The 138239-nt window shown below is 49.1% G+C and overlaps 2 protein-coding genes and 1 pseudogene across 7 annotated transcripts; 2 read left to right on the forward strand and 1 right to left on the reverse strand.

Moving 5' to 3' along the window:
* The first annotated feature begins 13866 nt into the window (after positions 1-13866).
* On the forward strand, positions 13867-86582 carry Tbc1d2b (TBC1 domain family member 2B). 5 transcript variants are annotated; one of them, XM_074061791.1, is made up of 13 exons: positions 13867-14258; positions 33210-33363; positions 42038-42212; positions 55139-55299; positions 60339-60571; positions 61824-62207; positions 66461-66571; positions 67463-67656; positions 69381-69875; positions 72952-73069; positions 78348-78533; positions 80207-80328; positions 83307-86582. In XM_074061791.1, the coding sequence occupies exons 1-13, from the start codon at positions 13881-13883 to the stop codon at positions 83500-83502; spliced, it is 2907 nt and encodes a 968-aa protein (XP_073917892.1). In that variant the 5' UTR covers positions 13867-13880; the 3' UTR covers positions 83503-86582. The 5 variants fall into 5 exon arrangements, 4 of the variants coding, with proteins under 4 accessions (XP_073917892.1, XP_073917893.1, XP_073917894.1 ...); XM_074061794.1 differs by lacking the exon at positions 13867-14258 and adding an exon at positions 16316-17162; XR_012444021.1 differs by lacking the exon at positions 83307-86582 and having other exon boundaries at positions 78348-78637.
* On the forward strand, positions 55918-60311 carry LOC109686823 (proliferating cell nuclear antigen pseudogene; annotated as a pseudogene).
* Positions 86583-88317: 1735 nt separating the features above from the next.
* Positions 88318-129975, reverse strand: Adamts7 (ADAM metallopeptidase with thrombospondin type 1 motif 7). 2 transcript variants are annotated; one of them, XM_074061599.1, is made up of 24 exons: positions 129661-129975; positions 120515-120870; positions 118785-118941; positions 117273-117469; positions 112602-112685; positions 112181-112305; positions 111814-111963; positions 110601-110744; positions 102910-103054; positions 102256-102348; positions 101710-101855; positions 100217-100386; positions 99756-99889; positions 98708-98828; positions 97291-97535; positions 96891-97032; positions 96308-96434; positions 95881-96094; positions 94262-95647; positions 93178-93330; positions 92672-92845; positions 92445-92591; positions 91329-91491; positions 88318-88706 (listed from the first exon to the last, which is right to left on the reverse strand). In XM_074061599.1, the coding sequence occupies exons 1-24, from the start codon at positions 129758-129760 to the stop codon at positions 88549-88551; spliced, it is 5031 nt and encodes a 1676-aa protein (XP_073917700.1). In that variant the 5' UTR covers positions 129761-129975; the 3' UTR covers positions 88318-88548. The 2 variants fall into 2 exon arrangements, with proteins under 2 accessions (XP_073917700.1, XP_073917701.1); XM_074061600.1 differs by lacking the exon at positions 102256-102348.
* Between the last annotated feature and the right edge of the window lie 8264 nt (positions 129976-138239).

A 138239-nucleotide genomic window follows, 5' to 3' on the forward strand; every position in this document is an offset into this window, starting at 1 on the left:
ATATCCTTCCTTTCTGGGGGCTGTTTGTGATCCAGTGGGGGAAGTTCTGCATTCATTATTTCCTTCTACTCCAGATTTACTGAGTGCCATGCAAATCGGGGCCCTGGGGATAGAGAAGAAAATGAACAAAAATGATCCAAACATTGTATGCACATATAAATAAAAGAAAAAGGAAAATGAACAAAACAGCATTTTGCACCCACAGCCCACCTGTCCTAGTGGAGGGAGACAGACAATAAAGACGTACGTGTGAGTATAGAATCCAGTGTCAACTGTAACAAACACTCCAGGAAAGAGGAAGAGGAAGAAGACAGAGGACGTAGGCTGTATTATTTAGACAGTGGGTCATGGCTTGGAGTCAGTTTTGCCAAGGGTGACGGTGGAGTCTTGAAGGAGGAAGCCAAGGAGGAAACTGGAGGAAGATGCTGTTACCAGACGAGGGAAAAGCAAGTGCGAAAATAGTGAGGCTGGAGATTCGAGAAATATCAGAAGCTCATGTGGTTGGTTGCTACCCAGATCCTAGAAGGGTGAGGTTAGGCCCCTAATAGGAGGTTTGGAGCAGGTTAAGGCAATAGGATCCTTTGGTCACACGAATATCCTCTATCCCTGATGTGTCCTAAGGTTCATAGCAGACATCCCGATGGGTGGACACAGAGGCAGCAGATGTCATGGTCAGCCCTAATTTAGAATCTGGCTTCCATCCCATGCTGACAGGGGGCTCAGGGAGTTAGTAAATTTTTGCAGATACCTCAGTTTTCTCATCTGTAAAATGGGAATGGTAGGCTAACTTCCAAGACTGCAGAATCATTATATAAAACTAGGCAAGAGGACAAAATGGTAAAGGATGAAGGAATGTTTACGTAAATGCAAAACCAAGCAGAACTAATCAATGGGGATAGAAGTTAGGACAGAAGTGACCTTGGGGAGGTAATGACTAGGAAGGGATGAGGAGCTGCTGAAGCCTCCATTTTCTGATATGGGTGCTCACTATGTGAAAGTTCATGGGGCTCTGAACTCATAATTTATGTCTCCCCTTCCACCCCCTCCCCCCCGTTTTTGGCAGTACTGGGATTTGAACTCAGGGCCTTGCACTTGATAGGCAAATTCTCTACCACTTGAGCCATGCCCCCAGCCCTTTTGCTTTTTGTTAGTTTATTTTTGAGATAGGGGCTTACACTTTTGCCTGGGGCTGGCCTTGGACCAAGATTCTCCTACCTCTACCTCCTGAATGGCTAGGATTACAGGCATGAGCCACTGGTGCCCAGCTCAATAGAATAATGTACTTAAAAAGAAGAAGGTGCCACTAGCATTCATCTTGACTCGTGAGCCTTCATCACATGGCTTCATTATACCCACTAAATTAATCTCTTCCTAGGGCAGCACCCCCCACACCCTGCCTCCAATGGCCTAGCCACCTCCCACTAGGCTCCACCCCTTAAAGGTTCCATGACCTCCCCCATTGCCACACTGAGGACCAAGATTCCGACACATGAACCCTTGGGGAAACAAACCACATCCAACCCATAGCAGCCTGATGTTAGGAGGATGATTTAAGTCCTTAGAACAGTGTTTGGAATAACATAAGCAAAACGATTAACCATTGCTTTGATGATGATGATAATATAAAGACTTTAAAATTCAGAGTACTCCCCTGTTGGTAACTATTATTATCGTTGTTATTGTTATTACAACTTCATTATGGGTCATTTCAAATCAAGATAAAAATGTGTTTGGAGGTGTGTGTGTGTGCGTGTGTGCGCGCGTGTGCGTGTGCGTGTGTGCGTGTGTGTGTGTGTGTAATGCATGTAAGCACATAAGGCAAGCCTTGACCCTCAGCCCAGCTCATTTGCACCACTGAGCCGCGTCTTCCGTATCAGTACTAAGGGGAACAATCCTTGCCTCACATGGGCACAGTGGGGGGAAAACCCCATAGGTAATGTTCTCAGCACAATTCTACAATTAATTCTATAAATAATTAATTTCTAGTGCTGGAGGAGTGGCTCAAGCAGTAACAGCGTTTGCCTAGCAAGCATGAAGCCTTGAGTTCAAACCTCAGTGCTGACAAAAAAAAAAAAATTATTTCCAGCCTTGACAATGGAAGAGTCACTGGTACTGGGCATGGGGAGGGTTACCCTCATCCATTGCTCATTGATTTTCTCTGCCTCAGTCAAGCCAGAGGCATCACGGGATCAGAACAGAAACCTCAGGCCCAACCTGGCCAGAACTGGAATTGTCTAAAACACAGAATAGATGGGGAAGAGGGAGATTACATTTTTATTTTCCATAACTGCTTTTCTTTTTGATAGAGTCTCACTATGTAGCCCAGGTATGGCCTCAAACTTAGGATCCTTTTGCCTCAGCTACCCGAGTGCAGAATTACAGGCCTGTGTCACCATGCCTGGCTACTTTTTCCTAACTTCTAACTGAAACTCACCATTTCCTTCCCTGGTGGATACAGGGAACAAGTCCCATTTGTGTCAGCAGCACTAACAGAAACCACAGATATTTTCATATTATAGTTGTTACAGATATCTTGAGGTATCATTTTAGCTCGTCATTATCTCAGAGTTTTAATAATTTGACCCAATGCTAGATCTTGTTCTTTGTTGGCTTTTCTTTTTTGGTGCAGGGGATTGAACCCAGGGCTTCCCACAGGCTAGACAACTGCTCTACCAAGGAGAGACAGCCCAACCTTGATCTTGTTTTTTTAACACACCAATAAAAAAGCACATCATGTAACTTACCACAAATATCTTGATAAACCTTTTTTCCATGTAGCTTATTTCACTGACCTATTTCTGGATTTTATCTTGGTATTTAGAAACCTATTCTGAGAAGTTCATAGGCTTTACTAAATTCTGCATAAAAGGCTGAGGATGCTGAGGTCCAAGCCAACTTGAGCTGGCCTGCTGCCAACTTGAGGTCCTGGAACTATTCAAATACAAAGAAATATATTGCTATAACTTTCCATGAACCACTCTCTCCCCACCTGCCTTTTAGGCTGGATACTTTCATGGGCAGAACCTGGTCATTTTCATAAGAAGACAAAGGCCTTGTGTACAAAAGGGGACAGAAGCAAGGGTAGTTATGGACCAGGGGTGAGGATTCTGAGGTTAGGCAAATAAGGGGAAATCTATTATTTATACTCAAAGAAAATGTGGGGCTGAGGACAGGCAAGGCCAAGGCTTTGGGGGGAATTGGGTGAGCTCTATAAAGGACTGGAGGATAGGAAAAGATTGTCCTGGACAGCAGTCTGCATTTTATTGTTCAGTTCATTACATGTGGTCACCTACTGGGTGCTGGGCTCTGGGCAGAGACAGGACGCTCCTTGTCTATCCTGAGGCCCAGAGGAAAGGGATGAAGGGGCTCCAGTTTCTGGGATCCTAATTGGTTTAGGACCCCAGCTCCCCCATTTGCTGGCTCTGCAATCTCATTCCTTTTAGTTTTCCCGTCTACAAACGTGGAGAGGATGGGAAGAATCATACCTGCTAGGATCTGAAAGTCCATGATGTAATCCGTGGTGCCCTGGCTGGGGGACATGGCACCACGTGCTACATCATGACTCACACCCCAGCTCCAAGTCATCCCCCAGCTCGGAAGTCCCCGGAATCTGATGTCCTTCTCCCTGACGATACCTTCCTGCCCTGGCTTCTGTCTTTAGGTCCTGCTTTTCCTATGGGACAAATAGATGGCAATAGGTTATCCATCAAGTGACTCTTGATGTGTCCACCCTGCTGGCTCCCTGAGGAGGCAGGGCTGCGGTGTCAGGGAAGACACTCAGCAGGAGTGTGTCTCCAGCCCAGAGTGGCCAAAGCCAACACTCCGTCTCGCTTCTCCTTTCTTGGGTCCGTGCAGTGGCGGCCATGGGCACTGGGTGATGCTGCTGGGTGGAATGCCAAAGGGACTTTTCAGTAAGCACTAGTCATGTGCTTATCTAAGTTGCACATACCACGTTCTCACAGCCCTCAGCTACTCTGTTAGTTTCATGAACTTGCTCCATGAACTTGGGGAGTGGAGAAAGAATGATTCAATTCCTTTTATTTCAAATGGCTGGCCTCATTCTCCACTGTACTGTGCCTTAACACAGGGAGATGTTCAGTAGGTATAGTTTAAATTATGATTCAAATAGACAATACATCTATATGCTTTTAAAAATACAAAATAAAAAAGATATCGTTAGCTGGGCATAGTGATGGATGTCTTAACACTTAAGAGGCTGAGGCAGGGAGATGTCAAGTTCCTGAGCTACCTAGCAAGACTCTGTCTCAAAAAAAAAAAAAGGTTATCAGTGAAAATATCTTCCCAGCTCCTGACTCCATCTGGTTCCAACAGGTAACCACAGTTACTCATTTCTTGAATGTCCTTTGTACATATTCAAATAAAAATTTGGGAGCGGGGCAGGCATGCTACCATTGGAGCCACTCTGCCGACCCTTTCTCCCTTTTTTTTTTTGGAATAAGGTCTTGCTGTATTCCCCCAGGCAGGCCTGGAGCATGATCAGCCTACCTGTGCTATGTAGTTGGGATGACAGGCACAAACCTCCCCGCCCAGTCATTGGTTGAGATGGAATCACAAAAACCTTTTTGCCTGGACTGGCCTGGAACTGTGATCCTCCTGATCTCCATCTCCCAAGTAGCTAGGATTACAGGTGGGAGCCACTGCACCTGATTCAAGCTGTTTTTTTATTCACAGGACAAGGCCAGGTACAGGGAACTTTCCAAGAGCTTCTATAAAGGTCTGAAACCTTGAAGAAAATGAGCCCAAAATCTAAAAGGAGAAAACAGCAAAGTGACAATGAGCAAGTGGATAAGGAAACCATACAGTGTAATATTGTGTGTGTTTCATTTGGCATTCGCAGCGGTTCCCTCACATGTGAAAACAGTTTGGAGACCAGATTACTTTATAAAAATCCTCAAATGTGGGGGAAGACTGCCAAAAAATCGTTACCAATTGTAAGTGAAATGAGTTCTTTTAAGCCAAATCATTTCAAAAGCAAAATCATAAAAAGAATCCTCTCAAAAAAAAAGTTTAAAGCAAAAAAAAAAATTTTTTTTTTTTTGGTGAGATTGGGGTTTAGAACTCAGGGATTCACATTTGCAAAGTAGGCACCACACTTCCAGTCCATTTTGCTCTTTCTCTCTCTGTCTCAGTGCTGGGGCACTTAGTACTCAGAGCCTCACACTTGCTAGGCAGGCGCTCTATCACTTGAGCTACTCCATCAGCCTTTTTTTTTTTTTTTTTGAGTATTTTTGAGATAGGGTCTTGTTGTCATTTTGCCTGGGGTTGACCTCAGACTGTGATTCCCCTGATCTCTGCCTTCGGAGTATCTAGGATTACAGGTGTCAGCCACTGTCACCCAACTGAAAAACGTATTTTTAATGTAAAATATAGCCATGGCTTTTGAACATATATATAGAGAGAGTCTTCTGTATCAGATGTATCCAAACTGGTGGATCCATCCACCATGGATTGAAAATACTAGGAAAAATATTACATCTGAGCTGAATACGTGCAGACATTCTTTTCTCGTCATTATTTCCTAAACAATATAGTATAGCAGCTATTTGGATCGTATTAAGTATTGTTTGTAATGTAGAGATGATTTGAAGTATGTAGGGTATGTGCAGATTACATGCAAATACAAATACCATTTTATATGAGGGAGTTGAGCATCCAAGCATTCTGGAGCCCTTGTGGGAGACTGAGGGGGTCGTGGCTGGAATCAATGCCCTGCAGATGCTGAGGAATGACATGCAGTGTGACAAGAAAGAACTCTGAAGGTAAGAAGGGCCTGCCTTGGACCTACCATAGTCTTAAAGGCATTGTCGGGCCCCTTGTGACCACAAAGCTTCCATCTTGGGTGCTCTGGGCTTGTGATCATCTGAGAATCCAGGTGGGGGGAGCCACCCTCAGGTCAGAAAGGCTCTTCCCCCAGGTCAGGGTGCCTCTCAGCTTAGCATGACAATCCAGGTAGGGGACCACCCTCAGGTCAGAAAGCCTCCTCCCCCAGGTCAGGGTGCCTCTCAGCTTAGCAGCAAGATCACAAATTACTTTATCAAAGAGAAGCCAATGTCACTAAGTCACGTAAAAATTCAGGGATTGGCCTGCTGGGACAATCCACCTTGAGAAACCTGTTCTACAGCCTCTTGGAGGCCAGATGGCAGATGGCTGCTATGGGGCCCAGCAGGGTAGGACTGGTGCCCCAGGCAGTTTAGACAGCTGAGCCCCTGGGGTTGCCTCTCCCCTAGGGTAGACCTGTCCCTATCTCTTCTCCCCTCACTTTACAGCTGGGAAAATGGAGGCCTGAAGTAAATCCCTAATGAGACTTGTGAGCTTGTTTGTTAGAGGTGACCGGTGGGTCTCGCTGTGTTGCCCAGGTTGGCCTTGAACTTGCAATCCTCTTTCCTGAGCCGCCTAAGGAGCTGGGATGACAAGTCTAATGAGTTTTGAGCCCCTTACATGTGCCAAGCATGTCAAACACAGACACAGGATTCCCTTTCATCTTTATAACAGGCACACAAGGTAGTATTACTGTCTCCATAGTTCCCATTGTAAAGACAGGGAAACTGAGGCTTAGGCTCTGTACTGCACTGCCTCCCATGCCTTTACTCCTGCCGCTTTCCCTGCTACCTAGATCCTGGCAGTGTGTTAAAAATGCATTGAGCTGGGTGCCAGTGGCTCACACCTGTAATCCTAGCTGCTCAGGAGGCAGAGATCCGGAGGATCACGGGTCAAAGCCAGCCTGGGGAAATAATTCACAAGACCCTATCTCAAAAAAACTCATCACCATAAAGGACTGGTGGAGTAGATCAAAGTATAGGCTGTGAGTTCAAACCCCAGTACCGTGAGTGAACTTCAACACAAAAAAACAAATTTAAAAACACCTAGTATGATTAAAAACACTCTAGTATTTGCTTTGAGATTCTTCCCAACCCATATTCATCACATCCTGACTGCCTTCTGGGGTCTTGACCCCACATCACTTTTCTTGGGTGCAGAGGTTGGAAAGGGGAATGGTGGAGGCAGAGGGGACTGTGGTGTCCTGGTCATGGAGCCAGGCTGTGAGGACAGGACTGTGAACAGGAAGAACATAAGGCCTCTGCCACTGCAGCCTGTCCTGAGGTCCAGGTCTCACCTGCTACATGGACAGTGTTGGCTCCCTCTTTCTCCTGTGTGGTCCTTGCCTGCCTGGCATTGAACTCCTGACCTTCCTCTACCCTCATCAGCTCCCAGGGACACCCAGATCTCTGCCTGCCCAAACCCTGGTCCCCCAGCCCCCAGGACAGGGAGCTTGGCCAGCATCTCATATGCTTTCCTTTGTGGAAAAAGATCATGGGGTATATAGATTTGCCTGCCGATTTGGTAGGGAAATGAGGCCCGTTGGACACCAAATGGGATTGGCAATTCCAGGTGCTCTGAGCCCTGAAGTTGCTCAGCTGCCTGGAGCTTCCTACAATAGGGCCAGTCCCAGAGCTGGCATGAGAGGCCCAACCCAAGCCAGATGTACAGAGCTGAGAAGTTGTGTGGGGATTTAACTTCAACCACATGTCAGGGAGGGACCTGCCAGGGCCTCGTGACAGCTCTGGGAGGTTGATACTGCTATGCCCCATTGTACAGATGAGGAGGCTGAGAGCCAGGGAGGTGCCCCTGCTGTGTTTTGGCACCACCTCCATCCAGAACCCTTCCAAGGACCCTCACAGATTTCCCTTTTGGACAGCAGGCATAGGCACCATTGAGGAACACAGAAAGTCTTCTCCCTGCTCAGGTCAGAGTCCCTGTGGGAGCTGCTCCCTCTGGCCAAAGTGCCTCTGTTCTGAGGACTGCCTGGCTCCTCCGTCCTCTAGGGCTCCAGGGCTCACAGCAACGTCAGTGCCCATTGGGCAGCTTCCTTTCCCCGTGCTCTGGGCTTGGCAAGGCCCTACTGGGGTTGAACTGTACCCCCAAGTACCTGAGCTACCTCTACCTCTCTCGGCCCAGGGACATAGGGCTCCATTTGTGCCTCAGTGGGGCCCGGGAAGATGTCAATGAGTTACCATAGGGTAGCCAAGCTTGTACTAACTACAGGGCCAGCCAAGTCCACAGAAGGGAGTGGAACATTGAAGAGAAGGGACAGTGAGCAATGATGGCAGGGAAAACCAAGAGGGCTTTCAGCAGAAGACATGAAAGAGCATAGCCTCTGCTGGCCTAGGGAGTTGCAGGAGGAATTGAAACTGGAGTTTTGGACCCAAGGTCCAAACTCTTGGGATGACACATGCCAGGTCCAGCGACTTGCCCCTATACGCCAAATAAAGAGACATGGTGAAGGCAGAGAAAAGAGTTTTATTACACAGCTCAGAACATTTCGTGGGAAGAGGCAGAGAAAGCACTCAGCCCATCTTCAGCCTTCTTTGGGGTACAGACAAGAGCTATAGGTTTAAGTAGACGAAGAACTGGGGGTAGGGGACAAAGGAATACACAGTTAAATAGTCCTAGTCACAGGTGTGTTCTGGTTGACCATTATCTCAGTCCTTGTTCTTAGAGAAGTTATCGCTGTCATCACTTGAGGGGAGCAACCTGGTTCCCAAGACATGATTGCTCCTGCTCCAGGGTGCAGCCTCATCATTACAGGTAATTGTCCTCATTTGGAGGGATAGTCTGTCCTGCAAGACTCTGCTGTTCCTTGGGGGTAGCTTTAGACTCTTGTCAAAAAGATGTTATCAGTCATTCTCTTCCTTCCTTGATTCCAAGGTGGCTGCAGGAGAGAATGGCTCAGAGCAAAGGACAACAGACACAAAATGGAGACCGAGATGCAAGATTTTCTCCTGCCTTTAGCTAATTTTTGGGTCCAAGTAAGGAGTCAGTGCTTTTCAGCAAAAGCAGTTTAAGTACCTCTTACAGAATAACCACAGCTCCCCACAGCTGGGCCTCGTGCCACTGTTAGGTTTCAAAGCACACGCTGGAAAGGCCTTCGAGATCACTTGGCTTTCCATGGTTTGTTATACAATGGGAAACTGGGGCCCAGAGAGGACAAGGATGCAGCCAGGGTCTCACAGCATTCAGGTAGCAAGGCTGTTTTCCTCTCTGGGCTTCCCACAGGACTGTGAGCTCCTTTTGTGGCAGATCAGCATCTTGGCCAGCTCTATCTCCCTGGGGTCTGACAGATGCAAAGGCAGTGGACAACTGGGTACTTCCTTCTTGAGATCCTCCTGACACACCCACCCTCTCTGGAAAGCTGACCCAGAATGAGTCACTAGCTCTGTGTTCTCTGGGGTTTGCCCAGGGGCTGGCCATGGGGGAGCAAGTTCACTGTCCAAATTTCCCCTTTTCAGTAAACAGTGGCTACTTCCTCCTGGGCTGGCCACTTCCTCCCGGTCACTGCGTTGTTCCTGGGAGGCTGGAACAGGCAGGAGCTTACATGACACCCAGGACAGGCCCTCTGACACCAAGCATGTCCATTCTAGACACAGGAGAGGCACACAGGCTGGGTAAAGCTGGTTCCTGACCACAGGACCTTGTTCTTTCTTGAATCTAAGAGCCCTTAGAGACTGTAATCCCAAGTCATTTGTTGTCATCTGGGTGTTTGCCTCCTCCAAAACTCATGTTGAAACTTAATCTCCAAGGTCATATGTTAATGGTGCTTGGAGGTGGCGCCTTGGGGATGAATGAGGCCATAACAGTGGGCTCCTAAGCCAATGGGGCTGCAGCTTAATAAGAAAGAGAGACCTAAGTCTCTCTGATGATGCTCCGAGCTACCCTGAGACTCTACAGCATCTCCCACCAGCAAGAGCAACCTCACCAGATGTAGCAACCTGATCTCGAACTTCCTGGCCTTCAGAACTGTGAGCCAAATAAACCTGTTTTTTTTTTATAAATCACACAGCCTGTGGTGTTCTGTTATGGCAGCAGAAAAGATACTAAGACATCACTTCAGAAGGGATCCAAGGGATGAGGAGCCACTAGAGACAGCTGTAAAATGTCTATGTAAAGGATCCTGGGGTTGGGGATCTGGTTTGAAATGGGGGAAACTGAAACTCTTTGTTTAGTTTAGCACTTTTTTTTTTTTTTGTGATACTGAGGTTTGAACTGAGGGCCTACACCTTGAGCCACTCGACCAGCCATTTTTTTGTGATGAGTGTTTTTGAGATAGGGTCTTGTGAACTGTTTGCCCAACCTGGCTTCGACCTGTGATCCTCCTGATCTCTGCCTCCTGAGTAGCTAGGATTACAGGCATGAGCCACCGGCACTTGCCTTCATTTAGCACTTTACATCAACTATAAATAGTGTCCAAATTGAAGATGGGAAGAAGTACTAAGAGAGATGAGATAAATCTGGGTCCCTCAGCTCATGAACCCAGAAATGAGGGCTGAGACATGAAGGGACTTTAGACAATGGAGGGAGGAGGGACTGGGGGAAGCCTGGGGAATCAAGAGGGTGTGGGGTTGATTTTGAAGGCCTGAGTCCTTTTCATGACTCAGTGGGCTCAGAACCTCCAGGCCTCTGCTGGGATGTTGGTGCTGGCTTTGGGGGGCTCCGTATTTTACACTGTCATTTCGATTTCTGGCCTGTGGCTACATTGTCCTTAGGTGATGCTGAGTCTGGCCAGAGCCAGGCAAAGGCTAAATCAGTTTATCCCTTACGTACTGTAGCCTAGTGTCCAGGCCTGTTGATTTTTGTGGTGTAAAGGGGGCTGTGAAATGTCTGTGATATAAGAAAAATATATTGGCTCCAGAATCCATAGAAGCAAAATAAAAATTAATAGATACTTAATTAAATGTCTGTCTATAGCCAGGTGCCCGTGTGGCTCACGCCTATAATCTTAGCTACTTGGGAGGCAGAGATCAGGAGGATCTCAGATGAAGGCCAGCCTGAGCAAAAAATGAGACCCTATCTCAAAAATTTCCAACACTAAAAAGGACTGGTGGAGTGGCTCCAGTGGTAGAGTGACTGCCTAGCAAGTATGAGGCCCTGAGTTCAAATCCCTCAAAAAATACCTGTCTACAAAGTATAACATTATGTCTACTTCCTAGTAATCATAAAAATGTTATTATCCTCAGAAATAATTTGCGGATTTTTTTTTCACTTGACCAGAATTTCCAAGAATTCTGTAGACATGATAATTCCCAAGAAATTAATTTAAAACTTTTTTTTTTTGCAGTATTGGGGTTTGAACTCAGCGCCTCATGCTTACTAGGCAGGTGCTGTATGGCTTGAGCCACTCTGTCAGCCCTAATTCCCAAGAAATTATAGCCAATCATAAACTAAAATGAATAACTCAAAGACATATAGTATTAAGAGCACAATTACAGACATTGCTTCAAACTTTTCATTTATTTTTTTTGCAGTAATGGGGTTTGAACTCAGGGCTTCTCTACCACTTGGATCACAGGCTCCCCTCCCCTCTTCTGAGACAGTCTCACTATGTCGCTCAGACTGGCTTTGAACTGAGACCCTTCTGCCTCAGTCTCCTGAGTGGGCTAGGATTGCAGGATGGGCCACTACTTTTGACTGCTTTTAACATCTTCATAGCAAAAATTCTGTATATGTTTACTCTGGGATGTGGGAATGTTTTAGTACATTTATTGTAATGTGATATGTGTACTCCAGAAGGAAGAAAGCGGAGGCCTGCAATCACTGAACTATGGCCCCAGCTCCTCTGCTGTGAGTGCCTGGGGAAGGAGTGGAGGTGGAGGAAAGTCAAGTTGGTGTCAAGTTGCCCAATGAGAAGCACAGACACTATCCCAGGAGGAATTGTAGGGGTCCCTTGTCCAGGATCATCTGTCAAGCCCTAATCAGCCAGCCCAGGCTCTTCCCCCACAGAGGGGGCTTACTGCCTCTGCCCATGAAGGGTGCTTTTCTCATGGCTGGCAGGCATGTGCCTCCACACGACACCCCTCCCAGGATCTGGTCCTGTCCTCTGGGACTACAGGTCGTGCCAGCTGTGCTTTCTTACAACTCCCTGACGGAACTGAGATGGGGCGTACTCTGTTTCCCCATGGCCTCCCAGCACTCAGCTACACAGATCAGCACTCCAGGCTGTTCCTTCCTATAGTGTTTCAAAGTCATACCCCACAAGCTAATTAGTCACAGTTTCTTTAGCTTGGTCCCCCTACTCCTGAGGGCAGCCCATGCTACATGCAGTGTCATAGTCTCTGGCCTTCTGTGCATGGGTGTGTGTGATGGCTAAATCCACCCTCAGAATCTGCTGGTGGAGGGGGACATCAATGTTAGCAGCACAGAATAACAGTAGTAATAATGATAGCTGATTATCTGGAGGATGTGTGAGAAGCTGTGCTAAGCACATATGCATGCATTTCTTGTGCAACCCTTACAATTACAATTGGATGAGATACCTACTTGGGCAATTCCCATTTTATAAATGAAGAGATTGAGGCACAGGGAGAGCAAACAACTTGACCTAGGCTCCAAACAGGCAGTCTAATTTGGTGTCCTTGTCTATTTCAGAAACTTCCGATTTCCACCTGGCTTTTTGTATATCTATGTAAAATATGCAAAACTATGAAGGTGAGATAGTTGTTTGATTTGGCCCTCTTACAAATGTAGCTATACACTTCCTTTTCTCTTTGGATAAGGTGAACTTTTGTGTAGTCATCGTTCTCTTTACCTGGAATGCTGGGCCCCTATCTCTGCTTGCCTTTCTCTCTCACATCATGCTGGTCTCTGCTAAGTGTCAGGTCACATCCTCAGATCTTCCTCCCCTGAGCAACCTATGATAGCTGCTCCTGTCATCCTTCACAAACTCCATCCCTTATTTTGCTTAATTATGAAGCAATAGTATTTGCCTTTTGAGATTGTTGTGAGAGTTCAAATGAGTTAACACAGAAAACACTGTTAAGCCAGTCATGGTAGTGCACACTTGTAATTCCAGCATTTTGGAGGTGGAGGCTGGAGGACTGAGAGTTCAAGGCCAGCTACTTAGCAAATCCTGACCTCCCCCCAAAAAAGGCACTAGTAAATGTTAAGTGCTATTTTAAGTGCCAATCATTTAAGTGTCGCCAGCATTTATGCAACATAGCACTTTTTTATCTGCTTTTTTTTTTAACCTTACTGGGGATTGAATTTAAATTTAGGGCCTCTCTACCACTTGGGCCACACCCCCAGTCCTTTTGCTTTTAAGATAGTTTGTTTTCAGATAGTTTCTTGGCTGGGGGCCTGCCTCTAACCCTGACCTTCCTACCTCCCTCTCCCAAGCAGATTGGGATCACAGGCGTGTGCCACCACTTGGGCTGCTTATCTGCTTTTGTGTGTGCACATTTCCTCCCTTCTGTTGGTAGAATACGATCTCCATGAGGGCTGGGTGGTGACTGTCACTGCTGTGTGTACCAGTGCTTACCTGGCACACAGAAGGCCCTCAATAAATATTTGTTTAACCCAATGAATGAATGAACCGGGGTGTGGAAAGGCGAGAAATGCTTTGGCTTTCATTCATGAAGTCTACAAACATTTACTGCGCACCCACCCAGTACCAGGGAACAGGCCGGCTCACCAAGGTGAGTCACAGATCACCATGGGACTCTGGCTGCGAGATTTACCAAGCAAGGTTTACGCTCACATGGAGTCAGTGGACACTCGGCGTGCTTTGAGAAACGCATGTTGGGCTCGATCCTACGCTCCAGGGAAGGGGGACTTGGAGCCCTGTGAGGCGTGAAGGCAGCTCAGGAGCTGGGGTGGGGTGGGGGTGGGGGTGGGGGTGAGGGGCGCCTCCGCGTGCCGCGGGGGCGGGGCGGGGGCGGGACTACAAGTCCCAGGATGCACCGCGCGCCACGGCTGTGCGGAGGGAGCGGCACGGGGAGGCGGGGGAGGCGGGGGAGGTGGAGGTGGCGACGGTAGCGGGGCGGCGCGGGAGGCACGGGGCCCGGGTGCTGGGAGGCGGCGGACGCGGGATGCCTGGGACCGGAGCCCGGGCGGAGGAGGGCGGTGGTGGTGGTGGTGGTGGTGGTGGCGGCGGCGAGGGCGCGGCGCCGGTGGCGGCGGAGGCCGGGGCGGGTCCGGCGCGGGAGCCCGCGCGGCTGTGCGGCTACCTGCAGAAGCTGTCGGGCAAGGGCCCGTTGCGCGGCTACCGCAGCCGCTGGTTCGTGTTCGACGCACGCCGCTGCTACCTCTACTACTTCAAGAGCCCCCAGGACGCGCTGCCTCTCGGCCACCTGGACATCGCCGACGCCTGCTTCAGCTACCAGGGCCCCGACGAGGCGGCGGAGCCCGGCGCAGAGCCGCCCGCGCACTTCGAGGTGCACAGCGCGGGCGCCGTCACTGTGCTCAAGGTGGGACCGCTGCCGACCCCCGTCCACCTCCTTCCCCAGGCCTCCTCCCATCCTGCCCTAGTCTGCCCTCCTCTCCCCTTCTCGCCCCCAAATTCCTTCCTCATTCCTCTCTCTTGCCCTTTACCTGGGCTTAGGCCAGTGGGCCGGGGGGCCGCCCAGTCCCGTTCCCTCCCCCAGACACTTTGACCCGTTGTCTCTGCGCCTTCCCTCGGACCCCTCTTGTGTTCCCCCAGCATCCCATGGATGTTCTGTTCTAGGCAACTCTCCCACGACTATAACCTTCCCCCTCCCCACTTTATCATTACTGTGCTTCGACCCCTCTGTGTTTCTGTCACCTTCTCCATAACGTGGGGATTGCAGTAGTATCTGCCTTGTACAGGGCGTTGGGCTGAAATGACCCACACTCTAAGGCGCTCAATAAATGTTGGTGCATTGATCGAAGGGCACGTGGTTATAAAGCGGGCAGGGATGCTCCAGCCGAGGTCACACAGACTGAATGAAGCGGCACATTTGTTTTCTTGCTCCTTGTTTTAGCTGGGAGAGGTGGGAGGGAGTTTGCCCTGCTCTTTGGTCTTCCAGAAGAGAGGCTGAGTGTAAAGGTGTGGCAGTAAAGCAAGAGTCCTGGTGCAGGTCAGCCTTCCTTGTCCTTGGGAGTTCCTAAGGGTCTGGACTCTTGTCCCCTTCTAGGGACTTTACTGCTTAGAGCCCCTGGGGTCTGGGTCCTGGCCTAGAGTCCAGCTGCCTCTCCCAGGGCCTTACTCTCTGCCTGATTCCTTCCAGTCTCCACCCTCACTCCTCTTGTTGGCTTCTCTTCCGTATTGCAAGCTGGGCTTTCTCCAGAGCAGCAGGGCTGGGCCCTCTTAGAGCAGCTCTCTCAAAGCCCGCCAAGTGGAGAGCAAAGTGGGCAAGCGCCAGTGGCCTTGTGAGCACAGGACTGTTTACTTAGACCTCCAGAGCCAGCTGCAGCTGGAGCCACTCCCTGAAGTCATTCCTAGAGCTGGTCCACTGGCTTGCGCTGATTCCAGCAGAGTCTGATTCCGGTGGTCTTTTGGGCTCCTTGCTCTTGTCTCTTAAGTGAGTGCCTTACAGCTTCCTTCTCCAAAGGAAGCCAAGCAGGTTACTTAGAGAGTGTACAAACTTGGGAATGACCCCAGTGAGGTCATAGGAACATTTATCAAAGGCAGAGGCTTGCCTGCAGTGTCCACGTGGACCATCCCTCTGTCAGATGAATTTCCGGTGGAATTGTTTGTTAAAAAAGAAAACAGAGCTTCCTGTTTCAGATTTCTCAGATGACTTTAGAGCCTTCTCTCTATCAATTTTAAGAAACCTAAAAAATTGCAGTATGTATATGTACATAAGTGGGGATACAAAGCTTAATGTCAGGACTGTGGATTCAGGCTTGAATGGACTTGAACTTGCATCCTAAGTCCACCACTCACATGTGTTAGACAAACTTGACTACCTCTCTGCCTCAGTTTCTGCTTTGCTCTAGTGGGAATCTTACCTTCTTGATTGGGTTGTTGGGAGGATTGTGGAAAATGCCATGGAAAATGGATGATCTACACCACGTACTACCTGGAAGCCATATGAAGCACCAGGCCATGTCTTTGGTCAGATCTGTGGCATAGTCCTAATTGTCGTGTAACACAACATTATGGGTAGTGAGCATAGAGGAACTAGAATTGCATGTGTCACTGTGGAGGACTGTCACAAAATTGAGCAAGATAAAAAGCTGCTGAAGGATAGCGTTTGTGTGAAAATTAAGATGTGCACTGCTTTACAGTACAAGGATATAAACTGTAGGAGAGGGCGAGCTGTGAGGGGGTGGCAAACCTGGACTCAGGGTGTTGGTGGTTTGATGGAAAGAGAGGGATGTGGTTGGGGATGGGTGTCCCTGGGCTTCCACTGTTACTTTGCAGTGTTTTACTTCATGGACTGGATCATGGATATAACAGGGTTTCTTATATTATTCTACCCATCTATTTATATGTGCAGACTACTTAAAACAAAATAAAACAAAGGAGATACACTTTTATGTGGGTTATGGACCACTTGAAATTCATTCATGAAATTCACCTGCTTCAGGAATATTCATGCAGGAGTATTTTCTATGTAAAATTACTCAGAGAATAAGACAGAATATCTGAGGCTAAGTGTCAGTTTGGTAAAAATGATGGAAATGCAAATAGGCAAAAAGAAAGGAGCATTTGAGATGGAGGGCTATAGAATCAGGGTGTGTTTTTTTAAAAAGGTGAACTTCAGTGGATAGCAAAGCCTTTGGAGATGTAGGAGTTAGAATTTTATGGTGATAAAGTGGAAAATAACAGTTTATCTTCCTTTGCATATGAACTGTTCCAAGAACTGATTCCTGTAGATATCAGTGCTTCACGTTAAGTCTGCTCAGTCATAGGGGAGGCCCCGATTTCCATGGAGCACTGTTATTAAGAGAGAATTTAGCCCTGCTGGAACCGCAGCAGGTCTTGTGTAATTGTACAGGTTCCATCTCATCTTACAAATGAGTTAAAAAGAGAAGAAAAATGGGCGATTTGCTTATTGTAGTGTCAGATGTTTCTTATTTTACAGCATCTTTCAGCCTTCTCTGGAGGAGTTATGGCTTTGTTGTGCTTTTCCAAAATGTTTTATTGCTGAATTCTTAATGAAAGCTGTTTTCGGAATTTCTTGGTAAACTCCTTTATTCCTAAACCTAGGGGTCTGGTCCAGTGCCATATTTTGCAGATCTGGGAAAGGAGGCAAGAGGCGACGTGATATGCCTGAAGCTGAGCTGAGACCCTGTGGAAGTGAGGCTCCGAGAACAGGGAGTACTCCAAACGTGGTGTCTAATTGTGTTATCTGTTCTGACACGTCTCCCCCTTGTGACTTTGGACGTCATTTGTTTTGGATTAGGTAAGGTGCAGTGGTTTTTTTTCCTTGTTCTGTGTTTTATGGCTCTCTTTTTCACATAGGAAGTTAGCACTAGGAACATTTTCCTGCCTGATTCTTTACCAGGGTGCGCAGTACCTTTTAGTGGACTTTTGGAAACTGCTGCAAAGCCCCTCAGAAGCCGATGCTGTGTGTGTGTGTGTGTGTGTGTGTGTGTGTGTGTACACACCAGTAGTATTGGAGGCTTCTCCTGAGTTTTTGACAGCTGGGGACAGGAGAGCATGAGTGAGGGGAAGCCTTGGACAATCCTGTCCTATTAGATCGCTGTTGTCTTTGGAGTAAGGAGCATGTCAGACTGTTAGCAAACGAATTCATCTCCCTCTGTTCCTTTCTTGTAGCTCTTGGTGCTCACGTGGATATGTGTGTTGGTTTTTGAGTCACATGTAACTGACCAGCTATGTATCCCTATTCTTACCCACATTTGTGGGAAGCATGCATATTCTCTGGTGTTGAAACTGCTCTGAGCTTAATGGCAAACATTTGTTAGCCTGGGTAATCACAGTGTGTACAGTACAAAACAGATGTGGTAAACCAGCCTTTCTTGCTAAATGGTTCTGCTAAGCTGTTCTGCTGTAAGCTGGAGCATGGATCTGCCCAGGAGTCTCAAAGCTTATTTTTATCTTTTGGTTGTGGGGACTTAACTTTTTATGGGTTGGTCATGACTTCCCAGTTAAGCTCTGTAAAAGTAAATACAGGATCAGGTTCCTGCTATCTCAGTGACTCTCCATCTGCCATTACCCCTCACAACAGTCCTCATTATGGGGGAGGGGTGTCTCCACCCTATTTCCTGCCCACCGGTGGGTAAGATCCCTGAGGACTGCTTTTTGTATTATCAGTTCCCAGAACAGTACTGGACACTTAGTAGTTGTGCTATGGAATGAATAGTGTATCTTCCTCAAAATCCATACGTTCAAGCCCTAACTCAGAATGTGATGGTGGAGCCTGTGGGAAATGATTAGGTAATGAGGATTAACACAGCAGAAAGTACCCTTCTATAAACCAGGAAGAAGGCCCTCACCAGGAACTGAATTAACCAGCATCTTGATCTTGGATGGCTTAGCCTTCAGAAATGTGAAGAATAAATTTCTGTTTAAGTTACCCTGTCTATGGTATTTTTGTTGTAGTACCTGAACTAAGACAAGGAGCCCAGATAGGCCTTTGAAGAATGAAAGAATAGAAAGTCATCACCCAGTGGTTTTGGTGTGAGCTCTAACCCTTTAGAATTGCTCAGAACGCCCAAATGTACGGATGCCTTAAATAATATTCTTTCCTTATCATGGTGGCTGACTTTTAGTAAAAGCCCACTGAATATAACAGGCATCAGGAGTCCAAAAAAATCGTAAGATTCATCCTTCCTTAGAGGAGAGTTTAGCATCAATCTGTGTTTTCAGGTATCTTGCATTTCATTCCCACAGTCTGGACTCTGGGAACTGTTACGTTTGCCCCAGGGGCAAATGTTTTATGGAAAGATCCAGATAGTAAATATTTTAGGTTTTGCAGGCCATTCCATTACTGTCACTACTCTACCCTGTTGTTGTAGCACAGAAATAAACGCTTAATGGAGATAGCTGTGTTCCAGTTTTTATTTATGGTCACCAAATTTTCAATTTCATGTAATATTCATATGTCACAAAAGATTCTTTCAATTTTATTTCATCCATTTAAAAATGTTCCTGTCCTTGTATATTTGGAGAAGTTTGAAAGAGATGCAATCCATGTATAATAGGAGGTCTTGATCTAGTTTGGGGCTGACAAGGCTAGGAAAGACTTCCCCAAGGAAGTGACTTTTGAGTATAAGCAGAGGCCCTTGAGGGGCTGGCTCTGTGTTGTACTCAGGCAGTGCCGGCTCACAGATGGGGTAAAGGGGACATAGCCTTTGGAAAAGGCAGGACTGGCCTCTCTATATTGGCCTTGGGGCTACAGCAGGATTTGGCCTTTGTCCTGAGATCTGTAGGAATCAGTGAAGAATGTTAAATAGGGATTGATGAGTAGTTATCTTCCTTCTTCCTTTCCCAAACTGATTGTTCTAGTCCTTTTGAGATGCTGTAACAAAGTTCCATAGACTGGGTAGCTTATAGACAGCAGAAACTTACTGCTCACCGTTCTAGAAGCCAGGGGAGTCCAAGTTTAAGGTACCAGCAGATTTGTGGCTGCTTTACAGATGATGCCTTCTGGTTGTGTCCTTATATGGCAGAAGGGACAAACAGACTTCCTTTGGTCTCTTGTGAGAGAACTAATCTCCCAGAAGGCCCCATCTTTTGTGTTTTGTGTGTGTGTGTGTGCACGCACTTGGGATAAAATCCAAGACTTTGTGTGTGCTAAGCATGCACTTTAACCACTAAGCTATCTCCACCCCCCCCCCCCTTCATATCTTAATACTATCACTTTGGAGCTTCAACATAGAAATTTTGAGGCAGCACAAACATTGAGACCACAGCACTGATGGTTTGGTCATGCCCAGAAGTTTTACTTAACAGTGTCAAAGGATTGTCTTGTCTGTGTGTTAAGGGCTAAAGTATCTATTACTCCCAGGCAAGCAGGTTTAAAGTAAATAAATGCATAGTTGGAAGTCGCTCCAGCAGTTGCTTCTGAAGCACCTTTGCTTCTGAGTGGGGTGCTGAGGTCTGTGAAGCTGTCTTAGGAGGGCTTGTGTGGCCTGGGCCTGCACATCCTGTTGGACTTCCTTCCTGAGGCATTCCTGATGGCATCTTCAATGACTTCTTTGGTGTTTTACTTGCTTTGCTTTTAAGCACATTACCAGTTGCCTCAGAAACACAGGGGACATCAAATACATTTGTACAAACTCCTACCTTGCTGAGGTTTCTAATGGGGACAGGTCTCCTTGGTCTGACACCTTTATCCATCAGCCACTGAGTGGTAACCTTCCCATCTCCAGTCAGAAGGGCAAACAATCAGCTTTCTCCTCTCAAAAGAAGAACCTTGCCATTGTAGAAATGACTCTCTTTGCGGGGGAGGGAAAGGAATTTTTGGTTTCAATCGAGAGACATTTTGGTGGGGTATTTTCCTAAAGTCTTGCAGACCAGGCCTCAGCTGCCTTTTGTTTGCTTTCACAGAGTGAATGCAATATGGAAATGGTGAGTTGGGGAGTGGCCGTGTTTCTAACTACCTAGGGCATCCAGTTCCTCAGACACAACGGGCACTTGTGTGTGAAGCCTTCTGAGGGCAAGAAACTGAGGGGGCCCCTGGGGAGACTAATGTTCATGATCGCCCAGTATGCACTCGTTCACCATGCAGCACAGGAAACCCGGGTCCACTGGAGAATCAGGGAGGTTTTACCCCCTGCTGTGGTCTAATCACATCTAGTCTCAGTGTGGTGTGGTGTGTTGTGTCCTTCTAGAGAGAAACTCCATCAAGGCAGAGTTTTCTCTCTGTAGTTTACCACTGCGTCTTTAATGGTTGGAGGGATGTCAGGCCCCTATTGGGTGCACAGGATCTGTTTGTTGGCTAAATGAGCGCCTTAAAGCCTTAAGTCCTCTTGAAGATAGTAGGTGTGAGTGTGGGTGGCATGCCCTCATTTCATGGTCAAAGGGAGGTTTGCAGCATCCATTCATTTAGCAGAAGTTTTAAGCATCTGCCGTGTTCTAAAGCCTTATTGATCTTGCTGCAGATACAGCAGTGAGAATTTTCCATTGATTTAAAAAACTATAGTGTTAAGACTTTAAAAATATCTTAACACCTGATATAATCAAAGAATTACAAGAGCTTCAGAAAAATCTTTGAAGTGAGACCATGTTTGTCTATATTTTTCAGCACTGGGAGGTAAATATCAAATGTCTGCAAATTTTTTGGTTCTGGGAAAGTTCTGGCATCTCTCCATAGTACACCAGGGAAGGGAGCATCCTTTACATAAAATACTAATTTGGATGTGACTTAGGGCCGGAAATCTGTGATTTACATAGTAATTCCTGTGAGCATTGCTGAATTAGAGATATTTGTGTGATTGATTTTTTTCATGAAAAACTCCCTGGAGAAGATGGGGCAGGGGAGTGGTGATTTTGGCTTAATTGTGGGGACTTAGTTCCTTTTAGGTCAGCAAGATATGTTCCCAGTAAGATGTGAGTCAGCATCTTTTAATGAGTTTGCAGGCTGCATTTGCTTAGCTTTTGCAGAATGATTGTGTGGAAGAACTGGAACCCTCTGGGAGAAGGGGGTTCAGGAGCTGGGTCCTTTCCTGGGCCAGTCCATGGGCAGAGCAGGTCTTCCTTGAGCAGTCTGTCCCAGGGAGACCTAGTTAGGCTGGGCTAAGTATCGCATGGCTGGAGGTGGGCAGGCCAGTGTTATCAGGGATGTTGATCTTGGATTATAGGAATTATTTCTAGGCAGCAAGCCCAGTTTTCATTTCCCTTTCCAGCTTTCTGATGTTCAGAGGAGACTGCTTGCAGAGAAGATGGCCAGCTTCTTTTTTTCTTTTTTTTCTTTTTCTGTGCTGGGATCGAACCCACTGCCCAGGGCTTCATGCATGCTAGGCAAGCGCTGTACCACCGAGCTACATCCCAGCCCTGGCCAGCTTCTTAAGCACGATGCAGCCACTTGCTCTACAGGCTCTGTAGAGCAAGGCCCTGATGGGCATCAGCAAGAGTCAAGCGTGTTTCTGGCCTCAGGGAGCTTGTTCTGTGAATGTTCTGGTGTGTGACTAGGGCATTGCCGTTCAGTGACTCTGAGCTGGAGGAAATCCAAGCATTATTACCCCATAGTCAGAACTGGAGAGGCATTGCCCTGACTCCCATGATACATGAGGAAACTGAGTTCCACAGCTAGTCAGTGCCACCCTTGCACTCAAACCTTCTCTAGATGTGAACCCAGCAGTTTGATGAGACTTGCTTCATGTATGCATCTTAGTCCTTAACAGGAAATCAGGCTTATTCCTTTTTGGTTGTTGTATACAGATAGTCAGATTGTCCATGTAACTGTTTTGTATTGGAGTGTAAATCTAAGAAGTTTAGTTCCATGAAGGTTGGCAATGAGTCAGGTATGGTGGTACATGCCTGTAATCCCAGTACTTAAGAGGCTGAGGCAGGAGGATTGTGAGTTTGAAGCCATCCTAGGCTACTTAGCAAGACCTTGTTTCAAAAAACCCCCCAAACCCAAAATTGGATATGAACAGCATGCACAGGTTGTAAACTTCCAGTGGGAACTGAGTGAACAGGAAGCATTAATGATGCCTCTCTCTCCCTGGTGTGTGCCCCTTAGAGACCTTGCTGGGGTGAAGATGTTAACTGGAGGAGCCCAGCCCTTGACGGTTGGAGCTTGCCAGCGAAACCTGCCTTAGAAGGGAGCAGGTTGTCAAACTTCTCAGTTTGCCCAGCTCTCATGCATTTTGTCCCAGAGGGAATGGGCTAGTAAGGACTTTTCATTTCTGTGCCTCAGAGCTGTGGTACTCCAAGGCAGTTGGGAAGGAAGTCCCTGGGCTGTTAAAATGCAGATTGTGAAGTCTTACCCTGCTCTGGTGGGTAGGCCAGGGCGGGGGGCCTGCATTTGAACCCAGCATCGGGCCCTTCTGCCATGGAACTTTGTGCCCTCTGGGTCATGAGTGGCTGTTTTCTTAGGCCCTGTCTGACTTTCTAGAAGTAACTGAACTGCGTGGGTGGAGACCAGTGAACTGTGAGCACCTTAGGTTGACACTCTGGTTTGTGGCTTGTGAATCTTCTTTGCATTCAGTTTCTATGCTCCAGAGCTGTGGTTTGGGGCTGGTTTTCTGTTGGCCCTAGGTTCCTCATAGGGTCCCTCCTTCTAGAGGGAAACAGTGTTTGCCTGGTATCTTCAGGTGTTTCTGAAAGGAGTTCTAATGAGTGCCACCACCAAACAGCTGGAAAGTACTTTTGTGGCCTCCAGCTTTTCACTCAGAGGGACAGTGGTCAAATGATGTAGGAGAGAGAACCAACCAATACTCCCCCAAGACACCAGATGGTTAGAAATCTTTTAGGTGAACTGACAGGGGAGTGCCCCTCCTTCCCCCCCATATCTCAGTCCACCAAGAAGCCAGGCAGGTTTCCTGCCTCCAAAGGCTCTGATGGGTGGAGGTTGGGAATCTCCTCCTCCCAGCCCTACTTCCTAAACTGTCATATTAAGTCAGTCATTCTTGGGTCCTACTTTAAGTTAAAAATCATGAAGCCAGAACAGCAAAGTGTTGAATGGTGTGTGGAAACCACTGAGGCATTGGTGGGGAAGGGCTGTCCAGTAGGCCTCTGGCTGTGGCCCCAGGAGTTTTTATTTATCCTGAGCTCATAAACCCCTGGCCCTCTGGTATTGTGCAATGGCAGAATTGATAAGGAGCCACAGGAATGGAGCCCTGTGCTCCCTTTCTCTGAAACTGAAAGCGTTTTGACAGGCTTCCACATTTCCTGTAGGGATGAGCAGGCCTGGAGAGCGGCCTTGGCCTTGCCCTATCCTGATGAAATCCAGGTCATTGTTTCAATAAGACATGTGAAAATACTGATTTTGAGATAGTAGTTAAAATATTAAAAAATGAGAATTTACTGTGTTTACTGGAGGAATGGAAGTTTGTGAAGTTACATCCCACCTTCCAGGCCAGGAGATAGTGGATTATTTTGCTTTCTTGCTTTCTGCCTCTGGGCAGAAACAGATTTCAGATTTGTTTCTGAAAAAGAGTTGCCCCCCCCCCCCCCCCCCCCCGTTGTGACTGAGTCAGATCCCTTGAGATTGTTCTCAGGCTCGTGATTTCAAAACAAGCAAAAGAAAAATTGGAACCTAAAGTTCCAGGTCTACTGGCTCTCATCAAGCTCTCAAGACATGCCCCTGACATTCTCCTGCTACCCCAGGCCTAACTGCACTTGCTGTCCTCAGTGTCCCCTCTCCAAACCCTCCTCTGACACCTAGCCAATGAAGTCATATGCATCACTGCTTAAAACCATCTGATAGTGCTGGGATGGGGATGTAGCTCAGTGGTACAGCTCTTGCGTAGCATGGGCAAGGACCTGGGTTCAATCTTCAGCCCTGCAAAAAAATGAAATTAAAACACCCACTCTAATGCTTTCAAATGCTAAGCAGTCTGGTGTGGTAATCAGGAGCAGACTGCCTAGCACTCCACAGGGCCAGGACCTTTCTCCTACACAAGGGCACACAAGCCAGCTCTGCTTCCACAACCCTGCTGTGCCAACTCCCACCTAACTCCTACTTGGCCCTCGAGATCCAGTTCAGACATCCCATCTAGGAGGCCTTCCAGTATCCCTTTTGGAGTCAATCATTCATTCCTCCAACAATATATGAGGACACACCACCGCAGTCACTCACTCAGGAGGAAGGGTCTCCAGTGTTGATAAGACAGAACAGGGGAAGCGATGGTCCCTCCAGTGAGCCCACTCTACTGGAGACTGCTCTGCTCTCTGTATTTGCGTCTGTGTGGCCTGCTTATTGCTTCATTGCTGCAGTCTTATTTCTAAGCAGTGGCTAAGAGCATCCAGTGGAAGTGCCTTGGGGATTGCTGGCCTTGCACTCAGACTCAGTGATACCATGCTGACCCTTAGATCTGACGTTCAGAGGACCCTCTACTGATAGGGGCACAGCCTCCGGTGAGGGAGTTAGGGGATTTTAACTTGAATTTTGCTGTTGCTTGAGGTCATCAGTACTTCAGTATGTGAGAAAATCATAGAGGAACTTCTGATTCCTGCTGAAATGGTGAGCATGGCTTTTGTCTTGGGCACACTCTCATCCTTCTCCTTGCAGTGATTCCTGCAGACTCAGGTTTGATTTACTGTGCAGCTGGAGCAATAAGACAGTTGATCCTTAATGAGTACTTACTGTGTGCCAAGCACTTTTGTGAGTTTAACAACTCTCAGCCGCTTAATCCTCATAACACCACCATGGAGGAGGGTCCTGTTATTATCTCCATTTTACCAGTGAGGAATCTGAGGCTTGGACAGTTAAGTACTTGCCCTCAACAATCAACAAGTGGCAGAACTGGGATTTGAAATCAGGTGGGTTAGGCTCCAGTGTCCATGGGCAGGTAGATGACACAGTTTTAGGAGATTATGAGGAGGATTAAGTGACTATAGGGTGAAAGCATAGTGTCTGATATAGAGCAAGTGTTTAATTGATGGAGTCTAATAATAATAATATGCAAATACAGATTATGGAAGAGACTATAACTTTATTCCAGTTCTATAAAGAAAATTGGTGTATATATATATATTTATTGGATAGAAAAATGCTTGGAAGGATATAACCCAAAATTTTGGTAGAGGTTATTTCTGGTGGTACAGTTATATTCACTTTATTTTTGTCTTTGTTTTTCAAATTCTTCATAGCAAATGTGAGTTGTTATTAGCTGAAATAAAAGTCTGTTTTTCTTTTTTAATTGAAGATGAATAAGACATTTATCAGGCAAACAGGACTTCCCTTGGTCTGGACAGAGAGAGGGGTCCTGTAAAGCTATGGCAATGTGAGACTTCACACCTCACACAGAGACTTGGAAGCTGTTGGATCTTTTTCTCAGTTTGTCATTGTCTTTTAATTTTATTTCTGATGTTTTTTGACATACAGACCTTTTCTTTGCTTGCTGTTTTGCAGGTTTAGAAAGGCTTTTCCATTCCAAGAGAATAGGTATGTGAGGACGGCAATTTCTTGTGTTGCTGGGAGAAGAATCAACCCTGTGAAAGCTAGCTGCTCAGCCTGTAGCCAGCGTGGGAGAAGCAGCTGGTGGCTCCCAGTTTGAAGTGTCTGTCCTTCTAGCTTTTGATTTTGGGCACAGTCCTACAAGAGTGGTTTGCTTTTCTCCTCCACCATGTCGTGGGGCACATGGCATTCATCTTCTGAGCGGGAGTGTCGTGGCTGCGAATTGTACCTTAGCTTTAGCGCTTCTGGATCTGTGCTAAAACCTTTACGAGTGAATTTCTGCTCTGCCACATGGCTGGATTTTAAGTGGCCCCTCCCTCCGTCTCTTTAAACTGTGGTGGGAATCTAAGCAACTCGTGTTTCAAGAGGCAGAGAGACATAGAAACAAGCTTAATTATGTAGCCATTTTCTTTGTGTAATTTGGTGGCTTTTATTCTTTTCATTAGTTTATTAAATTCATTCATCTAATGGTTTTTATTCAGTTCATCAATTTGTTAAATCTCGAATCAAGTTTAATTTTCTATTATGACAAGTTTTTCAAGTAGGTCATAATTCATGGTAATATTATTTCTTTCCAGATGTTTGACCAGTTGTCCTGATGCTGTTGTTAATACTCTCCCCACTGATTTGATTTGAAATACTATTTAAATACTCTCACACATACTCAGTCCTGTATTTTGGTTTGTTGACGATACACTGCTGGCAATACACATTGTGGCTTTATGATATGCTTAACTATTTGGTAGGAGGGCAGAGCACCCATCATCCCTCATTTATTTTTTTCAGACTTCTCCAAGATTAAACTTCAAACAAATTTTATAATCTCTTTGTCATGCTTTGAAGAACTCCTTTTGGAATTTTGACTAGACTTTTTTTTATTTTGTTGGCTTTTTTTTTTTTTTTTTGGTGGTACTAGGGTTCAAACTTAAGGCCTTGCAATTGCTAGGCAGGTGCTGTACCACTCGGCCATGCTCCCAGGCCCTGTTTTGCTCCAGTTTTTTAGTTTTTGCCTGGGCTGGCCTTACACCAAGATCCCCCTACCTATGGTTGAGATGACAGGCTTGTGCCACCATGCTAGCTTTGTTGGTTGAGATGGCAGTATGGGGGTTTTCACTCAGTTTTTGCCTGGAGTTGGCCTAGAACCGTGGTCTTCCTGATTTTTGCTTCCTGAGTAGTAAGATTACAGATTTGAGCAACCGTGTTCAGCCAAGACTAGATTTTTTTTTAAAGTTTATATCATGAATAAGGATTATTTTATGAATATTATATTATGAATAAGGATTAATTAAATTAATTTTATTTTTTGCTGAATTAAGGATACTAGGCAAGCAAGCCACTGAGCTACATCTCCAGACTTCAGATGTTTTCCTCTCTCCTACCCCTTTCCCCTTTTATTTCTCATGCTGGGGGTTGAATGCTATCCCTTTATCTCCAGCACTGGATTTTAATTTTTTAAATTAAAAATGAACAAATGTTTTATGTACATGATTTTATCCCTTTTCTTTATTTTCTTTTGGTTTTTTTCTTTTGGTACTGCTGGGGAGTGAACCCAGGGCCTTGCACATGCTAAGCTAGCACTGTATCACTGAGCTGCACTCCCAGCCCTCTCTTGTGAACTGTTCACCTGGGCTGTCCTTGAACTTCAATCCTCCCAATCTCAGCCTCCCAAGTAGCTAGGATTATAGGAGTAAGCCACCGGCACCTGGCTCCAGCCTTGGATTTCTTATTTGTACATTTGGGCATTTTATATTGATTGTATTTGTGAATGTGAATTCATTATTTGCTACTGGGTAGAAGAAAACATTCGCCCACTGGGAGTGTCTGGGTGGCAGGAACTGACTGGATTTCCATGGATTCTGTGTCACTAGTGGTAACTGCTGGGCCTGGGCCAAATTAGTCTCTATAAACATTTGTCAAGTGAATGAACAAATATTTTATGTACATGATATTATCCTATTATCCCTTTGTTTTATTTTGTTTTTTGGTAGTGCTGGGGAGTGAACCTAGGGTCTCACACATGCTAAAAAAGCACTGTAATGTCAAGCTGCAACCCTGGCTCATTCTCTTCCTGTGTTTTTTTTTTTTTTTTGGATTGTTTTAGATAGATTACTAGGAATGGGATTGTGAGTCAAAGAAGATGAGTATTATTATAGCTCATAAAATATATTGTTTTGATAGTTGGAGGTTCTTTACCAAAGGGTTGGGGATCCAGGAATGATCAGGTGGTTGTTGGTGCAGAATGTGGCTAGAAGGTGAAGCCCCCTGTGTTTGCTGCTGGATCACCACTCTAGCCCACTCTCCCTAGCAGTGTGCCTCCAACTGAGAGTGGGCCCTTAATAAATGTATGTTGGAACCAATAAATTTATGATCAGATGACTTTATTATGTAATTTTTTTTCTGTGCCCTGAGTTGAGTGCTTGCAGGGGTTGGGGTTGGGGAGTCCCTAGGATCCAGAGAAGGGACAGGTGGCCGGGGCCTGACTCACTTGGGTTTGGGGCTGCTAGAGGCTTAAAGGGACGGGCTTGTGGGAGCAGATGAGGGGTCACATGGTACTTCTCAGGCAGCTGACAAGGATAATGTTCCTACATCAAGCCAAATGAGGGATGGCCTAATTTCATTCTCTGAACTGGCACCTCATTTCCAGGCACTCAAAGGCAGTAGTGGTGCCCTGACAGAATTGTACTCACCCAGCCCTTGTCTGCTCCCTTTGGCCCCCAGGACATTCATGCACCCATGTAGGAGACAACCAGGATGGCTTTCCAAGATGTTGGTTGGTCTCTTATATTGGGATTGGTGTCGTGTGTAAACTGGTACTTTAGTATTGAGCTGTAACAATACTGAACCTAAGAATGAATCAGGTATTGAGTGCCCATCTGTATTCAAGGCACTAAGCTGGGCAGCTTGGGTCCTGTAATACTGACAAGTCTGGCTTGTGTCTTCAAGGAGCTTAGGTTAGTGAGGAGCACACAGGGAGTATTCCTGTCCCCAGGGGAAGGTTGCCTGGGCTACCTGGTGCCATAAATTCCTCATTCAGAAGATGGAGAGGAAATGCACACTCAGCTCAGGGAAAGCTCTTCTGAAGAGGTGGCATTTGCATTGGGCCTTGAAGTTGCTTGGGAGTTCTGTAGGCTGGAGACAGGATTTGGCCTAGTAAACTGTCCTATAGTAGACAACCTCCTTCTGGAGTCTTACCTGGAATCTCTGCTAAGCTATGAAACTTTGCCTTTTCTCTGCTCCTTCTGGTATGATTGGAATGTTTGGGGGGTTTGAACTCAGGGCCTAGGGCTTGCTAGGCAAGGTTTCTATCACTTGAGCCATGCTCCTGCCCTCAAGATGCTGTCATGAAGCCTTCAGGGTCCTATCTGTCCTGCTGTGGTTGGGGCAGTAAAGACAACCAAGATAGCCATCAGTAAGACCATTGGTAAGCATGGAGTGGTTGGAGATAAGAAGGTCCCTATTGAAAGAAGAGGAGTTCTTGAGTCTGAAAGTGCCAGAGAAGAGAAGAGTGCTGGCCTCCTCCTATCCATAAACCCCGTGCCCTTGGCCTGTGGGCTAATCCTCTAGCACCGTCCCCACCACTCTGGATCTCCCACACTCCTGGGCTCTCAAATGCCACTGTGACGGAGGCCAGCACTGTTCAATAAAAATACAGTGTGAATCATATATATGCTTTTAAATTTTCAAATAGGCACACTGAACAGGTGAAGTTAATTTTTAATATATTTTATTTAATCCAGTGTATCCAAAATATGTCATTATGTGGCCTTGATTCAGTGGTCAAGTGTGGCTGTGGCTGAGTTAGACAAGTTAGATCTAGACTAATTCTGTGCAGCGACTAGTTTGTGATTATGCATCTCACTAGGACTAAGTGAGGCCAAGTTGCATTCAGTCCTCTGGTAAAAAGACACCAAATGGAAAATGTATGCATTTCTGCTGACTTAGCTGTGTTTCATTTCCCATCATGCCTTGTCTTAGAACCTGTGTGGGTTTGTGTTTGTGTTTCAGCTCCCTGAGGGAAGGCACTTTTAGGGTTCTGCCTTCCAAGCAAGAGCCTCAGAGCCATGGCAGACAGCCCCCAGCAGCCTTTAAGTAGCTGCTTGGGGACTGAAGTCAGGATTTCTAGGCTTGACAGGCAGCAAACCCCAGTTAATCACATTTTCCAGGTGGTTTTTGCCTGCTCTGTGGACCAGATTTCTGCAACAATGTCAGACATTGAAGGCGTGTGATCTGAAAGATCTTTTGGCCCCCAGAATTCAACAAGAGATGATGAGAGGTTACTCATTGTTCCCAGTTAGATTTAACAGCAGAGTTTTTTTTTTTTTTCCATGATGCCTATATCACAGGAGATGCCAGAGGGGTCACAGAGAGATCTCACCCAGTGGGTGTATGCCAGGTTTTCTGAGCAGCCTGTGTACACAAGTACAAGTACACTGAGCACAAGTAGAAAGGTGCACAGCTAGAGGAGAGGAAGCTGAGAGAGTGCCTGGCACCTCCTTGGCTCAAGTAGAAGGCCACCACCATCTTGGTCTTTTCCTCAGGATTGTCATGGAGGGACTGGGCAAGTGGGGACCTAGGGAGGACCAAGACACCCCCACCCCAAACATGGCTGCCTCGAAGCTAGGGTAGGCAGATGGGGTCTCATGGTTGACTTCATCAAACTCACTGTGTGACTTGGACAAGTTACTTCCCTTCTTGGGCCTGTAAAAAAGGGAGGAGGACTGGGCGGGGCTTTAGGCTCTCAGTTTGGCTGCGGTTGTGTCTTCTAGTCCCCAGCTTGTCCTGTGGTCCGTTCTGCCTACTGTGGGATGGATACTTGTGCTCTCTTTGCCTTCCACAGGGCCAGGTCCAGCCCCTGCCATCCATCCTGCAACCAGCTTGCTGCTCAGACTCCTGGTGCCCTTCTTGGGTACCCCAAGTGGGCTCTTGGATTTTGGGCTGAGCTGACTACCTTCTCTTTCCCAAGCCTGATCCCTCATCAGTTTTCACCCTTGGTGGCACTGACTCAACTTGCCATTGCTCTGCTCAATTTCTGAATGTGGAGGAGATGACTGGTCTGTCTGCACTGCCTCCCCTTGCTTTTGCTATCTTGCCTGGGGGGCTTCTGCAGTCACTCCTCCCCCTGCCTGGAGTCACTTCTTTCCCCCTTTGCTTCTGGCTGCTGCCTGCTTCTCCTTTAAGACGAAGCTCCAATGTCACCTCCTGATATATTGTTCATTTATTCCTTCACTTATTAAATCAATAAATGTCTTAATACTTGTCTGGCAGTAAGCTAGTTGCTACAAAAATGAAAACATCTTGGGAGTTTGTGTTTCTTGGGGAAGGTAGACATTAAGGCAGTACTTTGAAGTTTTTGAACCTGCAGGTGACTGGTCCTTGCCCCCTACCTCCCACCATGGGTGGCTCCAGTCCTGTCCTTCTGTGGTGGTCTCCAGGCACAGCAGCCCCACATCATCCCTCCTCCCTCTCTCATAGCACTCAGCATGCCATGGAAACAACTGGTTGGTTTTCTTTCTCATGGACTGAGCCCCGGCCCCTGTTCCAGGTACCTGATAGGCACTCAGTTAATGTTGGCTGAATGAGCGGGTGAAGGGAGAGCTTGGATGGTAGCTGGAAGAATTTCCCTCAGATTCTGTAGTGGATGCTTTTCTTTACCTGGGGCCAGGTTGCAGATGTTACTAAAAATACCTCAGGCTGTAGCTGCAGCACCTGGAGGTTGTCCTTTGCTTCTAGATAGCAGCAGTTTGGCTTGTCACCTGCTGTCAGGCCTGCAGAGTGAGTTTCTATGTCTGATCTGGAAACCACTAATGTCTGATGTGGACATACCTCATTGGATGCCAGTGCTGATGCGATTCCCACAGTCATACCAGGGTGTCCTTCCCTCCTGGGAATCCTTTTCAGGGGTCAGCCTGGACACTTATGACCCACACCTGCATCTAGTTTGTTTTCTTACAGCTGGGTTCATGGTTTTGGGTTCTCCTGTATCGTGGTTGATTTTTAAAATAAATTTTTATTAGGATATGTTCATTATACAGGAGGGATTCATAGGGCCAATTCCTATTAGACTTACACTGTACATTATTTATATCGTCCCCATCATCTCTCCCTCAGCCCCCTCCCTGCCCCACTTAAAGCATTTGCAAGAGGTTTCTTAAGTTTTGTTTCATACAGGTGTATGAAGCCGTCTTCCGTGTATCGTCACCTTAATCTCCTTCCTTCACCCTCCCTCCTCCCACTAATACCCCCCTCCACCACTGTACCTATTTTACAGTCCTGGTTTTTGTTATTAATATTTAAGTTGATGTTCACAGGGTATTTTTTTTTTAATGTACTCATGTTGCAGAGTGAAATTCACTTCTCATGTCTACAGTTGTATGGCATTAGGATTAGTTCAGTGCATAGAATCATGACTCTGTTACCACAGTCCTGAGATGGGACAGTTGCATCCACCCAGATTCTCTGCTGCTGCCCCTTTTGTAATCAGGGACTTACTCCAAGCCTTGCAAACCCCAGATTTGTTTCTGTCCTTGTAATTTACCTTTTCCTGTTCTTACATAAATGAAATCATGCAGTATTTGGCCTTTGGAGTCTGGTTTCTTTCACTTAGTAATATGCATTTAATATTCATACACATTGTATGAATCTATAGTTTGCTCCTTTTCATTACTGAGTAGTATTCCATTGTGTGGCTAACCATAGGCTGTCTGTTCACCAGATGAAATATATTGTTGCAATATTTGGTGATTGTGAATAAAGTCTCTATAAACACTCACATGCAGACTTTTGTGTGAATCTGTTTTTGTTCCTTTGGGTGTATACAGGAATGGGACTGCAGGGTCACTTGATCTTTAACTTTTACCAGGACCCACCAAACTGTTTCCTAAAGTAGCTACCCCGTTTTGGATGCCCATCCACATTTATGAAAGTTTTGTAGTTGCTCTATACCCTTGTCAGCACTTGCTATTGCCTTTTAGAAACATTAACTATTCTAACTCATGTGCCATTTAGTTTTTGATTTGCAATTTTCTTATACCCTCTCAGATGCTGGCAGAGTTTAAGTGTCATTTTTTGATGTAATTTGGCAAGGACATCATCCATACCTATGTAAGACTTGACTCCCTGAGCTGGAGCTTACAGGATCTCAGAGTGAAAGAGCAACAGGGTTGTCAGTCCTTCCTAAGACTCACACTGCATCATTTTCTAAGCTTAAAATATAAAAATATTTCTTACTGATTGGGTTATTTTTATGTTAAAACTGCTATAATAGCTTGATCACTCATGTGAGCCAGAGCTTCTATTGCTGTAGAAATTTCCTTGCTCTGTTCTTATTGCGGCCTTTCACATGATACTCAGACATAATTTTTGTAAAGGTCTTCATTGTATTGGTGGTCATAATGCCTTTCCCTCTATTTCTCTTTCTAGGCTCCTAATCGCCAGCTCATGACTTACTGGTTACAGGAGCTTCAGCAGAAAAGATGGGAGTACTGCAATAACCTCGACATGGTGAAGTGGGACAGCAGGACTTCCCCAACTCCTGGAGATCTTCCTAAGGGTCTTGTAGCCAGAGATAACTCAGGTAAGGCACACACGGAGGGGCCTGTGTCTGCTCTTGGTGTACAAACCCTTGACGTATGTCAGGTTAGCAGTGTATGAAAATAATGAGGATCCATTATTCATGGTAGCATTCCACAGTTTCTCAGTGCCTCCGAATACATGCAGGGCCAGTGGCAAGCGTATCGGAGATGATGAGGCCCATGGGTGTATATAGCTGAAGTTACAACACTGCAATGTAAACCTTTAGTTCTGACTCCAGAGCCGGCCTTATTTTACTGCTATGCTTGGGAATGAGGAACGTATCCCTGAGGGTTCATGCCTGGTAGGCGTCCTGGGCTGCTTGGTTTGTATGCGTAAGGAAGGTAGTCTCAAAGCCTCTGCCTGTAATTCTCTAGTATTTTCTCAGGAAAACTTAACCCTCAAACACTGATTTTATTTTGTTCTAGATTCACGGCATTTTCACAGCTTAATACTGTGCTTTTATATTAAATATCAAAAATTAAACCCCATGATCTTCTCATGGCTGGTTGTATCGAGCCCTCTAGAAAGAATGGGACATTTATTTGCTAATCATTTCACATGTGCCTCTCTCCCCATCCACCACAAAGGCTGTGGGGTGGGACTGTTTTTGTGACCCCTCTCGTCACATATGGAGAACAGATCCATAGAAAAAAATGGGCTCCTGAGCTGTGAAGTGAGGCCATTGTACTAGCAATGTGAAGGCCACAAAGGCGTACACATCAAAATGAAGCCAGTAGGGCTTTCCTAGTGCTTTCATGAAGACGTGCAGTTTATAAAGCCAGGGCTTAGAAGAACACTGGGCCATATCTGAGTTTCTGTCACACCAAGGACGGTGTAGCACATGTACAGCTATTTTGTCCCAGAATCAAATACCTCCTTAGACTTTTTCTTCTCCAGATTTGCCAGCCTTACTTTTACTAGTCACAGCACTTTTCAGCAGGCTGACTGTGAGGAATTACACATATGTTTTGTACCTGTGGATGTGTTATCCTGGGAGTTCTCAGCCATTTCATGGAGGTCTTAGTATTCAGCTGTATCAGGAGCTGAAGTGATGCCCCTCTCTGTGAAGTCCAAGAATCCTCTCACTGTTGGAGGGGTTAAAAGGCTTTCCATGAAAAGAAGCTGAATAACTCAGTTTCCAAGTCTCTTGGGATGCTGGAAACCCTGCAGGGGAACTGGCATTGGTGATGGTGGCTTGTGCCTTTGGCACAGAAGACATTTGAGTCGCCTCTGTCCCTTTAGCGATACAAAGTGCTTTTCCCTAGCAGACGTAGATACTCAACTAAAAGGAGGGCAGAGAACAGCACTTGGTCTCATAATCTGTTTGTAACTCTGTCCTGCCTCCTTTCAAACCAAACACTGAAAACGTCTGAGGCCCAAATCTGACTCCCTTTCCCTCATTTGGGTACTCTAGGTGTGGGAATTTAGAGTTTGTGCTGTATGACATTTGTTCATCCAGCAAAGCAGACACCTGTGATGGTTCTGGACCCTCCCCTCATGGAATTTCTAGTCATCAGGGTGGTCGTGAGAAGAAAAGTGAATTGAGTGTAAGGGAAGGGGCCCATTCATGGACTGAGCATAGCTTCGGGTTCTTAGGGGCCTCTCTCGGTGTGTTGACCAGGAGTGGGCCAGGTAAAGACCTAGGAGGGATGATGGGATGAGAGACCTGGAGCATGGTCCTTCCATGGAGCTGCTGGGACCAGTGAGCTGAGCTTGGAGACTCACTCAGGCTGGGGCAGACCTGGGAGAGCCTGATGGCTAGCCTTGAGACTTTGCACTTTATCAGAAGTATGGTGGAATACCTTTGAAGATTATATATGTAGAAGTGACTGTAACTTTAGATGTCTACCAAGCTTTAGGTAGCTTCTGTCAACAAGTAATGAAACTCTGAACCACTAGGTCATTTTCAAGACTATAATAATTCAGGAAGTGGAAAACAGGAAGTCAAGAAGAAAAAGCTGCATTTTAGCCCTTTTATTTCACCATCAGAGAGAGAAACTGGTTAAAGATAAATTGTGTCATGTTGTGTGGCAGTGCTTTATGATATCCTGCAGCTATGCTATGGTTACTTGCTCAACCTTGCCTGACCATGCAGCTAGAACTGAAGGTAATGTTTTTATTACTCTGGTTTGCACGGAGAGATAAACTTTTGCCTACTATTGTCTCCTAGTCACAGTTACTCAGAGTGCTTCTTCCATTCCTCCCTCCAAACACGTGTTTGTAGTCTGCTGAGTGTCACCCATCAGAACTCTCCTGACATCTGAAGTCAAAGTGAGGAAAGCTAGAGGAACTGGCACTTTCCATGGATAGCCAGTTGTAAATCTGATCTGGTGGAGGAAGCCCTGTGGGGCTGGCTTGAGGTCTTGGTGCTGAGATTTATTGGTTGTCAGGCTCTGAGTAAGTCATCTTCCCTCTAGTACAGTAGCACAGACTGCTGTGCAAATGAAGCTTGTCCACCCTCTTCCACAGTTCTGTCATGAGGACTGAGTGTTAAGTGTAAAGAGATATGTATTCACATACACATGTAGATGGTGATATAATTTTGAATGGGTTAGGATTATGTTCAGTTGCAATTAACAGGAAACCTGACTAATAAGAACTTAAGAGATGGGATTTGTTTGTCTCCTTATAGGCAGTTCCTAGTGGTACAGTGACTCACCAGTGCCAATGAGGAATCCAGGCTGCTTCTGACTCTTTGTGCTCAACCTTAGAGCATACTAGCTTTCTCATTCATACTCACTGCCCCTTGGGGTGGCCCCTATGTCAAAAAGGGAAATGTTGTCCCAGAAACCTTGAGCTTCTGGGTCATTAGCTAAGATTGTGTCCCATGGCCACTCTTTAGGGCTACATCACTTGGCTGGAGGGGAGTCTGGGGAGCCCAGCATTTTAGCTAAGCTAAGCATGTGACCATCATCAAAACCAAGTCTCTAGGTGAGGAAAAGCTGGAATGAGTATTTAGTAGTGAACTGGCACTGGCACATAGTTGGCTACATTAAATATTTTTTTACAAAATTCCTCAATTTTCAACTGTATGTTAGCCAATCAAGTATTAGAAAGTAGGATGACCATTTTTTTTTTTGTAGTGTTGGTGTTTGAACTCAGAACCCGATGATTTCTAGGCAAGTGCTCTACCACTTCGAGCCACACTCCTAGCTCTTTTTTTCTTTATTTATTTTTGGGATAGAGTCTCATGGTTATGGCCTAGCTAGTCTGGACTGTGATCCTCTTATTTACTTCCTGCATACCTGGGATGACAGGTGTGTACCACCATCCCAGCTTTTTTTGTTGGTTGAGATGGGTGTCTCACAAACTTTTTTTTTTTGCCTGCACTGGCTTTGAACCCCCATCCTCCCAGTCTTTGCCTCCAGATAGCTAGGTTCACAAGCGCGAGCCACCCTATCCATCTTGGAAGTGGGGTGACTTTCTGATCTCTTTATCTCTTTCTGTCTGCCCTCCATTCTGCAGCCTGGCTTCTGAAAGTGTGCCATGCCTCAAACACCATTGTCTCTCTGTTTGGATGGGTAAAGACTTACTTTCAAATTATTCCTTTGCAAAGGTAAAATCAAAGGTCTGCAGATCTTCATAGCTGTGGAGAATGGTGTAGCCAGAACCCAAATAGCTAATGGCTCTTTACAAGATGGTTGTCCTGCCCATTCTGTCTGCTTCGTTTTCCACATGAACTAATCAAGAAAACAAGCCAGGGATAACAAGTCTTTGGAAGACTACCCGAGAGTCAGGAGTATGAGAACACGCATGATCACAGCAGGCCGACTGTCTCAGTACCTGTTTGCATATGGTGGTGTTTCTCAAGAAAGTTGTGTTGTGAAGATGACTGAGGGATGACCACACATTTCCTATCCTGCAGCAGCCACACTCTGAGCAGCTGCGTGGGAGCAGAAAGAGGAAAGGGGACGAGTTGCTACTTTCAGTCCTTGGCAGCTTGCACAGGGCTCTCTGCGCAGGGCCTCAAGCTGTGAGAAAGAGACCTACAGGTGGAGTGCAGAGCTAGTATGGGCAATGCCACAACAGTTACATGTCACCCTTTAATGTCAGCTGCTATGAAATGCTACAAAATGCCATGGGACATTTTGAAATTGTGAGTCATAGTAATCACCAGCATTGTCTATGAGAGGCTGTTTGTCCATGATTCAGTGGTGAAAGATTAAGGCACCTTGAACACATCTCAGCATCTGTGAAACAAGGCGCTCTCTGAGCCAGGGTCCTCTGACTGAAGGCTCTGTGGAAGTCAGGCTGTGAAAGGGTGAGGTATGGGAGAAGGACAGGAGGGAGGTGGTTCAAGGGGGAGGGTCTAGCTTATCTGGGAGGAACCTGTGGAAACCCCATGGAGAGGGTCTGAAAGGAGACTAGAGCGGACTGGGGCGTGGTCTGGTGGAGACAACCTGAGTCTGGATCTGGGTGTGAGTCTGTGTAGGTGACGGTAAGGGTGGATGTGGCTGTGGATGGTGGCTGGAGGGCTGAGTGGATTGCCAGATTGTGGGATGGCGTGGGAGAGAAGAGAGGGAAGCGGTGGGGTTAGGTGTGCCCCTGCCAGTTAGAGAGCTCATCAGGGGAGGTTGCAGGAGAGAGTGCAGTCAGGAAGCGCCGCTAGAGCCAAACATTGAGCACTATGGGGCCTCTGCCTGATTTCCTAAGCCCCCAGAAGCCTTTCCTGCAGTACCACCGTGCTAGCCAGTAACTGTCTTTACTCATTCATTCACCCATATTACTGATACCAGTTGAGTCCCTCCTCTGTGCTAGGTGCTGGGTATGCAGCTGTTAGAGATGGGACAGGGCTCCAGCCCTCACAAATTGTGTCCTTGGTGGGGTTGGGAAGTAGCTAGGCATGTAGTAGCTGGACAGGTAGGCTGGCCCACCCTGGGACTCTCAGAACCCTGTGCTTGCTGCTCACTTTTTAATGCTTGATGCACACTACTTGGAAGATGTCTCGCTCCTTCTGACCACTCCTTCACAATCTGGATTAAAACTCACTTTGGTTAAATAAGAAGCTTTTTCAGAAGTTGGGTACTTATGGGTCAGGCCTGTAATCCTAGCTACTTGGGAGGCTGAGATCAGGAGGATTGCAGTTCAAGGCCAGCCCAGACAAATAGTTCTCGAAACCCCATTTCCACAATAACCAGAGCAAAATGGACTGAAGGTGTGGCTCAAGCAGTAGAGTGCCTGTTTTGCAAGTGTGAAGTCCTGAATTCAAACCCCAGTCCCACCAGAAAAAAAAAAAAAAAAAAAAGCAGCTTTTTCAGATTAAACCTGCCCTGTCCTTCCTCCTTGCTGGAGTGACTTCTTGGCTCTATTTGCAGGGTTCTCTGCATGCAGGGGTGTGTGGTTCTCTCCTGGTGCTTTCTCTTTTTTTAGATGCTGCTACAGGCCCAGGGTGGGTTCTCTGAGAATTCTGGGCAGGCATTGTGCTGTCTAGGCAGAGCACTGGGCCTGACTAACAGCAACAGGGCAGGAGCATGAGGGGAGAAGGAAGTCCCACGGAGGTAGGCCACGGTTGAGCAGGAGCATCCCAGCCCTGGAAGTTGAGACTGCCCTGTCACTAAAATGAAGAGGATCTGGACATAAGCAGTGCAGACATTTCAGACTGATGTCGCTCAGGCATTGGTAGATGTTTGTAAGGAGCAGAGATTGCTGGGCATTGGTGGCTCACGCCTGTAATCCTAGCTACTCAGGAGGCAGAGATCAGGAGGATCACAGTTCAAAGTCAGACTGAACAAATAGTTCATGAGACACTATCTCGAAAAAACCTTTCACAAAAAAGGCTTGTGGAGTGGCTCAAGCTGTAGGCCTGAGTTCAAGCCCCAGCACTGCAAAAAAAAAGAAAGGAAAAGAGCAGAGACTTTCTCTCCCCACTGCAGCTACAGGACAAAGAGCCTGTGGGAGCACGTCTCTCCTCCTGAGGTCTTCGAGGAAATGGTGCCATGTCCCAGTTTGTGTTTCCCTAATGTCCTCTGGGAGGCTCCTTGACTGCTAATGTCCTGCCTTGAGGAGGAACCAGTGCTCGGCTTTCAGTGAAGTGAATCTCACGAGATGTTTTAAAAACCCAAGATCAGACAAGGTAATAGTAAGAAAAAAACGTATTAAGCTGGGAAATAGCTTCTCTTTCAGGTCAAGTGATGACTTTTAGAAATCATTTCTGAGCCTCTTCCTGGTCTCCAGCCCCTTGCTGCCCCTCCCCATGCCTGCTTCCCCAGGAAGCCCTTCCAGGATGGCCTGAGGGTTCTGCAAGCTCTCGGGTTTCTTGGTAACAGGCACTTTGCCACATCAGGGCATTTGACAACCCAGTGCAGCAGAGGCCCTCTAGGGGCCTCTCCTGCTGCCCACCCCCACAGGAAGGAGCTTCAAGCGCTCTGCTTGGGGCAGTGTGTGCACTTGGCTGTGTTCATTTCCTGCCTTGGCTTAGATCTGTGGTGCTTGGCCCGTGTGGGTCTGGGAAGCCTATGTGATAGTTTTGCTTTTCTCTGAAACAGTGGTAAAGCCGTCTCTGACCCCATGTGTACACAGATCAGCTCGTGTGCTTACAGACCGTTTATACCACCATAGTCTAGACGCTGTGCCTTAGTCTGTGCCACCTGCCTTACCTTGAGTATTATTGTAGGGCAAGTGACTCTTCCAGCCCTGGCCAAGGATTTTAGTGTCTTCACCAATTAAGTAGCCAGAGACCCTGGACTAGATTAGTGGTGTTTGCAGTTTTTTCTTTCGGTTATTGAAACCCTTTTCCAAGCGAATTGTAAGGGGAACCCCAATATGAAAGAATGAAGAGAGGAACCACTGTCCTTGAAGCTGAGGGTGGAGCCCCTTCTTCCTCTCCCTCTAGAAGTCCCTAGACATATCCTGGAACCCTCAAGCTCAGAGGAGGTGTCTGGACATCAGGAATGCCATGTGTTCCGTGGTGACTTGGTTGACATGGGGCTATCTTTTGCTTCTCCTAAGCATGTTCTCCTTTAGGACAAGAGCTCTGTCCCCTTGGTGTTGTACCCTCAGTGCCCCGTACTTAATACATGATAGCAGCTTGAGCCTGGAGCCAGAACTCTGATAGTGTATGACTTTCTTCCTCTGACTCAAGCTTGTAACCCATTGCCAAGCTGATGGTTCTTCTGTCTCCAGCAGACCCTCTTTGGTTTTTCCTGGTCAGAACCCTGCCACAAGTTGTGTGTTGACTTCTGGCCAGAGCCACATCTGATGGGACAGAATTCCCTTATTCATGTCATATCCAAGGTACTTTCCCCATTTGTTCTTGGAGTCTTTCCCACGCTGACACAGACTGCGGTCAGGTTAGTAACCTGCCTACGAGGTGCAGGGCAGTCAGAAGATGTCCCCATTAGGACATCAGTTCCCAAGTGACCTTTATGGAGGCGTCTCCTAAGTGACTCTGGCTCTGTGCTGGTACGATTAGAAACTAATTTTTTTTTCTGCCTGTGGTCAACAGTTCCATTCTGATTGTGTTTTTCACAGTTAATGTGGCTGATGTAGGGATGCTTTATTAAATAGAGGTGGAGGGGAGCTAGGGTGGCACTCACCTGAAATTCCAGCAGTTGGGAGGCTGAGACAGGATTACAAGTGCAAGACCAGCCTTGGCTACATAGTGAGACCCTGTTTCAAAAAACAAAAAAAACTAAAAAGAGGTGTAGGGGGTTAGAGGTGTAGCATGTGTGAGGCCCTGGATTTTCGCTCCCCAGCATGACAAGAAAAAAAGAAATAGAGAGGTGTAGATCAAATTGATTATTGTAAAATAATATTAAATTCTGTTTGCAAACATGTCCTATTCTCAGATAGGTTATATCTTGAAAGAATACAAGTATTTGTAGTTGGAAATGCTTTGGGCAAAACTTTTTTTTTTTTTAAGTAACTTTTTATTGTGGGAGAATGTAAATATGCAATGAGAACAATATAATGTTCATGCTTATTAGTTTCTGTAATTATTATTTCATGACCATTCCTGTTTCATTGATACCCCCATGTACTTAATTTTGTTATTTTAAAGCAAATTATTTGAAGCAAATATTTATCTAAATAACAAAATGATTTTGAAAGTATGTCCTAGACATTATATCACTTCAACCTTAAACATTTCCAAAGCTTACACCTTTAGTGGAGTTTTTGAAATTTGGTTGTGCGTTAGCATTGGTGTGACTCCTGTGAATTTACTGAGCTTCTATGCTGTGAAGTGCAGACCTACTTTTTCAGTGTCACTATTTGCAAAGATTAGCAAATATGTTTATATCTGTATTCTCCTGGTTTCTTAGAAGAGAAGAAATGGAGTAGAATCTGGTCTGTGCTTTGCTTTTCTTATGTAAAAGCTTTTCTGGAAATTGTTCCTGATCAGTACAGGTGAGTGAGCCTTGGTCACAGTTTTTTGCCAGGATTACTGCTGTCAAAGGAGGAAAATCCATGTCTTTTCTCTCTCCCAGCCAATGCTATTAATTTTTGGTGATTTGAAACATGTTACTTCCTTTGAGAGACATAGATCTGTTTTAGATGAAATAGTTTATGGACATCGAAGCCTCCCACAGGTTGTTTTATGTAGCATATATTAAAAATGTGCTATTGTTGTAGATACGACTGAGGTTTTATAACATACCAAGTCAGTGTTTTCAGGTAGGACATTGTTTTCATGTGGAAGCTTTGATTAACGTAACATTTCTTTGCTTTTCTTTCAGATTTAATTTACCCCCACCCAAACGCTTCTGCAGAAAAAGCCAGAAATGTCCTAGCTGTGGAAACCATCCCTGTCCCTGGAGAGCTGGTTGGGGAACAAGCTGCAAACCAGCCTGCCCCCGGCCATCCAAACACCATTAATTTCTACTCTTTGAAACAGTGGGGCAATGAGCTCAAGTGAGTCTTTGGGAAGCAGCATGTGAAATTGAAAATGGATTATTTCAGATACTGCATGTTATAATGCAAGGTGTTTACATGTGATTACAAAACCTTACATTTATGAAGGTTTTGTTTTTTTAATCCTCTGTGTCAAACGTTGTCACACTCACAGTTTCATATAATTGCTCAACTCTGAGGCAGGTCACACGGGTGACACTTGGCAGAGACAAACTGGCTGAGGGAATATGTGCCAAAGGTCACAAGGCTCCCAGGCTGCAGGGCTGGGGCGTCATGCCCCATGGCCTCTCTTCTCCAGGGCTGGCTCAGGGCCCGTGCTCTGCGTTTCCCTTCTCTGCTTGAGCATAGGCTGGTAAAAATGGAGATGGGGTGTTTGTTGTGTTTTTTTTTTTTTTTTTTTTTTTTATGGGTTCAAAACCAAATCAAAATTGAGTATGGTCAGAACTGAAAGGATAATCCAGTGCTAGCTTTGTTGGGTTCATTAATACAGCTGAAGCTCCCTGAGGAAGCTACCCTAGTGAGCTGACAATTCCCTCTGTAGAGTGGAGTGGCCGACTCTGCTCCCCAGTTGAGCTGCAGGGACTCAGCTGAGTTTGTTCTTAACTAGTCCATGCCTCTTATACTCACTATTGTAATTATGTAGAGGAATATTCCATAAACCCTCAAAGTATAGAAAGAAATTGTTTCTAGAAAAATAAATCAAATGCTAAGGGTAAAATTGATTAAGGCGAGTCACTAACAAATTTACTGTGAGGATGCGGGTAACATAGTAGTGAAAAATAGGGAAAAAATTGTTAAAGGTCTGTAAGATTCTATGTTTATACTGTTTCATGATTGTGAGTCCTCGTTCCATTTTTTTAAAAGAAGCAGCTGGGCCCCAGTGGCTCATGCCTGTAAATCTTAGCTACTCAGGAGGCAGAGATCAAGAGGATCATGGTTCAAAGCCAGCCCCAAGCAAATAGTTCATGAGACCCTATCTTGAAAAAACCCAACACAAAAAGGGCTGGTGGAGTGGCTTGAGTGGTAGAGCGCCTGCCTAGCAAGCATGAAGCTCTGTGTTCAAGCCCCATTACCACCAAAAAAATAAAAATAAAAGAAGCAAAACAAAATTGGAAAGCTTCTGTGGTTGTTTATGGTGTAATTTATCCAAGCAAGATAACGTAGCCAGTTGCCCCAGATCAGCAGACTGGCACACACCTTTAGAGTTACTTTTACTTGGTTTCCTGCTTTAATGACTTTTTCATTTAACCTACCCACCTTCCAGGTGAAAGAGCTTCTCACTTGTTTTGGCTGGTCGGTGTGTGTGCTGAGGGCTGGGAGTGTGCAGATTGAGGAAGCAGTGTGGGGAGCCCACAGCTGAGCAGCAGTTGAGCTGGTTGGGTATGTGTGGGAGGTGCGTTAATGCTACAGCTGCACTGACAACAGCTGAGTGTGCCTGTGCCATGTGGACTTGGGCAGTTTGTGTGTTTCTGGGTGCTGGGCCTGGCCTCATGGCTGGTGGTCCCCAGGATTTGGCTCTGCCTGTGTTGGGAGTAGGATCACACTGTGACTAGTGGGCTCATAATCAGTCCAGGTTTGGGACCCCAGACCTGCCACTTATTAACTGTGTGGTGTTGAGCTTATTTGAATTCTTGTTTTCTTCATTCATTAATGTTGTGTGCAGAGAAGAACTGCTGGGCACAGTGTGTGACTCATCGTAAGTGCTCAGTAAGGCCCGCAGGATTGCTGTGCTGTCATTACTCTGGCTCCTGAGGGCCAGTAAGTGGAGGAGGTCTTCCCCTCTTTGTGTCAGGTGAAGAGGGTGCCCTCCTGCGTGGGTGTGAAGTCTGAGCTGGCTGGGAACAGGTAATCACCCTTCCAGGCTGACCGCCTATGGGCCTCCTGTTGGCCATACAGTTGGCTGTGTTCTGACCGTTTGTTTTGCTTCTTTCTTGACCCCTCTGGCCTGGTAGAAATGATTATCTGTGTTCATGGCTGGTGCTCCCTGGAATCTGCTATGGTTCAGTAACTCATCTCTTTAGCCCCACTTGCAGTCGAATGTAGGTGCTCAGGTGTGTGGGGAGTTTGGGGGAAGTTGTACATGTTGAGCAAATGTAATGTAGTACCTACTGTACTTTCCTTGTTGTGAGGCACATAGTCATGGTGCTGCCTCCTGCGGGCATTTTAAGAGCTAGGCTTTCGGAGAGGGAGGAATGAGGGAAGGTCTTTGGAGTTGCAATGACTGCGGGAAGTTGGCCCAACTGTGTGCAAGTGTCACTGGCATCAGTGCCCATAATTGCTGGTAGCTTCTGGGACTATGAGGTTGTGCCTAGCACTTTTCTCCAGCAGTCCTCTCCATCTCCCTTTCACCCAAACACTTACAGGGCCCCCTCATGGGACAGGCTACTGTTGCATCAGAGAAGCAATGGCTTTGACTTAGAGACTCAGACCACATTCATGGCTGGGTGTCATTTGGCTCAACATGGGAAACCAGGTCCAGAGAACGTCAGTATCTTATCCCAAGATTCCTATCGTGTTAAGAGTTGGAGGCTGGGCAGGGGACCTGTCTTTCTTTTCTTCTGGCCCTGTTCTCAATGACCTGAATCAATCCTTCCCACTGCCTCCACCTTTCAGAGGCTTCTCAGTGCCTTTGGCTGGAGGCCCTGCTGCTGAACATGATCTGTGGGCTCGGGGGTGGATCTGTCCCTGCTGTCCCCTCTGTTACTGGCTCACTTGGCTTCTTTCAGCTCTTTAAATGCAGTCTTTCTCAGGCCCTGATTCAGGCCATCCCTTGGTTGGAAGAGTTCCTCTCCTCTGGCTCCATGCTCAGCCTTCAGGGCAGCCCTTCCAGTTTCTCCCAGCCCTTTCCTTCTTGTTAATTGCTGCATCTCTTTGCCTTCTTGTCTGTGCTCTACGTCCCTTGCAAGGCTGGGTGCTCCACATGGAGGGAGGTGGGGCCCTGTTTTGTTCTTGTGGTCTTTCTAGCACCTCTCACAGTGCCTGGCAGTTGGTGGGTTCTAGAACCTTCCTGAGCAAGAGTGATGAAGGTAGAACTCAGAGCCCTTTCTGGGGCTACTTTGTCCCCTGCCTTGAACATGTGAGATGCACTGACTATGCCCACCTGCCTTGTGCCCTGCTCCCTCCCCTGCCAGGGCTATAGGGCCTGTTTGGCCTTCTAGGCCCATTGTTCCCTTTTTTGATGGGGAACCCACAGCAATTAAGACACGTGCGTACATGTAAAATGAATACAGTTGGTGTGTGTATGGAACTGAAAGATAATTTTTCACTGCTACATTTAGTGAAGCTAAGTACTGTCTTTCTTCCAGTCTCCAAAAATACTTGCCATGACTTCATGATGCCTTCTTTGATGCCCCCATCTGTCACCATGGACAGTTTGAGGAGCACTGCCGTTGGTGCCACACAGTGCTCCCTCCCATCACCTTTGCATCTTCCACTCCCCCTCTACCTTGGGTGAGAGAAATATTCCTTCCTGCCTACCAGGTGTGTGCAGTCCTCAGGGGAGGCAAGCAGGTATGTAGGTCCTTGGTCACTGGGTTGAGGTCTAAGCCCAGCAGGCTGTTGCTTTCCTGGAAGCACCTATGAGGAGGAAGTAGTTGGGGAAGGATGGCAGGAGAGGTTTTACTCAAGAGGAAGAAGAGAAGGAGGAGGAGAAGAGAAGTTTCAGTCCAAACTGAAAGAAACTGCCAAAGCAAAAGGCAAGTGCACAGACACCTATGCACAGTTAAGGACATCAGAACAGGGTGTGCTGCATGAGTGGTGCCAGCTGTCCTGCCAGGAGCTTGGGTGCTGATTGGTAGAAGAGAAGCTGGAGGCTAGTGAGACCTTGGATGAAGGGAGGGACTGTCTATCTCTTAGACGGGGAAATATGTGGAGCTGGGCCTGTCTGAAAGTTCTACAGTAAAGATGCTTTTTTGTAGTGACACTTACTGTGCTGGGCGTTTGCGGTAATATTTTCAGAAGTGGAAGGATGATGTGCCACCTGTCCAAGTTAAAGGGCACTGTGCTTTGGGAGAGGTCCATCTGATGACACTGCTTTCCCAGACTGTCAGAACAGAAAGCTGTCATATCAGAGGAAAATACATTCTAGCGTTAGACATTGATGATCCAGAGTTTGGACCATAACAATGAGCAGTCTCTCAGAGCCCCCATATTGAAGGACACTAGCTTACTGAAGAGCAATTGCCTTGGTTTTCTCTGGCTGCTGTACCAAATTACCATAAACTTGGCAGCTCAGAAGCACATAAACTCCTTTTCTTCCAGTTCAGAGGCCGGAAATCCAGTTAGCTTCATGGGCTGAAGTGAAGGTGTTGGCAGGTCTGTTTCCTTCTCTAGGCTCCAGCAAGAATCTGTTTCTGGCCTCTCGCAATATCTGGTGGCTGCTGGTGTTCTTAGGCCTGTGCCATTTCTCTTTAAGTCCTGCCTCCCTGGTGGCTTTGCCTTCCCTCTTGGTCAGATCTCTGACCCTCTCAGAGGATGCTTGTGATTATCTTTAGTACCCCTTTAGATGATATAGCACAATCTCCTTTCTTGAGATCCTTAATGTGATCGCACCTGCAGAGTTCCCTTTGTCATATGAGGTAACAGCCATAGATAGGGTCCAGGGATTTGGGTGGGGACATCCTGAGTGGTGGGTATTCTTAGCTCACCACAACAGCCCCTTCCTTATTAGGACTGAGTTCAGTTATATGGATGTGCCCTAACTTATTTAGCCTACTGGGCCACTTCCCTGTCATTTCAAGTAGCATTGTCCTGATGTCTTTGCCCCTGTATCTCCATGCCCTTGTGAAAATGTGTATGAGGAATGAATTTGCAGAGGAGGAAATGCCAAGTCACCTTTATTGGGGTGGCTGTTGCCAGCAGGGCACGCTCCCCCGTTTTTATCTGACTCTTGTCTGGGTGAAGGAGCTGAGGGGCTGTCCCTGAAGCCCATCCTCCCCATATATCCCACAAGTCCAAACCTCTGTCTCAGCCATGTTCATCCACTGCTGAAAAGGTGCCGGGTGTACGGGGCACGCATGGAGCTCTCAGCTCCAGAGAGATTTCATGGACATTTCCTAACACTTCTCTAAGCTTTCATATTCCACCTGGTGATCAGGATTGCCGTGCTGTCCTTGTCTGTGAGTGCTGAGTACCCCATTACTATTTTAGTTGGACGTTTTAAACAGGAGAAATCAATGTGAAATCTGTAAACTTGGAAAAGAATGATGATACAGATTGCTGGAGTGGGTTTAGCAGGAGCTCAAGTTGAAGGCTGTGCTGTCAGGGTACTGTTTTGTTTCCTGACAGGACCCAGCTTTCTACTTGGGATCAGGGCAGTGGAATATTTCCTGGACAGTGCAGCAGCCCATAGCACAAAGCCTGGAGGGACACTCAAGGCCTCTCTCAGGCTAGTCAAATGACAGTGAGTCTTTGGAGAGCAGCCGCTGTTGAAGGACAGCCTGTAATATCAGCCCAAAGAACCCCATATACGTGGGTCACAGATTCCACAGTGCAATGCACAGGCCAGATACATAGTCACCGCTGAGGACATTGCTGGCCACTGTGTGTATCATGGATGTGTTCTGCACTGTAATGACCCCTTTGTTGCACAGTCAAGAATTGGGTTTCACCACGTGCAAGCTAACCCAAGGACTGGTTAAATGGTGTATCAGCTTAAACTGGCTTTTGCTTTGAGACTGATCTCATTTCTCCATGTGACTTGATAGGTGGCACCACATGACCTGGTGCCAGTGAGCCTTGCAACAGACTGGAGACCTTGAGACCCTGGTGGTGGGCAGGAGAGTGTGTGGAAGATCAGAGTCATTGAAACTGCCCTTTTCCTGCCCAGGCCCGGTGTTGGTCCTCTGCTTTTATTTTTTGTCTGTTTACTCCATAAGGCAGGAACACAGTTTGAAGCCTGGGCAAATGGCAAGGAGAATTTAGCTCCTAAAATTGATGGTGATGGTAGTCACACGCCACACAAGAACCCTCTTATAGTCACGGCTACCAAAAATTATGGTGTGATGGGATCCAAGGTGCCAGTATTTAGCAAAGCAATGAACCAATTGTGTCATAAAATGAACAGAAATTACTGAGGCTGTTCAGGAGACAGAGGCAGGAAGTTCTGGAGTTTGAGGCAAAATTAGCAAGACCCAGTCTTTAAAAGGCAAAGCTATAATGACAAGAAGCAGCTCAGAGATTGCCCAGGGCAGGGAGTGAAAAAAGGGGATCAACTTGAAAAGAGTAGGAGGGAACTTTTTAGGGCAGTGGAAGTGTTGGAATCTTGATAATGGTGGAGTTTGCATGACTGTAATTTTTAAAATTCAGCCTGCACTCCTAAAATAATTGCACTTACAGGTCAGTCATACCTCAATATGGTTATTAAAGTACAGAAGGAGGAAGGACGCTAGCTACATCACTGGTGTTTTCTGAGGTAGATTAAAGGAGGGAGGTGATTCCATCTTTAGTTTGAACCAGACAGATGACATTCTCATGTAAAAGAGTGGTTTCTCAATGCTTGTGTTGTGTAAAGCATGTTTTTTTTACCCTTTTATTTGAATTTCATTGAAGAACTTTGAAAATTTTGAAGAATGCAGAGAAATTACAGGACACATGTAAGGTCTCATCCTGCTGTCACAATATTGGAAGGTACAACATTTTGGTAAAATGCTTTGCCAGCAAGGCCCCAAAACCTGGCAGTGATACCCATACAGACCTGACATACAGAGGCAAGTAAACCATATGAGCGTCCTCCTCGTGCAGTTCATTTCTTAATGCCTTCTAGTGCCCAGTGCTGTGACACACCTATACAGACAACTGCTTCTACTGAATGTGTATTGCTTTTGAACCCTCATGAAGAAGAAAAAATCATAAGTCTAACCTTTGTAAGTCAGGGACTGTCTGTATATTCTTTTCAAAGAATATACATCTCTTGTTCTTCTTTTAACTGATGTTCATTTTCATGTCTTTTTACCTTTGATGGTAACTGTGTTTAAACTCTGGGCCTTGTGCTTGCTAGGCAAATGCTCTGCCACTTGAGGCACATGCCAAGCCCTTTTGTTCATTTTTAAATTGAATCATTGGTCTACTACTGAATTTCAAGAGTTATTTTATCTTCTGGATACGAGCCTTTTGTCAGATAGGTATTTTGCAAATATTTTTCAAAGAAGACTCTTATCTTTGATAAAGTCTATTTTATCATTTTTTTTTTAATGGTACTTGGGTTTGAGCTCAGGACCTTATGCTTGCTAGGCAGGTGCTCTACAACTTGAGCCACTCTGTCAGCCCTTACTTTATTCTTTTTAAAATTCTTTTTGTTTGATTTGTTTTTTGTTTTGTTTTTCATTTTATTCCTTTATGTATTGTGCTTTTGAGTCTTGTTTAGAAACAGAAACCTTTGTCTAAGCCAGTGTCACAAATACTCTCATGTTCTTTCCTAGAATGTCTGTAGTTTTCTCTTTTACTTTCAGGGCTGTGGTATATTTGAAATTAATTTTTGCACAGAATATGAGATAAGATTTTAAGGTTTTGTTTTTTTGATAATACTAGGGAATTGAACCCAAGGCCTTGTGTTTTCTAGGCAAGCGCTTTACTACTTGCGGAATCTCTACCCGCCACAAGTTCATTTTTCTCCCATACAGAGAACTACCATCTTTTGAAAAGACTTTTTGTTTCCCGTTTGAATTTTTTTTTTCTGGCAGTGCTTGGGTTGACACTCTTGTTGAAAATCAATTGACCATGAATGTAAGGATTTCCTTCTGGACTCTCAGTTCAGCTACATTGATATGCATGTCTGTTCTTACACCAGTACCACATTGGCTTAATTGCTATAGCTTTGTAGTACGTTTTTAAATCACATAGAATAAGACCTCTAACCTTTTTGTTCCAATATTGTTTTGGCTATTCTACATTAATTGCTTTCCAATATAAATTTTGTATTTCCTCCCCCCGCCATTTTTTTTTTTTTTTTACTAAGTTTGCATCGAAAATGTAGATCAATTTTGGGAGAATTACCATCTAAAGTAGGAATATAGTATGCCTCTACATTCAGTTTGAGGTCTTGTTAATTTCCCTTTGTACTATTTTATAGATTTCAGCATGTAGGATTTGTTCATCATTCTCAAAGTTCATTCTTAACTTTAATTAAGTACATTATAAGTTGAATTTTAAAAATATTTTCTAATTATTCATTCCTAGTTTATGCAAGTAGAATTGATTTTTTTGTATATTGACTTTGTGTCCTACAATCTTACTAAATTTATTTAGTCTAGTAGCTTTTTCTGTGGAGTTTTGAGGATTTTCCCAGCACAGTCATGTAATCTGCACATTAAGAGTTTTGTATCTTTATGATATTTTTGTATTTTCTTTTTCTCGTCTGAGTGCATTGGCTAAAATCTCCATTATAAGCTGAGTGAAGGTGATGAGAGTGGGCCTCTTTGCTGCATGCCTCCTTTTAGAGAGAAAGCAGTGAGCCTTTCACTGTTGAGCATGACTTTAGCTTTAGGGTTTGATGATGCCCTTAACCAGGGTGAGTTCCTCCTTGATTTAATTGTATGGCTTAGCTCACAGTCAGCCTTGAGGAACTAGATTCAACAGAACAAAAAAGTTCCCTGCACAACCCCCTCCTTGGGAGCAGAAACTCCCTCCTCATGTCGTAGTTGGGCACTGAGTGCTGATCTCTGTCTTTCTTGCAGAATAGCTTGTTTTTCACATTTGGTAGGTGCCTCATCAGGTGACAGCATAGCATAGGATGGCAAAGAGGGCTTTGGGATCAGAAAGACTGGGCTCAGTCTTACTATGCCACTAGCCATCTGTGTGACTTGGGTAATGAGTCATGTCTGTGGTGTTTCTTCACCTGAAAATGGAGAGGCTGGTCCCACATTCCGGTGGTCCAGATAATCGTGGGAGAGATAGTCTTTCCTAGCTCCTTGTTCCCTAACTGCTCAAGTGATTTTCAATTGAAAGTTTAATTAATTTGAGATGTCTCTTCATAGTAAATACCTTACCTCTTGATAGTTTTTTTCAGTATTTATGAAGATTTTATTTAATTCATTAATTAATGATGGAGTCAATACAATGAAACACTTGGGCCAAAGGAAAATTCAAAGAGCCACACGGTACAAAGCAAGTAAGGAATATATGAATGAGTCTAAAAATAGATGCAAAACATTTTACCTACAAGGAACTTATAAGTTGTCTCCCACTAGATACTATATTTGCATTTTTATGTATATAAGTAATTTACATTCTTCCCAGTTTTCTATAATTTGCAGTTATAAAATAGCTCAAAGACAATGAAAGGTTGATAGAAACCTGTAGTCTCTTTGGTCTACTCTAATGTCTTTAAAAACTTTTGTTCTGCAATAATATTAGTGTTTAATGTGTCTGGTGTGGTTATAAACATATATCTTAATTCAGTAAGTTTTCACCAGGTTATCTTTATTTTAGAGGTGAGATGAAGGTGATGAGGTTTTAATTTGTTCATGGGTGCTCTGACCTGTTTGTGTGGTAAATTTGAGTCATTTTGGAGTACTGAACTCCAGGTATCATGAGGATTTGCAGTTTTTCCTTTCATGATGGTCTCCTTGAAAGCATAAACCTGCGGACACCAAGGGTCTACTGTATTGTGGAGTTTCTTTTAACATCTATTTTTAAGATTTAACTTTGCTAAATTTTTGTTGTTATCCTCCATAAATGTGACTGAAGACAATTTTTTTGTTAGATTTTTGTGAAAAGGTGGCCATTTCTATATTTTATAGTTTTGCCTAAGGGAAAAAAGGACAGTCATGACAAAGTGATGGGTTTAAGGTCCTAATTGGGATTTTTTTTCTGGGTCCCATTTTGAGTGGATTTTGTGACTGGGTTATTGTTGATCTTAATGATAATCATTCCAGGGGACTGGTAAAAGCAGAATCTCGATTGGAAGGAGGGTGGTGATGAACAGAGATTGCTAATATATGTCTCTGGAGAATTTAACTGGAAAGGCTATTTATCACAAGATGGAAGAAGGCTGTTTTTTTTTTTGTTGTTGTTGTCTGTTTTGATAAGATGGCAGGTGTAGTAGTAAGGGCGCTCCTGAGAAACAGAACCAGTGGGATAGATACAGATAGATTAATAAAAGATATTTATTGTGAAGGATTGGCTCTTGCAATTATGGAAAACAACAAGCCCCAGATCTGTATTCTGTAAGGTGGAGGCCAGGAAACATGTAGGTCCAGTCCAAACAACTGAGAACCAGGGAAGCCAGTGGTCTAAGTCCCAGTCAGAGCCTGAGGGTTGAAGAACCAAGAGGGCCAGGGGTATTAAATCCTAATTCTGAGTCCAGAAGCCTGAGAACAGGCACATCGAGGTCTTCGGGCAGGAGAGCGTGATATTCCACCTGAAGCAGAGAGAGCCAACTCTTTCTCTGGCTTTTTTATTCTGGGCCTCAAAGCACTGAATGATGCCGCCCCATTAGGGAGAACAAGGCTTCTTCATGTATGCCAACTCAGATGCTTCCCTCACAGACACGCCCCAAAACAGTGTTTTCCCAGCTTCTGAACGCCCCTTAGCTCGGTCAAGTTCACTTCTTGACAATTTAACCACAAAAAATTAACTACTCCTTTCTTTCTTTTGTAAATGAAATTTATATTTAGAAAATTTTTAGTTATTGGCTTTAGGCAGTTTGATTATGATGTACCTTGGTACAGTTTTCTTCATGATTCTTGTGCTTGAAGTTTGTTAAACTTCTTGAATGTATGGATTTATAGTTTTCATCAAATTTAGGAAAAGTCCGGCCACTATTTCTTCATATGCTTTTTTCCTGTTTCTCTTTTCCTGCCCTTCGGGGACTCCAGTTACATGTGTTTATGCCTCTTGGAATTGTCCATGCTCACTGGTCTGTCCATTTCAGATCTTTTCTCTGTTTCATTCTGAATAGTATCTATTACAGAATCATCAAGTGTGCTTCTCTTTCTTCAGTGTCTAGTGTGCTAGATTCAGTATATTTTCCCTCACAGGTATTGCAGTTTTATTGCTAGAAATTTGATTTGAATCTTTAAAAAAAAAAAATCTTCCAGATCTGGGACCTTTTTAGTCTTTCTTCTAGCCAGTTGAACATGAGTAACAGATGTGACATTTAAAGCCCTTGTCTCCCGATCTTATCATTTGCCATTTCTGGGTCTGTTTCTGTTGATCAGTTGTTCTTCTCATTATGAATTGTTTCCTACTTCTTGTACGTCTGATAACTTTTAAAAATTGGGCCAGGTATTATGAATGCTACCTTTTTGTGTGCCAGATTTTTTTGTTTGTTTTCCTACACATATTCTTGAGCTTTGTTCTTGGATGTAATGAAATCATTCAGAAATAGTTTGGTCCTTTTGCTTCATTGTGGGGCTGAGAGTAGCCATTAGTCTAGGGATTGTGTTGTAACCCTTCTGAGTACTCAGTCTGATGCCCTGGGAAGTAGGAGGTTTTCCACTCTGCTTGGTAGAACTAGGCGCTGTTCACCACCCTCTGTGAGCCTCGGGAATCATTCTTTTCGCTCCTCTCAGGTGACTGTTTCCCAGCCCTCCCATAGCTCTTTTTACGCAAGCCCTTATTATTACTGGGCTGAAGCCTTGGGGACCGGACTGTCTGTGAGCTCTGTAGCCTCCTCTGAGCAGCCATCTTTCCTCCAGTCCTCTGCTTATGGACCACAACTGTTCTGTCCTCTCAATTCTGGGAGTGGCCCTGCCTGCTCTGAGGCCTGGAAACTGTCTCTAGCTAGTAATCTGGGGCAGTGGTGGGTCTCCTCTCAGTTGTTTCTCTCTCGGTGGACCTTGTTTCTGTGAGGTGGCTTGCTTCTGAGCCATTGTAGATTTTGTTTAGTTGGTTAGATTTCAAGAGAGTGGGCAAATCCAGTCTCTGATATCCCGTCTTTACTGGAAGTATTAGTACACAGAGAAGTAAATAGTATATTGATTACTTGGATAGTCACTACCCATCTGTATAATTTTTTTTTTTTTTTGTGGTACTGAGATTTGAACTCTGGGTCTATACCTTGAGCCACTCCACCAGCTCATTTGTGATGGGTTTTTTCAAGATATGGTCTCGTGAACTGTTTGCCGAGGGCTGGCTTTGAACCTTGATCTTCCTGATCTCTGCCTCCCAAGTAGCTAGGATTATAGGTGTGAGTCACCAGCGACTCGCTTATCTTTATAATTTTATCATTTTTGCTGCATTAAAAAAAAAAAACAACACTAAGAATACAGCTAAAATCATTTCTTCTTGATCCTATTCTTTTGCTGTCTACAGAGTAACCAGTATTCCGTAATTGATGAATATCATTCATGTGTGGATTTTTTAGTTTTACTACAAGTATGTATTCATAAATATCCTCATTAAAATGTTATCATGAATGTGTGCAGATACTGTGTTGTACCTATCATTTTTCAGTTTTCTTATTTCTATCTGTGGTACATGTAGCTTTAGCTGCAATGTAAATTCCACAAGGACAAGAATCGCTGTATTTTGTTCACTGGGGTATCCCAAGTACCCAGAACAGTGCCTGGTACATAGTAGGCACTCAGATATAATGAGTGAGTTCATTTCAAGTGCTATATAGCATTTGATTGTATGACCTACAGCGTATCTGTTCTGTTGGTGGGTGTTTAGGTGGTTGTACGTTTTTGCTAACATGAACAAATTGCAGTGAGTGCTCTTGTTTTTGTCTTTATGTGCATGGGTAAGAATTTCTTTTAGTATACGCTGGGATCTTAGGGTAGGCACCTCTTCAGTGAACTGTACTACTCTCCATGACAGTAGTACCAATTTATACTCCCACTGGCAAGATGTAAGAGTTCTCATTTCTCTGTATCATCACCAGTATTTGGTGTTACCAGATCTTTTCATTTTTGCCTACCCTATATACATGAAATTGTGTTTCATTTTACTTGTTTTTAAAAGATACATTTTTTTTTTCCCAATAGAAATTCAATGTCATCGTTCCGTCCTGGGAGAGGACATGACAGTCGGAGGACTGTGTTTTACACCAATGAAGAGTGGGAACTTTTAGACCCACCCCCTAAGGACCTGGAGGAGTCGGTGGTACAGGAAGAAAGGAAGAAGCAGATGCCTGAGGGAAACAAAGGTACAGAACATTGCTGTGCTTTTGCTCTCTGCTGCCTTCTTTCCCTCCAGTGACGTGGAGACGCTTTAGTGGCAGGTGTCTGGAAGCACAAGGCTCAGTGGGGCCTGCACTCTTTGTGTGGGATATGAAGCAAACAGTTTGAAAAATGAAGTGCGTCAAGAAATAGGCGACTGTCAGCTTTTTCAGGAGATAGAACACCTGGAAGTTGTGCTGCTCTTTGTAGAAATACTGATTTTTAAAACGTTTTAGTTGTAGAAATTTGAGATCATGGCTCTAGTGTACCTGTTGTTAGTCACCTTTTCATTATTATAGCACATACCTGAGAGAAAGCAACTAATAGAGGCTCTTTGGCTCAGTTTCCCTGCTACCACTAAAGAGAGCCTGGTGCATACTGTTGCAACCTGCCCTCTTCTTGGCTAGGGACAGGACGACAGGACAACAGCCAGACCAGCTTCCCAGTTGGAGGCTGCAGTGCCTTCCGTGGGACACAGGCAGGTGACAGTGTGGCACCTGCAGGTTAGGAGGTGCAGAGCACCCAGTGCCTGCCTCACTGCCCACCTGACAGTCTCCCTCCCAGGGGCTTGCTTTGCCTTTGGAGCTGCGGAACTCAGGACTGACATGGTGTCGAGTGTGGACTTGGAGCTGATTCTGGTGAGTCTTCAGCCCATTGCCACTCTGCCATGCCTGAAGTGCACCTGGCCAGGGCCCCATCCTGAAGACGGTACAGGAGGCTCTTAAGGACCTCGTGGGCCATGGTGGACCATGAGCTCTGAGGTGTACCTGCAGTGTACAGGCTCCTCCCACATCTCCTTGGCGCACTTACTGTTGTCACCACAGTGTGGCCATAGGCGTGCACCTCACCAGCATGTCCAAAATGTTAGAATGCACTGGCGGTGAAGATGTCATCACAGTAAGGGCTGAAGATACCACAGACATCTTGTGCTAGTATTTGAGGCAGCAAATCAGGAGAAAGTTTGGGATTTAGATGATGAACAACTTGGAATTCCAGAACAGGAGTACAGCTAGTACACTAGGCAGAGATACCTAGTGGGGTTGCAAGTACATGTGGAGATGCTGTGGTGGTGTCCTGTGCAAAAGATGGAGTGAAGTTTTCTGTGAGTGGAGAGTTTGGAGATGGAGACATTAAGTTCTCACAAACAAGTAATGTTGATGAGGAGGAAGCTGCCCTCTAGAGATGAATGAGCCAGTCAGCTGACTTTCACACTGAAGAACCTGAAGCTCACAGAAGCCGCTCCACTCTTTCCTGCAGCAACCGTACGTCTGCAGATGGACCTCTAGGTGTAGGGTGTAAAGTTGCCGACCTGGGACTTTTAAAGAGCCGTTTGGCTCCCAAGATTGCAGATGAAGAAGGACCTTAGGATTCACAAAAATCCAAGAAAATAAACCTAAGTCTTTGAGAACCGCTTCTGAGATGCCAGCACGTAAGGAGGTCGATTCTGTCCCTAAATTTGTACCTTTGTGCAATATGTAGATACTGCTTGCTGTAAATAACCTGTTTTTTTTTTTTTCTCTCCATTTTCTACATTTTGTTTAGAAAATAAAGTCCAGAGTTAAGTCTGGTCTTTTTAACCTAGAAATACATCTGCCTTATGTAGAAATATTCCTGGTGATTTTTTTTTTTTTTTCAGTACTGGGGTTTGAACTCAGGTCTTCACACTTATGAAGCAGGTGCTCTACCACATTAAGCCACATCTCCAGCCCCATTCCTGGTGATTTTTATAACAAAAGAGTCTTGACTCCTAAGTGCAGTTTTAACAAATATTTTTCAATTTAAATGAAGTTAATCTGAATTTCAAAAAAGAAAAAAGGACACCTAGAGAAGACAAGGTTTGTCCTTCACACCTTGACTCTTACACTTTTAAAATACAGAAATGCCCAGACTTTCTGTTTTTGAAAAATGGCCATTTAAAATAATCTGATGTTTGTATTTGTTACATATCTTTAAAAAGCAACGAAATCTGATTTGATTTGCAAGTTTTATCTCTAAAACAAATGTGTTTTTCAGGGGGTGGGGCAGGCTCAAAGATTTTTGCCATGGAATGGACTTTTAAAAATTGAAATAGTCTTTGCAAGCATGAAGCCTTGAGTTCAAACCCCAGTCCTACCAAAAAGAAAAAAAAGTTAAAAATTGAGCTAGTACTAGTAAACAAAAGCATAGTTCCTGTGTGTGTGTGTGGGGGGGGGGCATTGGTAGAATTGGGTTTGAATTCAGGACCTCACACTTGCTAAGCAGGCATTCTACCACTTGAGCCTCTCTCTGCCAGCCCTTTTTTGGTTGTGTTGAGTTTTTTCAAGATAGGGTCTCGTAAACTGTCTGCCTGGGCTGGCTTCAAATCACAATCCTCCTGATCTCTGCCTCCTGAGTAGCTGGGATTATAGGTGTGAACCACCGGCACTCAGCTGTTTTTTTGTTGTTAGTTCACAAATAGAAAAGGTTTAATTTGGTTCACAGTTTTGGAGAGTTTAGTCCTTGACAAATTGACTTCACTGCTCTGGACCTGTGGTGGCACATCCTGGTGGGAGTGTATGACAGAGCAAAGCTATTCACCTCGTGGCCAGGATACAAGAGAGGAAGATGAAGGGGCTGGGGTCCCACTGTTTCCTTTAAGGACATACCCCCAGTAATGGGAAAATCTCCCACTAAGCCCCAGTTTCCACTACCTTCTGGTAGAGCCAAGCTGGGGACCAAGCCTTTAACACATGGACCTTTGGGAATATTCTAGATCCAGACTCATCCTCCACCTCTCACAGTTTTGAGCTCATGGCATTTCTTATTCCATCTGTGTCTCTTCTAAGCTCCTACCCTTTCCATAGCCACTATCAGCTGGATTGTTTGAAATAAATCCTAAACATCAATCTAGTATATTTGCAAATTCTTTAGTAGTATCTCTAAGAGATAACAACTCTTAAAAATTACAGCCACACCTTCATTATTACATCTTAAAGCAGTTACAGTAAGTCCTTAATACTATCTGATTCCTCAGTTGTTCATAAATGTCTGCTTATAGTCAGTTTGTTCAAATGAGGATCCAGACATTATATTGAATGACGAGGCATGTCTCCTTAGGCCTCTTCTGTCTTCCCAGCTCCATCTTTTTCCCTTTCCTTTCCCCTGCCATGTGTGTTGAGGAAACCACATTCTCATGCTGAGGAGTTTCCCACCACTAGATTTGGCAGTTAGTTGTCTTTCCGAGGGGTCCGTTAACATAGTCCCCCATCCCCTGCATTTCCTGTGTACTACTAGTTAGAGCCAGAGGCCTGCCTGGGTTCAGGGTTGACTTAAATTGACAAGAGCATGGTTTTGGTGAGAGGGAAGGTACAGTGCACTCCTGTTGCATCACATCTGGAGCTGTAGCCTGTCTGGTTTTTCTTTCCTGCAGTATTAGAGTTGTCAGCCTGATGCAATCATAAATTTCTCCATGAGCATTTTGCTTAATGCTTTTTTTTTTTTTTTGAGGGGATGGGGGTGGTACTGGGGTTTGAACACAGGGCCTCACACTTGTTAGGCTGGTGCTCCACCACTTGAGCTACTCCACCAGCCATTTTTTGAGTTGAATACTTTTCAAGATAGGGTCTCATGAAGTATTTGCCTGGGCTGGCCTCGAGCCACTGTTCTGATCTCTGCCTCCTGAGTAACTGGAATTATAGTCATGAGCTACCAGCACCCAGCTTTCCTAATGCTTTTAGTAGTCATTCACAATCTAGATTCATTTACTTATTAGGGGAATATTAATGTTTTAAACATAAAATTATAATAAATAATTATGAAATTCTGTGTTTTGCTTGATTCTGTCATGGGCCAGTAGAAGTAGGAGACAGAATTTGGGATAGCAAGTATTTACTAAGTCCTTTCCCTTGGGAAAGGACTGTTATGATTAACTTAGGAGACTTGTCTGTGTTCCCTGGAATCATGTGACGTAGTGAGTTGGATACACTTAGTTGCCCAGTGTGTGGTGTAGTCATTGGGAGTGCCCCGGACAGGGCTCATTGTGAACTGGGAATGCTTCCTGGAAGAAAGAGGGATTTGAATTTTTGGAAATGAGCACTGTTCTGACTTCTGGAAGAAAAGGAAAGTGAAATGGAAGGGATGAGTGAGAGCAAGGTTGGGAGGGGGAGAATTACGGGACTTAGTATTTGGGGAGATGAGAGACTCATCACCACTGGAGAGAACTCTCTTGACTGATTAACAGCTTGGCTCAGCTTCTGCCCAGCCTGATCCTCTTTGACAGAGCTTGTGAAAGACAGCAATGTCTCTGGACTTCAATCTTGCTGAATTTATGGGCATTTTTTGTAATTGCTCTAAGAACCAGCCTACCAGCTTGTTGTCAGTGTTACAGGAAGTAAACTGCCCTTCCTTATACCCCACAGAACTTCAAAATAAACTTTTTATCAAAGTATAACATGCAGAAAAGTTCCCTGGTCCGAAATGTGTAGCTCTATGAATTGTCATGAAGCAGATATACCCTGTATATAGCCAGCACCCACTCAGGTGCTAGCTGCTGTCAGCCCCAATCCAGTCTCTGTCCCACCTGGGAACTTGCATTGCTCTGAACAGTGTAGATGTGTTTGTCTGTGTCCTTGCTTTTATAAACCAAACCTACATAGTACCTTTGTGTCTCCCATTTGTATTTTGAATGCATGTGTGAAACCTTTTATACCAACAATTATTTGGATCCTGCAGTATTTTTAAAATGCATGTTTACAGTTTTTAAAAGCATGCATTTGGGTATTTTTTTTTGTTTCATTTTTAAAATGAGGACAGATTAGTAAAATAAGAAACCAAGGATCCCTAGTGTGTCTTAGTATTTTCAAAGTGATCACATGCTGACCTTTCAAGGAGGGGGCCAGTGAGAGAAACCATCTTTGGTTTTAGGCATGTTGGTTATTATCTAGAATGAAGTGGGACAGAGGTGTCTCGGCTTCCTTTGTTCTCTGGGTGATGACTAAAAACTCATCTGAGGGTGATTTGTAAGGATGCAAAACTTCTTCCAAATGAAATAAGTTTTTGTTTTGCATAGGAGTCACTGGCTCAGGATTCCCCTTCGACTTTGGACGCAACCCCTACAAAGGAAAGCGCCCTTTGAAGGACATAATTGGGTCATACAAAAATCGTCACAGCAGTGGTGACCCTTCAAGTGAGGGGCTGTCAGGCAGTGGCAACATCAGCGTACTCGCCTCTGAGATGCAGCTGCAGGTTCAGAGCCAGCAGGAGGAGCTGGAACGGCTCAAGAAAGAACTGTCCAGTCAGAAGGTAAATGTCTCCTGCCTTCTGTCTTGGCCCACCTCAGCAAGCCAAGGACCCAGGAGTAAAGCCTGTTTGTGTGTCTTGCAGGACTTTCCTTCAAGCTTGCTCAGAGACCTTTGGGTCACAGGAAGAGGGAAAATTCATCACAGGCGGTCTCAGGGCAGGACTGTGCTCTCTGTACCCTTGCCCAGTTTGGGCCAGATCAGCCAGATCTCTTAACAGTTGTTAAACAGTTTCCATATCCTGTTCAGCAACATATCTTCTTTCTGAACTAGTTAGAGTAATCACACTTAGTTGTTCAGCAGTTCAGTGAATCTTAGAGCACAGTTTTTTTTTTTTTTTTTTTTTTCTTTTTAGGAGCATTGGCAGTACTAGAGTTTGAATTTAGGGCTTTGCACTTGCTAGGCAGGTGCTGTACTGATTGAGCCATGCCTCCAACCCTTTTTGCTCTAGTTATTTTGGAGATAGGGTCTTGCCTTTCGCCCAGGCCAGCCTGGACAATGATATTCCAATTTAAACTTCCCAGCATGGCTGGGGAGATAGCATGTGCCACTACGCTCAGTTTTTATCTGTTGACTTGTTTGGCCTGGATTGGCCTGGTATGGGATAGCCAGCTTGGGATGACAGGCATCAGGTCTCGCTAACTTTTGCTCCAGCTGGCCTTAAACCATGATCCTCCCAAGTTGCTAGAATTTCAGGCATAAGCTACTGGTGACCTGCTTTCTTTTTTTTGAATGATAGGGTCTTGCTGTATATTCCAAGCTGCTCTCAAATTCTCAATCCTGCCTCAGTCTCCTAAATGCTGGGATTGTAGGCATGCATCACTGTGTCTAGCTTCACAGACTTTTTCCTACAGATTTTTTTTTTTTTGTGGTGGTACTGGGATTTAACTCAGGGCATCACACTTGCTGGGCAGGCACTCTACCACTTGAGCCACTCCACCAGCCCCATCCTATAGATTCTTTAATATTGATAAACATTTACCAGGAATCATTGCTAATTACAGTATCCATATCCATTATTTCCAGCTTCCTTTTATTGTTCTCTACAGACAGTATTCATGGAGTAAATATTTTTCTTCCTCTCTATTTTTGAGAGACCTTTCAAGAGGAAGTTCAGTGTTAAAATGAGTCCAGTAAGGTTTCTTTCTGTTTCCTCAAATTCCAGTGGTTGCTCCCTGTGAGGTTGTCATGATTCCTGCTTTTGCCTCCCCTCCCGGGCTCTCCTCCATTTACCCCGTGCTCCTCTTGGCTCCCAGGAGCTGGTCCGGCTGCTCCAGCAGACTGTCCGCTCATCCCAGTATGACAAGTACTTCACGAGCAGTCGACTCTGTGAGGGGATCCCAGGGGACACGCTGGAGCTGCTCCACCAAAAGGATGATCAGATACTGGGCCTCAGCAGCCAGCTGGAGAGGTTTACCCTGGAGAAGGAGAGCCTCCAGCAGGAAGTGAGGACGTTGAAGGGCAAGGTGGGCGAGCTCAACGAGCGGCTGGGCATGCTGATGGAGACCATCCAAGCCAAGGACGAAGTCATCATCAAGCTCAGCGAGAGTGAGGGCAGCGTGGCCTCGCCCACCTCGGGGCCCTGCTCCCCCCTGGCAACCCCCACCAGCAGGGACCAGCTGGAGCTGGACAGGCTAAAAGTAAGAGCAGGGCAGGGGCTCTGGTGTGGGGTGGAGATCCCAAGACCCGTTAATGCCAGTGACTTCAGCCTAGAGGTACTGGTCTCTGATTTGGCCAGACAGCAGAGCAGCTGTGCCTTTATTTATTTATTTTTGTGACACACTATATCAGGACTTGTAGTCAAATAATTATTAGTGTCTCAGGAGCTTCCTTGGAACATGAAACTCAATCTAGTGCTGTTGTGATTGCTTGGAACAGTTTCAGAGCTTTCCCTCCCTTGCTTTCAGGTAGCTAAGACCTGCCTTTCTATCTGTCCCACCCTCGGGACTTCACTATTCAATGGAACCTACAGAGGTTGTTACCCGCCTGGTCTGTGCTCATGAATTTGCACAGCCTGCCACAGGGCCTAACGCAGGCCTGGGACAGGAACAATAGCTACTGTCAGATCAGTCAGAGAGGTGAACACCAGTTAGTGGCCTTTGGAGCCACTAACGGGGTTGATGGGAGTCGACTTCCCCTCTGCTCCCCTGTGCAGCCTGATGCCTGTGGTGGTTCTGAATGAGTTGTGAAATCTTTTCCCCAACATTTCTCAATAATTTTAACGCCTGTAGCTACAAAATTCACAATGATGAAGTGAAGTGGGGACAATTTGTGAAGAGGCAGGTGGTCGTGTGGATCCCAGGTAGGAAAGGACTTCATTTATCCTTGCTCTCCCTGGGGCCTGTGGGTGCCAGTTCCTGGGGCATCTATCCCTTTGCCATGCAGAAGACATTTGCACCTAACTCATGTCCGTTTTGTAGTGCCCCTGGAAGAATTGAAAGTGCTTGAGAGAGACAAGGGAGAGCCTGAGGGGTGCTTTCTGTTGTCTTCTTGTCCTTCAGTTCTGGACAAGAACTGAAGTGTTAGCTTCTTTGACCCTAACTGGAAAAATATGTATATAGTTTCCATGCATAAATAGTATTTTTCATATAAACAAAAGTGTTTGGACTATGTTTTATATATTTTGTTATTTTTGAGATACATCTTTTCATCATTGCTGTCATCGGCCACTCTTCTTGCTTTCTGGTTTTTTTTTTTTTTTGCAGCACTGGGGTTTGAACTCAGGGCCTCATACTTGCTAGGCAGGCACTCTTACCACTTGAGCCACTCCACCAGCTCTTCTTCCTTTCTGATTGGTTAGTGCACGCAGCCTTTAAAGAGTTCTGGCCTTTCGGAACTTACTAATTTTTTCTTTCATGGTCTCACATGGTTACTTTTTGTTCCATGGTATTCTGAAATGTGGACAAAATAGTGGGGTAGGATTTTACCACCCTGGTGATTAAAGTTCTTTGTTTTTTTCCATGCTTCCTTCCAGGCCTTTTCCATGTTTACATCATTCTTCCATTTCAAAGCAGGTCGACTTTTGTATTCCTTCATTCAACATTGTAGCTTATGTATTGCTGTGTTGCTGGGATTAACAATTTCAGAATTGCCCCTCTGCCAGGCCATCACTTGCTTCATCTTTGTCTTTCATCCTGTGTTTTGCTATCTCATGAATATCTTCATGCACACACCCTGCCTTCCTTCTTGGACTCTAGTCTGTTCTCAGCTACGTACCAGCAGCCTCTGTGCACATGGGGCTCAGAGTTTAGTTCAGAAAACACAGGCATAGAGGCAGAATCACAGCCTTGTAAGCACTGGGAAGGAGGGAAGTGGATACAGAACAGTGTGGGTGGTAGTTTAAACTGAGCTCTGGTCCTCAAGTCAGACTTGGCTGTGGGTGCGAAGCCAGTTTTACCACTTATGAGCTCTGACTGTGGACAGATGACTTCATGTGTCTGCCTCCATGTGTTCTGTGAAACAGTGCTGTCCCGTTAGGTATTGGAAGATTGGAGGAGGTGATCCATATAAAGCCTCAGCACACTGTGCCTGGCCCCTGGTAGGGTCTTTATGGTCAAATGTTATTGTGATCATAGTCTTCATTCTCAAGAAAGTTATAGACTTAAGTGTCTAAAACAAATTTTAGTTTAAAGACATACAAGACATTACAGGTAGCCCATGCCTACAATCTCAGCTGCTTGGAAGGTAGAGATAGGATGATTGTGATTTGAGGCCAGCCCAGGAGAAAAAACTTAGCAAGACCGTATCTCAGAAGAACAAGCTGGACATGGTGGCACATGCAGTAATCCTGGCTACGTAGGAGGTATAGGTAGGAGGATTGCAGTCCAAGGCTGGCCTGGACAAAAAGCTCAAGACCCAACCTAAAAAAAAAATAAAGCAAAAAGGGCTAGAAGTGTGGTTCAAGTACTTGTCTAGCAAGTACAAGGCTCTGAGTTCAAACCTCAGTAACTCAAAAAGAAAGATACAGCAGATGCTGACCCACCTTGTATCCCTTCGTCTCTGTCCGTCACGGTTGAGTGTGTTTTAGCTGCTCTCTGGCCCACCTTCCTTTGACTGACCTGCCTTTTAGTAATGTGTTTGTTCATTCTTCCAAATATGGTAGTTTTAGGGTGCCAGGAGAAAGGAAAACCATACTTTGGGCCAGAAAAAGCAGTCTGTTTACCTCCTTTGGGTTTAATATTTGATATCTGAGTACTCGTCCTGGTAAGGCTGAGCTGGTGTGATGCATACTAGAGAGCAGGGGGGTGGGATGCTGAGCATACAGGGCCAAGAGCCCACCAGGCCTGGCCCTCAGAAGCCTGTTCCCAGCAAGGCACTCAGTAGGTGGTAAGCTCTCCGTGGCTCAGCTCTTTATCCTGAGTTACAGATGGTGAGAATAGCTCCTTGAGAGCTGTGAGGATCAAAGGAGATCAAGACTCCTGTATGCCTGGCACAGAACATGTGTGGCCCATAGCACGTGCTCCATAAAGGTCACCATTTAAAGGGACCACTGGAACATTTTCAGTTCTGCATTCTGCAGGGGAAATTGTATACCTACTCTAGAGGTGATTTCATGGGAGAATGTCTGTGGACACATTCCTGGGGAATAGCAGTGGTCCCCCTCCTGTGACAGCATAGGAGTCTGCTCAGACCACCCTGCCCCTGCCCTTAGAGCTGTCTTGAACAGGATTTCTTCTGTGGTTGAGGAATCAGAAATTCCTCAGGAATTCTATGCACCAGCCTGTCAGGTTATAAAAGGGAAATAATACCCAGGTGCAGGCCTGAAACCCCCGCACTCAGGAGACTGAGGCAGGAGGATGAGTTCTAGGCCAGCCTGGGATATGTAGCAAGACCCTGTCTTTCTAAAAAAAAAAAAAAACTGAGAGAGAGAGGGAAATGGTTGGTGGAGGGTAGGAGGATATATTTATGAAAAACTGAACTTACAAGAAACATTCAGAAATTACTGCCTTAAAGGAAGTTCTAGTCTCTGAAGCTTCTTCAGTTCAGTTTGTTTCTATTAGGGTGTTCTCAAAAAAGTCCATCAACTTTATTTTCGTATCATTTTACATGAACTTCCCATCCTTGGTTGTTGGCTCTTTTCATTTTTCTTGCTCAAGAGCTGAGTCAGGCTACCACCTCTGCCTCAGCCAGGTGTGCACTTGGATTTGGCAGAACTTGTCACCAGATGTTAAGTTCTTTTAAACACAAAGTAAATACGGCAGAAGTTAACGGCTGGCGAATTAGCTGAAGGCTGTGCATCGTGTTTGTGGTTTTTTTCCCTCACTTGGGATGGAACCCAGAACTTTAGTACATGCTGGGCAAGTGCTCCACCACTGAGCTGCAGCCCTCATTCTGTTGTGCTTTCTTCTTTCAGTTTTTCCATAAGTTTGAGATTTTTCATTGTAAAAAAGTTGAGAATCATATTTTCCTCAATGTCTTATACATCTTAGGTTATAGATACTCATTACTAAGTGTAATTTTTAGTTAAGGGTTTCTGTATATGTTTACAGTCTTATGTAAACTGGATAAATAAACATGAGACCCTACAGAGAATATGTTCAATTTCTCTAATTAAAAAGGTACTTTTTTGTACCACATCAATAAGTGTGAATAGACAAAATAATTTCATAGATTTAGAATATAAGTTCTGTTTATTTCTCCTGTCATCAGTTGAGAAAAGTCACCACTGCTAAGTAGATATTTTTTCTATCTCTTCCTTACATCAGCAGTGTCTGCCTTCTTTCTGTTGCCATGGATGGCTAAAAGATTAATCAGAAAGTTCCTATTAACAACTTCTAGTTCCTTAGAACTTACCCTAACTTAGACTAGTGAGTGAAGCAGAAAGATGCTAAACACAGAGGATAATTAGACAACATTGAACCAGTGTGAACTGACGGAGCTTTTCCCCTAACAGGATAATCTGCAGGGTTACAAAACTCAAAATAAATTTCTAAATAAGGAAATTTTGGAACTCTCAGCTCTACGACGAAATGCAGAAAGGAGAGAGAGGGATCTGATGGCAAAGGTGAGTCAGGAAGGAGGGATTCTCTCATCTGATGGGTGGGAAGAAAGCTATTTTTAAGCAAGTGTGCTTTGAAACCAGTTGAACCACCATACTTGGAGAGATATGGCTACTTGAATCAAAATACACTGAAAACATAATTAGCACAAGCAGCTGTACTTCAATGATGAGGGAGAAGTGCTTCCATGTGACTCCTGTTCATACGTCTGCATTTTAATGGAATTTTCAGGGGAATAAATGAAGTGTAACTCCAAGGTCCCCCAGTTTAAGGTTATTTGGATTTTGATTGTTACTGTTTCATATTTCTAAAAATGGGGGTGGTGAGGATAATACCTCAAACATTCCAGTTGTAGCTGAAGGAGTTACAATCAAATGGCACCTGTGTATAGCTGTTACGTACCTCGTGCTGTTTTGAACAGACATCAGTGCGTCTTCCCAAACCTTACTCCTGCATATTTTCCAGGGTTCAGTTAATTTGTCTGATCAGATGACAGATGGGAGCTAGTCCTGGGTCATAGTATCCTAAGAAAGTTGGGGTGGCCTGGGGTGACCACTCGTGGCCCGTGTGCCAAGTGGCAAATGAATGGCACATGGCCTGGTTTCTGCTGCTTACGCCAACCCTGTTCAGGGGTGAGGCTTGTATTGGTGATGGCACCCTTGATTATCAGCACCCTTCTGTGCCAGACCTCCAGAAGGAAGAGGGGGCCACAGCAGGCCATTTTAAACATGGCAGGTGGTCTGTGACATACGTTAATCTCTTGTCTGTGTTGCAGTCTGTGTCTGGCTCACTTCCTAATAGTCTTGGGCTTGTCATTCATTGATTGCCTGAGGTACCTGTGGATTGCTTTTCCCATGTCTCTGTCTGAATGGAGATAACTCCCACATTCTCTGTAGTATTCTAGCCTGGAAGCCAAGCTCTGCCAGGTAGAAAGTAAATACTTGATACTACTTCAAGAAATGAAGACACCAGTTTGCTCAGAAGAGCAGGGGCCTGCCCGGGATGTCATAGCCCAGTTGCTGGAGGATGCTCTGCAGGTTGAGAGTCATGAGCAGCCGGAGCAAGCACTCATCAAACCTCATCTTGTCAGGTAAAGGTGCCATTGACTGTTAGGAGTAATCCACCCATTTCTGAAGTCCCTGCTTTCAACAGCAGTAGCTGTTCACAAAGGACTTTACACGACTCTGTGTGTCTTATTTGATACTCATGACAAGTGCTAGGTCGGCAAAACGCTTAGTATCCTCAGTCTTTCCCAGCAATCAAGGGAGAGAGCTAGGAGTCAGCCCAGGCTGCAGATGGCAAGACCATGTCGGAGTAGCCTCACTTGTGATCCAAGGAACGGGAGCCATTTCCTGAGACTTGGCTACACCCACATGGGATTCAAAACCAAAGGGGCCCACAGTGAAGAAAGTAGGCTTCCTTTTACAGGCTTGGGGAGCCTGCTGCAGTGCTCCAGAGCCCTCTGAGCGCTGATACAAGTCATGGACACACTTACCCCAAAATGCATGTAAGAATCTGGAAGCCATGATGAACCTTGGGTTAAGAACCCATACAACCTATTTGCTGGAAAATGAGACTCATGAAACGTTGAGCTAAGGAGAAATGTGCAGATTCTCTTTTTGGTCCAACCTACTCTTCTGTTTTTGCTCTCTGTCTCTGGGCCTTGCTTACTGCAGTCTCCTTTCTGCTTCTTTCCCCCTCCCCCAACCCCAGAGGAAGTGTAGCTTCCACTTGATATGCTCCTTCCTGAGGTTCCAGCACTTCAGCAGTGTCTGGGCTGCTCAGATGGCAGAAATGTGCTGTCAAAATGGGCCCAGTTCATTGTTACAGGACTTTTTTTTTTTTTTTCAAGGTTACTAGGTACAGGAGTGGTTTTTATGCAGAATCGTTTTTAATGCTCAGTGAGTGGGTGTTTCTGTGCTCACTTCACAAGTGAGGAAGCTGGCATTAGGAGGTGGTATAACTTGCCCAGGGCCACACAGCCTGCACAGCCCTGGCAGCCAGATTCTTACATGTAAGAGCACCTGCTTCCGTGCTGTGTGTGGCTGCTTTGCTCATAGTAGTTGGCCACGTGTGTGAGTTGTGCTGATATGTGATGTGTCCTTCCACATGCGTTAGGTAGCTCTTCAGCATTCTTTTTATCTGCTTCATAGGACATCACAGGGTGAGTAGACCACAGTGTCTGTTTCTTCCCCTTATGGAGGACACACAGGACCTTTCCATTTTTCCTTGTTATAGTGGTGCAGTGGACATCATGGTACATGGTGCTTCCCTTTGTCCAAGGGAAAGAGTGTTTCTTCAAGGTGTAGCACAGCAATAGAGTTTATATGGTGTCAAAAGCCTTTGTGTTGGTTTTCTAGTATTGCCATCACACCCTTAGTCTTAAAACAACACGAGTTCATTATCTTCTAGTTCTGTAGGTCAGAAGCCCAGCAAAGGCCTGACTGGATTGAAATCAAGGTTTAATCAAGGGCTGCCTATGCACAATAGTGAGATATGGTTTCAAAAAGATGTATTTTGAAGCATAAAGTTATTCACGTGCATATGTATGATGTACAAGCATGCACATTGATATTGCCACATATTTCAGTCTTTTGTGGTTTGCCATGTTTCCTTCTTTGCTTTTCACATTCAGAGAGAGAGAGAGAGAGAGAGAGAGAGATAGTTGTTCTAGCCCTATAAGCCAGGAGCTTAGACGCCTGGTCACATATCAGTTCCACATACACATGGACTGGTTTCTAAGTTCTCCATTTTGTTTCCAAGACTGTATCGTTTTCATTTGCCCTTTTTTTTTTCTTTTTTTTAAATCAACAGCGAGTATGATATTTACGGGTTTAGGACTGTCCCCGATGATGATGAGGAAGAGAAGTTGGTTGCCAAGGTCCGTGCATTGGACCTGAAGACCCTCTACCTCACAGAAAACCAGGAAGTTTCTACCGGGGTCAAGTGGGAAAACTATTTTGCAAGCACCATGAACAGGGACATGGCGCGCTCTCCAGAGATAAAAACCCTGATCCGCGCAGGCATCCCCCACGAGCACCGCTCCAAGGTGTGGAAGTGGTGCGTGGACCTTCACAGGAGGAAGCTGAAGGGCTGTGCTGAGCCAGGCTACTTTCAGACCTTGCTTCAGAAGGCTCTAGAGAAACAGAATCCAGCCTCCAAGCAGATCGAGCTGGACCTGCTTCGGACTCTGCCTAACAACAAACATTACTCCTGCCCCACCTCGGAAGGCATCCAGAAGCTACGCAATGTCCTGCTCGCCTTCTCCTGGCGGAATCCGGATATCGGCTATTGCCAAGGTCTAAACAGGTGAGTATTAACCCACAATGCTCCTGTCTGCTGCTCAGAGCTCCCAGGCACCAGGCCCTGCCTGACAGCCCCTCTCCCCAGCTGGCTGGCCAAAAAAGCCAGTATTTTAAGGGAAAAAAGGAATTATAGTAAGCTAGCTTTAATGTTGCAGTATCCCCCAGTTCTCTCTCAAACAACTGATTTCAGAAAGTATTAAGAACACAAAAGTTGTGGCTGGGGATTTAGCTCGGTGGTGGAGTATGTACTTAGCATGAATGAGACCCTGGTTCAATCTCCAGCACTGAAAAAAAAAAAAAAAAAAAAACCATGAAAGTCAAAGTCACTTGAAACAGGTGGGAGTCTTGCTATTATTATTATTATTTTTTTTTTTGGTAGGACTGGGATTTGACCAGGTGCTCGACTGCTTAAGCTACACCTCCAGTCCATTTTGCTCTAGTTATTTTAGAGATGGGGGTCTCAGGAACTATTTGCTGGGCTGTTCTCAAACCATGATCCTCCCGATCTCAACTTCCTAAATAGGTAGGATTATAGGCGTGAGCCATTGGTGCCTGGCAAGTCTCATTTTTTTCTTCCTTGTTCACATGTGGTTTTGATGAGAAGAATTTGATTTCATTAGTTGATAATCCATGGAGTAAAAACTCATGGTCACTTCTTGTTTGTGCAGAATCCTTGTGAATTAAGAAGTTGCTCAGCCCTCAATGGGCCTTAAACTTGCTTCCCGTTAGGCTAGAATCTCTACAGGTCCTCCATGTTTCCCTGCTTCTGTCAGCAGAGGACACCAAAGGCTTCTCAACTTCTCATGGGAATCTAGACTCATCATCCTAGAGATGCAGGGCCAGGATGAGGCCTTGGGAGGCACTGAGACCTGGACCTGCCTCTTAGTACTCACCTGATCTTGCCTGACTGGTACATTTCCTGCTTCCTGCTGTCATTGCAGTTGTCATTTCATGCTGGGAAGAGATAGTAGGTAATTAGGCTTGTTAGAAGGACAAAGTAGGAACAATGATGATGCTCTCTGTGTGTACCTGAGGAACTCTGTAAGCCACCTGCATGACTTGAGTTTTGAATGTTAACATTTATTCTTGCTGCTCAGAAGCCTTTCTGCTCCTGACACATCGTTTACAACTTCTGAAAGCTGAAATGCTGTGAAACCAAGGGATCCTGATGTGGACTTGGGTGTCTGGAGTGCAGTAGTGCCCTGTGTCCCTGGTGGTGTCATGGCATCGGCTCTTCCAGGCAGTCAGGGCTTTCTCTCTGTTCCTCCGCCTGACACTGACAAAACCTCTGAATTTTAGCTATTTTTTCTTCAGAAGGGTTGGAACGTTCATGCCTTCTGAGTACCCCAGCTGCAGTAGGACAGCCTTAGCCATCTTGAAATGACTTGAGGCTGTCGTCTTCAGTGTCAGTCCGTCTAAGTGTTGTCCTCAAGGACAGTCCTGAATGTCAGGCTCTTTACTTCCTCTTCCTGGCACCCTGGATGCTGTGGATTTGGTTTTGGTGCTTCCTGGACCTGTTTTTCTCTCCTTTCTTCCATCTGCTACTTGCCACCATCCCAGTCTGTGTCCCTTTCAAAGTGACTAGAGGCATCCTTCTCCCACCTAGCCCAGTGCTTCCCCCCACACTTCTTTTTTATATTTGAGGCCGTTCATTACAATTTTATCTAAGAAAGGGGGAAAAAGCAAATCCTGAGAAAGGACTTGAGAGTTTTTCTTATGAATGATATACCATTTCATGTCATGGGCTGAGGTTCTTGGATTTCAGCTAGGCAGAGAGGGGCTTTTCTCATTCCTCTGCCCTAAATGCCAACTAGGAGCCAGACTTGGAATTACCAGATAAGTAATCTCTCTGTTTTGTTTTTTTTTGTTTGTTTTTGTAGTACTGGAGATAGAACTCAAGGTCTTGCACATGTTCACATGTTAGGGAAATGTTCTACCACTGAGCTGTAACCTAAGTCCTGGTTTTTTTTTTTCTTTGCAGTATTAGGGACTGAACCCAGGGTCTTGTGAAAGCTAAGCAAGTACCAGAACTATATTCCCAGTCTCCCAGGTACTACCACCCACCTTTTTTGAAGCAGAGTCTCACCAAGTTGCCTAGGCTGGCCTCAAACTTGCAGTCCTCCAGCCTTAGCCTCCCAAGTAGCTGGGATTACAGATACATGCCACCATGCCTGGCAGTAACCTCTTGATTAGTGGCAGTGTGTGAACAATTAGACCCAGGTTTCTATTATGAAGAACACAGAAGTTGGTACATGTAGTTGGTCTCCCTTCCCACTCTAGGTCAAAACTGGGTAAAGCTCTCTTTGGAAGCCCCTGGGCAGGGTTTCTGTGTCTGCAGCCCTGTTTCCTTCCTCCAGCAGGAAGCAGGATGGATGGAATCCGGGAAGTTGTTTACACCATCTTGTACTCTGTTACTCACATTCACATTCATAACTGGTCTCTATGCATAAAAGCATTGGTTGGAACTACTTGTACAATGAACTCTAAGAATTAGCCATATCATCAGAATCTTTTCTTTCTTTTTTTAGCAGAACTGGTGTTTGAACTCAGGGCCTTGTGCTTGCTAGGCAGGTGCTCTACCACTTGAGCCATGTTCCTAGCCCTTTTGCGTTAGTTATTATTGTTCAGCAGGGGATTTGAAATAGGAATATTGCCCAGGGATAACCTGTACATGATTTTTCCTATTTATGTCTCCCACATAACTAGAATGACAGGTGTGTGTCACTATGCCCAGCTTACTGGTTGGGATAGAGTCTCACCTAACTTTTTCCCCAGGAGCCCTCTAACCATGATCCTCCCACTCTCTACCTCTCAAATAGCTGGGAGTACGTGAACCACTGTGCCTAGCCCTAACAGCATGTTTTAAATGAGACTGGTCAATCATAGAGAAGTAATTTCATCTTTGAGAGGACAAGGGGAATGTAGCTTTGCTGCTCAGATTTTAGGGAATGCCTCACATTGAGGAATACTTACGTTCTTCCTTGGAGAACTAGACATTGTTTTGACCGTGAGAGAGAAAGTGGCTTCAGCAGATTGATCAGTGAAGACTAGAAAGGACCTTGTTCTGCATTTGCTTGTAGATTGGTGGCCGTGGCCCTCCTGTACCTGGAACAAGAAGATGCTTTCTGGTGTCTGGTTACCATCGTGGAAGTTTTCATGCCTCGAGACTATTACACAAAGACTCTTTTAGGATCCCAGGTACTTTTTTTCCCCATTCACTCTTTATGTTAGCCTATATTAATTGTTCATAATTACAGTTTTCATTGTGACATTTTCATACCCAGGTGCTTTGTAATATTCTGTGCTTCAGTCACTAACTTGTAGAATTGTAGCTGAAATGGAGGAGGCTGTGTACATGATTCCAGCCACTGATCCTTGCAGACCCTGATCCATCTCAGAGCCTGGACTCCATTGTCTGTGAGTGAGCTGGGTTGGTTCATTCAGCTCACTAAACAACAGTATAGAGACAGACCAGCCCTGCAGACCTGGTACCATGTTCACTGCTCTGGCCTCCCTTCCCTGGGCACAGAGCCTCATGGCAGGCGGTCATAACCCAGTGACGGTAGAGGAGCCTGGTGTTAGCTTAGGTTCTGCAGGTTGCAGGTACCTGTAGGGAGACACCTGTGAAGGACGAAGGATCAGCTGGGAAGGCTGTGAGAAGGAAGGAGGGTTGAGAGAAAGAGCCTCAGATGAGTGTGGTCCCGAGCCTCTGGGAGGCTTGAGCCAGGCTCAGCTGCTAGAGGCACCACTGGGACATGGTGCCTCAGTGCCCTGCTGTGCTCACACAATGACTTCTGGGAACAAACACACAGTGATGGACCCTGAGGGGCAGTGAGGGGCAGCAGTGGGACCAGCTGTCACCTCCCATGGTAGATCTGAGCGGCACGTGTCACTCCCTCCACACCAGGGTCAGGCTAGGATGATGTGGGCCAGGAGAGGCCAGATTGCCTAACTCCACCTGAGTGTCCTGCCTTGAGACTCAGGGTGTCTTCCAGTGTGGGCTGTCTGCCTGGCCCTTTCTGTGCTTCCCAGCTGTCTCAGTCTCAGTCTCAGCTCTTGTTTCAGTTCCTTTTGTTTCTTCCCAGCACATGTAGATACTCAGACTGAGAGCGTGGTGTATCCTGGCTGCCCACTGCATGCCATCAGCACCTTCCTGTGTGTCGTGTGCCTTTGTAACCCTCACATTTAGAACCTATTCTAGTCCATTAGGCAGATGGATATAATGCGTCATCCATGGGCAGCCTGTGAGGCTGCTCTTAACATGGGGATGGCTTTTTGTGTGCCATCAGCCCCAGTTCTGGGCTTTGCAAACCCCTATCCAACTGCCTTTCTGCCAGAATCCTGGGTCCTAGCCCCCTGCCCACAGCTGCTGCCCAGCTGCTCACCGGCTTCCCATTCTTGCCAGCCATGATAAGTTTATGCTGTGTGCCAGACATTGCTAGGTGCAGAGGACACAAAAATGAATGACACAGTCATCCCATGTCCTCCAGTGCTTGGCAAGGGAGAGGGTAAAGCAGAGGCCTGGGCAAGCATATACTGGCAGCCTGGTCCCTGCCCAGCCCTCTGCCAAACCCCCATCTCCCATCTCTGGCAGCTTCAAGCAAGGCACCGTCTACCACCCAGTTGGGAGAAGAGATGTGTACACGGATCCCCTTCCACTTCAAAGCCAGATAGATGTCCTGGCCCCTCAGATGTCTTTAGCCTCCCTGGGCAGAATGAATCCAAGTGTTATCATTTGGTCTCATGGTCAGCTGTCCCTCTCCCTGACACTGATCCCCATCAACAGAGACTTGTGAAAGTACAGACAGATGTGTCATTGTTGTTTAAATGTTGGGGAATGGAACAAGCAGAAAAGTACCATCATGAGTGTGTGCTGCTGACTGCTCCATGGGAGAAGGACACAGGGAGCTGTGGGGAGTGAGGCTTCCTGCTGAATGGACACCAGGCCTGGCGTGTCATCATGGGGTCCTCATGTGCACCAAAGGATGGTTTGGCAGCTTGAAGAACCCTTAGTGGTTTGTGCACTGCACTTATCCAGTTTCACAGGTCCAGGTGCATACCTTCTGCACACCAGCAGGGTGTTACAGCGTTTTAGGCACTTTGGTGTTTAAGAAAGTTACTTATTTTTCATTTCAGTCAGTTGATATCTTTGAAATTTTATTTCTTCTAGTCAGAAAGCAAATTGGCCACAAGGTACATTTCAAGCCTGAATTCCAGTATTTTGTTGTCCTTTGTGTACACTAGTGCATTTAGAACTTTTTAGAATAATTTTAAAGACGTTTTTAGCTTTGTTTATTTATTTATTTATTTATTTTTTTCTGATAGGGTCTTGCTATGTAGCCTAGCCTGGCCTTAAACTCGAGATCATCCTGCCTCTGACTCCCAAGTGCTGGGATTATAGCAGTGTGCCACCACATCCAATAGCTTTTAGCTTTACACGTTACTTTGCCTTTTAAATTTTTAACCTATTTTTTTCTTTTTTGGTGGCACTGGAGTTTGAACTCAGAGTTTCATGCTTGCTAGGTAGGTGCTCTATCACTTTAGCCACTCCACCAGCCCTCTTTAAAATTTTAAGTTAAAGCCTGGCATGATGGCTCTCACCTGTAATCCTAGCTACTCAGGAGGCAGAAATTGAGGGATCAGGGTTCAAGACCAGCCCAGGCAAAAAGCTGAGCCTTCATCTCAACAAAAACAAAAACTTGCGTATGGAGGTGTGTGCCGCCATCTCACCTATGCGTCCATCTATGAAAGCAGCATAAGTAGGAGGATCAAGGTCCAGGCCCACCTGGCCAAAACTGGAGGCCCGGTCTCCAAAGAACCAAGCAGAAGGGCTGGAGACGTGGCCACATGCTAGAGTGCCTGCCTGGGCCTGAGTGCAAAAGAAAAAGTTTAAACTAAATTTCAGGTAGTAGTGCCTACTTGGTCCTATTTAACTGTACTTTTAAAAGCAAAAAAGCAAAACATTTTTGATTGTTAGGACTTCTTTTAAAGAAAAACAAAACTTCAACCAAGAAACAGTTGACTTTTTAATGTTTTGGATTGTCCTTACAAACATTTACAGGATGCTAATTTACATTTGTCTAGATTGTTTCTGGTTTTTTAAAAATTCCAGTAACCCCAGTAGTTTCATACCTGCTGTCCCAGCTTCACAGATGTGCCATTAAAAGTTTCTCAAGTCTCTCAGAGGTTTATTCCTGTAGGACATAAGCATCCCCGTAGTTTCTGGATGCTGCCAGATTGCCCTCTAAGTGGCTGTCCAGCTTATGCCCAACCCACAGCACCCAAGAGGGCATCATGCACTACTGCCTTTCATGAATGTTGAGGACACCATTTGACATGGAGTTGGCTGTGTCACCTTCTGTTTGTCCTCCAGGGTCTGGTTTCACCCATTGTGCCTTTGCAGCTAGCTACTCTTCCTGCCTCATTGTTCTGGAAGTTGCTCTACTCACCTGTGGTGATTCTTCCCTGCAACCCACAGCCTCGACCTGGGGTCTCCTGATAGAAGTGCCTGGGGCATCAGCTCAGTCCTGGCCTCCTCCAGCCCTCATTCCTGTGATCTGGCCTCAGGGCAGCACAATTCTGCTGTCTGTGGGCACTCAGCACTGTTCCTTATCTATCATGGCCAGGTGTGACAGGTTCTTTAGGCGCCACCTCCAAATGATTTAGAGCCCTGTGCTCTCATCCTGCTTTTGCTCTCCTTTTGCTTCTGATTTTCATCAGCTCCCTCCAGCCCTGTCTCCCTGTTGTGATGGAAGGACAGACCCCAGGATACCTGCCCTTCTGCCGACAGCCTTGAGGCGCTTCGCATAGCCACTGTGGGTAGAGAAATGGGTTAGAGGGTTGGTGCTAACCTCCTTTGTGTGTCAGATGAAATGAATTAGACTAGAGTTGAAAGTACTGAGCTCCACTGTATGAAGTTAAGTGCTGTTTTGTGAAACTTTTTTTTTTTTTGGGGGACTGTGGTTTGAACTTGGCTTTGTGTTTGCAAAGCAGGCACTTTATCATTTGAGCCACATCTCCAGTCCATTTTGCTCTGATTATTTTGGAGATGAAGTCTCTTTCACAAACTGTCTGCTCGGGCTAGCCTCAAACCTTGATTCTCCTGATCTCAGCCTCCCAGGGAGCTAGTTTTACAGATGTGAGCCACTGGCAACCAGCTTGTTTTGTGAAATTCTTGTTTCTGTTTCTATACACAGTTGACTGGGTCATGGTTAAAGTTGGATGTTTGCGTGTGGGTCACAGACAAAGGCAGGGAAAGTCCCTGGCTTATAGAAGGGTGCCATGACCCCTCAGTGTGATAGAGTCACCTCTGGGACTGGCTTCTGCCAAGCCGCCCTACTTTGCTTTCCACCCCTCCCACTGAAGCCTGGGCTCTGACTGTCAGTGCTGTTTCTCTAGGCTTGACTGGGACCTGTCCGTGGGCTCCAGGGCACACATGGACACATCTTTACAGGCCCTGGCCACACTTGCCATGCACCCACTCATCTTTTACGTCCTGTGGCCAAAGCTGAACCTTATTCAGCCCCTACCCAGGCCTGGCTCCTTGTCTGAGCTTACACAGCACAGCTGTAGCCACACGTGGCCTGTTGACAGGCGATAGATGGTTTTCCCATCTTTTCTAATCCCCATAACAGCCAGGTAGGTGAGAGAGATACCACTGACTAGTTTCCAGAACTATTTAGAACATCATTTGCCAAAAGCCACCCAGCTAGTAAGAACTTAAATCTACACGGAACCCTCCAGTTCTGGAGTCTTTGCTCCCTATGCTGCCCCATTCAGCCTGCTGAGTATTTGTTGCGTGGACCTATGTGGTAATGTCACACTTCCTCTTTCACTCAAGACTCATCTTTGTTGTTGGAGGGGGTGGTTCTGGGGTTTGAATTCCGGGCCTTGCACTTGAAGATGGGTGCTCTGTCACTTAAGCCACACACCCTGCCCTTTTTGCTTTAGTTATTTTTGAATAGGGTCTTACATTCCCCTATCTAGACCTCCTGCATAGCTAGGATTATAGACATGAACCACCATGCATGACTTCTTTGTTGTGATGGGGTCTTGATAATTTTTTGCCTGGACTAGCCTCGAACTGCAACAATTCCGATCTCTGCCGCACATGTATGAGATTACAGGCATTAGTCCTCAAAACTCATCTTGATCCAGGTATCTGCCCAGGATTTAGCAGTGCCTGTGTTTACAAGTGGGTGGCAGGGTCAACTCCATCCTGATGTTGTCAGGCTATAGGTCCCCATACCCTGTGGTGGGTGTTGCTCCATGACACCTGATGGCACCTGCAGTATGAGGCCAGCTGTCTCTGGGCCACAAGGCAGTCTGGGTCTGAGGAGCTCATGATACGGGTTTGGAAGAGCTGTGTTGCTCAGTGTCTCCGTGGCTCCACCCTTGGTTCTCACTTCAGCATCTGTCTGTTTGCTTGCCTGGTGTCCTGGCAGACCCGGACGTGTTCCCTTCGTTCCCTTTCCAGGTGGACCAGCGCGTGTTTAGAGACCTCATGAGTGAGAAGCTGCCTCGGTTGCACGCCCACCTGGAGCAGCACAAAGTTGACTACACCCTCATCACATTCAACTGGTTTCTGGTGGTGTTTGTGGACAGTGTCGTTAGTGACATCCTCTTTAAAATATGGGACTCTTTCCTATATGAAGGACCAAAGGTGGGTGTGCTCAGCCGAGCTCTCCTCAGACATCCATCCGCGATGGCTGTGTGACAGGCAGTGTCCATGGGTGAAGAGAGGCTGGTTCACCTGGAACTCATGAGGTTAGCGTAGCACAGAGTGCGCTTGGCATACTGTACCACTGGCGGGCTGGAAAACACTCATTTGTTCATCCCTGGAAAAGTCTGGGCTGGGCGTGAGGCTCAGGAGTCCAGCACTTGCTTGGAGTGAGTGGGCCCTGTGTTCAGTCACACAAAAAAATCAGTGCTGGGCCCTGGGAACTTTGATGGTTTGTGGTCCGAGCCTCGCCTTCTGTTGGTATCCCCACTGTGTGCATGAGGAGCTGAGGCCAGGGATCTAAAAAGCACAGAATTGGGGGCAAGCTCAGGGAAGCCAGCTTCAGAGCTGGCTCACTACCCGTGAGCCTCCCAACTCATCTGTTGTGTGAAAAATTCGGGTTTTGCCCGAGTAGTACATTTACAAATGAAAACGTATAACTACAGGTATGTCATGGGGTCCTTCTTGTTGCTCTTCTCAACTTGTTCTAGATCCTTCTCAAGGTGCTTTATGCATATCTAAAAAGTTCGTTTAACTGCTGTCCATTAGAGATAATTTCATAGCAGAACACCCGGGTCTGACGCATACGTTTTGTGTAACTAGTATTCCTTGTACACATGAGCCAGAAGTCCACACAGCAGCGCCCCCAGTTGCTTGCCACTGCAAACTGACTCTGACTGCACCAACTCTCCTGAGTCTTGCCTTTCTCTGTGTGAGCCAGGGCCACTGTAGGCTCAGCCCAGAGCTAGAAGTGCTGGGCCGAAGGCTAGTCCATCCATGGTGTGGAGGCAACGCACATTGCCCTTGTCAGCTTATACTCCCATGGCAGCTCTGGAGTGTGCATTACCCCAGACTCAGGCTTAGAGTCCAACATGGCGCACTGCCAGCTTTATAATCAGCCCACCATTACTGCAGAGAGCTTCGACCAGGGTGTAACTTTGCTCCTTTTGGGCCATGGGTAAGGGTGTGAAGAGGATGAGGACCAATTCGGCTCCCACAAATAACATTCTCTAAGCAACAAAGTGCAGCTTGGCCCAGGCCACCAGGGCCCTCAGATGTGGAGAAAGCAGCTTGTTCCAAAGCTGCCTGGATGCAAAGCCTTTCAGAGGTGGCTTTCCAGGCGGTGCTGCTGCTGCTGTTGGGTGAACCCTCTAGGACAGGGGGAAGTCCAGCTTCCCCAGTGCATTCCCCAGTCTCAAACAGAGGCCTCAAACCAATCAGTGAAGGTACTGATTGTCTTCCACCATACCCAGTTAGGGATCCAGATCCTCGGGCACTGCCAAGGTAGAAGCTGCTTCTGGAGCTAGTTTTCCCAGACTTTGAGAGTCAGAAACCATTTTGATTTCATGTAAAAATGTCTTCTAATCTGTTTTCTTTCTCAGCTAGAAATGTCAGCTGAATACAAGAGGGTTCCATCAAAGTCTGCTTACTGCACAGGGGAATTTTTGGTTTGGGCTAATTTTCCTGTGGAAACCACCCCTCAGGTTGTGTCTGTCCCAGATGGGGCCATGCTAGGCACTTCCTGGGGGAGGCCTTCAGCCCTCCATTCCAGAGTCCAGGCGTGTGCCTGGAGCCATTGTGTGTCTCCACTAACAGGCTTCCCGGCCTTCCCACAGGTTATTTTCCGTTTTGCCCTGGCACTTTTTAAATACAAGGAAGAGGAGATCCTGAAACTGCAAGATTCCATGTCCATCTTCAAGTATCTCCGCTACTTCACTCGCACTATCCTTGATGCTCGGTGAGTCCCCAGAAGTCAGGAGAGCAGGACACCTGGCCTCCCTCCTGTCCTGTCCTTGCTGTCTTCAGACTCAGAGCCATCCTGCCATTCCAAGTGAGAGAGAGAAGGAAATAGGAAGGGCTGTGGCCTTGCAAAGACTAGAGAGGAACTGAAATGAAGGTGGTTTTATCCTTTACCCAAAAAACAAGTCCCTCCTTGCAAACACAGTAGTCTGACACTTCTGCAGCATTAGCTGAGTATCTGCTGTGTGGAGGGCCTGTGTCAGGCACTGAGACATCAGGTGAGGAACAGCTCCTGACTGGAAAACCTTGTGGGGAAACAGGCCTCCTTGGTTATGCCATGACAGGGAAGCCCAAGCTGGAAGAGAACTGGGTTGAAAAGGGGGCAGCTAGGGACAGTGTGCTGGGCAGAGGCACCACAGGGCAGAGGCCTGGGAGTAAAAGTGTTTGGGAATGGTGGAAATGCACAGCCGGGTGAGTGCCAGTGTACCTGGGCTCATGGCTGGGCTGTAGCCCAGCTGTACCATCCAGGCTCTTGTACACTGTGCTGAGGCTTGGGACTTCATACTAAGAGCGCTGGGAAGTCACTGCAGGGTTAGGCAAGAGACAGACATGTCAGATTGGGGCAGGACTGGCTGCTGAAAGACCAGGGGTAGTGGCTACTAGAGGGGTCCAGGGAAGAGATCTAGAGAGAAGTGACCTCAGAGACTGAGAAAGGGGGGCACACTGAAAAGAGTAGAGGATTTGAACTTGGAAGAACCCTAGGTTTCTGACTTTGGTAGCCAAGTGTTCATGAATCATTTTGCCCTGTCCCTACCCAGCCATATGGCTACTTCCTGTTCTGTACTACCCTTGTCCCCATGTCCCCTGGGCCACAGTTGGCTGCTCTGGCCCTGCTCTGAAGTGGACACTGGCAGCAGAGGTGGCTGACTGAGGCCATTCCAGACTTGAAGGTCATCACTGTTAGGAATTTCCTCTTGGAAATGTGTTTTTAAGAGTCAGGCTTGTTGGTACACTAATATGACTTGGTTTCTGCCCAGTGAGAAAGGCTGTCTGAGAATAACACTGCCTGGGGTGGGCCCTGAGGGGTTTTGTTAAATCTCACGTTGGTTGGGTTTAAATTGACAGTGAACTCCCTCATGGCAAGCACTAGTGCTGGGTTGAGAGTTATCAGTTCTGGAGGACGACCCTTGACAGACTGGGCTGATTGTCGGCTGCCTGAGGAACACTCCCTCCTCCCCAGTCAGCCAGCCCTTCCTGTCTCCACCCAGCCCAACTGTGCAGCTTGCACCCTGCTTGCATGGGCCTGCAGCGCCACCTAGTGAGCGGCTCTGGCTTTGGAAAGTCAGCCACCAGAACTCTTGTTCCCAAATATTTCCAGAGTGCCAGCAGCTTGCCTGGCATCCCTTGTTAAAACCAAGATGCCTTGGCCCCTCCATGCTGGAGCCCAGTGGTTCAAGAAGTACACCACATTGATTGATGGTTCCCAGGAGCAGCAGTGCTGTGGCACATTGGTTGGTCTTACAAAGGAGGGAGGGAGGGAATTCTGTAGCCAGGTGCATTGAGGAGAAGTTGGGAGAAACCATGTTGTACAGGACTTCTGGGAGCCCCAAAGGGCCAAGCATCACAGGGCAGTGTCCGATTTCCCCAAGTACCTCAGCCTGGGCCAATGTCCAGTCAACTCCTTCTGATCAGAGGAGGAGTAAGGAAAGTAGTCATTTCATGTCCTGGTGCAAAATATTAGGTCTCTGAGCCTGTGGCTCATAACTGTGAGAAAGCTCCTGGTGCCCAGTCCTCAGCCAGCATTTTGTCTCCCAGAGATCCTCCTGAGCCACATCAGGAGAGCTAGGCACAAGGCAGCAACCTGGGAAGTCCACTTTCAGGTCACTGTGGCCAGACTTGCCCTAACCTTGGGCTCATCTGTGCTAGAATACACTGGGATCATGGCCTTTTTCCGCTTCATCTCCTTGTAGGAAAATCCGCTAGATTAGAAGTAGGTATGTCTGAAGAGGAGGTGTTGTAAATATACAGCAAGGACATCCTGTAGTCTTCACTCATACACCCGTGCTTAAGCGTAGCCCAAGCCGCTGAGCAGTGCCTGGAGCAGATGGCTTGCCTCTGATGGAGACAGGGTGGAAGAGCTTATAACATGGTATTCCATCCATCTCGGCCTTCCTGGGACCCTCGAGTTCATGGGGCCTTTGGCTGACAGGCAGGGAATGAGCTCCTGCTGTTGGGAAGTAAGGCTGCTGGGCCTGGCAGAGTGAGGCGGAGGAAGGGGCCCCTGAGCGCTAGAAAGCGTAGCCAGGCCTCAGGATGAGTCTCAGCTCTGCTTTTATTGAACTTCTGACCAGTGGTTAGAGGCGAGTTATCGCAGCTTTAAAATGTACTGTCACTTGGTGCCATGGCCTGCGGGTGATGTGAAATCCTCAAGCTGCATGAGTCTCTGTAGACTTCCTGGCAGTGGTCACACTGCTGATGGGACTGACTGTCGTTACCAGCTTCGCTCGGGCATTTGTCTGTGTCTGGTTGATCCCAGGCAGAGTCTCCTTAGTACCTGCAGTGTCTTGCCTGGCACTGGCCATGCAGACTCCTAGTCATTAGCAGTTGCCGAAATTGAGCAAGGCGCTGTTCCCAGTCAAGGAACCAAGTACCCCCCACGCCCAGGGAGGTAACGCTCCTGTTACCCCAGTGTGCAGCTGAGGAATCAGACCAAAAGGGGGGCTCACCCCCCCCCAGTCACACACACATGTGGTAGAGGTGGAATCTGAGTCCAGGCAGGCATTCAGGCCTTCCCCTCAGCCACCGTACCTCCTTGCCTCCATGCAGGAGGCAGGCCTGGCCTCCCAGGGTGACATTATTGCATCAGTCCCAGCACAGGTGGCGCCCCTTACACCCTGCCAGGCCCGTGGGCTTTGCTGTAGTGGTTGCAGTGGTGCCATGTGAGCTCTCACTGAGCTCTGCCCTTTGTCCCTCCAGGAAACTGATCAGCATCTCCTTTGGGGACCTGAACCCCTTTCCCCTGCGCCAGATCCGGAACCGGCGTGCCTACCACTTGGAGAAGGTCCGGCTGGAGCTGACAGAGTTGGAAGCCATCAGAGAGGACTTCCTACGTGAGCGGGACACCAGCCCTGACAAAGGCGAGCTGGTCAGTGACGAGGAGGAGGACACCTGAGTGGACCTCCACCCCAGGATGCTGTTCTTCTTGTCTTCACAACCAAAGTGTGCCAAAAAGGATGACTGCAGGGACTCTGCTCATTTAAATGCCAGAATGTAACATAGTGGCCTTGGGACCTGCCAGGCAGGTGTCCAAACCCAGGCTGCACTTTCTCATTACCCACTGGGGGCAGGGGCCGACCTGTTCACAGCCACCTCCACGGCATGCATTTGATCACACACACCACAGTCATGCTTTCTGCTGGTGGGCGACACTCTCCACGGTCACCAGTCAGCTGTTTCTGAGAGTCTGTTACATCATCTGCAGTTGTGTGGCGTTTCAACTTTCGAGAACTGTCCTTTGCAGGGCACTCCCCATGTTCTTTCTTTGTACATGGCAGGCAATTGTGTGCACGTTTTAAACTGCAGCACTGCAGAGGATGCACACGGCTTCAGAGCGTGGCTGCTGCGTCAGGTGGCAGAAGGTCAGTGTGAGAAGAGGGACTTTCTAAGAAAAGCAAGCACATCCCTTGTTCAGAAGCAGCCTCTGCAGAAAGCTGGAACCTTCTGCTGATGGCTGCAAGCTGCCAGCCCCACTCACTTCTGGAGTACCTTTTCCCCTCTTGTGCACAGCCTTCCACACTGGCTCCCACCTGTATGGGGCCTGGCTGTGCCATCAGCTCCCACTCTTCTCACTGCCATCTGTGCTTGCATGTCAACACCTGCTCTGTCCCATTTCGCCCTGAGCCTCTGCAGAAAGCTCTTTCCTTTGGAAGCTGACTTGTGGAAGCTGTTCTCCAAGTGTGGCTGGGTGGGGGTTCCAAGTAAACTGCAAAGCAGGCCCAGCCCTGGCATGGCCCTGGCTGAGGGGACAAGAAGCCTTTCGGGGGTGGCTTTGCAGGGCAGTGGTGCAGCTGCTGGGTGAGCCCTCCTGGACAGTGGAAACCATAACTTCCTGGATGGCCAGGTCTTCTGGTACTTCCTCTGCCTAGCCAGCAGTTAGGGAAGGCCTGCAGCTACCAGTGTTCTGACCTTAGAAGCACATTGTTTGGGACCAGGGCTTGAGTGAGCTCTCCCATACAGTCCCCTCCACACTGCTACCCAGAATGTCCTCAGCCAGGATTGGGGGGTCACTGTGGTCTCTGACATGTTAGTCTGCCAGGACAGTTTGAAACCTGGAGAGAGGTTATGAGCAAGGAAGGCCATTTTTACTTATTCCCACTGGGCCATCCCTGATGTGTGGGTGATGTGAGAGAGCATTTTCTGGCACAGTGTTATTTGAACACAAGAGAAACAATCATAAATGGAATATCTTACACTAACTAGAAAAAAAGTCGGAAATAATCCGTAGTTAGTATAAACACAGTCAGACTAAGAATTGAAGCATGGCAGTTTCAAGAAGTGCTTTTTCTGTAACTAGGGTTTTCCTATATTTTACTGTCAACTTTCTAGTAGTTTTAGGACTGAGTTGATATTTCAGCAGAGAAGTTGCTTTATTTCTGACTGTAGAAGGAGCTGGTTTCTACATTTAGCCAAAAGCCTTTGCCTCTTCAGGCGTCAGAAGTACGTGTTAGCCTGCAGCCGTCTTTGGGAGTGGCTGTTGGAGGCCTGGCTACTTGAGGGAGCTGTGAGCTGGCAGTGGTCTCACCACTATCCTCTGGGCTTCTGGGACCAGATGCTGGAGCCCCCCACTGCCACCCTGAGACGTGCGCCATCCGGGGACAGCTGCCGAGGAGGTGCAGTGGGACCGCTCTGATGCCCTCAGTTTTCAGTTCCCAGAGACACTACCCCAAATATGTGTTGGGGCTGACATTCTCCCCTTGGGATGGGCTTGTTTTCTCTGGCTCGTCCTAGGAAGACATATCTTAAAAGCATCTGCTGGGGCTGGGGTATAGCTCAGTGGTAGAGCACTTGCCTGGCATGTGCAAGGCCCTGGGTTCAATCCCCAGCACTGGAAAAAAAAGAAAGAAAAGCACTGGTAGGGGTGGTGGGGGCACCAGGACTGGAGCTGTATTCAGGCAGCTGTCTTCTGTAGGAGGAGCAAGAGAGACCCCGCCGGGAGGCTCTCCTCCCTGAATACAGTGTTCCATGTCCAGAGGGCTGAGAGGGAGTGGTTGGCCTGCTTCCAGTTTGAGGACAGGGTGGGGTTGACTCCTCTCAGAGCTCTGAGTCCCACACTTCCCTTTCCCTCATCCACCGAGGAGAGACCTGCTTTTACCGCCTCGAGGTCCCCTACCTCCACTGGCCACCCTGGCAGGTGCCCCTTCTGGCAGGGGCTGCCTCACGCTGCTGGTCATGCAAACCTTAGCTCAACACACAGCTCGTGGCCCCTGCATGGTGGTCCTTGCCGGCTGAGAAACCCAAAGATAGCCTCCGGCCTGCTGGCCCAAGTACACGTGCCAAGGTGAGGGCAGCAGCCTCACCTCACCATGGGAAATGCAAACTTCAATCAGTGTGGTTTTATCTGTTGAACCTGTTAATACTTTTGTGTATTTTCACTACAGTTTATATTTTTATAGACTATATTTTATCAAGGTTTTTCTAGAGTCTGTACAACTATTTTATATAACAAGTTCTATTTTATGTGCACAACTGCCTTGTGGGTATTTATGTAAACCTGAGCCTCTCAAATTGCTCTTCCCTTGTGTGCCACCTTTTACCTCTAGCCTCTGTCACTGACGCTCCCTTCTGCTCATGCCAGGTAGCCTTGGGGGCTACTTGTAGTAATGTGACAGTCGAACCGTAGCAGCCAAGACAATTACTGGAAGAATTCAGGTTTCAGCTGCGTTACATTCACATAGGAAGTTCTCCAGGCAGTGCCCGGTAAGGTTTAATTGGATGGAAGTCCCCTCACGTTGCACAGTGCTGTCTTCCCAGGTGCCGGGTCTCTGGGCGGCTGGGCTGCCCCGGGAGTCCCTCAGGTGGAGGCTGGATGCAGGAACCCGTGCATGCCACTCAGTGTCCACCTCCGCTGGGTAGCTGGAGGACACAAAGGGGTGCTGCCAAGTGACTGTCCTGTTACATCACAGCAGCTTCTGTGCTGATCTTCAAGTCAAAGTATGGAATTGTAAAGGAAGAAATAAACTAATTTGTATAACACTCTGCTTTGGAATGCAGTGTCACTTGTGATGGCCCCAGGGCTTGGAGAGTGGGGCAGGGACTATAGGGGCCTCTAACCTGCCAACCCAGGAATTCTGGGTTTTCCCACCCTTGGCTTTAGTGGGGCAGATATGACATGATGACTGTCAGCAGTGGTAGCCCTGGGAAGCTCCAAAAGCTGTGGCAGAACTGCCAGCAAGGACTGTGTGCAGAGGTGTAAGCCACGGAGCAGGTCACTGCTTGTGTCTGGAGAAGCCCCCCGGAGGACAGACGCCATTCTCCTCCTCCAGCTGTGTGTGCCCAGCCTGAGTCATTGCTTGTTTGCCTCCTGCCTAGCCTGACAGCTCAGCCCAGTGCCACTGGGGACGCCCCCAGTCATGGCTGGAAAAACAAGAATGATTAAGACCACGTTTTTCCACGGGGGGCACTGGGAGGGCGGCTCCCACAAAGATTCCCAGACAGGACAGGCAGGGCCTGGGAAGCTGCTGTCCTCTCGGGACATGGATTCAGTGAGCCAGTGGTTCCCTAGGCCACAGAGTGCAACGGTAATGCCAGGCTGGGATGGGGACCCCAGTGTTCTGCTGCTGTGCTAGGCCCTGCTCCCCATCCTGTGAGAGAGGTGCTGCTAAGAGCAGCTTGGACTAAGCCCTGGGAAGCCATTACTCAGAGCACGGGTCCCCAGGGCCATCTTGGGCCAGTAGGACTGCTGCAAACACAGGAAGTAAGTCTGATGTTAATCCATCCTCAGCATTGTCGTGTGAGCCCCTGGTGACTTGCCTTCCTGAGTGACCTGACAGACCTGTTCTGGGCAGAGCCTCTGGAAATGCCTGCTTAGAGTCTTCTTCCTGCCTGGCCAGAGGGGTCCACAGCTGAGGGCAGCCCAGAGCCCAGCGAGTGACATCCAATGTGCCCTGAGGGGCTACAACCCCCCCACCCCCCCCACCCCCGTCCAGTGCCCTCATGCTGCTTGCTACATGCGTGACTTCAGAGACCTGTGCACCTTAGTCTGTATGCTGGAGGACAAAATGCGAGAGGGTCCCCTCTGGGAACCTCAGTACCACAGAGTTGGAGAAGGGGCATAACACCTTTCGGGAGGGGGACTTAGGAGAAAGTGGTGAAAGGCCCAAGCCCAAAGCTCACAGCGAAAGGGGCAGGTATGGGCAGAGCTTTGGAGGGGGGAGGACAGTGTGCAGCCACTCCCCGCCTCTCTGCCCCTGGCCAGAAGAGCACCTCTGTGCTCAGCTGCTCTCTGGGGTGTGTACACCGTGGTCTGGCTCTGAGCAACTAGGTTTTACAGTGGAGAAGGGGTCAGGTAGCTGGAGTCACCCCTGAGCAGTGAAGATGAAGGAAAGGGACAAGTGGAGACCAAGGGGCAATGTAGGTCAGTCTGCCCTTCCCCCTCCACAAGCTTTGTGCTGAGGAGTGAACAGAGCAGAGGGCCAGGCAGGTGCCCATAGGCATTCCCGACCCCATCACTACTGCGCCAGGTGCAGGTGACAAGGCGGGCTCTGCTGCTTCAGAGTGCGTGGCTTGATCCCTGTGAGCCGGAAGTAAGGAGTGTGGAAGAGAGGCTAGTGACCACGACTCCCTGGGCCTTTGCGGAGCTGTATGGACACGCCTTCCGTTCTTACACTCGCTGTGCCCCTCCTCGGGGACAGGGGCGCAATCCCGCAGAGGGTGGAGGGACATCGGGGGACGACTTTGGCAAATGCGTGATTCCCCAAATCCAAGACAAGGCCAAGCAGTACTTTGGAACGGTAGATGCTCATTTATGTAAAATAATAGCAATAACAAATGTTGCAAACTGTTAGAATAAAAAAATACCTTTTCTGAGGGGGAGGGGTCCCCAGCCTGCCGCTGGGCGGGGTTAGCACCATTAGGGCGCGAGGGGCGGGGCTCCGCCGCACCCGTGGTGGACACTGAGGTCTGTGTGTCTTGGCGCGCGGGTTGCCGGCCGGGACTCTGGTCAGCGGCGGGCCACCCGCTGATGGCCTCGGGATGGGACACCCCGGCCGTGCGGAGGGCATGAGCGGCAGCACTGGGCACGGATGGTGGGCAACTGGCAGCGACCCAGCAGGCGCAGGGTCTCACAGAAACCAAAGGACAGACGATCCCGCTCACAGCCTGGGGAAGAGGGAGCGGGGCAGGCTGTCAGGGATTTGGGGCTAGAAGCCCAAAATCACGCCTTGTGTCCAGGGCGAAACTTCCCTGGATTTCTACTTCTGCTGTCTTGCCTCCCATCCCCACCCCAACAGTCTTAAGATGACAGCAGCCAACCCCAGGGCATAGGGCCCTCCAGTTTCCAGAGGAGCTCCCCTGGACCTTGGAGTGGCAGGTCACCAGCTGCTGCTGCCCCTGTCCCACTTGCCCTGGGCCTACCCCCAGGGCTTGGGAGAACCAGCACTGCTGGGCTATTTTCTGCAGAAAAAGTCCTGGGATCCCATACCTGAGCAGCTTAGAAGCCATGAAAAGCCAAAGAGCCTGCCCAAGGGAATGTTCTCCTGTCCCCACCCCTGCCTCCATCCCTGCTTAGCCTTGGTACCCAAGAGACCCTGGCACATAACTGAGTCTCAGGAACTTCCCCCAGCCTGCGTTGGTCTCCATTCCTCACCCCAGGCCTCCATGACCAATCCCCCCCATCGCTACCACCATATGGGCCAGACTCAGCCTCTGCTTCTGGGTCAGAGGCCAGAACAGAGCCCCCATCTCCCAGACCAGCCCCTCACTTCTCAGCTGCACAGTGAAGCCCAGAGAGTGGCTGTTTGTAGGGGCCAAGGCCATCAGTGGACACCAGGGACTAAGTTCAGACCTCTGGAGAGGGGAGGACGCTGCAGAGCATCAGGGGTGAGGCCTCACGGCTGCCTAATAGTTATCAGAGCTATTTTGGGAGATGGCTTGTCCCCAGCCTCCTGGCCTGGCTCCAAATGCTGCTGCTGCCGCTGACAGTCCCCAGCTGCCACCCGGGCCCTGCTCATTCCAGCCGACTCCCGGGGGAGAAGGAACAGGAGTACCACAGCCAGCCAGGCCTGGCAGAGGGCACAAGGCAGCAGGTCCAAAGTCAGAATCTGCACACCTGCAGACAGTGTTAACTCCTCAGGCTGAGGTCCCCTCCTATCGATAGCCCGAACCTCTGCAGTTAAGAGGATGTGACCAAGCATGTTGGCTGCCTTGCCTCGGTGACCACAGGCCCTGGAGTTTCCAGGATTTCCAAATATCCCGCCACACAACCCCATGAACATCAAAACACTCCGGGAATTCCAGGGTCTCAGTGTCCAGGATACCTCCCTGGGTGACACCCTACACTTGACAGAAACTGCTCACTTGGACTTGCTCATTGTTCAGCTGCCTAACCATCCCTCTGCCTCCACCCCCCTCCCTGAGCCCATCCTCACCCTGGGAGACCTTGCAAGCCCTACAAGGATAAGCCAGGCCTACCCTTGGTTCTAGGCTTTATGGGGCCTCAGTGGGCCTCAGTTCTTGCCCGCTCCCTCCCTCATCTGGGTCCTTTTGGGACCCTAACCACCTGACTCCCTGTCTGTCCTGTGCCCAGTGTGAGGGACAGAGACACTGGCCACCCTCAGCTTTCAAGTCGAATGCTAAATGCTGGCATCCTGCTTGGCTGCCAGGAGGTGTCTGAAATGCTTGCGGGATGGGTGCTGAGGTGGGGTGAGAGGAGGGCAAGCAGGTGCAGGTGGCTGGCATTTCCACCAGGTCTGAGGATTTGAAAATGACAGAGCCATTCCTGCCAGAGGCAGGGACAGGGAGGCATGGCAGTAGCCACTCTGGTGCTGAATGAAGGCCACTAGAAACCAGGAGCTGGTAGAGATGTCTATGTTGAGGCAGGGGAGAGAGAGCAGATTAGGGCAGATACCCTGCCTGACAGTGGTGGGGATGGGGACAGGGAGCCAGAAGGCATAGGAGTGCCACTCTTCACACAATGCAAGCCTCTGCATTCCCTCAGCTGTCACAGGCGGCCCTGAACTCGCCCTGACTTTGACTTTGCGATGGCCAGGGGCTGTCGTCTGCTTAGACAATGCTGGGTCTCTCATCCCTCACCCCACTTAGGCAAAGGTGATGGTTGCTGACTCCTCTGAGCATGAGGAAACGAAGCCAAGAGAGAGAAACAGAGCCCAAGGCCACACAGCTGCTGAAGGGTGCCCAGGTGTGACTCCAAGGCCACACTGTTTCCTGTGCTTAAGCACCACTGGGAGTAGCAGGAAGGAAGGGGACTGTCCAGAGGCATCTCTGGCTCATCAGGCCCTTCTGCTAGTAGAACCCAGCTGGCCAGGAAGCTCACAGCAGCTGGAAGCTAGCAGACCCTGGGAGGGAGGCCCTTCCGATGGCCCATTGCTCACTCTAGGCGGTCTGGGAAAGGGGCTCGGCTCACTCACGTCCAGTCTTTAGACTGGGGACATCCTGGCCTCACAATGGGGACTGAGACCCAGAGGCAAAAGAGAGCTTGCCTGAGTTTACTCAGCGTAAGGGCCAGGCTGCTCCCTCCACTCCAGAAGTTAGTATAGCTGCTTGCAGGTGCCTGTGTGGCTGAGAGTCCCCTTGGATCTGCCTGACCCCAGCTTCTGTGGCACCCTGTGGCCTCACGATTATGGTGCCACGTGGCTCTAGAGCCCAGACTACAGATGGGGCCAGCCGTTGTTGTGGGGCCATAGTTTCACCAGTCCCCACTTCCCTGCCATTCTCCTCATCCCACTCCACCCACAGCAGAGAACCCAGACTGGGGACACTCACGTGGAAGCTCCACCAGCTCACAGTCCTCTGTGCCACAGGGACGGGAGCTCTCGGGCCATGGCTCATGACCACACTGGTCACTGTCTTCTTCAGGCAGCCCCGTCTGGGTGTTGACACATCTAACCAGGCGTCGCTGGACACCACCACCACAGGGGGCCGAGCACTGCACAGGCAGGGAGGGCAGTGAGTGTCCTCAGTCCTCATGGTGAGGGAATCCCTGGGGACTGTCACCTCCTCTACAAAGCCATCCCTGCCTCTGTGCCTGACCAGCCTTCATGGAAGGCCTGGTCCTGCTCCCAGAGCCCACAGAGTACTGGGATCCAACTTGTCCTGCAGATCTGTTGTGGAAAGTGGTGGGGACAGAGCAGCAGGGAAAGTCATCAGAGCCACATGCCTCACACCCACCTGCTCGAGAGGGCTGGGCAGCATGGGCAGAGACTTGGATGAGGCACCACAGTGCCAAGAGGAGGGGACAGGGTGAGGATTTGCTGCAGCCCGTGGGCAGCAGAGAGGAAAAGGCAGAAACCAGGACCACTGTCCTGAGCTAGCCTATGTTCTTACCAGCTTGGGGAAAGGGCTTTGAAAAGCCCTAAGACATGGTACCAGGTTCTACTTCATTTAATCCTCCTCCCCCAAGCTGTTCCCATTTTACAGATGGGAAAACAGTGGCCCAGCAAGGCAAAGCAACCTGCAGCGAGGGAACAAGGACTCAAACCTAGGTCCAGCTGAGTCCAGGGACTGGCCTTAGGAACCAAATCTGAGATTCCTAAGCCTTTCACCTCCAAACAGGCCTGGCTGAGGTGTTCTGTCCCACCAGGGGCCCCTCTTCCATCCTCTTGACCACTCTGGCCTCAGGACTTTGCAGTTGCCATTCTCTTCATCCCACTCTTTGGTATCACTCACTACTCCTTGGGTCTCAACCCAAAGTCCCCTTCTCCAAAGGCTTTCCTTGACATTTTTCCTCCATCTGTTTTTCCCTGGCAAAGTGCAAGGACTTCACCTGGTTGCCACTGTATCTGCAGTGGCCACAGAGAGCCTGGCACACATCTACCACCTCGTTTTTCAATGACTAAGGACCCCTTGGATGCCTGCTGAGGGCTTGTTCCTGATCCTCACCTGGCCCCAGGGTCCTACCACCCACTGCGTGCAGGGGTGGGTGTTGCAGGGCCGCGTGGCATTGGGTCTCAGCGACTCCTCGCAAAGGCCTGGTTCTGGGCATGTCACCAGACGCTGCTGTTCACCGCCACCACAGGCCTCAGAACACTGGGGGGGCAGGGGAGACATCAGGCGAAGCTAGGGTGTGAGGGTGTCCCCAGCCCCTGCCCAAGATTCCCAGGCCTCACCTCCCTCCAGGAAGAGATGTACCAACTGAGGCAGGGCTGGGCCCCACAGGGCTGGCGGGAAGGTGGCTTTGGAGGCCCAGGCTGGCAGTGGAAGGGTCGCAAGGGCCGGAGGTCTCGTGTGTCCACACACTGCACATCCCGCACTGAGAAACCCCCACCACAGTTGCGGGAGCACTGGAAACAAAGGGGCCGTGTGTTCACACACGCAAGGCCAGGTGAGGCCCAGGGAGAAGCCAAGATGGGCAACCCCAGACAGCAGGTGGCAACGCCCCAGGATGGGACAGATGGAGAAAGATGGGAACACAGGGGAGCTGGTGAAAGAAGTCAAAAGGGAGTTGGGAAGTGCAGAGGAAAGGAAACAGCTGACAGGAACAGGCTGGTCCAGGCCAGGCCAAGGGAAGATGAAGATTCGAGAGAGATTAGCGAGGAAACACAGTCAAGTGCAATGGAACATGGAGCTCCCCCCTCCCTGCTGGTAGCAGAACCCAGACCCCTCCCTCACACACCTTACTCCAGTTGCCCATGTGCCAGGCAGCACAGGGCTGCAAGTGGCAGCGACGGGCAGGCTGGGGCCGGCCTTCAAGGGCACAGTCCTCATCCCGGCCAGAGCTGCAGCGCACCAGCCTCCAGACGGCACCCAGGCCACAGGTGGTGGAGCACTGTGGGAGACAGAGACCGTGAGCACTGCTGAACCCCGGCCCTGCCAGCCCCCATATCCAGGGCACTGCCCCACCTTGGTGAGTGAGGTCTTAGCCAAGCCAGATCCCACTTCTGGCCTGTTTCCTCATCTGAAAGATGGGCGGCTCCACCCACCTTCTAAGGAGACTGAGAAGAGTCAAATCCTACCAGCAGCCCACTGTGCCTGCTCACAGCAACCTGCAGGGCTTTAAAGGAAGTCCAGACCCTAGCCTAGCAGCCAAATTGCTGGTAACCCCAGGCAAAGTCGGCCCTGGAGGCCTCCCACCTCAAAATTAGGAACCCAGACAGAAGGAACTGGCTTCTCCTACAAGAACAGTCTGGGGACCTGAATGGGCACAGGCCAGCTTCTTGCCACATATGCCCAGACCATCTCTGAGTCCCAGACAAAGAGGGGCGCCACTGAGGGGACAGCCAGGTGTCAAAGGCCTGAGCAGTGCCTGGGACCCACAAGAGGAAGCTTTCCATCCCAACGCCACTGTCTGCTGTCTTGGGAGAGCTCCCAATCCTAGGGGTTCTCAGCCAGTGTGAGGACGTCCTGGGCTGCACCTCATTTGTGCCTGCCACTGCCTTCTCTGAAGCCCCAGGACACAGGCAGATGGGGTCCGCACTCCACTGCCACTGCTCAGATGGGAAACTGAGGCCCAAAGGGGCAGACTGGCCTCAAGGCCACATGGAGGGCCACGTGGAGCTCCATGACTTAGCCAGGGCAATGGTCTTCCTGCCTCATGGAGCGTCTACCTACTGTGGCAGTTTCCCAGTCCTAGAAGTCCCTGTCCCACCCCTCCAGGGGCAGGATGGATAGGGCTGCTTTGTTAAGTTCCAGATGAGGAAACCGAGTCCCTGAGGTCCTATTCACACTAAGCCCCAGCCCCCCGGCCCTGCACCACTTGCCTGGCTCCAGTTCCCCACTTGCCAGGTGGCATTGCTGGCAGGCAGGAGGTCCGCGGGAGACCCATTCTGGGCCTGGTCAGGCCCCAGAGGCTGGGCCTGAGGGGCTCTGCTGTTGTTGGCAGGGCTGTCCTGAGCTGGTGTGGACAGCAGTCCAGGGCTCAGGGGCTCCTCAAGGCTGGGGGGTGCGGGCTGGCCCAATGGGTCGAGGCTCAGGGGTGTCACCCAGGGCATGTACCCTGGATCAGTCAACACTGTGGAAAGGAAGGTCCCCGGTTCGGCCAGGGTCTGCAGGTCCCGTGCGCCTAGTCCTGGAGTTGGAAAGGTGGGAGTCCCCGGCTCCTGGAGGCTATCTCTGTCCCAGGTTCCTGCTGCAGTGGAGGAAGGAGGAAGAGCCACCCCCATGGTAGGCCACAGCTCACCAGGCACAGGTTTTGGGTCACCCTCTAGCGGGGGATCCCAGGCCACAGTTCCTCCTGTCCACAGCTCTACCATGTCAGAAATAGGAGAGGCATGGGTAGAGCTAATGGGAGATGTAGGGATGGGGCTTTCAGGCGGGTGGGATGTCCTGTGGCCTGGGGATTTCTCATCGTCCTTGGAAAGTTCTGTCCTGCCCCACCGTGCAGGGGGTGGCTGGCTCTGGCTGTCCTCCCTCACTAGCAACTCATCTGGGTTCCCAGGAGCAGTAGGAATCTCCATGTCACCAACTGCAGCAGGGAGTCGGGTGAGGCTGGGGAGTCCAAGATCAGGAGCTACCATGGAGGCATCTCCCTCGGAGAAGAAACTGGCCCAGGGGTCCCCGGGGGTCTGCTCCAAGGACGGGGGTGGGGAGTGGCCAGTCTGGGTGAGCCAAGGGCCAGGGGACCAAGTTCCCTCTGTCCTTTCTTTCTCAGCACCAGGAGCCTCTGTGGCAGGCATGGGGGTATTGAGGAGGGGCTCAACAGGACTGCTCCTTGGTAGGGGCATCCAGTCCCCTGTGTCCACCAGGTCCGGGCTAGGCTCCTCGAAGGGCCCGTAGGACAGATCCTCATGGAAGTTAATGAAGTTGTAGTCATAGTAGAAGTCATCCACAAACACGGGCTCCGGCGGGTCCAACCCTGGAGTCTCCTCTAGGATGGCATTGCTCATGCTGGTTGGCTCAGGTGAGGAGGAGGGCGAAGGGTGCGGGGCCAGGCGGCGTGGGATGAAGTCCACCTCATTGAAGAACTCATGATTAGAGGAGCCACTGCCAGAGCCATCAGGGCCCAGGGTGTCCAGGGGATGCAGGCAGGGTGGCAGACGGCAGGTGGCCTCACTTGCTGGTTGCTCAGCCTCATCGCAGGGGATGCCAGTGTCATTGGTGCAAAGGACAAGTCGGTGCCGAGTGCCTGCCCCACACGTTACCGAGCACTGCAGGGAAAGCCACAGTGAGGGGTTTCAATGACAATGCAGTGACCACGGCTTGCCAGGGGCATCCTGATCCCCAAGGCTTTGGGGGAAAGAAGAATGCCCCAAAGGAATGCCCCAGGCCCCCTCCCACCCAGGGTAGTGAGGACTCCGTGCAGGCAGGCTATCAGCCTCCCTGTGGCCAAAGGCCGATGGTGGAGCTGTAGGCAGTCCTCCCCTCCATCCCCCACACTCACCTGAGACCAGTTCCCCACAGCCCAGGTGGCAGGACAGGGCACATGATGGTTGCATGGGGTTTCAGCAGGGGGCTGGGGCAGGTGCTCACAAGCAGACGGTTCCAGGGCACTCTGCTCATCCAACCCCACACTGCGGAGGCAGAGCACAGCCCGGCGGGAGAGGCCCCCAGGCCCACAGGAGCGGGAGCACATCTGCCACTCCCCTGCCCACCACCTGGTGAAGGGCACACAGTAGCATTAGCCTGTCATGCTAGATGGTGGGGACCCATCTAGCGGGGCACTGGTTTCCAAGCTGGGGCCAGGGGCAACCAGGGGCCACCAGCTCACTCCCTGTCCTCCCTGAAGCCTCTAAGGCCCCTGATGTAGGGGCTGCAGCAGAAGCAGGTCCCTTGGGAACCGAGAGCAGCTCACGGGGCAAAGGACTCACCTGGCAGGGCAGGGCTCCTTGCTGCACTTCCTCTGGTGGTCATCAGGCCGATTCAAGGGGTCACAGTGTTCCTCATCCACCAGCCCTGCCTGCTGCTCCATGCAGTACACGCTCTGCCTCTGCACACCTGGGGGCCACAGGGACTCAGCCTGGGCCTGGTACCCTGGGTGCCCCCTGCCCAACTTACCTGGGCAATCAGACTCAGCAATACCTTCTCGGCCCAGACCCTCCTGGAAAAGGCCCACTGCCTACATCCAGGTGAAGGCAGGCCTCTATGGCCTTCTCCTTCCTGTCCTCCCAGCAGCCTCCCCTCTGAGATGCCTTGGGAGGCAGCAGAGTGTGGAGATTTGGAGGGTTGGGTACCCAGCTCCACTGCTTCCTAGTTGGGAAGCCTAGGGCTACTCATTTGGCCTCTTCAAGCCTCAGTCTGTGCAATGGGAATAACAGTAAGATCTGCCTTAAAGCCCTGGGGTGGCTGTTACATGGGATCATGCGTGTGCAGGCTCAGCCTGTGCCTGGCACAACCTAAGAGCTCGCTCAGCAAGTGCCAGCTCAGGGCAGCTGTGCCCGCCCCTTTTCTTACCTGTGCCGCAGGTGACTGTGCATTTGCTCCAGGGTCCATAGTGCCAGGAGAAGCTGGGTGGCTGGACCTGAGAGTGGCCATCAGCCTCCCTGTGGATGGTATACTCATAGCGCACCCCAGGGTTGCTCTCCTGGAACAGTAGCTGGGGTGGACAGAAGGGGGCCCTGTGAGCATGGGAGTCCCCTCTCTATCTGCACAGGAACTGCCACCCAGAGTAAGCATCCCATAGGAACTGAGCCCAGCCACCTCTGTGAAGTGAGCTATACCATGAGGCCATTTTACAGATTGGGGAAACCGAGGCAGAGGGCCCAGCAGTTGGGGTCTGGGCCAGAGCCAAGCCTGTGACTATCCCTGGGATCCTTCCCAGATCCCCCCTTCCAGGGCCTCATGAGGCAGGTACCTGGATCCAGATAGGCTCACTGGTAGGCCCTGGGGATGTCAGGTTCTCCCAGTTGCCCATGCGCGCGTATGTGAAGGTGGTGCCAGCCACCTGGTAGTCCCCGTTCCACTGGATGGTCCAGCCACCATTGAGGAAGTACTTATCCGGGTCCTCGCTCCGCAGAGCCAGGAAGTTGGCAGCCTCAGCCACCTCCTCGATGATAATCTCACGTGCTCCTGCTGGGATCAGCCCTACATCCACGTATCCTGTTGGCCAAGGGATGTGCACAGGAGTTAGCAGGCCAGCTGTGCTCACGTCCTCCCTCCACTTGCTTCTGCTGCAGATGCCACCATTAGCTTAAAGGCAAATGCTCAATCTGTCCTGGGTCGCCAAAGCCTCCTGCCTCCCTGGCCCATGTCCCTTCACTTCCCTCTGGAGGACCAAACTGGTCTTAGTGTCAAAAATATGGTCGACCCACTGTGATCAAGGCCCATATCACCTTTCCAAAGTCCCAAACGCCTGACCTTTCTCCTGCACCCTCCTCAACCCTCCACGCTCGTTTTTGTTCTGTTAAGTGACACCTCTCCTGGCCACTCTCCACTAAGCACTGTACCTGTGACTGCAGGGTTAACCACCCGTAACATAGGCACTATGGCTATCCTACTGCCCAGATGAGGAAACAGGTGTGGGAAGGTTAGGTAATTTGCAGGCAGGTCCTGCTGAGATGCGAATCTGGTCTGTGCAGTAGCCACAGGCCGTACTCCATCTCTGGGATGAAATTTAAGGCTTTGTGGCCTGGAATTCAAAGCCCCATAGCTATCCTGTCTCTCTCACAGGTCCCAGGCAGAGCACACACTTTCTTGCTTCTGGCTTTGGCACAAGCTTTCCTCCATCTGGGCCTTTGTCATTCAATTCAACCTCCACCTCCTACAGAAGTCTGTCCTGACCTGTCACTTTTCCAAAATCGTAAAAACGCCTGGCCTTTCTCCTGAACCCTCCCCATCCCTCTACGGCTTCTTCCTTGGTGTCTCTCTGCCCTCTGAGCTGTGCTTGTCACAGTGAAAGTTTCTGTCACCATCAGACTGTGAGCTCTTCACCTCTATGTCACCTAGCACACAGATGGCCTTAAAGCATTGTGTGCTAAACAGACCCCAAGGCGAGCACAGAGCTGGGGAGGTCTTGGGAGCTTCATAAAAAAGACAGCTAGCTACCTTCTGGAAACATCAAAAGCCAGACATAAGGCCTGGGTCCCAAGAGGACTCAGGAGGACAGGTGTCCGCACGTGAGCCAGGGTACCCCTGCTCCTGTAAGAACCCTGTGTGGGCAGGGAGTCTCCCTGCTTGTCTGGGTGGAGACCACAGTGGTCAAGGGCAGGAGACAAAAAAGGGACCACAAACTGAAGAGCACACCCTCCCCCACCAGTGGTCCCAACCCGTACCCAGGCCCTCAGCCTCCTCGAAGGTTCCGCTCACGGTGTGACAGGTGGAGCCATTGCCGTGGCACACACCACAGCGGTCTTCTACAGCACCCGAGTCAATCTCAAAGTCACAGCCAACGTTCTGCAACACATGCCAGAGGAAGCTCCTTGTGTTGGGCTGCCAGCCCTCTCTGCCTCCCAGCTCCGGGGTCTGCCAAGGCTGGGAGGAGAGAGCTCCAGTGGGGGTCAGGAGCCCTTTCTCTGGGCCCTGCCTAAGCACAGTTGTGTGGTACGACCCCAGATGAACCCCATTTCCTCTGATCCTCAGTTTCCCAAGTGTGAAAGCAGGGAGATCAACCCATCCCTTAAAGGTAGACTGTGGGACAAGAGACAGGATGTCTTAAAAAGGATTCAGGTGGGCAAGGAAGCTGGCACACCATGGGCTTCTGACCCAGTGTGATGGGAATTTTCCAGAAATAGGATTCATTGTCAAGGCTGCTCCTTGTCTGGCTGCTCCTCTTTGCTGGTCCTCTGAGCCCAGTGGGTTAAAGGGCAAGAAACAGGGGTAAAAAGGTGGCTGGGAACACGGGCAGGGAGGAGCAGCCACCACTGTTACTAGAAATAAGAACAGGCAGTATTGCCCAACGCTGAGCTTTCACTCTGCCGGCCTAGAGTCCTGCACACCACCTGCACCACCGAGGTAACCCCTTCCTATAGGACAGGAAACCATTGCCTGACTCAGCCAGCCAGCAGGAGGACAGGCCACTGCCTGGGTTTTGGTTTGCTGGCTGGGGCCGTGCAGGGCAGGTGTGCCAAGAGAAGCCGTGGGCAGCTGGAGGGGAAGAGGTGGGAAGGTAGCAGTGCAGAGGCTAGGGGTGGGATCTGCAGAGCCAGGAGCAGCGGGGGGCTTAGCCTCAGAGGTCAGAGGTGGCGGGGCTGGTACACCCAATGATGCAGCCTGGGGAGGGTACGATAGAGGACCCAGGAAAGACATGGGGGAGGACATGGTGCCCAGCAGTGGGGCTGGGGGCAGGTGGAGATGGGCGACCCTCTTGCCACCCAGGCACACCTTGCAGATGCCGTTGATGCAGAGGTCACGGCTGGCCTGGCTCTGGTAGCAAGGAGTGCCATCAACCACAGCATCCCTCAGCTTCTCAGCGAAGTACTCCTGGGAGGGCCGGCAGTGCAGCTCGCAGGGGTTCTCTGGGGGCCCAGGAGGAGCAGAGGGCTCATCAGGAACAGCCAGGGCAGGGGTTACAGAGGCCACCAGGGGGACCCCTCTGCGACACACAGCAGTAGCAGGCTGGGGCTCTGAGTATCACTAACCTGCTGGAGGCTGGGTCTGGACAGGTAGCTGCCTGCATGGCTGCAGACTGGGGAGCAGGGAGTGAGCAGCAGCCCCCGGGGACAGTGGGGAACAGTGCAGGGATGAGGATGACGACTGGGCCTCTTGCCTATATCACTGGGTAACCTTGGGCCCACATGTCCCCTGCCCTCTGAGCCTGTGTCCCTGTGGGCAGCAGGACTCACCGTCATTGACCACAGGCACCCATGTGTGCAGCTGGCCCTTGTACAGCATCGCGTCAAAGTGGCTGCACTGGACGTGGCGGAAGGAGGGGCGGCCAGGGGGGCAGGCCTGCAGGTTGCAGAGCCGGAAGCGTTTCCGCTCGCCCACGCAGTACTTGCCCTTGTACTTGGGCCTGTGAGGAGAGCCAGGTGAGGGCACTGCCCGTGCCCACGGTGGAGCTAGATCCACGTCCTCCACTGCCAGAGTCTTGCTACCACCTTTGCTCGCGCTGCCCTGCCCTCCTGGGCTGCCCACCCGTGGACCCAGACACCTGCTCCCTGTTTGCAAGGCCCTAAGGGAAGGTGATAGCAGTAAGCCCAGCCTCTGCTCCACACTGCTGTGAAACCATGGCTGAATGTCCGCTGTCTTCTGGCCTCAGTTTCCCCATCTATAAAACGGGGTGGGGCTGCCTCTGCAGGGGTTGTTGAGAGGCTGGGACACATGGTGGCTGTTACCAGCACTGAGACTCAGCTTCCTAAAGAGTCCAGTGTCTATAAACTCAGGCCAGGTCCAAAGGAAGCCCAAGGCCTCAGTCAGGCAAGAAGCTGCGGGGCACAGCACCTGAACCACACCCCGTCCAGGCCAGATGGCTGACTCACCCCAGCATAGCTAGGGTCCAGGGTGGATGGGAAGGTCTCGAAAGACAGAAGTGAAGGATGGAAGGTGTGAGAGAGGACCGTTAGTTCCTCTAACGAAGGAACAGGTCACCTTCTGGCCAAGAGCACAAGGCCCAAAATGGGGCTGGCTTCGAATCCCATACCCACACTGGAGGCATAGTGGCTGGTCCAAAGGAGCCAGGCAGCCCCTTGTCTCACTGAGGCTTCAGATCATCCCTTTTAGATGGGGAAACTTGGCCCAGAGAGGTAAAGTCACTCACCCCAGGCCACACAGCCACCCCTTCAGTGCTGCCCAATTCTCCCCACTGCCCCCAATCTTGTCTCAGACCCCTGACATCACTAAGCAGCTCCTGCTGAGTACTTACTACAGACTGGATGCAGAGTGAGATTCCTTGCCTGCTACCTGCATTTACCCCTGATGGCAACTCTACTAGGTGGACTCAGCTATTGCCCCATTATACAGCCAAGAAAACTGAGGCCCAGAGAAGGGGAGGTGAAGGAAGGCCCTCTTGCAAGGAGTGGAGAACCCTGAAGCCTCTGAGGCTCAGGCATGAATCACTGCCTTTTTCTACCTCCCTCTAGTCAGCTGTTGCTTTGTCCAACAGTTTCTGATGAGTCCCCTCCAGGCTCTGGGCCTCAGTGTTCCCCCCCTCTGCAATGGGGTCAGCACTGGGGAAGATTTACAGAACACTCCCTGGAAGTGGCCCAAGGTGACCCAGACTCTCTGGGCTTGGCCACTACAGGATCACTTCTAAGAGGTGGAGACTGGGACAGCGCTAAACTCCCTGCAGCTGGCATGCTCTGTCCGGGCACCTTACGCCACCGTGGGTTACACTCACGCAGGGTGCGTACACTGCCGCTCAGCACTGTGTACGCCCACACCACAGCTCCTCGAGCAGACAGACCAGGAGCTCCAGCCAGACCAGCCGCCATCCACAGCCTCAGGTCGGAAGTCCAGAGGGGTGCACTCCCCACCGAGACACCACTGTGGAGACAGATGGAGACAGAGCAAGCCTACCCAACACCCATCAGCCATCCCCACCCTAGTGAGAACAGGGTGGATGGGAAGGTCTCAAAAGACAGAAGTGAAGGATGGAAGGTGTGAGAGGACCGTTAGTTACCCATGACCCAGGCCCCATGGGGAAGCTGGGTGAAGGATGAAATAGAGCCGTGTGTTGACTCTGAGCTGAAGGTGACCTGGAGAATCATGGCTTCAGGGCCTGCCCTCAATGCTGCCATTTTGCAGATGGGGACTTGGGCCAGAGAAGGCCAGGGGTCTGCTAAGGGCACCAGACTGTAAGCTAAGGCTGACCCTGGAGCAGGAGCACAGCAGGAAGTCAGGCTTCCCCCCTCAGCACCCCACAGCATGGGCTGGCAGCCCCTACCTTGTTCTCTCCACAACTGGTGCCATCCACAGCTGCATCCAGCTTGGAGTGGCAGGTGGTCCCCACAGAGCACCAGAGCGTGTGGCAGACATTCTGCAAGGAGGAGGCATTGGCCGTTGCCTCACGCCCTCCCCAGTGCTGCCCACCTATCAGGTTCTGGCCACTGTCCCCAGTGGTCCCCTGGGCATGCCTCCATGGGGACGGCTCATGGGGTTCTGCAGTCCTTTGAGGTCCCCTCTTGTCGTCTGTGTCTGCTTCACCTCCAGTCCCTTCCCTTCCAGTCAAGTGGACCTAGGCCTCCAGGCTCACACAGCTGAGAGCTGTCTCCAACTGTCCACACCTCTCCCAGCCCAGGCCCACACCTCTGGAGAGACTCCAGTCGGAAGCCGTGGGGTCTCCGTCACATGCGTGGCCATGACTTCACATGATTTTCCCCAAAGCGTAGCTTTTGAGGGTCTGGCTCAAAGTCCCACCACTGGTAAAGGTTTGGCTCAGAGTCTAGACCCGGGCCTTGGCCACCCAACCCCAGGCCTCTCCTGCAGATCACTTTATGTCTTGCGGCGTGATGTGGAGGCTGAGCCCTGGCCAGGAAGGGTTTCTCCCGGGTTGGTTGGTGAGGGCTGTCCCCCTGCCCACCCCCGTGCTCATACTTACATCCATGTCATCGCAGAAAACGGAATAGGCCCCATACTGGAGGCGGCACTGATGGTTCACATCATAGAGGACGCCGGGTGGCACTGAGGGGAAGTCAATGACATTCTTGGCAGGAAGGTCATCTAGGCATGCGCCCCATCCGCGGCTGCAGAGATTGGACAGGAAGGCGGGGTGAGGGACTACCTGTCCCTGGGGCAAAAGGATAGCATGTGAGACCCATCAGAGGCTTCGGGGAGGTTGGAGAGGCAGGGAGGGTGGGAATGGGCACGAAGGCCTCAACTCGCACAACTCGTAGGAAGATGCCAGCCTCCACCTGGCCCAGCCACCCTGCAACCCCAGCTAAGCACGGCCCTGCAGGCCCTTGTCATCTCATCTCATCTCCTGGATGCTCAAGCCCGGCTGAACCACCACCTCTGTCCCTATGCCAGGCCTTGGCACAAGTCACTGCCCCCACTGTGCTCCAGCTCTGCTGGTGAAGCCACTCATCCAAAGGCTGGCCCTCTGGGCCCTCCTGTGACCACACTTTGAGTTCCTGCAGCCCCACCCCCAGTGAAAACCCTGGAGCCAAGCTGGACAGAGGTCTGGGGAACGTCAAATCACAGTTGATACAACAGAAAGCCTCTGAGGGCCCATCCCGGGCAGAGAGCTCAGGGCATCTGTGGAAGGCCAGGTCTCTGTAAGTCGCCTCCTGCCCTAGGAGTGAGCCCAGGGGGCCTCAGGGATGGCTTCTGTCACCCATCTTTCCTCCTGCTTCCTCCAGCCAGAGCTCCCTGGCAGTGGCAAAGGAACTGGCTCACATGAGCGGTTTCTTCACAAACTCCCATTAGCGTGGTGTGAGAAGACATGGCTGCACAGACCCACCACCAGCCCACAGGAACACGGAGGCCAAGGTGTCCCCAGCCAGCTGCCTCTGCCCTGCCACATTCCACACACCCTTGGGTACAGCTAGTGCCTCAGGAGGCTGGTGGCCATCCTGCTGCCCCAACTGGGCCCCAGCAAGCACTCCACAAGACCTCCAGGAACATGTGCCAGCCACAGAGCTCCCTGCTGCCTGGAGGAACAGGAGGAGGGTCCAGGGACCTTTGGGGGTAGGGAGGAGGTACAGGAAAGGATCAGGAGAGTTGAGTCACGTAGCAATCAGGGCTGGGGCCCATCCAGGCAGTCAAGACTTGAGCAGAAGCAGTAGAGGGGGCAGGACCTGCAGGACAGGGAAGGGGAGGCAAAAACCCCCTTGCATTTCCCAGTCCCAGGAGACCAGAGAGCAAGAGGTGCCAGGCCAGGGAGCCAGGGTGAGCATGGATGCTGGAAGGGTGAAGCGTCCCAGGGAAGAAGAGCAGAAACCAGGGCTCCCGGAGTCTGGCAGGGAGAGAGGAGGAGGGAATACCACAGGCCATGGAGAAGTCCTGAGAAGATTCTGGGGTCCAAAAACCAGGGCAAATGCCACTGAGGGTGGGTACAGGGAGAGGCAGGGAGGGTAGTTCAGATGTTGAGCTTCTAGACTCTAGATGTCAGAGGTGGAGGCTGGGCAGCTGTGAGATCAGGGTTGGGGTGGGTTGTCTGTGTGATCTCCTAAATCCCTGGCTGGTGACAGACGCCTGGATCCACCAAGGGCTGCAGAGAACAAAGCCTTGGTGACTGAGGACCCTGGGGATCCTTCCGGAACCACCTATGTGGGTCCAAAATAGATGATCCCTGTTATGTGGACAAATGAGCAGCTGCTGGACATGCCCTGGACCCTGGATGACCACATGCCAGGTGGCCCCGAGTATGTGCCATGTGCCCTCCCTCAGTCCTCACAGTATCCTAGACAGAAGACTCCACTATCACATGCAGGGCCCAGAGAGGTCAGCCACCCCTGCCCAGGGTCACAGGAACAGAAGCCAGGCCCAAGCTGCCAATGTCCACCCTGTGTCACTCACTGGGCTGACCCCAGGGAAGAGCTCCACCCAGCTCAACTTGTATTTGAACTCAAATACAAGTTCAAATTGTGGCAGCTGAGCCCTGGCAGGGAGAAAGAGGTGTCCCAGTGCTTGTGGTGGCTTGGGGCAGCTGGGACGCGTGTGAGCTGGAGGTGGTGGGGCCAGCCTGGCTCTTTCCCTATATCCTGTGGACCAGGAGGCTCATCCACCTCTGTGATGCACAGTCACCACGGGGACCGGGGCTGGGGGGAGCGCTACTTGGACTTGGAGTCCTAGATGTTTATGTGCCTTCCCCTGACCTGACAGTTACCAGGTCACATTGTGGCCTTTCTGCTTCCTACCTGAGACCCAGGGCTGACTTGCTATGTGTGTGGCTCGTGTGTGCTGGGCAGCTGGAGTGACACCCACCTCTGTACCCATTATATGTGTGCGAGAGAAGTGGGGGTCAGAGGCGTGTAGCATCCCTCACAGGACCCACTTCCAGAATCGGCCAAGTGTAGGCCAAGGGAGTCAGAAACCCAAGTTCTATGGATGCTGTGCAGCCTTGGGCTACCCTGCACCCTCTCTGGGCCTCATGTATAAGAAGTTGATCCCAAGCTACAGAAGTGTCAATCCCAGTGTACATGAGAGATGTCACACAGGCAGCTGGCAATTGGCTTTTCCTTCCTCTGGCTGGCTCACTGCCAGGTTCTACCCACCCAGATCTCCCCACCCCGGGGAGGGGGGGAGGGGCTCCTTGTGCTAATTGTAGCAGGGCTGAGCAGCCCATGAGGTTAGAGCATGCAGTAGGAGACCCCATAGAAAACCTCTTTGTCACCTTGTGATTGCGAAGAGCTAATGACCACCTGTGTGCCCAGACACCTGGCCAGCCCCAAGTTCTGGTCATGGAATCACTGGAGGGGAGGTATAGGGCCCCACACTGGACCAGGCCTGCCTCTCTCCCTGCAAAACCTTGCCTTTGAGGGGAACGACCAGGACCTCCCACCCTGCCCCTGGTCCAAGTAGAGGTTCGTGAATGCTGTGATCTCCCCAGGGTCCCTTAAAACACCTCTCAGGGTTTTAAAGAACCTTTCAGGGGTTCTTTAGGTCAGCTGTCTTGAACTGGCTACAGAGATTCCCCTCCTGTCCCTCAAGACCCTTCTCCCTCCCCTCCCCCATGCCAGACTCCCCATCCCAGCCATTGCCAGGCCCTGCACTCCACTGTGAGCGAACTGCCCTTTACTGGACACTTCCAAGACTCCTCCTCAGAGCAGTGTCCCTGTCCCCAGGACAGGTCAGTCCCTTTCCACCTTCCTACAAACCCCCTAAAGGTTTTGGATTCAGTACTGTCTGGGTCCACATGCCCACCCCAGTAAACAGATATTTGCAGGGAGCTGAGGGGTGTCAGGTGACCTGTGCGTGCCTCTGAGACCTCCCCAACGGCCGGAAGCCTGGCTGTCCTGGCACTGGCACCAGCTGTGTCTTGCTCACTCAGTTCCCCAGTCTATTTGGATAGGGCAAGGAGACCGCAGGCTAGGGGCTGGGTGTTGGCAGGTGTCCCTCTGGCCATGGGGGCGCCCCCCTCTCCTTTTGCCTTCTCCCCCCTCACCCCGTTGACTCCAGACTGGAGAGGTAAAGCCTCTCCAGGCCTGACCTGGGGGAGGCAGCAGTCTCCCTTTTAGGAGCCCCACGTTCAGTGTCCCCTAACTCCATCCACCTGCCTCCATGTGGCTCTTCCCAGGACTGGGGCTCTGAGAGGCCCTGACTGGCCCAGGCTCTCAGCCTCTCCTCCTACCCTCACCCTAGGCCCTAGGCCAAGTCCCTCATACATTCCAGCAGCTGAATGAGGACAGAGACTCGCCTGTCTATCTGTCCCTGAGCCAGGGTGCGGGGTGGCACCCCGGGTGGAGCAGCTGGGAACAAGCCCAGAGGGTGTTTGGAGGTGCCCACTATCCTGATTTTCCAACCAGTTTCTCGTTCTCTGCCCCTGTGTGGGGAGGAGACACACACTCCTCTGCTCAGGCTATCCCCAGCCCAAGTCCCTTGGCAAATCGCACGGTGACAGCAGGAGAATATGAGCAGCTGCTATCATATATTGAATGTTTACTGTGGCAGGCACTGGGCTAAACCTTCGAGCGTTTTTTCATTTAATCCTCACAGCAAACACACGAGGCAGTCTCATCATGAACCCCACTTTTTGAGGCTTAAGGGGATAATGTAACTTGTCTGCCAACACGAGTCGAAGCCTGGGCCAGAGCCCAGGTTTTAATCACCAAACTAAACTCTTCTCTGCTTCCTCTCCTACTTCTTGCTCCAGAAATCCATCTGCCATGGGAGGCAGCTCCTTGACCTTACATCTCTGGTGGACCTGGGCACACGTGAGCTTAGCCTCCCTGGGGCTAGAAGTCTTTCTAGGGAAACATGAGGCATTGAGCAGACAGACCTTTCTCTGCTCCCCTTTGAAGGTCCATGATCATGACATTTAAGGGATAAACAAGGCATAAATCCACTTGGGCAAAGGGTAAGCAAGAGGTGATGACAGCAAATGCAAAATGTCAACAAAGCTGGAAAGCAGATGGTCAACCAGTAGCTGACTTGGTAGAATGACAGAAGTTGAAAGCCCAGTGTCTGCAGGGAGAAAACCTCAGAGCTGAGCCCTGGGAGGCTCAGGAATGGGGGTCCCAGGAACCCCTAAGGGCCTGGGGAACCAGTAGGGCTGAGAAGAGAGCCTAGCTGAATGACTTTAAGAACCAATTGGCCTGGCATGATGGCTCATGTCTATAATTCCAGCTGCTCAGAAGGCAGAGAGACAGGAGGATTGAGATTCAAGGCCAACTTGGAAAAAAAGTTAGTGAGACCCCATTTCAACTAACAAGTTGAACGTGGTGACTCACATCTGTACTCCCAGCTACAGGGAAGCATAGGTAGGAAGATGGAGGTCTGAAAAGTACAGAACACTACCTGAAAAATAACTGAAGCAGAAAAGGGCAAAGGGTATGGCTCAAATGGTAGAATGCTTGCCTAGCAAGTGTGAGGCCCTGAGTTCAAATCCTAGTACTACCACCATGGAAAAAAAAAAAAAAAAAAGAAAGAATCAGACTTTAGATCCCTTCCCTAACCCTGTGTGGCCAGGCAACTGCCACCATCCTGTCCCACGGAAGGGTAAACTAGTGGGATCTGACCCAGGTGTAGGCCCAAGGCCGAGGCATCCACAGAAAAAGGGGCCATATGACAATGTACACAGTGAAAGGTGAGACACCTGCCAACCCCCTGCCCTATTCAGAAGCTACAGGCCAACTGAAACTTGTCCCAAGAAGCTGGAGACACTGAGGCACTCAGAAAAGTGACCTGACATACTGGTATTGGAGGGTTTCCTGCAGAAACACCTCATCTCAGCCAGTCTTCCATCGGCACCGGGTAACAGCCTGCCCACGGTCTGATGGCAGCTATGTCTCCTTCTTCATACGAAACACAACCAACACATTTTGAGAAAACCTTTAACGTGGAAGAAAGATTTTTTAAAAAATAATAATTTAAAGATTTAAAATCAAATTCACACAAGTTGGGTGGTAAGGGAGGGGGTGGGGGCAGGGGGGAGAAATGACCCAAGTGTTGTATGCACATATGAATAATAAAACAATAAAAAAAATTCACACAAGTAATAACCTCGGAAAGATAAGAAATGAAAACAAGAGAGAGGATTTAGAAAATGTTCAGGAAACTAGAGGTATAATAATAAAAAAAAAACCCCTCAGGTTCTACTAGAAGGAGAAAGATGGTAAAGACAACCCAATGCCTCTCTCAGAAAAAAAGTTTAAAAATTTAGAAAATAAGAAAGGGAGAACTGTTGGATTTTTTTTTCTCCTCGATGAGCCTGTGAGGTCTTTTTTTTTTTTCAGTTATTTTTACTGGTATGTATTAACTGTACGAAGTTAGGGGGTTCGTTGTGCTAGCTCCGTCTATGAATGTAATGTGCCGTGATCTTTATTCACCCCTCTATTTCCCCTTCTCATCCCTTCTTCCCAGTCCCTTCCTTTGTTTTAACTTTCTTACAAATTTTTTTAAATGGATTTTCATTGTGACCTTTCCATACATATAGCTGACTATTAAGCGTTTCAGGAACACAAACTAGGAGAACACGACCTAATATTACATGAATATTTCCAAGATCTAAAAGACAGGAGTTTCCAGAGTAGACGAGTCCAATGAATGTCCCCAAAATACAAACAGATCAAGGGCCGGGTACTGGTGTCTCACACCTGAATTCCTAGTTTCTTGCGAGGCAGAGAATAGGAGGATCGAGGTTTGAGGCCAGCCCAGGCAAATATAGATCATGAGACCCTATTTTGAAAATACTCAATACAAAAAAAAAAAAGGGCTAGCAGAGTGGCTCAAGTGGTAGAGCACCTGCCTGGCAAGTGTGAGGCCCTGAGTTCAAACCCAGTACCAACAATGACAACAACAAAAATAAATCAAAGCACATAGTTGTGACATTTAAAGTCATGGAGAGAGAGAGAGAAAGAGAGAGAGAATCTCCAAACCTTTCAGACCTTTTAAAAGGTCACGTTCAAATTCAAAGGCTTGGAAGTGAGAGTGGTATGGGACCTCTCAACAGCAACGTAAATACAATGGGAGAGTGACTTTTGTTTTGGTACTGGGGTTTGAATTCAGGGCCTTCACCTTGAACCACTCCACCAGTCCTTTTTTGTGATGGGTTTTTCAATAGCATCTCGAGAACTATTTGCCCAGGGCTGGCTTCGAACCTCGATCCTCCTGATCTCTGCCTCCTGAGTAGCAGGGATTACAGGTGTGAGCCACCAGCACCCAGCAAGAGAGTGGCTTCTAACTTGGAAGTTGATATCAAATTAAACTATCAAGCAGATGTGAGAGAAGGATAAACACACTTTCAGACAAGCAAACCATTTACTGAGGCAGCCAGCCTCAGGGAAAAACTCAAGCCCTTTCCTAAATAACCAAAGCAAACAGGGCTGCGGGTGGCTTACATGGTGGAGTAACTGCCTAGCATGCACAAGGCCTTCAGTTCAATCCCCAGCACCACAAAACCAGCACCATACAAAGTGAAGAAAAATGGTGAAATTTATGCTAGGAATGTAGACTAAGCTGGGTACCGGCGGCTTATGCCTGTAATCCCAGTTAGTCAGTAGACAGAGATCAGAAGGATCATGGTTCGAAGCCAGTCCCGGGGGAAATAGTTCACTACACCCTATCTTGAAAATATCCAAAACAAAAAGGACTGCTGGAGTGGCTCAAGTGGTAGAGCACCTGCCTAACAAGCGTGAGGCCCTGAGTTCAAACCCGCCCTGTACACACACACACACACACACACACACACACACACACACGCATACACAAAATGTAGACTAGGATACATTAAGCAGGAAATACAAAATAGCTGGACAAATTAAGAGACCACAGGAAAGAAAAAGCTTCACATTTCAGTTCTTTATCAGTACTTTTTCCCTGCTTCTGATGGTGCCATATGGCTGACTGCCTGACCACTAGCTCTGTCTCTTGTCCAGCCGTCTCTTGGCCATCTTGCTGTCTCTCCACACTGCTGGCTTCCATGTCTAAGGCCTGGCTCACCCTCCTCCCCATCCTCTGAAGACTCGGGTGCAGGTGTCCGGTCCACAAGGACCCTCCGACGTGGCCTCATGTCTATCAGGCACCTCCGCCTCAACGGATCCTTTAGCCTGGTGCTGTGATAGCTCTGCCTGCACCCCTATGGGTGCCATCACACAGACAGGGCCTGGCACCCAGGTGAGGGGGACTTACTCAAGGAACCTGGTTATGTACTCGCGGCTGCAGCGGGACCAGGTGAGTGGAGTGGCGTCGTACAGGAGCTGTGGAGACATGATGAAAGGCCGTTTCCCAACGGGCTCACAGTCATTGCCGCTGCCGTCGTGCTGAATGCCAAAACTGTGTGAGAGCACAGGCCCCAGGGGCGGGTGAGCTGGCAGGAGGCCACCAAGCCGCCCTCCCCCAGATGCCTGCAAGGGGCGAAATCCTAATTCCCGGGGCTAGCCCTGCTGTCCAATGACTGGGTGGCCTTGAGAAAGTCACACAACCTCTCTGGGCCTCAATTTCCTTACTGCAAAATGTGGGTATGAGAGCTGGTCCCATGGGGTCTGCTGACTGTGCTAGCCTGAGCTGAAATGATGACCAGGGACTCAGAGCTGCTCCTGACCCCGGCTGGCCAGCACTGGCAGGACAGGTGTCAGGGACAGGACCCATCATGGCCCCGCATCCTCATTGACACCGAGAACAGTCTGAAGAGGTCCCACCCTCAGGTCCTTGTCCCCAGGTTGAGCACATGAGTGAAGGGGTCTGACCAACTACATCCTCGGGAAGGACACGAGAGAATTATACCTCCTGAGTACCTACTGTGAGTCGGGCACTGTGCTAGGCGTCTGCAGAAGTGCTCTCTAGCTCAGTCCTCACTATTTACCCCCAGACAGGCTCAGAGAGACTAAGGAACTAGCCAGAGTCACACGGCCAGGAAATGGCAGAATTGGCAGTTTGTTCTACCACAGATGGCTTTGAGGCCCTGTAGGCATGGCTGTCATTCAGAACGTCTGACGCAGGGCAAAGGAGTCTTGGACCTCACTGAATCCAACGCCTTCCATCTAAGGACTGCACAAAGAGGCCCAGAAAAGGCACAACACTTGCCCAGGGTCACAGAGCAAGCAGGAATGGGGACAGGGTGAAAAATGCAAGCATTAAGAGTTACAAGGAAGGACACCCAAAGACCCACGATGACTCTTTTGGCCAACCCAACTTCCTTCAAGTGAGACTATCCCTAGACCAGTCACAGAGATTCCGTCTCTCTCCTGTTTAATAGGGAGGCAGCCTGGTTATAGGTGGGTGGGGACAGTTGAGGGCAGTGTGTGACCACACAGAGTCCATTCCCTGGGATGCTGGACTCTGTGGGCTTAGCTGGCCAGTACCCCGGGGCGGAAAGGTGGAGCCATGAGGACAGGCAAGTTACCTGTGCCCAAGCTCATGGGCCACGGTGAAGGCCAGAGGCAGGCCTGTGTCTTCATTGATGTTGCAGCTGCGGTGTGGCTGGCACATGCCCGCCACGTGAGACAGGCCCAGGGTTTCGCAGGGGTGGTTCACAGCAGCACACAAGTCCTTCCTGCACAGGCGGAGAAGAGATGCCAGGCTGACCTGGTCTAGAGCCAGGGGAGGTTGGGAGGGTCCCGTGCTCTAGAGGAACATGAAGGCTACCCCTTCCCAGCGTGAGAAGCAGGGCCGTGTGGCTGCCCCAGCAGGGATTCTCCCTGAGGGCTGGTCAGCACCTCGGGCAAATGAGGGCCTCCGGTCCCCTCCAGCCCTCTCACAGCTAGTGGTACCTGGTGAGCAAGATGGCGGTGTCGTGGTGCAGAGGGTGAGTGTCCCCTTTCATGTTGACGCTCTTCTGCCACTTGCAGAAGCTCCTCAGGGTGTTGTCTGCATGGTGTGTGATCTTTAAGTCCTCCTGGAGGCAGAGAGGGGCTGCTCACACCTCGCCCTGAGCTCCCAGGACAGGCCCGATTCTTTATACACAGGCAGGAGTCAGAGGCCACAGGCAGCAGAAGAAGCAGCCGGGCCCCTAGCCTCCAGTCCTGCCACCCTCTGGGGGGGACCTGACACTTGATGGAGTGAGTCAGTGACCATAAGGTCACTGCTGTGCCCTTCCACATAGGACAGCTCAGCGTACAGGGTATGAGGCAGGAGGGCTCTGTGGGTGATGCCTATTGCCAGGGGACAGTGTGGAGCCACGTGACCTCTCACCTCCTCATCTTCCAACAGGACCAGGCGCACGATGGTGATGTGGATGGGATTCCCAATGCTGGGGTCATGAAACAGGCCAGCCACCTGTGCGAGAGACAGAGGACCAGGCTGTAACCAGGATGTAGGATATGGGCACCCAATGACGCCCGCCACAGCGAGAGCAATGCACATCTACTTTCATACACAGGATTGCTCACATCGTGCACACAGGCTGCACACACGAGAGCTGGCCATGTGTACCAGTGCACGAGTGTTTCCAGGACTGCACACACGCTGCCCCAGTCCAGCCAGGGCAGAATTCAGGGAGCACAACAAGTCCTCGTGGGCCACCTCCCAGGCCTATAGCCTGTCCTTAGCAAAAGAATCTGTTTCTAATACTAACCCCATCCCCATCCAGCACAGAGGTCTGGCAGGCCACACCTCTGAATATGGCTTCTTGGACAATCTCAGGGCCCTGGCTGTGCCCATCTTGCCCTGGGCTGGGCCAGCCCTGCAGCCTCCCTGGTGCTCTGGGGATGCCAGGGCCAGCATCCCAAAGCAGGAACCCTTCGATGAGGCAGGAGATCTGGGTACAGCCTGGGAGTCAGGAGCCAAGAAGTCTCCCCACTGCTCTGCAACCCATCCTTCCTGGGGCTGACAGCCATGAGGCCATTGGAGCAGGTGTGCACATCTGTCAGAGGCTCCAGGGCTACTGGGGATCCCTACTGAGCCCTAGAAGAGAGGCCACCTCCAAAGGTGAAAGCTATACCAATGTACAAGGAAGTGGATGGGAACAGTCTGCAGACTTTTTTTCTTTTTCAGAGACGGAGTCTCACTGTGCATCCCAGCCTGGCCTAGAACTTGCTATTCTCCTGCTTCCTCCCCACAAGTGCTAGGAATACAGGTGTGTGCCACACTCCTGAGGCCACCAGAACTTTTAAAAGTCCCACAGAACAAAGGAAGCCAGCCTACAACTAGGGACACTCGTTAGGTCCCCAGTGGGGGCAGACACGGCAGTGGGGGCAGACACAGCAGCACAGGTTGGTTGTGACTTCTAGTAATACACCAGTACATCAAGAAAAAAATATTCATCCAGTGCTGGTGGCTCACACCTGTAATCCTAGCTACCTGGGAGGCTGAGATCAGGAGGATGGTGGTTCAAGGACAGCCTGGGCAAATAGTTTTGAGAACCCCCATCTCCAAAATAACCAGAGCAAAATGGACTGGAGGTGTGGCTCGAGCAGGAAAGCACCTGCTTGGCAAGTTCAAAGCCCTGAGCTCAAACCCCAGTCCTACCAAAAATAAAAATTTGAATTTAAAAAAGAAGAAGAAGAAAAGAATACAGGAATGTACAAATATTTTTTTTAAATAGGAACAGAAAAAAACAACCATTGTGAAGAGGGCAGGAGAGCCCCTACTGTTGGTTCTGGATGAAATTTCAAGGTCAGAAAGGTGAAGAGAAACAGTGATGCCATGGGTCACCATGGCCACCATGCTCAGGCTTCCCCCACATCCGACCAACTCTGCCTCCTAAGTTTTGTCTCATCTGTCTCTCATCTTCATATGCAGTGCCACTACCTACACCATGTCGTCTCATGAGTGGTGAGGTCTCCTACCAGTGTCCCCATATTCTATGCCCCTCCAGGCCACCTACCACCTATGGGCTCAGTCAATTGTCTTTGAAATGCAAGCCCAATCACACACACAGCAATGATTGGCTCTTCATAGTCCATGGGGTAAGGACAAATGTCCCCAACCTAGCCAACAGGCCTCTTTCGTCCTGCTCTTGCCCTGCTCTCTGGCCTCTTCTCATCTCCCCACGCTCCTCACTCCCACCACTGGCTTTCTCTCAGAATCCCATGATTCCTCCTAACATGGTGCCTTTGCACACATTGTGCCTTTAGCCTGGACCTCTTCCCTCCCATGGTCCCCCTTCTTCTCTCCTTTCCTCTCCAGCTCTCAACCTCCATCATATCCTTTGTGGAGCCTCTACTCTATCCCACACTCTCAGTAACTATTTGCTGAATGCATGCATGAATGAATGACTTGGGCACTTGCTAAGTATTTCCAATGCAACAGTGAGCTGCTTAGGAGGCAGAGATGGGGAAGACTGAAGTTCAAAGTCAGCCCAGGCAAAAAGTTAGAGAGACCCCATCTCAACAAACAAAGTAGATGTGATGGCATGTGTTTTTGATCCCAGCTACTCAGGAGGCATAGGTCAGATGTCCAAGGCTGGCCCTGGGCAAACATGTATGACCTTTCCTGAAAAATAACCAAAGGGCTTGGAGTATGGCTCAAGTGGTAGAACTGTCCAGCAGGTACAAGCTCTGAGTTCTAACCCCAGTACCACCAAAAAGAAAAAGGGAAAGAAAGGAAAAGGAAAAGGAAAGGCGGAGAAAAGTACCCTGGAGAAAGCCAGGTCAAAAGAACAGGAGAGTTGTCATCAGCCCCCAGAAAAATGGCTCCAAAGGATGAGCCCTCAGGGTCTGCGGCCTGAGTCAGGCTGGGGAAAACTCAGTGCCACCATAGAGCGTTGTGCATAACATTTCTCAATGCCTCCCAGGAAATTCAGAGGCACAACAGCGCTGGAGGGAGGCAGGTGGACTAAACCAACGTGTGTTGTAGCCCAGGCTGGAGAACTCGCGATCCGCCAGCCTCAGCTTCCTGATTGCAAACATATACCACTATGCCTGGCTGCTCTTATTCTTAAATTTGGAAAATGCTGTCTGCCTATTCTCTAAGGGATTTCCCACACATGAGTTTTGAAGGCTCTGAGAAGTCCTGCAGTTGAAAAGCCTGCTTTACATTTTTTTAACCCTGGACCTGAGTGAAGCCCAGTCCCAGCTCTGCCATGAGTCAGCTATGTGTTTTCGAGCACATTCCTTGTCCTCTCTGAACCTTTGTTCCATCACCTGTGAAGAAGAATGAGCCTTAGGTGAAGTGGTGGGTAGGACACACTGGACAGCAGTGGGTATGCCATGGATCTGGCTCTAACTTATCAGGGCCTCACAGTTGGGGACCCAATTTCCTGCCCTTAGAGGCAGGTTACAGGCGCTCCTGTGCCTCTTTCTTTCTTTGCCTTGCCAGCTCAGAGAAGCCTAAAATTGTCAGGGAAGGCCACATGAGAGACGGCCCTGCCTCCCACCCCCACATGGAGCTCACAAAGTGAATGTGCAGCTCTAATGAGCCCTGGGGCAAAATGCTTGACTTGTCACTCGGGGGATGGCATGGGCTGGGTGGGCCTGACTCTGCCCAGACCTGACCCATGAGGGACTCAGAAGCGAGGTGAATGAGCCCTGTGTACTGTTGCTAGCTCTGGCTAAGCTCCTGGCTCTTTCTACCTGAGCTTCTAAGTGGTAACACTAGGAGAAGAAGACCTCAAGGCCGGGAAACCTGGCCTTGCCCTGCCCTACCTGCCCAGAGGCCAGGCCACCATCCAGAAACAGTTCCCTGAAGCCTGGACTCTAGTGGCTTCCCTCACTGGGCAGAGCAGGCTAAACAGAGACACTGATAGGGCCCTGCCTGGAGCACAAACATGAAGCAAAAGGCTAGAGCTATCATTCCATGGGGGACAAGGAACCAATGAGGGTAGTCCAGAGTGGTGCCTGTTGATGAGGACTTGATCAGCAGGGGCCTTGGTGGTCAGCAAGTAGACATCAGCATGGCCACAGCCCCTTCCTTACAGCCCTGGCTTCACAGCCATAAACCGACAGCCAGACCAGCTGATCTCAGAGATCACTTCCTTTAGGGTCTCAGCAGGTGAGACGCTGGCATGAGGAGGGAGTGGCAGCACAGGACACTGGCCCAAGGCTCCTTAGATACCATTCAGCTGCACAGCATAGACCCCCAGCCCAGGGGAGAGATGGCAAAGTGGCAACCTGCCCAGCCAGGGGCCTGCTGAGCATGCCAGGGAAGAGATCGATTCTCCTGGGAAGCTTCAGGGACAGCTGGGCAGTCTGAAGGCCTCACCTGCCTGTCAGTGAGGGGTCCAAGGAGGGTGACCTAGTGGGAACTACCAGCCCCCATTAGTCACAATCCCCATCAGATGGGCCTTCAGAGACCTGGGCTTCCATCTGGTCTGCCCTGCTTTGCTGTGACATGGCCAGTCATCACCCTCTAGGGCCTCTGCTACCTCAACTGTCGGGTGGGCTCAAGAGCAGTGTGCCAAGCTCACAGGTGCTGCTGTCACCCCCAGCTCACAGATCAGTGACTTGCCCAAGGTCACTAGATCACAGAACTGGACAGGTCCTTCCAGCTCTAATGCATTTGAATGTCTCAGGCAGGGCTGGCCTGAGAGGGCAAGTCTGTCACCAGCACCTAATACAGGGTCTGACAAAAAGGAGGAAGGAGTTTGTTCAGGGTCCAACCAATCCACAGCTCCCAGGCACGCACAGGATGGGCGCTGCCCGGCCTTCCTCTTCCCTCCCGTGGCCAGCTGAACCAGTGATGTGACAAGACACTCTGTGGCCTCCCTCCAGTGGCCCTCTGGGTGGTCAGGGTAAGGAAAGGGACATGTGCTGTGTTGCATGAAGTCTAAGAAGCCCTGGGGCCAGTGCCCTGTGCCACTGATGTCTCCTAGGGACCCTGTCAGGTTCCAATCCCTCCATGGACTCAGGAGCCTACTTCTTGCTTGGGCCCATCTAGGGCCAGCCTTCCTGCCCGCTCCGGCACCACCCCCTGCAGCAGCCTCACCATGTTCATGATGGTCAGTACGTAGCTCTCCACTTGTGGCTGCCCGTGGTATTCCACCATTTTGGCATCAGCTACCACCAGGGTCTCTACCCACTTCTCTTTGCTGACCGAGCGCTGGTGCAGGCGCCTCGGCCGCTGCTGCTGCCACTGCTGCCGCTGCTCCCAACGCTCCCGACGAGATTCCAGGTCCGGGGACACTGTGGGTCCCAGACAGAGTAGGGTTAGCTGGCCCATGTCTCCAGAGCCTCTCCTTAGTACAGGGGAACAGCACTGGGATCAGAGGAGAGAGGCTCTGGATTGCTGACTTGGGTTGGCCCCAGATCTGTGCTATGTGACCCTGGCCTGGTCATTTTCCTTTTCCAATCCTGGGATTTCCAGGATTAATCCTATAAATGAGCTGATCTGCCTCACAGGGTGACCTTGGACCATTTGATAGCTATGAGCCCCGTAAAGTGCTGTATCCACTTGAAGGAAGCTCACAGGCCAACAAAGCTGGAGACTGAGCCTCTACTTCCCTATGCTGCAACCTCCCCTACCAAGGGGTGATTATATCCCTGCACAGGAAGACCCTACAGCCAAGACCCAGCTGGCCAGCCCCATAAGGTCCTATTCTCCACCCCCGACTGCCCCAGATCAGAAAAGGAAGCTCCACCAGGGAGCTGAGGAAACTGAGGCCAAACGGTATGCCTCCGTGGACATCTGTTTTGGAAACAGAGTCCCTGAGCTGTGGGCAAATTGAGGCTGGAGCATTAGCTAAGCAGTGGGCAAATCCCAGCATCTCCAATGGGCGGCTCCTTGCCTGGACTGCCAGCACTCTGGTCACTCTGCAGGGAGGCACTAGGTACTGGACTCTAGGTCCCTGGTAACAGAAGTCAGAGTAGGAGTGGAGAAGGAAGGGAATAAAGAGCCATTGGCCCTACTGGGGCTAACCATGGCCTGGCACGGCCACTCAAGGAAAAATGGTTGACAAGCCAGAGGGGCCACAGGCAATGTGTGGAGAGAGCAGAGGGAGATGGAGCCCCAAAGTATGTGGGGGTGAGGAGGGGAAGGGAGGTGAGAGCAAGGATGTCAGTCCAGAAGATCAGATGGAGCAGGCCTGACGGGCCAAGGTCATAGACTCATGGTAAATGTAAAAGCTTGGATTATGGTGGTGTGTCCATCTGTTCTCATTGGTTCAAGGGGTGCTGGGCATGGGGACATTGAGCGATGCTTCTAGAAAGGGCCCTCTGAGCTAGGCACCAGAGGCTCACGCCTGTAATCCTAGCTACCCAGGAGGCAGAGATCAGGAAGATCAAGGTTCCAAGCCAGCCTGGGCAAATAGTTCTGGAGACTCTATCTTGAAAATACTCAGTACAAAAAAAACCAGGGCTGGTGGAGTGGCTCAAGTGGTAGAGTGCCTATTTAGCAAGCACGAAGCCCTGAATTCAAGCAATAGTACCACCCGCCCCCCCACCAAAAAAAAAAAACCAAAGAAAGGCCTTCCCTCCCATGGAGCCGCAGGGAGGAACACACCTTGTACCCCACAGGTGCTCAGAGCCTGAGCGTTGCCCTGCCTCTCAGGGGCTTGGCGCTTATACACCATGTGGGGCTGGGCATGGCCAGGCCGGGCTGGAGCTCCATCCAGGGGCTCAATGAAGTAGTCCTCATTAGAGAGCTGGAACACACCTTTCTGGGGAGGAAGCACTGGTGTCACACAGGGAGGGCTGGCACTGCCTTCCCTTCCCACCCATCCCAGAGGCCCATCCTGCCCCGCTGAGCACACACTGAGCCTAGCCGTGCCGCTGAAGGCAGATGCACAGTGATTCCCTCCCACTGGGCCTTTGTTGACTCCATCTCTCTGTCCAGAATGTCCTTCCCCACCATTCTACACAGCCAAAGCTTTCGAAGCGGAGCTCAGAAGCCTCTCCCTGCGGATGCTGTTCCCCACACTCACTCATTAGGAGGGAGAAATGGGTCTACACGCCAATCTGACAAGACAGCTGCTTCCATAGTCCCAGGCAGCCTGTGCCCAGGCCTCCAGGCTATTTTGCATCTCCTTTGTATTCCAGCCATCAACAACTGCCCCCTCCCAGCTGGCCAGAGCTCTGGCTCTGCCTTCAGTCTCTCTTAGGCAGTGAATCACTCCAGAAGCAGCTGTGCCCACACCCAAGCCACCAAGATGTCCACAGTCATCAGGACATCCTGTTTCCTGGGACAGAGCTGGCCAGAGAAGGAAAGCTGGCAGGGGTGCCTTGGGCATGCCCATCCAACATCAGAAGTCCAGGGAAGCACCTTCAGGCAGACCCCCACCTCTTGGAAAAGATCAGAATTCCAACAGGGAAGAAGGTGTCACCTCCCCCTGTACATCTTGTTGGCACCAATTTGATCCCATGGGTCATACAGGGCCAAGCCTGGAGTGCCAGAAAGTGCACGTGCTAGAGGGACTAGAGACCTGGTGTGAATGCACCTGCCACCACTGGATGACTAGGTGACATCAGCAAGTTCCTCTCTGAGCCTGTTTCCTCATCCATAAAATGGGATTGATGGTCCATATGCACAGCTGTTGCATGGCCTCAGTGAGATGGACACGCAGCTCACTGAGCAGGTGTGGGCTCCATGAATGAGAATGCTTTGCTGCACAGATGGCCTTCCAAGGCCTGTGGCACACCCTGCCCTGTCATCAGGCCCTCTGCACCATGACACAGAGCTTTTTGCCTCATCTAAGCTGAGGGGTGCATCGTGAGCACATTCCCCACTCCTCCCCACTCCCCATCCTTGGGAGCTGAGGGGTGCAGGATGGGCACCTAACCAGGAGCAGAAAGAGGCCTTGAAGTGGGAACTGCTCAGGCCACCAGCAACGGAGAGGAAATTGGGGCTGCAGGTGATGCTAGATTGCCTTCCAGCCAGGAAGCCTGTTTTCCCAGAGCTCTGGTCTGGGCTGAGTGGCCCTGCCATCCCCTGCAAGGGACTCTGTCCTGGGGAAGAGAACCTAACAGTGGTACTCCAAGTGGGGTCTCTGAGCCCACAGCTACAATACCACCTAGGTCATTTTCAGAATTGCAAAGGTTTGGTCCCCATGCCATACCTACCTTGTCAGAAACTGTTTACAGGCCTGCTGGTGATTCCAGCTCAGCCCTAGAGAATGACAGAGCCTGCAATGTCATTCCACTTACCGCGAGACTGTGGAAGCCAGCAGAGGAAAAGCACACCAGTGCTGGGGCCCACCCTCTGTCCCCGGCACACGCGGGCCCGGGAGCACTCACCAGGCCATCGCAGGCGCTGATGGCAGCGAGGCCGCCCTCCAGCTCCGGGTCCTGCACCTCGCCCAGCAGGTGGCAAGGGGGGGTTCGGGTCCGGACGTGCGTGTGGCCCAGGCCACCGTGTCGCCGCGTCTCGCTCACAAAGCTGGGCGCCAGCAAGTGCAGGTTGGCGGTCAGGTTGAAGCGCAGCTCCCGCCCGCGGTACTGCAGCTCGTAGAAGGTGGGCGCGGCGCGACGTGGGGACACATCCCGCCTGCGCAGCGCGCGCGGCCACAGCTCGTAGGACAGGAAGGAGCCCCCTGCGTCCACGCGCACCGGGTGCACAATGTCCAGCGCCGCCAGGCCCGTGGCTGTGTGCCCTGCAGGGAGAAAACCACAAGCAGTGCTTAGGTCCCATGCCCTCAGGGTCCTGGGAGACCAGAGGAAGGGCAGCCAAGAGAGGGTGGCTGGGATCAGAATGCCTGCACTGTGCTTTCTACCAGCTCTATTTCATCTCTCCATGCCTCAGTTTCCCCATCTGAATTATTGCAATAAATTAACAGTCTCCCTGTTTCTATCTACCTTCAGAAGCACTCTATTAGTAGGTTTTCAACATCGCAGCCAGAGGGAATCACTGGAAATGGGTCCTAGTCTGTCCAAATTCCTGCCCTGGCACCCATCTCACTTAGCAAATAAGACACAATCCTAAAGCAGATACCTTAAAAGCAACTGAGGCCAATAGGAAAAGGGGACCAGGAACTAGAGAAAAGGTTAGATCAAAAAGAATTAACCTAGAAGGTAACACACACGCACAGGAAATCAATGTGAGTCAATGCCCTGTATAGCTATCCTTATCTCAACCAGCAAAAACCCTTCTTCCTTCCTATTATTGCTTATACTCTCTCTACAACAAAATTAGAAATAAGGGCAAAATAGCTTCTGCTGGGTATTGAGGGGATGGGGGGAGGGGGAGGGGGCGGAGTGGGTGGTAAGGGAGGGGGTGGGGGCAGGGGGGAGAAATGACCCAAGCCTTGTATGCACATATGAATAATAAAATAATAATTAAAAAAAAAAGTCAAAGACACAATCCTGAGGGTGAATGAGGCCCAAGGCAAGGAAACCCCTCCAATCTCATCTCCATTCAGCTCAATGGCCTCTTTCAAGTCCCTCAATAGACCACATGTGTGCCTGCTTCAGGAGTCTGTGTTGCTGTTCCCTGTCCCTGGAACACTCTTCTCTCTGTTTTCCGCAAGCTAAACCCTTCAGCTCTGAGGAGAGTGGAATGGGCCTGCTCTGGGCTGTTCTATGTCGTACAGAACAGCAGTCAATAAATATATCAAACATATCTGTAAATATATCAAATCATATCAGAAACACCAGACACATGAATTTATTAATTTATAACTCCCTCACTTGGGAGCACCCCAAGACTAATATGGCAGGCACACTGACCCATCTCATCACTCATCCAGGAAAATTGAAAGGATCTCTGCCTCTCTCCCAGGCTCCAGTTCAAGCACAGCTTCTCCTGCCCATGACACACGGCCCACTTCAAACTGACACTCAGAACTGCCTGCCACGCAGACTGTATTTGATAACCCTGCACCCCGAACAGCTCTGTCCCTGTGGTTGTAAAACTTTTTATCTGGTCCCTACAGACTTTTCTTTGCATCTATCTGTATCAGCTCTGGCCTGTGCCTTTGGAATAGCTCCTTTGAAGTCTGCAGCCTCTTTAACCCTTTCATACCCTTCTATAACATATTCACACATTATTATGTGAAGTATAAAGTGTGATCTGAGACTTAATATTGATAATTGAGATTGGAATGAAAGAACCTGTGTTTGACAATGGGCTCGAGTACCAAGTGAAATCAGGAGTACTTGGTGAATTAAAGCCATGAAGTTGAAAGACAAAAATAGAGTTTGCTTATCCTTCAAGTCCTTGCTCAAATGTTTCTTTCTCAGTGAGGCCTCCTCTGACCACTTTATTTTAAAATTGTTATTCCCTGGCTCTCCGTGTCCCCCTGCCCTCCCTTAGTTTACAGTTCTCTGATATACTCTGTCACTTAAGATTTTCATTATCTTCTGTTTGTTTTCTCTCCCTCTCCCAATGTAAACTCTTGAACGGCAAAAATATATATGTTCTTTGTTTAAGTGCTAGAAGAGTCTGGAACTTAGCTGTTTCTCAGTTGAATAAATGTGTAGAATGGGGATAGTAACAGACTTAGATACTTGAGTCTGTCCTGAGGACTGAGTAAACTGAGCTTCTCCACCCAAGGCAGTGCCTGGCCCACTGATAAAACTCAATAACTATTACTTTTATGATTGACTGTTATTAGCCTGGTGAGCTGTAGAATGTGCTCTCAAGTGCCTTCAGGTTCTCCAAGTGTCTCCAGGCCTCCTGAGATGGGAAGATGGAGAAGGGCCATCCAAGTGGAGCTCTCTGCCCTGTTTCTACCACCACTTCAACAGAGCACTCTGGTCTCTCGCTATTTTTTTTTGGCCGTACTAAGGTTTGAACTCAGGGCCTCGTGCTTGCTAGACAGGCGCTCTACCACTTGCAACTCTGGTTTCTTTTATGTACAAGAGCTCATCTGAAGAATGGGTTCCAGGGATGGAAAAAAATCTGCAGACCTCTGCTCTGTCCTTAATAACTTTAAAAACTATCTCCTTGTTGCTCTGTCCTCCTGATTGCCCAGTAAGGCAGGGATTCTTTTTTCTCATGGGTTTTTTTCTCAGGATAAATGTTCAGAAATGCATAAAATACATAGGCATACCAAGGAAGTTGATTTTGTTGAAATATGGTTATCAAAATAATTTTAAGGCATAGGGTAGAATGCCTGCCTAGCAAATATCAAACTCTAGTGCCACCAAAAAAAAAAAAAAATTAAGTTCAAATCCCAGTGTCATAAAAAAATAATAATAATTTTAAAAGTGGAATGTGGAATTATATGATCCTTTATTAATTCATTAAACAAGATCTAATGGCAAATTTAACAACTATGGTAATTCTGAAGTAGTGATGAATACATAATTTATTTCAAGACACCTTTAACAACTATAATGCGATCAAATTACTTACTTTTCCTACTGGTAACAAAAATGACAGGTGCTGATAACACTGCTGGGATTTTTGGCAATCATCGTAACTGAAGGAAGGCTAGGCCTGCCACACTGGTTCAGTGAGAAGGCAAAGGCAGGCTCAAGCCCAGCACCAGAGGCTCACACATATAATCCTAACTACTCAGGCGGCAGCGATCAGGAGGATTGCGGTTCAAAGCCAGCCCGGAGAGATGGTTTGCAATACCTTATCTTGAAAAAAAACCAACACAAAAACAAGCCTGGCTGAGTGGCTCAACTGGTAGAGCACCTGCCTAGCAAGTGTGAGGCCCTGAGTTCAAACCCCAGTACTGCCAAAAAAAGAAAACAGCAGGCTCAAAAGGTGGAGAGAGGGGTCTAAAGCCACCATGGACAGTGGCAGAGCCGAGTCTTGAACACCAGTTTCCAAATAGCTTTAGTCAAGATCATCAGCAACATCGCTCTATGTTCTCGGCAGTCTGTGTCTTCCTGGGCCTCAGTTTCCCCGTCTTTAATGTAAAACACTGGACTAGGTCAAGTTTTTAAAACTTCTTTGAAAGTTCACCTACTTTACAACAGTACTTTTCGGGAGGTCTGGGAACCCCTGGGCCCACGGTTTTGAACCCTGTTTCCTCTCTCTGCAGTGCCCAGGCTTTGAGAAGCACAGCTGAGAAACTGGCCAATCTGAGGTTTCTCCCAGCCCAGGTCCTGCCCCGACTGTGATCCCGACTGGTCATGACAATGACTCCTAAGGACCACAGGAACACTGAAGATATTGCTCTCTGCCCACAACTGCTCAGCGGTACAGGTCTCAAAGAGCCTTCTCTGAGAGTCACCAGCTGGGTGGGCTGGGGAGACTTGCTGTGTGGCCCCGAGCAAGTCTTTCCCATCACTGAGTGTGGGGGTGGGGGTAAGTGCAAAGATTTTCCAGACTTCCTGGACAAGAATTTCTTAAAAACGAATTCCCAGGCCCATCCCAGAATCACCAAATCAGCATCTCTATAAAATGGAACCAGGAAGCTGTGCTTTCACCAAAAGTCTCAGGGAACTGTGACCACAACAGAAGTCAGGAAATCTCCCACTGGAAATGAACTTGGCTGACCGTCAGTGGTACCTAGAGAGCTTTGAAAAGTTACAGGTGCCCTGGACCAGTCCAGACTGTGATCCCACAGATCTGGAGCGCAGGGGTCCTGGGATTTGTATTCTTTGTCACTTCCTAAACCTTGTCGGGGATTCTGATGGGGTCACTTCAGGGGCTGGCACTGGGAAACTCCTGGACTGGAAGATTTAAGGAGACTTACTGCCCTGACATCCTAATAAAGGTGTTTAGGACTACAACTCCACAACCACAGCCTGCTAATCTCTTTTTGTTTGTCAGTTGATTAGTGTTTTGGCTGGCCTGAGTATCAAAAAATGTCTTAATCACTTTCCAGTGTTTAAGAATCACATAGTGTTACACAAAAATGTCCATTTTTCCACTGCCCTTAAAAAGTCTTCTCATCCATCCACATCAGGCCTAACTTCCCACCTGGAAGTGACTGGAGGTGAGCTGTGAGTGCCCTTTAGAGAGTGCAGAGCTCCCCCACCCATCTGCCTCAGTCCCCACCACTTCCTACTGTTCCTCCCAACACACAGTGACTGTGTGACGCTAAAGGCATTTTTCTTTCACTCAATTAAAAACCAAAATGGGAAAAACAAGAACTAAGCCAAGAGGCCCCATGCTCTATGACAAATTTGTCTCCCCATCAACCTTGTTTGCTCATTTCTATTTTTTGTAGAGTTTTTTGTTTGGCAGCACTGGGGTTGGAACTCAGGGCCTCACGCTTGCTAGGCAGGCACTCTGGCACTTGAGCCGTGCCCCTTGTCCTTTTTGCTTTAGGTATTTTTTAAACAGCTCTCACCTGGACTGTGATCCTCCTACTTATGCCTCCCATGTAGCTGGGATGAGAGGTACAGGTCACTAGGCCCAGCTTTTTATTGGTTGAGATGGGGACTCTTGAATGTTTTGCCCAAGCTGGCCTCAAACTGAAATCTTCCCAATCTCCACCTCCCAAGTAGTTAGGATTACAGGTGTCAGCCCCTGCACCTGGCTTGTTTATTCATTTCTGCTATGAAATGCCTGATCCGTGGCATCTTGTGTGTGACCCTTCGCTACTAATTGTGTGGGAGCACTAGGGCTCTGAAGCCCAGGAAAATGCAAAAGGCACCATCCTACCCTCAAAGTAGAGCAATGGTCACAGGATACCTATGACTGCCATCCTGGCAAGGTACTGCAAAGGTCCAAGCAAGGGGAGGAGACACCTCACAATGGCCTGGGGTGAAGAAATGCTTCATCAAGGAGGTCCTATTTGAGATGTCCCCTGATATATGGGTTCAAATTCAGCTGTGGAGACAGGAGGGGCATCTTGGTGGTGGGAGCCATGTAATAGATCCTCAAAGAAATGAGAAAAGGCTAAAAATGACAAGAACAAGCAGCGAGAAGTTAATCTTGGCCCAGGCATATGTTTTTTGAAATGAGACAATGGAGTGACAAAATAATACAGTGTCAAAAGCATGGGCTTGAAAGTAGAAAGACCTGGGTTCAGGTTCCAAGTGGGCCACTTCAGAGTATGAGCTTAGTCATTTCATCTGAGCCTCAATTTCCTTGTCCGCTTGGAGACACCTGGCCAGAAAGCACAAGGAAGTGAGTCCAGATTGAAGGGGTGAAAATGGCAGAGGTGAAGAATAAGACAACCTCCCTCTTGTTTCTTGGCGGAACTGGGGTTTGGACTCAGGGCTCTGTACTTCCAAAGCAGGTGCTGTACCACCTGAGTCACACCTCCTTTACATTTTTTGCTCTGGTTATTTAGGAGATGGAATCTCAAACTATTTGCCTGGGCTGGGCTCAAGCCTCAGTCCTCCCAATCTCAGCCTCCGAAGTGGCTAGGATTATAGGGATGAAACACCAGTGCCTGGCTTACACTTTAAGTGAGCATCACCAGTGGTTCCCAAGGGATGGGCGATCATAGCCATGGCAGCTAACAACGAGCTAAAGGTCAGGGCACTGATGCCAACCTGTCCTGAAGTCCTCAACTAGAGGGAGCTGCCTGAAACATTTCTAGGCAAAAGTGTTGTCCTCAAATGAATGTGGGTGGGGAAGGGAGGATTGTGTACCTGGGGAGAAATGGCCCCAAGAACTTTAAAAAGTGTCCCAGCTGGGCACCGGTGGCTCATGCCTATAATCCTAGCTACTCAGGAGACAGAGAGCAGAAGGATTTCGGCTCAAAGCCAACCTGGACAGTTTATCGGTGTTTTGGGTTCGTTTTGGCTAGCATCTCGAAAAAAAAAAAAAAATCACATAAAAAAAGGACTGGTGGAGTGGCTCAAGCAGTAAGAGTGCTTGCCTAGAAAGTGTGAGGCCCTGAATTCAAACCCCAATACTACCAAAAAAAAAAAAAAAAGTGTCTCTGGAGAGGGACCTATGCTTTCAGTGACATGCAGTCCTGTTGAGAATTGCTGCTGTAGACTTTGGGCAGATATTGCAAGACAGAAACTCCAGATGCGTGACAAAGAAGCATGCTATTAAGCTCAAAAATGTGAGTGGGGGCTGGAAGTGTAGCTCAGGCATAAAGATGTACAGGTCCCTGAGTTCAAGCCTCAGGAAATAAAAAATAAAAAGCAGTGCTAAGTACAGCTATGCTTCAGATAAAAGGCACTTTGATTACTGTGCTCTGAAGCCAGACTGCCTGGGTTTGAATCCCAGATCTGCAACCCGTGTCTATGAGATCATGGTTAGGTTACTCAACCACTCAGAGTTCTGTTTGTCCATCTTTATTGTTTGTTTGTTTGTTTATTGCAACAGGGTCTCAGCATGGAGCCCAGGCTGACCTCCAACTCACAATCCTCCTGCCTCAGCCTCACAAGTACTGTATTACTGGTATGCCTCACCACACCCACTAAAATATTTTTAAGGGGCAGAGTAAGGAAAATAATTCAGTGTTGCCCACAGTTGACCCTGGTAGAGACTTTGGTGGCCAAACTAGCACTACCCTGTGCCAGAGAAGGGTAATTGCAAGCTCCAGTCTAGTGCTCCAGAGCTAAAGCTCCCACAGGATGGGGACAGGTGCCAGCCAGCCGACTGCCACACTTGGTGTTAAATACTTTGCATATCAGCCCTGGGTGACAGACTGTCACTCTGGTGCTTCTACCAGAGAACTGCCAACGTTTCGTTTACTCTCACCTCCCTATTAAGAACTGAGTTACAATCCAGCCCTTCAAATGACCTACAGCATAGGCCAAGGCAGAGAAAGCGCTGGAGGTGGGTGCACAAGTGACACATGGCCTCTTCTGAAGTGCACGCATATGCGGCTCATATGGGCAATGCAGCACGGGGGTGGGATGGGGGGAGGCGTGGCTGCACCCCCACAATTCCAGCAAGTCCCTTGGGCTTGTCACAGGTGGAGAAAAAGTCGGTATACATTCTCCTAAAACTGAGCCCAGGGTGTGCTCTTGGGCTTAAGGAAGGTACCATTCAGTGGCAAGAGTGCAGGCTTAGGTCTTCCAAAGAAAATGACGAGGTCAGAAATCCAGAGTGAGAGCAAAACGCAGAGGGCCCCACACTATGTATTAAGAGACAGACGCTGTATCCTGCGGGGTGGTAGTGCCTGGGTTAGTTGGTTCTAGTATTGGGTCTGGGCCAGCAAATTAATAAAGACAATGACCACTCCATGGTGGTCACCGTCCTGTAATAAGATACTGACATTTGCCACCTCACTTAATCCTCACAAGAATCCTATGGGACCGACCCTCTCCCCCCCGCCCCGCCCCAGCACACACTCTTCCCACATCTGCCAGTTCAGACCCAGGCGCTGTTCCCTGGGAAAACCGTTTTCCTACTCCCTTCTCCCCGCACCTGGCTCATTCCCACGAGGCTGGGGAAAACATTCCATGACCAGCCTTGCAAGATTGTTGAGATGAGGAAAAATAAGAAAAAGTGAAGCTGGAATACAGTAAGTGCTCATTAAATGTTTGCTCCGTCTTCATTCCCTGCTAGACCAACCCTCCCTAAAACACTGTTCTCGTTCACTCCCCTTAAACGGCTTCCCAAACCTCTATGATCAGGTTTAAATGTCCCTCAGATCGGGGTCCAGAGCCATAGTCCCTCCACTAGGGAGGCAGGTGTCCTCATCGCCAGAAAGCAGGCCTAATCCAGTCCAGAGGCAGATGTTCCCCTGGGACACCCCCGCCTCCTGCACAGCGGTCCAGCCATCCAGAGTTCATCCATCCTTCCAAGTCCCTCCAACATGAATCTCCCTCCTCCCCTACCTGCCTGCAGGTGCTCTCCCCACTACCCGACCAGTCCCTGGCCAGGGGTCTCCTACACCCCTGACTCCCATATTCCCAGACTAATTGTTCTGTATGCTTCAGGAGCGCTGCTGCCCCGCAGGTCGCCTTCAAACAAGAGCCTGGATTCGGGCCAGAGACTCGTCGGAGACCGGCGGGGCGGGGCGGGGAGTTAACCCAGGGCGGAGGAAGAAGCTCCGGCTCCGCACTCCACTCCCGGCGCCTTCACACTTTGGGGGAGGGGGAGGCAGGAAGTGCAGGAGCGGCGCGGGACCCGGGCCCCAGCGACACCGTGGCCTGGGAGGGCCACCCCGATGCAGTGGCCGGGATCGGGGGCGCGGCGGGGGACCCGCATAACCCGGCGCCCTCGCCTGCACAATCCCGCTCACCCCGCTTTCCCGGGGAGCCCCACTGTGGAAGAGGGCGAGAAGCTGAATCCTTCACGCTCCGTCCAGCACCCCGGGACCAGAGCTCTCCCAGGACGGATGCGCGCACCGCTGCGCCCGCGGTGGGGAAGCTGCAGTGATGGAGGGCACTTATTCCAGGCGAAAGCCTGGATCGATGGCTGAGTAGAGGAGGCTGGGGGTTAGGATCCCGGGAGGTGCATCCCCTGCCGGCCCGATCCCACCCCTGTCCCCAACACCAGGGACGCCCCTGGCCCCAGGCAGAGCTGGGATCCGCAGAGGTGAGAAAGGGATAAAGCGAACCTGGAGGAGTGGGGACGGTGGCAGAGCCAGGCCGGCCGGGGTGGGAGGGGGTCGGCCACCCACCTGATGCGAGTTCGGGGGCGCCGGGCGTTAGGGCGCAGAGGAGCAGGAGGAGGGGGCGCAGCAGCGGCGCGGGGCTGCGGGGACACGGGCGGCGGGGCATGGCCCGGGCCGGGCGGCCGCCGGACGACCCCTCGCGCACGTTCTTGTCTGTCCCGTCCGGTCCCAGCCGGGTCTGGGTCCAACTCAGGACATGCCTTGCCGCGTGCAGCTCCTAGGGGTCTCAGCTGCGACTCTGGCCCGGCGGGCAGGGACGCTCGGTCCTCGGGCAACAAAGGCTCCAAGGCCCGCCCCCTCGGCCGGCTGCGGAGGCAAAGAAAAGACAAGAAGGCGAAAAGCGGAGAAAGAAAGATCGGGAGGGAGGGGGAGCGCGGCGCCGGCCCCCGCCCCGCCCCGCCCCGCCCCGGCTGGGCTCGCCCCGCCCCCTCCCCGCCCCGGCCGGACTCGCCCCGCCCCCTCCCGGCCTCCGGGTCCGGCCCGCTGCCCACCGCGGGTGGGGCGGGGCGAGGGACCGCGCCTGCAGCGCCCCCCGACAGACACCGACCGCCCGCAGGGCCGAGGGCGCCCCCTGGCGGCGGAGCCGAGCAGGAGCCGGCCATCTGCACCCTCCAAGGATCCTCAAAGGTTCCGCAGTATCTCAAATTTCTGCCTTATTCCTAATTTGTGCTCCGGAAGGCGTCCTTGAGAAGCCTTCCCAGGATCAGCAGGCCTGCCCCACAGAGAAGGGGACACGGAGGCCTCCTAAGAGACCAGGGTCACATGGCGGGGAAGCAGGGTCCCCCAGGGTTCTGAGCTATATTCTACTCCAAAGCCAACTTGCAAGAGGGGCTTGCGTCGTCCTGGGGTGGGCAGCATTTTCCTACGCGAGGCAGAGTCGCGCGGCCCCGGATTACTTCCCACGTGTCCACTCCCTTGAAGCTCAGCACAGCCAGGGGACTCTGGCCTGGCCCAGGCCAGCGCCCACAAACTTTCAGCAGGGGCCCCTGAGAGCCTGGAGGCCCGCCAACCCCAGCCTCACATCGCGAGCCAGACTCCGCCTCAAACATCAGCCATCTGTCCTTTGCAGCCTTGGCCTTGGCTCTGGATTCTGCGATGCTCTCAAAGCCACCTCTGAAGCGCACACACTCCCTCCCCCACCTCCTCCCTTCCCTAGATCTGGCTCTGCCCTAAGGGTGCCTGTTCTTCTGTTATGGAAGATTATGGTCACCACCTTCCCCCCCAAACACACCCTGAAGTGTCCTGTGCACTTTCCCTCATTCCCTCACTTCTGGCTTCCTCTCCACCTGACCCTGTTGTCCTCCTGGGGGACCTGTGTCACTCATGACCACCAACTTCCTCGAACTCTTCTTCAGTGACCTCCCACTCCACCCTCAGCCATCAGATCTGATGGTCACAGTGTAGGCTGTATCATCCCTCAAAACTAAAACCTGAAGATCACACACTGGGCTCTCAGACCTGACTCTGCACCCACCTGCCCTGCACCCTCACCCTCACAACCACACTGGGCATTGCTCTTCCTCCAGTCATTGTCACCTTCTCCTTCTCCCCACCCACCAGCCTCTCCTGGCTTCTCCTACTTCCCTCCCTAGCTATATTCACTGCTTGACCCTTGGCCCCTACCCAACTACCTTCCATTTCTCCCCCACCCCTAACAGCAGCTGATCTTACTACCCACTCATTTCCCTTCCCTCTGGATGCACTGGAGCAAGTGCCCTCCAGCAATTGGAGACCAAGGTTTCTACCAGGGCTTTGTGGTCCCCTTCCCTCCTGTCTCCCCAAGGGACTCACTCCAGGTGTTCCACTCTTTGCTTGTTCTCCATGGGCTCCTGACCCTGAATCTAAAACCTTCTCTTCTTCTTTGTATCACCCCTCTGTGGATGGCTATCCCCTCTAGCCTACATCTGCCCATCTGCTCTCTTCTCAAGCTTCTTTCCAGAAGGTTGGTTGTCACATTCCTTCTCTTCCCACCTGCTCCTCAGGCTCAGCCTCTCCTCCATCCCCACCTGGTGTCCAAACCATGCTCTTCCATCTTGACCTGTCCAGTGCATTCTGCAGATGCCCTCCACCTGGCAGGGTTCCTCTTTACTCCACAAATACTAGGTGTTCATTGCAGGCCCAGGGCACAGGGGACACAACTGTGAGCAGACAGACGAGGTCTCTGCTCTCATGAACTCCTACTCCAGAGGACTTGCTTGTTGGGGAAGCTATAGAAATAGAACCAGCTACTGAGAGTTGCTTTAAAGAAAATAAAACTGGGTGTAACTAGAGGGTCTGTGCTCCATGAGGTGGTCAGGGAAGTTGTCCTGAAGGACAACTGTGAGACCAGAATAACAAGATAGAGCAGTCAAGGTGACAGGAAACAGATGGGCACAAATTGCACTTGTCCTTTCAGGTCTAACTTACATGTCACCCCTTCCAGAAAATCTTCCTAACCCTCTCGAGATGTTTCATCATGACGTCAACTTGAATGGATTGCGATGTGCCTAGGAGATTGGTAAAGCACACCTCTGGGTGTGTCTGTGGGCAGTTTGCAGAGATGATTAAGTGAAAGACCTGCCCTGAATGTGGGCAGCACATTTGATAGGCTGGGGACCCAGATGGAATAAAAGAAGGGAAAGGAGGAAGCTGCTAGCGCAGGCCCACCCCACTCTCTGCTTCCTGGCCACCATGATGTAAGCTCCTGTGCCACTCCCTTCTGCTGTGGTGGACTGAAACCTCTGAAACTGTTGCCAAAATAAATCTTTCCTGCCTTTAACCTGTTACTCTTGGAATTTGTCACAGCAATGAGAAGGCTAACCAACTCAGGCCTCCAGAACACCCTTTGCTATCCTATTGTAGCACTAGTCACATAAACTGCCATTGTGTGACACAGGTCTTCAGGCCCCACTACTGTGAGATACTAAGGCGGCCTTGGTCTTTGTGATCCAAGCCCCCAGCATAGAAAAGCCCGGAGATGAACAGTTGCTGAACTCCCTGCCTCCCTTGCTCCTTTGGTGAGCAACCAAGGTCAAACAACAGATTGCAGGCTTTTTGGAAATGCAGCTCCAGAGTTTGTATTTTCAAATCCTACAGATGACAAGAGCCCCCTCGTGCTTCCATCTGTGCCCTATGTCCTGTCTGTGCTCTGTTGGTACCCTGCTGGGACACCTTCATTTTAACCTCCTTGGGAACTACACTGGACACCATGGAATACAAAAGAAAGAAAAGGCTTAGTCATATCCTCATGACACCAGTAACAATCCAACTGGAAAAACAAGACCAGCCAACTCCAAATGCTGGGGGGGTGGGGGGAGCAAATGAACAGTTTGAATAAAGCAAGAGATTTGATATTTTAACATTTGATGTCATTGTCCAGAATATCGTGTATTTGATGGTGAAGTTTCCCTTCAATTCTATTTTTGTTTGTTTGGTGGGACTGAGGTTTGAACTCAGGGCTTCACACTGCAAAGCAGTGCTCTATCCCTTGAGTCATGCCTCTAGTTATTTTGGAGAACTGTTTGCCCAGGCTGGCCTCAGGGAGAACCTTCTGCTCTCAGCCTCCCAAATAGTTAGGATTACAGGTGTGAGTCACTGGTATCCGGTTTCCATTTGATTCTTTTTTTTTTTTCATTCAATTCTTGATAGAGATTACTTCATTTATTCTCTAAGTGATAGGTATACTATGTAACTCAATATCTCCAATAAGACTTAACATAGCTAAAACATTACCAAAAACAGGTCAAAATTTTAAAAGAAGGCAGACATAGTAGGACATACCCGTAATTCCAGCACTTAGGAGGCAGAGGCAGGAGTTCAAGTCCAGCCAGAGCTACATAGGGAGAGCCTGCCTCAAAAATATATATAAAGAGACTATACTTAGGGCTGGGGGTGTAGCTCAAATGGTAGAGCCCTTGCCTAGCAAGCACAATCCCCTGAGTTCAAACCCCAGTACCAGCACCACCAAAAAAAAAACAAAAAAGAGAGGCACACACAAAATACCTCAACTTTCTTACAGAGATTCTCCCCCCCACCCCCATTTCACAGGTTGTCTAAAGCAGTATTTCTCTATCTGGAGATATTTTTATTTGTCACAGCAGGGAAGAGGATGCTGCTGGCATCTCATGGGTAGAGGCCAGGGATGCTGGAAAATGCTAACTGCCTACTGTGAAGAATTATCCCGTACCAAATGGCAAGAGTGCCAAGGCTGAGAAACCCTGCTCTCAGAATTGAAGAAAAGGTTTGAAGGCACTTGGCAGAGTAAAAGCTTTTACATTTTATGTTGTGCTTACAAAAAAGGGCTGGTGGAGTGGCTCAAGGTGTAGACCCTGAGTTCAAAGCCCATTACCACAAAAAAAAAAAAAAAAAAGAATGTGAGTTCCACAACAGCAGGGAATCTTGTTTTGCCCACTGATGTGTCCGAAGCACTTAGAACAGTGGCTAACAGACAGAATTCATTCAATAAATATTGTCGATAGTCAAGTAAATGTTGCATGATTGATACTCCATCATGAGTCTATGCATTACACCTGTCTCCTACTGACGAGCGTATTGGTTCTTTCTGATGTCCTGTGCCCTTCTACTGTGTGCACGTGTGACTGCATCAAGGCTAACGGCCTTCGTCGTGGACTGATGTCAAGGGCCTGTGCATTTGTAACTTTGATAGACAAGCATTGCCAAATTAAAGGCATGATTTTTGTTGGGTCTATGCCACCTCTGTGAATTACAAAATAATTGGAAATGCTATCTTGGTCACAATCACTGAACAAGGATGCCCAAAAAATCCTCTCATCTGACAGGAACTGGGGGAGGAAAAGTGGTCTTGGAAGGGGACGGGAGCTGCCACTGTGGGCCTGATTAGCCATTGTTGCGGAAGCTCTGGAGATGCAGGTGTTCTCCATCTGTCCCCACTCCCAAGCACCCAGACTTTGTGTGACAGTGCCACAGCCTCTGCATCTTGGGAGGGTGGCCTGCCCCCACGCCATGCACCAGAATGCACAGGAAAAGTCCCATCCATTATTCACATTGAGATGCCAGCACCATCAGTCAGCCAGGGGGACAAAGACGCAAGGCCGGCTCCTACTGCCTTTCCAGGTGCCTCTGGAAATCACCAGTGAGAATGGTGATTTGATGGAGGTGAATTGGGTACAGAGTGAGCACTGTAGCCTGTGTACTTACCTGCATGTGACTTACCTGCAGCGTCTTGTGTAATCTTCCTCCCAGCATGAAATAGGCATTACTATCCTCATTTGAAAGATGGAGAAACTGAGGCACAGAGAGGTGAAGTAACCTCCAAAGTCCCACATATGGAGTTCTCAAGGCCCAGACTGGCCCAATTCCAGTCCCCGGATCCCAGCCACTCCATGTCACTGCCTCCCCTGATCACCAGCTTTGCCTTCTGGTTCCAGGGGATCTATTTCTTGGAGTCTCCTCTTTTTTTCTTTTTTTCACTATTGGAGATGGAGCCCAGGTCCTCACACACGGTAGGCAAGCAGTCTACCACTGAGGTATACCTCTAGCCAACATTCCTCCTTTTGAACTTGTTTCTCAGCCTGCTGGACAGCTAGGTGCGTGGGAGGTGGGCCCTTCCCCTCACTAGGACGCAGTGAAATCCTAGTGGACCACCTAAGCGCCAGTTGCCACAAGCCATGCAGATTTTCAAGGAACCCTTAGCAATGGCCACCATTGTATCACCTACAGGCAAATCTTGACTTTGCCTCTGATTCATGACTTCTAGAAAGTGGGGGCCATGTCTGAGGGGATGGCACTACTTGGGGTGTCAGGAGAAGACTGTTGTGAGAGTCTAGCTGGGACTGAGATGTGGTACACTCTGTGACCCAGCCTTCTCTTGGCACACACCTAACCTTCTTTGTGTCCCACGGTCTTTGTAGCCGTGTTATAACCTTGGCCATTTTCTACTTTTTTTTTAATTGTGTTTTTCTTCTTTTTTCATGTCATTGTTTTAGCAATGGATATTCCACAGCCCCATGTCTGGAAATAATTTGAAAGCATTTTATGCTTTTCTGTTGTGTTTACTGAGTGTTTAAGAGCTCTTTCTGTTATTATATATCCTTTAATAATTGTTTAAATAATTTTTTATTAACTTATAATGAAAATGCTTGTTTCAACATTCAAAACCAGAATCCTTGCTGGTAATAAGATGCTGGATAAAATGAATTACATGGGTTGTTTTTCTTTTTCTTGCTTTTTATCAATAAATCATTTCACTCCTTTGTTTATCCAACAAATACTCACTGTGCTGCCCGCAGTGGGGATTAGATGAGCAAAAACAGCATGAAATGTTGTGAAATTGCTATTGCCTATGTTAAGAATGAGATTGATTGTATAATTTGGGGTGGGAAAGGATATTTCAAAGATGAAATAGGAAGAAGCAAAATCCTCAAGAAGTAAAGTGATGTGTCTGTATGAAAAGTCAAAACATGTCCATAGCATAAAACTCCACAAAGTCAACATCCAAAAACTTGTAGACTAGGGGAGATCACAGAAAGCAGAAGAAGATTGTCAGCTAAATAATACAGGAGTTGGGAGCATAGCTCAGTGGTAGAATCCATGCTTAACATGTGCAAGGCCCTGGGTTCAATACCCAGCTCTAAAAATACATACATACATACCTACATCATAAAAGAATCTTCTCAGAAGTGAAGCATATGAGTGTCTAATTTGAAAGCATTTACTGGCACCCAGCACAACAGATATAAAATGACCCACACCAAGGTATAACATCCTAGTATACCAGAACTCTTGGGTATTAGAGAAAATTGCTCCCAGAGTTTCTAGAGAAGAAAGGAAAATGGTACCAAAGAATAAGATTGGGATGGCACTAGAATTCTCTGCAGTACTTGCTACACACTAGAACACAATAGAGCAACGACTTCAGACTTCTGAGGGAAATGGTTTCCAACAGAGAATTCAATTCCCAAGCTCAATCAAACGTGGGGAAACAGAATAACGACATTTTAAGATGTGCAAGATTTCAACACATTTGTTGGCCATGCACCTTTTCTTGGAAACTCACTGCAGGATGAGCGCCACTGAAATGAAGAAGTAAGTTAAAAAGGAGAAAGACCCAGGAGCCAGGAAATAGTGATCCAACACAAACATAAGGTGATGGTTCCAGAATAGCAATAAAAGAAACTTTGAGAATCACAACTATTTAGATCAGAATAGGAAGTCAGAGATCCATGAGGGATATTTCAAAAGAAAAGAACAAAACTCAAAGAAATAGAGATGATGTGTGCACAGGAACCCACCCTGGCTTAATGGCAAATCATCTGAATGACCAATTGCAATACCTCGTTATAAAGACAGGAGCCACAGGCTCAGCTCAGCTCAGCTGCTCCCCTACACTGGGCTCCAGGTGGGTATATTTTCAGGTGAACTCCGCATAAGGATGGCAAACTCTGGAGTGGTGATTGAGTTCAAGCCCCAGCTCTGTCCAGCACTAGGACTAGCAGTGTGCTCTTGAGAAAACTGCTTGATCCTTCTTACACTTAAATCTTTCGTTAAAAAGGGGAGTAGGAGGTAAAACAATGCCCATGGAGATTGTAAGATTAAGTAATTGATACATGTGAACTGCTCTGTAAAGTCTTATTAGTCACAGTGGAAGTGTCAGCAGCCTCTAACAAACCAGTTCACAATAATTTCGCCCTACTCCTGATAAAATGTGAGAACCAAGCCCCATGGCGTGCTGACCTGTCACTTCTGGTAGAATACACTCTCCCTCCCTACCTAAAGTGGACAAATACAGAGTGTCACCTGGGAGCTTGTTCAAAATATAAGATGAGCCAGGCTCCGGTGGCTGACACCTATAACCCTATAATCCTAGTTACTCAGGAGGCTGAGGTCAGGAGGATCACGATTCAAAGCCAGCTCAGGCAAATAGTTCACGAGACCCTATCTTGAAAATACCCAATACAACAAAGGTCTGGCAGAGTGGCTCAAGTGAAAGAGCGCCTGCCCAGCAAGCATAAGGCCTTGAGTTCAAACACCAGTGCCACCAGAAGAATAAATAAATACAAGACGATTCTTAGTCCCATCCCAGACTTATTGAACCGGGATCTGCATTTTAACAAGATCCAGGGGTGACTGGTGGGTACATTAAACCCTGGCCTAGTGGGTTCTGCACATTCTTCTTCCCACCGAGGTCCTCAGAGTTCCTTGGTTTGGTCCCAATCCAGGTTACATAATTATTAGTATAATTATGAAAATTAAATAGATAAACCCGAATCTGGTTACTAAAGAAGAGTCGTTTCCATTAAAATTAAGTTGAGCATTTTTGGAAAGACATAATCGAAGTGAATTTTTGGAAACAATTGTTTAGGACAAGACTTCAATATAGACTTGTGGGAAGGATCTGCTACCTGAGGTTATGGCCAGTTGGGGCATGGTGGGGCGAGACTGCATTTGATCAGCCTGAGGACAGCAGAGCCTCCCTGTTCAGCCCTGAGTCAGGCCTGTACCTCTTCTGTGCATCTCAACCCAATGTTACAAAGTCATTCCATGTTCAGTTTGAGATTTCTTTTTTCCTTAACTAACATTGGCATGCTTATGAAAAGATGGATGGTGCTTACAAATTTTCTAAAACC

Source organism: Castor canadensis, chromosome 19 (assembly GCF_047511655.1).
Source record: "Castor canadensis chromosome 19, mCasCan1.hap1v2, whole genome shotgun sequence".
NCBI lineage: Eukaryota > Metazoa > Chordata > Mammalia > Rodentia > Castoridae > Castor > Castor canadensis.

Excerpts from the sequence above, each read along its gene's own strand:
- Adamts7 (XM_074061599.1), bottom strand. The coding sequence starts at position 129,760 with ATGCCCCGCCGCCCGTGTCCCCGCAGCCCCGCGCCGCTGCTGCGCCCC. Across the intron at positions 112,686-117,272 it reads TACTGACCATCATGAACATG|GTGGCTGGCCTGTTTCATGA; the intron begins GTGAGGCTGCTG and ends TCTCTCGCACAG. Across the intron at positions 97,033-97,290 it reads GTGAGCCTATCTGGATCCAG|CTACTGTTCCAGGAGAGCAA; the intron begins GTACCTGCCTCA and ends TGTCCACCCCAG.
- Tbc1d2b (XM_074061791.1), top strand. The coding sequence starts at position 13,881 with ATGCCTGGGACCGGAGCCCGGGCGGAGGAGGGCGGTGGTGGTGGTGGT. Across the intron at positions 60,572-61,823 it reads AAGAACTGTCCAGTCAGAAG|GAGCTGGTCCGGCTGCTCCA; the intron begins GTAAATGTCTCC and ends CTTGGCTCCCAG. Across the intron at positions 73,070-78,347 it reads AGACTCTTTTAGGATCCCAG|GTGGACCAGCGCGTGTTTAG; the intron begins GTACTTTTTTTC and ends TTCCCTTTCCAG.